The following is a 113,318-nucleotide window of genomic DNA, read 5'->3' as shown; positions in this document are numbered from 1 at the left end:
GTTACTTGATTTCAATCTTAAATGACGTCAAATCACACCGTCCCATGAGACTTATATGCTGTTATTTCAAGTAATTTATTTTCAAGGAAATCAATAAACGCAGTCCTTTGTGTCACAGAACGGCTGCTCTGTCTGCTACAAGCGTGTGAATCGGCTAACAAATGATGGACGCTCTTTGCTCTGTTTGAGTCAAACTTGGCAAACAGAGCTCTTGATTATTTGTTCACGTTACGTTTATTGAACACGATTCAAACGTTAACATTGAAAAGGAGCTTCTTCATAGACCATTATCGTGTTGCGGCCATCTGGATTTGTTCCCATTCAAATCAACGTAACCAAAGCGAGGCTAGAAGGAAAATAGTCTGGTCACAAAAAACAGTATCATTCAGTACTGTTATTGGATACAAGGAACATGACTGAAATGGTGGCAGCATGATAAAGGTCTATTCAAGGAAAATTAAACATTACCTGTACTTCTGTAGCATTTTTCAACATCGTTGAAAATTGCCGTGTCCCTCCGTTCCAACTGCTGAGAATTAAATATCACTCCGTAACTCACTTGTTTATTTTTCAACTATTTAAATTCTAAAAGCTTAAGAACCTGAACTCTTAACTGGTACAGTATTCTTGACGCCAACGTGCGGACTTTTCACTTATTAATATGAATAAAAAAACCTCCGCACCATAAACACCAGTATAATCAAGACGTTTGGCGACATCACGCCCGGCGCCAAGCCAATGTAGGCGAAGGAGATTTGATCTTCGTGTGTGACTCTTAAACTGTCAATTTTAAATTAAAATTTGTTGAAATGAATTGAGACGAAACCCAGCTTTTTTTTTAAACTCAAAACATTTCTTTTACATCAAAAGCAAATCCATCAAGATTATAGTAATCTAAATCCAGGATTTTTTGTTTATTAAACAAAGGTGTAACGTTTCATACTTTTACTTGGAGCTTCTAAGTCGGTGGAAAACTTTTAAAAACCTCAGAAATCTCAGAACAGTCTGTACTGTCAACAACATGGCAATCACATTCTACGACCTTCCAATTCTTCCCCGTCTGCGCGGACTATTTATTCTCTACAAGGATTCACTTGCATTACTCGTGGAATGTCTTGGCCCTTGCTCCGTCGCAGCCTGAAGCCGACAGAAGTCAACAACTGAAAATGGTCAACGCCGGGGGGTTTGGTTCCCTTGTCAGGTTTTGTGACAGCTTTCCCTCCGGTGTTTTGTAAACATCCAATGGCCATAAAACGATGAAAATACAAGATTTGGGAGAATCGATTTCTTTCTTTTTTTAACCAGAGGCAAGGAGGTGGTGGTACAGATGGAGGTGATCAACCCGTTGTTCTTTTCTTTACAGTACGTCTACCGTGCAAGCTCATGGAATGGATTTCAATCAATCTAACCAGCCTTTAAATAAACTGGCAGGTAGTTGGTTTGAAGCCCTTGTTTGGGAACAAGCGGTGACCTTCTTTAACGGTGCATTAAACGCCATGAGCTATAATTTGGGCAAAGAGACGGGTACGTGTAGGCCTAAGCTGAAGAGAATGCTAATCTTACTCCTTTGTTATCGCATGGAGGAAGGAATGGATCGTCACCGCTGTGTAATCTATCTAAATCTGAACATGGATTTTTCTTTAAAAAAAAACAACACAAAGTGTGAACCTTTATTAAACGTTTGCAAAGCTAGCTTGATCGTTTTATTATCTTTCTCCGAAGGCTGAATCTCTAATTACGAGTATTTCATTAGCTCATAATTTAAAAATAACCTACATACATTGGTCTATTTTCGGTATGTTTTGGATTATTTGTTTGATATATTTTTGACTTATAAGTATTATAGTCGATTTAGAAGGACCGTACGTTTGTTTCGACCAGTGAGGGTGATGATAAGAAATCTGAATGTTTCCGGTTTTCCACTTTCCATCATCCCTTTAAACCGACAGTTGGTGGCGCTGTTCAGGGACTGGAACTTGTACACAAGTCGTGTGTAGACCTACTTACCCGCGTGTTACCACATTTCCCAGCAGTTTGTTTTTATCACTCAGGGTAGCATTTCTTCCCCCTGTTCTCTTACTACTATAACTTTGCTTGGTCATGCCGACAGAAAGACTTCATGATCGGTATCTTTTGTCAATTTACAAATCCGCGGGGATAATCCTGCCGGTAAAAGAAAGTAAAATGATGGGGGAGTATATCTTCCCATCGCGTCCTGGGATTTCCACCTATTTTTTAAAAAAAATTTGTGGGGGGGGGGGAGAATTTCTTCCTCACCCTTTAATGGAATATACTTAAAGATAATATACAGCATTTGCAAACATCAAAAACAAAATTAACACAATTATTATGATATACCTTACCTGACTGTAAGTGAATAACAGTCTCAAGCATCCTGTGAAATCATAACACCTGGTGTGCTGTCATTTTCAAGAATAGTCGAATGTTTGTATCGTTATTCTTTTTTTCAAGTACTGCCCCCATTTACCAAATTTAGTCAGTCCACATTTTGTTGGCAATCGGTTTAACAATTCTGTGGACGGGTGCAAGCTAGCTAGTTCGGTTCCCTGACCTGACAATTCCCTGACTCTACAAATTGTTATGGTTTGTCTGAAGTAGGGTCAGGAACCAGACTGCAAGAATTGGCTGGTTTTTCAAGCACTATAAACACAAAACTTGAAACAGGTCAGTGTAACAATATTTACTACGAAATACTACCCCCTCCCCCCCCAAAAAAATTCATTTCTGAAAATTACAGCAAAAGCAAATGTTGTATATACCTTTTATTGCCGATGAAAATCATCGGTGCTGACGGAAGAAAACCTCCCACTCCAATCCCATCCCCTCCTGAAGAAGACAAAAATAAGAAGTCAACAACTCGTACAGACAAATAAAACATATTATGATAAAAAATGAATGATTGAGATTCGTGGCGCCTCACTTACTGACCCAATAAGATTTTCCCAATGATTACACGCTGATTTCGTTTAAAGGTTCTCAAAATGAATATGGCTACTGATTTTTTGGTCTAGATTCGGCCGTCGTTAGCTAAGGTTGCTAAGGCAACGGTTCAAGACAAAATGATGTTAGGAAGTACAGCGATAAGGGGGGGGGGTTTGCTCAGTGAAAAACAGGGGGCGAACACGAAGTCTGAATAGTTTTACAACTACTTTTTAGCGTATATAGCCCTACTAAATCTTGTTCTGGATCTGACATTATTTAATCGGTGAACTTTCTTTACGGAAGCCTCACATTTTGAAACTCTAAGTTGATCAGATTTTAAAAGGTCAACATCTCCAAGAACATTTTGAAAACCCTCTGTGCTAATACCGGTGTCATCCACATCAAGAATCTTCACGTTGATAACCCTGATCACATATGGATATTTAACTTCTGACTCCTACAAAAACAAAGCACTGTAGTCGGAGTTAATGAATAATCAAAGTCAAACTTATCAAGGCAATCGAAGACAGCCAGGTGCAACTTAAAGTACGAAAATGTGCGTTGAAGGGAATCTAGTCGAAGCTATATAACGATCGACGCGCGAGTGTTTTCAAGACTTCCCGTCAGGACTCGGGTACAAGTATCTCAAGTTATTTCTCAACAAACTAGACAGTATTTTGATTGTGTTGTTTTAAGGGTGTACTTTTTTTTCTCAAATGTATTCAGTTCAGGTTTTGTCCTGCAACTGAGACAGAATTGTATTGGAACTCTGTCGAAAATCTTTCAAATCTCGTCATTTTTGATATCCAGGGAGGCCAACTATTCAGTAACCAAATCTTCTGGCAGAGTGGTCGCAGCAATCAGCTAAATGTCAGAAATTGGTTGTCATTCATCGGGTCGTAACACGACGCTTCGTCGCTTCTCGCAATAAACACCATGTACTACACGCCGTCGAAAATGTGGAAAACCAATCACGCATTATAAAAACGTAGCTGACATTGAGCAGTTTGGTAAGTTTTGTTTCTTGGCAATTTCGAGGGCGCATATCGGGCGACAAAGGAGGAAAAATACACGCAGCTGGCCAGAATGCATTAGCCCAGTTCACGCCGCCGCAGCGCCGTGGAGAAAGTCAATTACATGTTCATGTATGTGTATAATTCTAGCACCAATGCGTGACGATTGTCCTCGAGACGATGTGTAGGTGTATATCTGTGACCCATTTGATAGGTTAAGGTTTAGCCTGGTTTGGGCCGAGAAAAACAGATTCTGTCTTTCTCGATTTGAGGATAAATGGAGCAGAGCGAATCCCGCCCTTCAAACAGGACGAAGGGATACTCTGATGAGCTTCACAGAATCTTGTGAAGGACGTGGCCTATGACCTATGTATAAAGCATCTGGCTGCAGCTGTTCAAGACCGCAGTTAGACAATGTGCGCAAATGCTATCCGAAAATTTCCCATAGAATTGCGCACATTCCATACCGGATGTTATTTCTGATTCATTGCAGACCATGTGGACAAAATTGTTAGCGTTGCATAATGCAATCCGAGCCTGAGCGAGTGACGGGAATTGTAAATTTACAACACAGATAAGTTTTACAGAATTTCCTACATAATTACGCTTTTTAACGAGAAAAAACATCTCTAAACTGGAATATAAGAGTACTGAATCAGTCTTAACGGCCGTTTCAAACCTTGCAGAGTCATGACCTTGATGACGCGCAGGTCACTGGTCACGCAAATCCAACCAATCAGAGCGCGAATTCATCACAGTGTATCCCAGCGTCCTGTTTGCTTACAGTAGAAGGGTGTAAAATTATATCCTAGTTCCCGACTATTGCCGTTTCATAATTCGAATCATATGTAGGAAGATGTGTCAGAGGAAACCCCTCCCCCTGTTTGTGTTGGTCATTGTGTTATCGGAATCTCAGGAACTCTTTTGAGATATCTAGGGGATGTGTTAGGTAACAACAATCTAATATGGGGTATAGGAACATGGGATGGGAGTAACCCTCTGCCACAAATCGAGCAGGGTATAAAACGAATTAGGGTAAGTGACAAATACTGACGATAATTAGCACCCACGTATCTCAACTTTGATCATGGTGTAAATAGATACCAGATGTATATGTATCCTTTAGGAAAATATATTTATGCGGTCTGTTATATATTGATGTCATATAATATAAATTAATTCATTTACTATTTTGGAATTTTGTCTTAATCTACATAATGCTGTTAAAAAACTGCTAGCTAATATGAAGCAATATTCTTAATTTGGTTAGCTTTTTCTCTGTACGAATTGAGAGTTTATCGACACCTTATACTTCCAACGATCTTTAATATTATTTTCATGGTTGGTTTATATGTTGATGGTTTGTCTGCATTACATTGTGGATCCCTAAGATTGCCTTCCATAGAGACATTCATATTTCCTCTAAAGCATTGCATGTTTAAAATCGCGGCAAGGAACCGCCATATTGGGAACGAAAGCGAGGTTCAACCTGCCAAAAAAACACCCTCACATCTCTCTCGTCGCTACTCTGTAGGTCGCTACACGAAACCCATTCAAGTAGCCGTTGCTTGCCGATCATATCATCTCTTTTTAAAGGGATAATGGACACAATGTGCAATAAATGTATTTCGCTGATTAGGGGAACATCAATCAATACAAGAAATCTGAAGCAGGCCGTCGAAATTTCAGCTCAGTAGATATGAAAAAACTGTAAAAATACATCTTCATTTCTCTCGACACAAAAAGCAAGTTTTTCTTTGAAAGCCTCCCCCTCCAAACTGTTCATTAAGACGATTTGACTTGCACCCTCAGTATGTCAATCGGGATAAATAATTTATCATTTATGGATATATGCTCGATTGCAAACTAAACTAAATTCTGTCAATTTGGGGCAGTGTTTTGGGAAAAAAAGGGAAATTATGTTACATGTATTTCCTCTTTTCTCGAAAATGACAGCATACTATAGGTGCGCAGATTTCTCAGGATGCTTGATCCTATTATTTACTTGCAATCAACTTAGGATATTCCATAATATCTTGCCAGTTCAATGTCAAAATGTTTGCATATGTTGTTCACTTCCTTAAACCAACAATTCGTAGATTTAGTATGTTGGGGCGGTGCGGGCGAAAAGACCATTTTTGCGGCGTCGCTTTGCGATCAGCTATACGAACGTCCCGACCCAGAATATACAAGACGGTTTGTTTGTACAGGTGAAAGCTAGCTTACAGTTGCAAATCATCATGTCGGCAAAACATGCCAGAAGGTTCTCGCCAGACCGTACAAAACCAGGAATTTAAAATGCGCAGAAATGGAGCTCGGGTTGGGAATTTAGCATTCAGTTTTCCATTATAAATAAACCTTATGTGGAACGCTGATAGGACACATAAAAGTCTATTTACCGTGACACCTGATTTACAGATGTTAGGCCTATTTAAAAGCATGTATGGTAGTTTGCATTTATCCGAAAAGCAACCCACTGAATCATTATCGAAAAACTTACTTAGATTAAAGATCATACTGGTGCTAAACAACTCGTGAAATAATTGGTAATAAACAACCCGTGAAATTGCTCCGTCTGGCTTGCTGTCATTTAGAAGAAATCAAGAAATATAGGTGATTTCCAAAAATCAGTTGACTTCTTTTGAAGGAACTTGACGAAGTCGTGTTTCGTGATTTATTTGTTTCTTTCTTTCTGGTAATGAAACCAACGATTCCTTAAAAGTGCCCTATATAGGCACTGTAGCTCGAAAGCCTGAAGAAGCCTGCAGAGAGAAGACAACAGTTTTAGAGGTGGGAGGAAAACCGCCAGAAGAATATTCTGAGGAAAATCCATGGAATCAGGTAGGGCCTGAAAACCCAATCCACATGTGGACCAGCGATACACAGGAATCGAACCCAGACCGCAGCGGTGGAAGGTGAGGACAGTGACCACTGCGCCAACCTGACTCCCTAAATGATCAAAAGGTTGTGCATGGTTTTCACTGTTTTCTCGAAACGTATAGGCCTATCTACTGAGCAGAACTCCATGAAAAACAAATGATCCTATAGGCCCCCTATGCCTTTAATAAGGAAAAAACACGGGTAGCCTTGCAATTTTCATTCACGGTTTGATCATCACCAGTAGTGTTTACGGAAGTTCTGACATCAAAAGGGTGATTTCATTCCCGTCGGGAAACAACCAGACTCTTGGTGGAAGGTTTTACAAGAGGAGTTTTGAAATTTTTTTTTTTTATTAACTGTTAGTATTGGAAGATTAAACAGTTGTTTCTTCGGATTGTTTTGTTAATTTAAGAGCTGCGAAATAACCGTGACGCTTCACGATGACAGAAATTGTACAGATACCTTTCTTTTATAGGCATATAGGATCATTTGCTTTCATTGATGTTCGTTTCTACTATTACAATGTACCACCGCTCACAATCCAAAGAAGAATGTTCAAAAATGTTCAGTGGATCTCCTATTACTCTTTCCGAGAAAAAAGTAAAACAAAAACAAACACACACACATGGGCCACCTTTTGATCAAGTTTTCATTTGGAAATCACCTACATTTCTGAATTTTTAAATGACAGCAAACCAGATCAGTTTCGTAGCCCGCGGAGGGGGCGGGGGCGGGGGGGGGGGACTAGGGGGTATTTACACCCCCCACGAGTCCCCTTTTTTCAAGAGTGCCCCTTTTTCACGAGCGGCCTTTTTTTTTTCACGAGTGCCTTTCTTTGAACGTTGCGCGAACTCGCCAATTGTGCCGCCATGAAGAGCGCCGGCGAAAACTGGATCGATTGAGACGATGAGGGCGCTGTTGCAACTAGTAGATGGAGGTTGCAGACACGTGAGCAATTATTTTTTTCTGCAACGAAGTACAGTCAGTGACTATAATGCGCATGCGTCAATTGGTAACGGAATGGTTCCCGGACTTGACTTTTCTTTTTAAAAAAAATCCTCCAAGCCATGAACGAGAAGAAAAGGGTGAATTTTATTTTATCGACTTGATTAAACACAATTCTGAAACTTATTCAGAATCAGGTGACATATTTGTTAGTTCACGTGATATGTTTTATGCATACGTATTACGGACAATGACTTTACTGAGATGCAAAAAAAATGTGTGCAACATGTTAATAAGCTGACACAGACTCCATTAAAAAAATGGGGAAAATACTCACAACTCTCCAAGGTGTTTGACACACACACACACACACATCAAATTAAAGCTTATTTCATCATCTTTCATTCTCTGTTTTGTTTTGGGGGTGAATCGATGACTTTTGGGAGACATTTTCATCCAAAAATGATCACCCCTGAAAGTAATCCTGAATCCCGTCGCCATTTTGAAACATGGTGCCTACGCTCCATTGCAAAATAGCTTGAGTTTAGGGCCCAATTTCATCCGAATTTCACAGAAGTACGAGCTCGCAGTCCTGTTCATGGCTTCCACTAAATAAAAAAAAAAAAACCCCAATATCATGGCCCACAAAATGCTCTAATAGCAGACAAATTGAGGACATAGAAATCGTGATTAGGTCGGCGTAGGCAAATTTGGGCCTATGGGTGCACGCCTGTAAATAGGCCCAAAATCCGTCCGCCAAGCTCATAAATAGAAGTTATACCCTCAAAATATTCTATATTAGAGAGTTTTGAGAGCCATAAAATTGAGGAATTGAAGAGATATAGTAATGAACCTCTGGCCCAGACTTGGGGCTTCCAATTCTGAGCATTTTGGATGCTATTGGGCTAGAAAGTGGCGCTATTTTGCCATGTTGTGGAGGGATCGTTTTTCAAAATGGCTACTTTTCCGCTTTGGGGAAAATAGGGGTCGTCTTCTTTGGGCAAGAATATGTCGAAAAGTCAATGGTCAACCCACCAAAAAATGAAAAGAAAATGAAAGATGACACATTGATCATCATTTTTCTGTGTAGCTTGAATACCTGTGAGAGTTCTAAGTATTTTTAAAGGAATTTTGAAGTATGCGCATTTAGCACTAGTGTCTATGGGATTTTTTTTTTGCAGGGTTGCACCCATATTTACAGACCCGCACCCTTTATAATAAGCGCGCATAGATGTGATCTTCATGTGGACACCTATTCAAGTTGACTTTTCTTGCACACATCCATACTGACAGACGTTTATTGAAAAAGTAGGACCTACTCCATTCGGAGAGAACAATTAACGGCTTGCAAGCGGCGGGGCTTGCAAGTCAAGCATTTCATAGATCGAAGTAAGGGGGCGAAGTGGATATTAAAGGGAAACGACTCGGAAAATTAAATTGATCGATTTGTCGTCATAAAGACGCGTGAGGCAGTGTCGCTTTTCACTGAAATTACCTCGTTGGTCTGTAATATTGGTGAGTGTAATTAGGCAGCAACCAGCGACTATCATGAAGTTGGTCAGTAGACCCTACGAAATTAGACAGATGCAGTCACCCACAAAGTGACATTTGCTGTGAACTGTGCCATTATTAAAACCCCTAATCGACTTTGTAAATTTCCAGACAACTGGAAACGCCTCCGTTTTTACGTCCACTCAGAGTTAGCCTACGCCATTGCACGAGAATTAGTGGTGTTTGATGGTTCATGCACTTCTGAAGTCTTAACGTGGTGAGTAGCATCAGTGAACAAGTTGCACCATGAAGCTAGCTTTGTTGACTATTTGGTTCACCGCGGTCGCCTGGATTCATGGCCAGCCTTGCCAGCCCGGCCAAGAGATTTTAGCCTGTTCTTGCTACCAAGTGCTGACCGATGCGACGATGACATGGGATGAGGGTTACGCAGCCTGCGCTCTAATGGGCGGTAGCTTGGCAGTTCCTGATTCCTGGGACGAGCATCAGTACTTCTGGGACATGTTCACCAGGCAGGTTTCGACTCGTAATGCCTGGATCGGCTGCAAGAAGGTATCGGGTGAGTGGGTGCGAGCTGACAAGGACGGCGCGCTGTGCACCTACTTCCACTGGGCACCGGGCGAGCCGTTGGGAAGTGAATGCATTGCGCTGTGGCGTACTGAAGGCGGTCTCATGGATGACCAAGGATGCCACGTTCAGAACTATCCGATTTGTAAAACCCCCTTTCTGCCGAGTCATCGAGCCAACGACTACAAACGCGTCTCAGCCCACTGCCTGACCGGCCACGTCATCAAGGAGTTCTACACCATCAAGGGTGCCGTCGCGTGCGGCTCGGCGTGCTTGAAAGAGACTCGATGCCGCTCCTTCAATCTGCGACAGGTAAGCCAAGGAGATCGAATCTGCCAGTTGAATGACATCAACCACCACGAAGCGGAGGGGGCAAGCCTCAAACACGACTACTCTTGCGATTATTTCTATTGATTTAATATTTAGTCGGGTTTTGAAACAAACTTCACACCAAATATATTTGTGTGCAATTAGGCCCCCCCCCAAAAAAAATACTCGATCTCTGGTCAGCGCGCGCGTCGATTTTAATCATGCGCGTCAACCTTTTTTTTCTTCTTCAAATTAAAACGGAAGCTACAACAGCGCCCTCTATTGCTGCACCTCCTCAAATTTTTGTACCAAGGAGCACCAAGGAATGGGGAAATTGCACCAGGGCAAATGATAAAGGGCACCAAGGCAAATTATGGAGGACACCAATGTATTATGAGGACACAAAAAAGCAAAATAGTACCTACCTTGTCTGTACAATTCAAGCTTAAAAAAAAAAACCGCGTCGCCTTACCTATGACTTCATTTTGTTTTCTTGTAACAGTTCATTGTATAACAATGGTAGCACTAAATTATTCTCATCGGCAGTTACCTTCTGAAAGAACAAAGATAGCACAGAAAATAAATCCCCCTGAAAAGAAAGACTAAGAAAATTTTAAGTAAAACAAAAATGAATGAGAAATATGACCACAATGATATTTTGCTCATGGAGACAAAGGTTTCTTCTCAGATGACATCCTTTTTCTTCCCCTCATGGATATGGCAAATCGAAATAAACCTCAACCAAAACAAACTAAATATCTAAAATACTTTTTTTAGGAATGGTAATTTAAAGACTAAAATGACCCATGTAATGTATTTAAAATGCAGTCCTTGTAAACGCATCCTTGTGTCCTAGTTGACCTTAATAAATTGGAATTTTCATTTTGCTTGGTATTCATGCTCGTTTTTGCTCGTGCGAATTAGCATATTCATGAGCAAAAGTGTGATGTTATTTCAGGCAGAAACCTCAATGTTTGGATTCTCGCTGTCAGTAATGTTTTTGCTCTTGGGTGATTCGTTGTTGTTTCAGTACATGACAGTAGGCCAGTGAGCAAACTTTTCTCACACGTTTTAAGTGAGCAAAGTTTTGGGTCCACATTTTTAAACAGAAACCCCTAAAATGAACAGTGTCTACTCGAAATGACATCACAGCAACAACGCACTCATTTGTAAGGAAAAGCATGGACAGTTTTTAATGTTTAAAGAAGTGCTCTTTTCATTAAATTAACCAAAAAGGGGTGTCAAATTGTTTTCATACATTTAAGAAGAGTGGAAAGTTGTACAAAATGTGTTCCAAGTACAATCATGTCATGGGTCCTTTAAAAAAGATGGATGGGACACAAAAGTGTCTTTTAATGATTTCCATTTATTATAGGTTTTCCCTGCTAAATTAAACATTTTTCGTTCGAATTCGCCGATTCTAATATTCAAATTCGTCGAGCAATATCGATTTAGTGCACTTCCCATGTTTAATTTCGTCGTTTGTCAGACAATTAAAAATTTAGTCCAAACAAAGTCCAACAATGAGCACACGTTTTTGAACCTGGAGTATTCGATTTCGTCTCTTCTACGCCGCATTGTGTTATATCTTCAAAGGCCTCTATGTAGTAAGCATAGGCCTCTATGTAGTAAGCATAAGTCTTTACTTTTTTTCTCATTAAGAGTTTTATTTTATCGATAATCAGGACTTGATTAAACACAATTCTGAAACTTATTCAGAATTAGGTGACATGTTTATTAGTTCACGTGATATGTTTTATGCATACGTATTACGGACAATGACTTTACTGAGATGCAAAAAAAATATGTGCGACATGTACATAAGCTGACACAGACTCCAGTAATAATTACGCCCACTTCTCAAAATAGGAAAAATACTCGCAACTCTCCAAGATGTTTGAAACACACATCTCAAATTAAAGCTTAATTCATCATCTTTCATTCTCTGTTCTGTATTTTGGGGGGGTGAATCGATGACTTTTGGGAGACATTTCCATCCAAAAATGGTCACCCCTAAAAGCGTTTTTTTTTTGCAGCATACATCATATTTTAACCAATCACCTCACGCACCCTAACATGAATATTTATCCCGCTGTGTGGATGGAAGACACTTAGTTTCTCGTAGTGTTTTCCCTTCAATTAAACCTATCACAACCAACACAAATATTTGATGAAAATTGGCATGAACCACAGATCATGCGATCCATAGTTCATTCCACTATCCACTAGGCCACTGTGGCAGCTTGACGAAAGCCGTTCCTTGAAATGCTTTAATGTATATGTATGACTGAGTGATAGCAATGGTGTGACGTCATTGTTTTTTCGTATGAATAAACATCAACTAGCTGAATAATCATGATTCATAGACGATGTGTGCTGCAGATAAAAACCACTGCCCCCTGAAAGTAGTCCTGAATCCCGTCGTCATTTTGAAAAAAAAATATGCCTACGCTCTGTTGCAAAATAACGCGAGTTTAGGGCCCAATTTCTTCCGAATTTCACAGAGATACGAGCTCGCAGTCCAGTTCACGGCTTCCACGTATTTTTTTTTTTAAAGCCCAATTTTATGGCCCACAAAATGCTCTAATAGCAGACAAATTGAGGGCATACAAATCGTGATTTGGTCGGCGTAGGCAAATTTGGGCCTATTTACAGACCCGCACCCTTTATGATAAGCGTGCATAGATGTGATCTTCATGTAGACACCTATAGACAAGTTGACTTTTCTTGCTCACATCATACTGACAGACGCTTGTTAAAAACATAGGACCTACTCCATTCGGAGAGAACAATGGACGGCCTGCAAGTGGCGGGGCTTGCAAGTCAAGCATGTTCTTGAAGTAGGAGGCGCGAAGCAGATATTAAAAGGAAACGACTCGCAAGATTAAATTGATCGATTTGTCATTAAAGACGTGTGAGGCAGTGTCGCTTTTCACTGAAATTACCTCGTTGGTTGGTATAATATTGGTGGGGTGAATTAGACAGCGACCAGCGACTATCATTATATGGGTGAGCAGACCCTACGACATCAGTGAGCAGGATGGACAGATGCAGTCACTCCGACAAAATGCCATTTGCTGTGAATTGTGCCATTAATTGAAATTCCAAATCGACTTTGTAAATTTCCCAACAACTGGAATGCGACCGTTCTAAGTTAGCCTACATTATTGCACGAGAAGTGGTGTTTGTTGGTTCATGCACTTCTGAAATCTATACAAACATAAGCGGCGCTTCTTCGGTGAACAATTTTTGTATTAACTGAAAAGAATAAAAGAATCAGTGAACAAGTTGCACCATGAAGCTAGCTTTGTTGACTCTTTGGTTCACCGCGGTCGCCTGGATTCATGGCCAGCCTTGCCGGCCCGGCCAAGAGATTTTTGCCGGTTCTTGCTACCAAGTGCTGACCGATGCGACGATGTCATGGGATGAGGGTTACGCAGCCTGCGCTCGAATGGGCGGTAGCTTGGCAGTTCCTGACTCCTGGGACGAGCATCAGTACTTCTGGGACATGTTCACCAGGCAGGTTTCGACTCGTAATGCCTGGATCGGCTGCAAGAAGGTATCGGGTGAGTGGGTGCGAGCTGACAAGGACGGCGCGCTGTGCACCTACTTGAACTGGGCACCGGGCGAGCCGTTGGGATCTGAATGCATTGCGCTGTGGCGTCCTGGAGACGGTCTCATGGATGACCAAGGATGCCACGTTCAGAACTATCCGATTTGTAAAACCCCCTTTCTGCCGCGTCATCAAGCCAACGACTACAAACGCGTCTCAGCCCACTGCCTGACCGGCCACGTCATCAAGGAGTTCTACACCATCAAGGGTGCCGTCGCGTGCGGCTCGGCGTGCTTGAAAGAGACTCGATGCCGCTCCTTCAATCTGCGACAGGTAAGCCAAGGAGATCGAATCTGCCAGTTGAATGACATCAACCACCACGAAGCGGAGGGGGCAAGCCTCAAACGCGACTACTCTTGCAATTATTTCTATTGATTTAATATTTAGTCGGGTTTTGAAACAAATTTCACGCTAAATATATGTTTTTGTGTGCAAATACCCACAACTTCATTTTTTTCTTGTAACAGTTCATTAAATATTTCTCAGCGGCAGTTACGTTTTGAATCAACAAAGAAACACGGACAATAATTGTCCCCCTAAACAGAAAGACCAAAGAAAAACTTTTAGTAAAATAAAAATGAACGAGAAATAAGACCACAGTTATTTTGCTCAAGCAGGTAAGGAGGCAAAGCTTTCGACATTCGTGGCATTTGATATCCTGTTGTTTATTTGAAGACTTTTCTTTCCTTTTGTTTATTTTAATTAAAGTTATATTGTTGATATTGGTAATCCGGTGGCGACGGGCGGGGTGGGATTGGGGGTCGGTGAGTGGGCATCTTACCCCTGGCGGACTTTTTCGAAAGATGTTTTTTCAGTCACTATAGGTATTATTGGCCATTTTAAAAGTTTTTTTCATTCAAAGCCACCAAAGCTAACATTCCATTTCGTCCGAGAACAAAATTAACACGCTTGTAGTCATTTACCGTTCAATTTCAAAGATTGGTCACCCTTTTTAGTCACCAGGTCATCAAATCAAATTCAACTAGACTGTTGCGGAATGGCAGAATTCAGAGATCAAATTCATCTTTTCTCAATCAATTTAACTTTAAATTAACAGCAATTTGACTTTTTTTTTTTTAAATTTGCCTTGCCCATTGTCATAATGATGTAATTTTCCGTTACATGTATAATAAATAAGACCATAATGCGAGCCGCTTCATTTATAATCGAGCAACTCTGGGGGAAATGCACAAAAGGACGCGCAACTATTAATTGCCTGCTTCCACTGATGCGTTAAGCCAACAAAAAAAAAAACTCCTAAGCGGCTACCACTATATAGTCAAGTGTTCAATTTACCGTTACTGAGCGGATAAAAGCACTGGTATCGGCATGACGCTCCCTGTTAGCCTTCAAGCCTTCTGGAGTTTGTTTTTAAAATTCATGTAAAACACCAAATTTCAAGGTGGTCGACATCTATGACAAAATATCACTTTTCTCGAGCCCGAAGTCATAAGGAGCCCGGGGTGGTCGCCCAATGTGTGGTTTTTAGGTAGTTGAATGTTACTTTGGACTGTAATATAGGTATTCCCGGCCAATTTAGCAAAAATAGCATTCGAAATAATCTTGATAGTGGCCAATTTGAAGCGAAGTAGCGCCCTTCTGACATTCCCGTGGTTCGTATTAGATTTCAGGCGTTCGAATTCGTTATAAGACCTGACATTTTCATGTTTATCACATCCTAAATTGAAGTTTTGTCATTTGGTTTAAGTGATCATTCAATAATTATCGGCGTGTTTTTCCGTCTGCCAGATCTGAGATACGTTGCTACAATTGACATGGCAGTTGATCTGTTTAGCTGTTGAAGCTTTGAAACCTCAGGCAATGGTAGACCTTGATGAATAATGTTTAAAAATGTAAAACAAAACTTGAAAACCGAAAAAAAATATGGTTTTACACGTCGAGTGCTACTTTGTGGTGTCGGTGACGATTTGTTTTCAACTTAGTGTTAAACTTGTAGAATAATAAGAGATTAAAATTCGATACTTTCGAAAACTGAAATCGAAATCCATGACGTATAGTCATTCATGTTTGAATGTTGTATACATTCCCGACTGGAAGTCTTTGAGCCCCATGTTTCGCTCGTCGTACGGGGCGCTGGTGATGACTTATCTCTTGCACAATATTGTGAAGAAAACGCCTAGCAATCTGGATGCTTCAAAATCATACAGCTGTATAATACAGCTCTATGATCCAAAAAACATCTTCATCTTTTAACGTGGTGCTTTTCCTTTCATCATGAATTAAAAAAACAACATGTACATGTACGATCCAATAAATATGTTGCTTTGAGTTGAGTAAAATGTGGGTATACTTAGCACGTAATAAGTTGACTTTTTACGGCGTTCGTAACACTAAGAAACAAAATTGCCTGAATCCTCTCCGAGTGGTATTTTCCTGAGAAATTTCCAAAATTCCCTGAAAATATTTTTACTTTTAGGCCAAAAAAAAAATATAAGTCAGTCTCTGGTCAGCGCGTGCGTCGATTTTAATCATGCGCGTCGATCTTTTTTTTTCCAAAATGTTCCGCGGTAGCTCCAACAGCGCCCTCTATTTCCGCACCTCCTCAATTTTTTTAACCAAAGAGCACCAAGGAATGGGAAATATGCACCAAGGCAAATGATCGAGAGCACCAAGAAAAATTATGGAGGACATCAATGTACATGAGGACACCGAAAAAGCAAAATAGTACCCCACCTTGTCTGTACAATCCAAGCTTGAAGAAAAAAAATAGCAAAAAAAAAAAAAAAACCGCGTGGCCGCGTCAATTCCGGAACTTTGGTCTGACCAGAGACCGAATATTTTTTTTTGTGGCCTTATCAAGGTTGCTGAAAAGTCAAGGTGGCTGCAGATAACATTCACCCTGCATACAAAATAACCACTCCCAATCGTTCTACATGTTCCATCACGCAACTGTAAAATTAATGACAACCACTTTCCTCACTAAGCTTGGCCGCCGACGTGCCGACGCGCCGACGCCATCGAAAAGCAGCAAGATCGACCACGTTGACGGAGTATTTCGTTGTTTTTCTCTAATATTTTCTGTCTTTCTGAAACTATTGCATGGAAATATGCCGACTTGAAAGCAGTCACGTACTCACTGACCTAAAAATGATGTAGCATAATTATTTGAAGGCATTTGAATGAAAAATTGAGAAAATATTCCAAAAATACGTTTTTTTATCAAAAATGTGCAAACGATTAAAAAAGCAGTCTTTTTTATCTAAATGCAATCTAATGATGGGATATCGTAAATTACTATCCCACCAGCATTCCTGCCAAATTGTCGAATGTCGGATATGGCCTAATATAGCGATGCTGACTTTCTGATACTAGCCGGATTGAAGGCCCGGTCGTGAGAGAGCCCTAAATTAACTGGACTGGCTGCTATACGCTTAATATTATGTGGTGGTCTACCCTACTCTTATTCTAGGGTTGGGGTCCGTCCACATACTTAAACAGGGATGAAGCTGGAGTCCGACATCAATCAGTCACTTCTCATTGTTTATTATGTTGGTAGGTCATATAGAAAACCAAAGACAAACCCTGAAACGAAAAATAAGTAGTACCTTTTTACTACATAAATATACACAAAGCTTGATAATCATATCTGGGTTCTAGACACACTTTTAGTTCAATAATCGTCTTCAGAAATAATAAAAAAATATAAACGAAAACCTTACCCCAGGGTCAGTTAAACCTAAATGCTCATTGATGTCTCATGTACATGGAGTGGTGACTGTACCTTCTGCATTGTGAAAAACAACTACACATGGTTACACACAAGTACATGTACGCAGAAAGCTTTATTTTGTACATCACGTGTCTGCAAAGTTTACACTAATACAATGATCAAAGGAAGCTGTAAGATTGTCTGATATGGATCTATATAATCCTTGCTCACTCACTTCCTGGAACTTTGATCTCCAAAAATTCTACTATTCCGTCCCATTTCATGATGCATGGTTGTCACTCCCGAGTCCCGGACATTGGCGTATTCTCATGCATGTGTCCGAATTTCTCATCGTCCACTCTACGAAAAATTATTCCTCATTGAGGGAAAGTCCCTCCGCGGGCAATAGTGGTGTCATAGGGGGAAATCCCTCAAGACAAACACACCATACACAACGGCCTATCATATCGGGACTCCCACAATAATACATGTTTGTTTAAATGTTGACCAATCCTAGGCACAGGACTGTTAATTTCTCAAATGCCGGTCAGACAAATACAATTCTTATTTTCACCGCACATAACTCGAAACCCAAAATGCCGAACAACTGCTTCGGGCGCTTCAGGCATTGTCAATCAGTCCAGTTGCTTTGATGTGACTTGATTTGATTATTTCCAAAATTCACAATTATAATAATTCAAATTAACGGCATATATACAGCAATCAGATAATGAACGGTGGAGGCTGGCAGAGAGCCGAAGCTTGTACATGGCCAGGCCCCTGTGCATAAACAATTAGCCTAAGTTTAAATAAAACAGAACAAATTAAGTTTTAATAAAATAGTCATAACACTGAAATTGTTAGTAATTACCGATAATGGGTCACTTGGGAGACATTCCCATAGACTTGTGCAAAATTCGTTTTCCGACTTTAATGTCACCCAACCCCAATTTTACCTTCTCCTTCCTTCGTGAATTTCGGTTTAAGGACCACGAGCAATCGATCTAGCCTATTTGCGACAAAGTGTTGCCTCTTAATACTAACTAGGAGCTGTGACATGAGGGAGACATTGAAATGTTGCCTAATGTCCGGTGTCTCCCTAAGGTATAATTTATGGTAACAAAATGTCTCAATAAGGTACCATTAACAGGTGTATAGTGCCCAGCATTTTTTTTTTACTCGGCGATTTTACTATAGTATTCGTTCGCTAAGCTTAGTATTTCTAACAGTATATTATGGCCTACATACTACATTGTTTTGTTCTAAAATGAAAATAACTGGGAACATACCCACGGAACGCCAAAGCTGCCGTTCGAAAAATTTCTCATTGCATTCGGCAAATTCATCATTCCGTTCAGAAGATTGGAAATTTCGTTCGCCAGATTTATCATTTCGTTCGGCAAATTTATCATTTTGTTCGGCAGATTTATCATTCCGTTCGGCAAATTCATCATTCCATTTGCCAAGTTCCATTTGGGCAAAATCACAATTTGGCTCATTAATCAATTAATTTATTTGGCAAGTTCTTCGTTCCGTTACTTTGTAGGGATGGAATGAAGGCTATGCCGAATAAAATGATGTATTCGCTGAATGGAATGATGATTTTGCCGAATAGAATAATAAGTCACCCTGGCGAAGAAAGTGATATAATGAATCATTGAAGACGGCATTGACGTTCCATTCGGACCAGCTATGCCCTTGCATCGGGCGCGGGGTCCGAGCAAAGACTCATGAGAATTAAATCTTTGGGTAATTCATGAAGAGCCTGATCCAGTCGTCCGTGCACCTGTCGATGTAACCGACTAATGACTGGACGACTTTGTGGATGCACACGGGCATATCGTCTTCTTGACCCACGACGAGCTGACACATCCACACCACGGTACGGAAGCTACCAGAGCAACTGATGCTATCGGGAGTTGTAGTTGACATCGGCTGAATCGGCCTGCATGAGTATTACAAAGATTGAGATTTGTTAATTTAAAAAAAAAAAAAACATCAGTTAATCTTTCGGTTCTCAATCCGACAAGAAACGGAGGGAATGGAGGGATAGTCAATTGTGCTAATTTTCAAAAATGTGATAATTTTCAAAAACCACAAGGCTGTAAAATAATAACCATCGAAATGTACATGAATAAAAAAAAAGAGCGAGCTTTTAAAATATGTGTGGGTTTGGTTAACAAAAATACACAAACTTTAAATGGAGAATTTTGTTTTAAAGGATCGTATAAGATTTTTATTAATTTTGAAAAAAAAATCACTGTTAATGAGACAAACTAATTGATTGCTGTACCAGTAGCTTTATACCAGCACGCGTTTACAATAGACATTTTATCATGCTGCAACCATTTCAGTCATGCTCCCTGTATCCAATAACAGTACTGAATGATAATGTTTTTGTGCAAAAAGGAACCAGACTATTTTCCATTCCAGCCTCGCTTCGGTTACGTTGATTTGAAAAAAGTCAAAAATTGCCGCAACATGATCTATAGAGCTTTTGCATCGCAGCCATCGTTGAGGCGTGTGCTTTTGATGCACAGGGATATGCATTGGTAGAACTCTTGTGCATTCCTTGTTACTGAAATAAGATATTAACAAAAGCATCTCAAGCATGGCATCTCAATGCAAAGGGTCTATGTGACGATGCTGCAGTATACAGAACACTGCGCCTGCGCAAAGGCTACGACGCCTCACGTTTTTAATTTTGCCAGAAAACGTCAACACGATTGTCACTAGATGGCGCCCTGACACAAGGGAGGGTTTTATTGATTGCAGAAAAGACTGGCGATTTTGTATTCATAATCCAATAATTGTTTTATTAATACCAACACCATGAACTTACTGAAGATTTCCTTGGATGACCATTTCGATCGGGTAGTGATCACTGACATCTTCCGTCTGTGGAATAATGATATTTTATTCAGTCAATTTAGCTTCAATGAAAAAACTGTTATTTTATAACGTAATAACTTTTTTATCCGTATAATTCCACGGTGAACATTATTATGTGCATTTTTTTTTATGGAATCGTAATCCCCTTTGTTACAACTGATAATGTAGTGACCAACTGATAATGTATCACCAACCCATAATGTCACACAAATTGACCGATATTGCATCACTAACCGATAATGTAACAGAAATTGACTGATAGTGTAGTAAATGTTACTACACTATCGGTCAATATTTGTTGCATTATCGATTAACACCGATAATGTAACAACAATTGACTGATAGTGTAGTACATTTTTACTACACTTTCGGTCAATTTCTGTTACATTATCGGTTAGTGATACAGTATCGGTCAATTTGTGTGACATTATCGGTTGGTGATACATTATCCGTTGGTTACTACATTATCAGTTGTAAAACCCTTAGTTTCCAGGAAGCTGCCATTAAGCACAGGAAATAACTTCTAGGCCAACTCGGGTTACCGGTCAACATTTAGTGTTAAGTTTGCTTTGCTTGCGACTTGTTCTGTGCTTATTATTTGTGTTAACTTAGCAAATAGATAACCCAAAATGGCTCGAGTGCTTCCATGCTCTCCGAGTACGAGAAAGGTAAACATTCAAACTTCCAACTGCACAATTTTACAAAATGCTTGTTCTGCTCAGAAACTAATTGAAGTTGTCAGAGGAAGAACAATAACGTCTCCGAGTTTACTCACCGTTTCTATGTCCAGGCCATAATGCTTGTCGAAGTAAAACGTTCCGGTTCTGTCCGGATGAATGTTGTCAGACAATTCATCCCCAGCGATCACAAACCTTCACAAATAAAACTAAAATATTACAAAACATGCCAGGGGACGAGTTTAAATAAACAAAACAATCCTTCAGGCGATTTGTTTTGGGTTAACAGTTTTTGACTAACTACAGAAATGTCATTTTTAAGCTTGAAAATCGGCTTTTCCTCTGAAAGGTTATGACGGTACCGTTGGACTTTGAAACCGTGGCTTTAGATGCACGATTAGCAATTCTAATGTTATCATACGTAATAACTTGGCAACCTCACTTTCGATTCCACATGGTGGTTTCGACAATGTTTCCAATTATGCAAATTTCGTCGACAGATTTGAGGAAATGATACATTTTCTTAAATCTCAAGCCATGATTAAAAATAATGAAACTACGAAAACCTATCTAGGTTTTGTCGTTAGAACTCGGAGAGAAACTCGGACTCGAGTTCATTTGCTAATTGAGTGAAGGGATTGAAAATACAAAAGTGGATTTTTAATACCGATCATAAGCGCAGTCAGATTTAGCCACGGTGGTATCCTGATCATCTGAGATAATCCAGCTGAACCTCTGATCCGTTCGCAAGGCGGATTTGTACAGAGATGTCTTGGAGACATATCCACAGTCTGCGTTGAAATCTCCAGCAATGATGGCATTCTACGCCGTTTAAAGATAAAATATTCACGATTACACAAAATAAAATCAAGTAGGTTAAATAGTTGTTTTCTCGGTACTTTACTCGTATCATTCCGCTCCATTGGAAAGATACTTTAATTTCGTTCCAGGAAAGGCGGAGCACACTATTTCGGAACAGCATCATCGTCAGGTTAACCCCTTGTTAAGATGTTTATTCTACGTCAAGTTTTTGCTTGTTCTCGTCGTTATAGAGGATACCTAAAGTATCAATCTCCAATGTTCTTCTTCACTTCCAATTTATTTTTTTAAAGATAGGTCGGAATTCTTTGGAACGACAATATAGGCCTTTTTGTCCGAAATGGTGGATTACTTTTTTAATATTAAAACATGTACGTGTACCTTGTTGCCGGATCTTGCTACGAAGTCTTCATACACGTGGACAAGGTGGTTGATTTCTTCCACTGCCTCGCTCGGCTTGATATGAATGCCGATCATTGCAAAACGATCCACAGCTGTAAAAAAAAAAATACATTTTTGATTCTAGAAATGGTTCACTTGCAGTGAAGATGTTTGTACATGTTTTTCGTTTTCTGATGCATTGCTAGTGATAACCGGTACACCCCCATTAGTCTAACCCCCATAACCGCATACCTTACTTCTTCAATGAGGAGACATTTCCCAACAACAAGCGCAACATACAATTTGTTTTGATAGCAGTGCAGATTCTTCATTAAATTTGTCCACGAATTTGATAAACTTGTGTTACAAGTTACATTTGAAAAACAATTGAACCCACCTACAGATAAAAATTGTTCTAAAAAAATTGTTATAAAATTTGCACATTAAAGGATGAAATGTATGGTCCCCCCCCAAAAAAAATGTGACTTCAGGTTTATTTCTGTACTGGAAACCCATGAGCTAAAGAATGAGTCCCATGAAACAAGAGCATAATGGTCAGTTGTCCAGAAGTTGTGTTTAGATAAGGAATTTACCCTTTCAAGGGCGGATCCAGAACACAATCTTTCGGGGGCCAAAACAAGTTGGTTTCCCGAAAAAAACCTTACCGCGTGGGGTTCGGGGCCCGTTCAAGGGCCCCGAAAGTTGTTTGGATTCTAGATGCTCTGTGGTGCGTTTTGCAGCAATTTCTGACCACTTTAACCATTTTTTGTGAGGAAAAGATGGTGGTGTACGCAGTGCCTGCATTGATGACGACGTCACTTAAAATAAACATGAGTTTGGGTTTTTTTTGGGGGGGGGGCATAGCCCCGTTGCCCCCCCCCCCCCGGATCCGCCCTTGTACCCTTAAGGGTTTTTATTGAACGGTTTCCCAACATTACCAAGTACAACCAAACTATATGATGTCACAATGTCCTAACCTGTGGTAGGCGACTCGAAGTAAACAACGAAGGGCTCCCGCTCAAATCGGTCGTGAGTGTCGTCCTCGTAAACGTAACTCCACAGCACGGTTAACCGACTCGGCCTGAGTGGAATTAAAACGGGAATAAAATATTGCAACAATGGTCAGTGCAGAATGAAGGATGATAGGACGGACAGAGGGCTTTTACTTTTGAAACTTATTTTGCAATACATGTACACGGGAACGTAGGCCCTCCGGAATTGTGTTTACTTTTGTTGACAAGATTGTTACAATGAAAATTTAGAGTTTCTACCGTGAACGACGCCATCTTGGAGCAAGTTCGATCAAGGACCACTGGTCGATTTCTGCGTGACTTGTGACGTAACTTACGCCTGCGCACTATTAATAACGATGGTCAAACGATGTTCAAAACGTCATCACGAAACTTCGTGGTCGTGGCTCCCCCTACAGCTGTGTACTGATGTGCGCAGCCATTGTCACCAGCGACATAACCAACATCATAAGGCTGGTCTCAACAAATAATCGCTTATACATGTACCAGTCCAACTGTCGTTGACCATCCAGCATTCGATCAGTGAGTCGAACTATGGTTATAAACTATACTTCCCGATCGAACTTGCTTTAGAATTTCTACAGAGAGTTGTAAAATGAGCAGCGCCACCTATAGTTAGATTGGGTCCACCTCCAACCAACTCCCCGTCATTTTGTTGAGATATCGCCGCCGACAACATCGATTAAATTTTCTTGGTTTAAAAAATGTAATCTTCTTACTTGTAAAGGAACGCATACTGCTCCTTGCTGGATGTCCTCCCAAGGCGTTCGCTCACGATGACGTCATATTTATCTTCCAGATTTCTGCATACAGACGAAATTTCAAATAAAGTCTTTCTTTATTATAAGATGGAATTTTGCGTCGGGGTGATATAAATCAAATTAGGTTTTGCCCTTCACTGACAATTCATGCTGCAGGCAACGAGGCTGCTCTTTGCAGTAAGATGAACTATTTCTCTTCATTTGTCTTATTTATTATAAGACATTTTTTTCTGATTTGACTTCAGAATTGTTGCAGTAAAATATCCTGCCCAATGAAACAAGCAGCAGAATTTGTTGCGAGTCAGAAAGATGTCATTCATTATGTCGTGATGTTTCGAAAATCCTTCCGTCTTTTGAAAAAAACGTATTCCTACATATTATACTTACGCGTTCACAAGCTTCAGAAGCGTTGGAACGGCGGTCTGGGAACTATCTCGGATTTCTTGAATCAAAACCAGATCATATCGCCGCAAAATCTTCGGAAAATTAATTCCCAAAACGTAAACAACACAGTATAACGGTGAGTACATGTGTAAATATGATGGTAATAACATGAGTAACAAATGATGTAGTTTTTTGGTGATCGCCGACTTTAAGGTTATTATATATTTTTGTTGTCCTCTAACGAAATAAGTCACCTTCAAAACATTACATGCGCCGAGTCCGGAAAAGAATCGGGATTTTTGGAAGGGCAACAGTATGTTGAACTGTGGGCTATAATTTTACACTGTGTGGTATTAGATTGAACGAGATGTTCATATAACAACTCGGTCTATGCAGTAAATGCGTGAGTGTGTTCAGTCGACTCTCGTTACTACGAGGTCCTTGGGACTTATGACATTACCTCGTATTATCCGACACCTCGTCTTAAGCGACGAGCATTTTTCGCGCACTCGCCGACATGCACCATGGATCATTTATGTACATCTACTTACTTTGACAAGTGTTTCAACCACATCCGGTTTGCCGACTTTTGAAAGCCCAAACACCTGTATGTTGAAGGCGCCAATAACAAGCGAGCCATCGTACGAAGAGCCAGGAAACTCAAACGCTTGAGACGATGAGGGCGCCGTTACAACCAGGAGGGAGCAGGCGATGACGATAGCGCACACAGATGCCATGATCCCTGAATTTGGTGGCATTCAACACCTATGGTCAACCAATAAAAGCCAATTACAAAAACAAGTCATCAAGAATAGGGAAAACCCTTAACATATATTCACTTAAGTTGCTAAACTCCCATAATAAAAGGGTACTGAACGAATAAAAGAGGTGTCATGTTGAGAACTCCGTACTTCTGCCATCCCAGGGTTGCAAATTCAAAGAGGTCCCTTTGAAGTTTCTAAGCTCTGGCAGGGATCATTTTGATTGATTTCATGCAAGACTTTTATGCAAGACTTCTTGCAACAACGACCAGAGCTTATTCTGCACTCGCACTTGTTTCGTTAATATTTATAACGATCTAAAATATATTAGAGAGAAATGGGAAGGAGAATGCTCTATCATTAGGCCTACTGGACAAAATCAGACATACCTTCACAACACAAAAACACAAAGGTCAAAGATTATCACAGAGAAGAGCAAGGAAATGAAATGGAGATGGGCAGGGCACTTGGCAAGAAAACAATGGGCCAAGAGACTCATAGAATGGCAAACAAGGACAGGCAGAAGAAGGGGTAGACAAAACTGGAGATGGAGAGATGAAATCACCACATACATGAACACGGCAACATGGAGTAGAATGACAAGTGACACAAGTGGATGGAACCTGCTCGAGGGGGGGGGGGGGGGCTACATCCAACAATGGATGACCACAGCCTGATGATGGTGAGGAAAATATATTTCAAAAGGGAGATTCCTTTGAAAGGATTACTCCAAATTTCTCTTCACGCCTGAAATGACAAATTCCCCCCCCCCCCCCCCGTTTACGAGGAAGACCCATGGTAAACTACTTTAGTAGAGCTATGAATCTTTGCTATATACAGTAGACCAAAATACCAACTGACTATAGTGGAACGGAAAATGGCAAGTTGCAATAATGTGATCCGATAGTATGACGTCAAATGCTGCGTGACCATCCGGTTTCCCCGCGATCGGCCACGATTGCAGTAGCAAGCGTTTGGTTAGCAACATCGTGCCGTTGTAAACTAGAAGCTTATTTTCACGTAAAATAAATGCACAGTTGGTTTTGGCTCCACGTTTTCTCAGTTGTTGCCATCCATCGGCGACTTTGAAGGCTTGCCCGCTACCTATACTGCGCGCGGCGCTATACGATCTTCGCCTACTACAATGGCGTCGTTGACTTTCCAGTACCGGTCAGTGACATATATAGACCATGTGAAATTTGTTTACAACAGTGAATGTTGTGGTCACGTGATGCCAACTTACAGCAAATTGTTCTCTTCTGCACTGCATGTCTCTTTAAGTATGAATGGTTTAAAAAGTGTGTACATAATACAGTTTAATGTGGACCAAACACGGAAACGATGCCTGGTCGGCATGACGTCAAAGGGCACTTGGTCCATGTCAAGGGGCACATGGTTAATAAATCACACAAAACTTATATTACTTCTTAGTTCAGAAACACTTCGTGATACAAACAAACCTCCGTGTACAACGTACGGTTGCTACTAGTCATCGGTTTAACAGTTTCTTATAAAAGGTATATAATACGCATACGAATGATCCCCCATTCATTCTGGTAAAAAGTAGTGGAGGTCTAGTCAACAGTCTTTTTGTATCAGATATCCTATCTGAGGGTCGAGGCTAGGTCTTTGTTCCTCCGTGGCGCCGCAAGAGCTATTGTGTGACCTGACACATTTCTGGGTCAAAATGATGAAAGGGCCTTATTCTTGATCGAACGAGGGCGGTGTGACGGACGCCATTTGGGGGATATAAGCAAGCTCGAATCGGAAGTTATTGACGACGTAAGGTAGCACACTGCTATAGGGGCCTAGCTCATTTTGACCCAAGAGAGTGTCAGTTCAAACCTGACCCGGATTACGGTTCGACTCTGCCACCCGAGACATTTTAGAGTGCAGTAGACACTTTGTACTTTCATTGTTGCTATCAACAAAAACTGTCCACGTGAGGGAGCTCCATGCAAGAATTGTTCATGTGTAGGCCTATGTACATTTAGGTCCTAATAAATAATTTCAAAAATCTTCTCGGACACGAACTTCCACGTTCCCTTTCAAGTTGACCCACAAAATGTATGTCTAAAATACTAGCTACGTCCATATGCAGAGTCACACAGCGATACATCACTTTGCTAAATTTCCTGAAAGTTCTTTTTCTGGACTACTTTTTTTTTCACTTGATCTTCGCCAAAATCAAAACTGAAAACAAATGCAGTTTCATTCAATCAGCCATTTTTCCTGAAAATTGTCCAAGCATGACAACCGTAAAATGTCCGAAACTGTGTTGTCCAGCTCGACTATTTTCAAAACATGTTTTTTTTTTAAAAGAACCAGCAATGTGATAAGGTTTATGCATGATTACTTTAGGAAATATCACGGTTCGGCACATGGGCCTATACGCTAATTTTTTAGACTCGAATTATGATTACAGAACCAATATGAAAGTGGTACACACACAAAAAAAACCAACCCTGCCAAACACTTCGGAATTCGCTGGTACTACGAATATAACTGCACGATAGATCGGGCGGAGTGAATTCAGGTGATGAAAACATTTATTCATTTCCACACCAGTTTTTTTTCGGTTGCTATGTGTTACCATTCAGCACTCCAGACTCAAGAACCATTGAGTTTCAAGAACATAGGTATGGGAGCTAGATAAAGCCAATGTAAAAAAAATCCCGGATCGCACCCACCTGTATACACGATTCGCTCTCTTTTCACACTTCCGCCATGGGCATGCAGTGCCTCGATCTGGCAACTTTACACAATGAATATAGCCGGTTCAGTGATTCCCGCGTCGGGGTTCAGATCACTGAACCGGCTATTTTTTTGAGTGAAGTTGCCAGGTCGAGGCTGTGCATGCCCTAGGGCGGAGCGTGAAAAGAGCAAATTGTACTTACTTCAACCATATACATGAAAATGGCTCCAAGGCATGGGACATGCTAGCCCCATAAATGTGGCCAATTTACTGGACTACCTCCGTAAATAAAGGCCACACTTCCATCATGTACAAAAACATGTCGAACTTTGTCAAATTTTGATTTTCACATTTAGGCTTAATTTGTAGTTGATTTTTGCTTTAGAAGCCATACTCACCCTCTTTATAGGCTAATCAGAAAGTGCTGCCTTTTTCAGATGTCTATTTTTCGTGAAATTTCCAGAAATGAAATTTCAAGAAAATTTGACATCTGTAAAAGGCAGCACTTTCTGATTAGCCTTTAAAGAGGGTGAGTATGCTTCTAAAGCAAAACTCAACTAGAGGTTCGCGTTTGTTGTTACAAACGCAGAGTGGTCGGGTAGACAACCATTTCATTAGACATTGTCCAATTAAGTTATGAATATGTTTATGTCAGAAAAAACGGACCAAGAACTTCAACATTTCCAGTTCCAATTATTTTTCACAAAAATAATGCGTCTTTTAAGGTATGATAAATTTCATTAAACAGTTTGAGTACAAGTTATTTCCGGTTTGATGGCGTCATCAGTCAAAACAGGGAAGGGAGGACACTTTTTTATCATTAAGTAAAAATAACGCATGGAAATATGGAAATTAAGTGTATGTAATAATAACAGCTAACTTCCAGTTTGATGACGTCACAGTATTTGGAAGCAAAAGGTCAATATTAAGTGTAACAGATGTCATTGGGGGGGCAAAAAACAAAGTCATGAGACAAGGATCAAATGATGACTTTAAAAATAAAATGGTCATTGTTGAATTCTCCCTACAGTAACTTCCAGTCTGATGACGTCATGATTATGAAACCTTGCAAATTCATTTGTGGTTGCTCACGGGATATATAGGGGCAATTATATCATAAAAAATTGATTAAGGGTTTTAACATTTTAAAAGATTAAACTGTTTTCCATGTGCCGCTGGAGGGCGCCCTTTCTTGGATGACGTCAAAATAATGTTTTTGTGATTGGCATTCCTCACTTAACACTTCAATAATGTATTTGTCTGTACGAAAATGCTTCCGTTTTAGAGTTAGATTCAGTTTCTATTGCACTTCCGGTAACACCGGAAGTAAAGGTCAAGCAGTTTTGTGCCCGGGAATAAGAAATGTTGCTCAAGGCACTGTCTACAACCTCACGAAAAAACGAACACGATACCCTATTTAGTTCAAGAGATATAGGTCAAAGTATTTTGTCAAATCGTGCAATCAAATCGCTTGTAATTTGATACCTGATGACGTTTTGATGACGTAACAACAGTAATAACATCTTCGTAACATGGTGCAGGTTCACAGTAGGTTTTATGATCATACCGTAAACCGTTTGGAAGAAATTGTGCTTTGTTTCGATTTCAGGCTAATGTCTTCATTTTGAATTCACCTAAATTTGACCTTCCGGTAGACCCGGAAGTAAAGGTCAAGCGAGTTCAACTACACAACAAAAAATGTTTATCAATTTATGGTTTATCTGATTACAAGGTTGGAACATACTTGATCATTTTGTTGAAGAGTTATAGATGAAAGAAGATCGTCATTTTTTCAACGAAAATCGCTTGTAATTTGCCACCCGATGACGTCATAGTGACGTCAGTGTAATATGCACCACCCAGAATGAGGGTCAATATATGTTCAAAGGTACAAGTTCATATCATATACCGTTTAGGAGAAAACCCGCGGAAACGTGCTATGCAGAAAAAAAAGAAAGAAAGAAATAAAGATTAATCGCAACAAATCCAAAGAGTGGTCGGGTTGTACCCGACCACTCAACTACAAACTAAGTCTAAATGTGAAAATAAAAATTTGACAAAGTTCGACATTTATTTGTACATGGTGGAAGTGTGGCCTTTATTTACGGAGGTAGTCCAGTAAATTGGCCACATTTATGGGGCTATAAGGGACATGCTACACTATGTCGTGGTGGTTTGAGTTAGGCATTTGGACAATACAGGGACCCTACTTCGCGTAATGGATACGTATGCGGATCGGGCAAAAAAATGCCTGAAACCACCTTTTTGTACTGATGTTTCAGGCACACAAAGGCCAATCTGCATTCTACAGCAAAATGTAAAGATGGAGTTGTGTGGGTTTTGTGAAATAACCACACAAAATGGTGATAAAATGATAGTTTTTCTTAGTCGCATACGTATCCCGTTCGCGTACCATTAATATATAGTGGTCCCTACAATGGGGTAGGAATAGATGCCCCTACTAACAATGACATGTATAATACCTGCCTCTTGCAAGAAGTACGAACAAGCTAGGTGAACTGCCAGCGATGAAACTGTGGAGATATATGTGCTCGACACAGTTTGCTCTTGACTGACTATAGCTACACTGAACTTACTAGTGGTTTCCTTTCACTGTGGTTCTCAGTATTATAGTCATTCATATGTTTTTTTTAGCTGTATGATGGTCGAATGCCCTCGCATCGTGCCGTAGTGAATAGTTGTACGGTTACAGCATAAGTAGACGGGATTATTCATGCTCCAGTCGCTAACTACATTATCAAGTAACAATCACAGAGCCTTTAATAAAGTCGATTGCCCCCCACGTATTTTGCGTAGGCCTCCCACCAAACAATTGTATCAAGTAACAATCACAGAGCCTTTAATAAAATCGATGGCACCCCACGTATTTTGCGTAGGCGTCCCGCCAAACAATACACGTTTAGGCAAAAAAAAAAGGCTCCGGTTTCTGGTATGCGCGCGCGTCGCCGTAGCCATGCGTGTCGGCAAAATGAAAAAGTTTTTTTTTCAATGAAAGATGATGTCTCAAAACCGCCAAACTCACTGGTTTGACTGGAATCCTGCTACTGCACAATTTTAACGTGTTTTTAGATGGGGTTATGATCGAGAGTAAGCTTTATGTGGCCTCTCTGGACTTTTTGCACTAAGTTTAGTCGGGCACCATTTGCAGTCATCAGCCGACATTTGAAGCAAAAAAGTCAGGTAAAAAAAAAAAAAAAAGCCGCGTCGCCGCACCACTTTTTTGGACAAGCTCCATACCAGAAACCGGAGACTTATTATTTTTTTTTGGGCCTTACAGAGGCTACGTTACTATGTGCGCATTGACTGTAGTCCATCAGATGGATCATTTTTGTCCAAAAAAGCCCCCACGTAATCTCGTGGTCAGGGACGAATATGCATCAGATTGTTATATTCAGTAAAAGCTTTAGCATTTACCTTAAATATATTCCACCTTTCACAAACCAAAAAACCATAAGTTCAAAGTTGGTGTGATATTATTGAGTGAATTTTACCGACTCAACCAGAACCAGAACGAGAACCAAAACCAAGCTGACTAAAAATGCGTCTGTTTTTCTTAGAATGGCACATTCTTATTATATAGGTATTCATTTGGGATATTGGAATAGTTCTCTACGCGAAGCAAAATCTAGATATATCCAAAATCCAACCAGTTTTTGAGGCGAAAAATCGAAGAAAAAGGCAACAAAATGATGAGAGCCAACTTTAATTATACACAATCACAGAAATCGTATACGCTTAGTCGACTTGACCTTTTGAAAACCTGTTACAAGACTGCCGTAAATATTTGGTTGTTCTAGGCATCCTGACGAATAAATGTCATATCCTTACCTTAGCAACAAATCTGACAGTTTGTGTGACCCCATTCAAGTTTTTTTTAATGCATCATATACAGGGCGCCACCAAGCAGTCGCTTAGACACGATTGCCTTCCTTGCAGTTTTTCGTCTCTGTGTTTTTCCTTTGGTTTGCCTTAGAGTGATCATAAAGCCAAAGATGGAGCCGGAGCCGGAGTCAGAACCATGATTTCGAAAACCCGAGGGGCATGAAAGAATTAATACGCCATGGATCCATTGCGCGTTAAGGCGGAGTCAGAGGGCAATGGTTTTGTGCATTCATTGTTACTAAATTAGCATAACAAAGAACACCCTCTGGAATGCCTGCTATGCACAAGGTCTATATTAAGCTCATATTTGGAGCTTCAAGTTCACGTAGCAGAATGGTACAAACAAATCTGCACCGTATAGCTGATTGAACTATGGAAAGATTCTTATCGTTCAGGAATAATATTTACTTTGGTGCAAATAATAATTTAATTGGCACTTACCACCCTCTAAGGTTATAAAGTCCGTTCCTTCAGCTTCTGGTTCTTGCACTATAACATGCAGAGCTCGGTACCAGGCACAAGTCGGAAACTAGGTAAGGTCTCCGTTCCTTTTGTTTTTAAAGCATTTTTTTGGTGTTTAAGCCCATCGTTACACCAGTTTTCTAAAAAACAACGAAATCACATAGGGGAACGGAACGTTTGGTGCTCTTACAATTCTTACCCATGACGTATTGTCTGCTTTGAAAATTTGGAGTACTTATCGGCGCAGTTTCACAGTGTTCCGCAAGATTTCTGTTCATTCATTTCTTCCGTTGCAAAAATCACACATTAGTCAGAGAAAAATCGGCTTCTCGAATTCAGAATTTATTATGCAAGGGTCATATTGACTCACCCCAATACTATTTTTACTGCCTTAAATAACTCCTGTTCCTCCCAAATTGTTCAGTTTTTAGAAATTGCCAACGGAATTTAAATGGCGCGTTCGCAATTTGAAGTGAAAGAAAATGCCTCAGACGACGGTTCCACCGGCAGTCGCAAACGGAACGTGGTCGAGTGCAGTGTGGCTCATCTGGCGTTTGTCATACTTGGGTTCTGTGTTGTCACCACGGCTGTGGCACTCATGGTGTACTACATCCCGGACCGCTCGGGTATAATAGGTACCAAAGCGCCGATTGAAGAACCCAAACGCACCACGACTGTGTACACCACGGAGTCCCATCCTCGGCAAACAACACTGCCCGACTCGACTCCCACCGTACCAGCTAGATCGACCGCAGGTCAAACCACGGCAGAACTGCCAACTGAAGACCCCCTGATGGTGGGCCGGCTACCCCGCACTGTACTACCTCGTAGGTATCTCCTCAACGTCCGGCCGTACCTCTACGAGAACGATGGGCCGCTCAACAGCTCGTACACCTTCGACGGATGGGTGCGGATCAAAGTCGAGTGCGTAGTCCCGACGGACGAGATCGTACTCCACTCGTACGCACTCACCGTGCACGGTGCGCCGAACGTTACGGGCTCGGACTATGGAGACTCCGGCCAACTGCTGGACCATTTCACGTTTGACAAGGACAACATGTTCCTGGTTCTGAAGTTGAAAGAAAGCCTCCAGCCGCGAAAGAATTATGAAATCAGCATTGAGTTTACTGGGCTGCTAGACAAACAAGATGTTGCGGGGTTTTATGTCAGCGAATATTACACGAATGAAGGCGCGAAAAGGTGAGCTTCACACAATTGATTTTTATCTAAACAAAACTCCGGTTTTACCTAATTGTAATCGGTGAAGAAAGACCCCCTAGTTGCCCCCCAAGAAAAAAAAGAAAGAAAAAGACCACGAAATTTGCCCCTCTTCAAGGAAGTGTCCTTTTTAAATAAACCATAAGAGGAATGTATATAGATGACAAGTATTTTACTCGATTCCTATTCCTTAAACCTACGGATTTATTAACCCGCAGCACTATGAAAATTTTGGAAAACGTTTGTCAGGGCCCGCCTTCGATGCCCCCCCCCCCCCCCCCCCATGAAATACTGATTCCCCCTCCCCGGGCCCCCACCAGTGACGAAATTGTTTGGGATACGCCATTGGTTGATAAGAACAAAACAAATAGCTATACCTTTATTTAAACATTCATTTAAAAATCTCACATAACTTTTTTTCGGGGGGGGGGGGGGTGGCGGGGATTGTAGTGTGGGGCTATACATCTTCATTCAGAACCACTATTTAGGTAAGCTCTGAAGACCATCATCTTTAGAAAAGCCCGGCAGATTAAAATTTCATGACAGTCTCGTTTCGGTTTGCGGTAACACCATGTGGTAATAACTACTGTTGCTCAGCAGATATTTAGTTCTAAGAACTTGTCCTGCTTTTTATCAACTTTTTATTAAACAAGTAGTTTTTAGTTCTGATAAGAACAGTCCTGACAGTCCTTTGTTAAGGTTTGTTTTATTCATATTGAAAATAATCCTATTCAACTTGATGTATGGTTTTTAAAATAAATCCGGAGTAATTACCACCTTCGTTTATTTTAGACTCACAGCCACAACTCAAATGGAGGGACCACACGCCCGCCGCGTCTTGCCCTGCTTCGACGAGCCGTCTTTCAAGGCGTCTTTCGACGTCCAGATAGAACATCGAAGCGACATGATCGCCCTGTCGAATGGAATGGAGACTAGCACAATACAGCTGGACAATCACTGGTCTAGGACGTATTTCAAGCGTGTCGGGGACATGCCAACCTATCTCCTGGCTATGGTTGTGCACGACTTTCAGAATGTCAGCGGTACGACAGAAGACGGCTGTCTGGTGAGAAAGACTACTCATTAACCTATGGTTTCTTCTTTTGTTCTTCATGTATTGGAGTCATTACACCTGTTGTCTTTCGTATCTTAATTTTGTGGTTGGGCATACCTAAAACGTTTTGGTTGCATTTAAATAAGGCCAGAAATTGATCTTTTTTTTTCTTTTAATGTAATTTTAGAATCAAAGCCATTTACCAAAAAAAAAAAAAAGATAAAGCGAAACTGGAGAGATGGCTTAAAAAATAAAATTGATTCTGTTTCTGATTGCAATTACATGAACTGGAATAATTTCTTAGTTTATGTATCTGAATGTGAATAAAATTGACGTCGTTATTGCCGGCCTTTTTCATACATGTATATAAAGATGAAGATTCGTTTGGCATTATGACAATTGTATTGTGATAAGGCGAGATGACACCACAACCAGTGTAGTTTCTTTAGTTGCTTGTAAATATCTTTGTTCATATATCTTGAAAGTACAACCACACAGACCCCCTCTTTGTTTCAATTTTGCCAAAATAATACCCTTGTTGCAGGTTCGAGTGTGGATACAGCCTGAGTACATTCTAAACGTTTCCACAGCTTTGGACTACGCAATTAGGATCCAGACATTCTTTAATTCCTTCCTCGACATGAAGTATCCACTTGAGAAGCTTGGTAAGTTACACTCAAAATGAAAACCAGACAAGTACAAGCAGTACTGAGAATGTTTCTTGTCCGCTCATTTTGTCTTAATTATGTTTAGGCCAAAAGAAAATAAGTCGATCTCTGGTCAGCGCGCGCGTCAATTTTAATCAGGCGCGTCAATCTTTTTTTTTTCCCAAAATGTTCCGCGGTAGCTCCAACAGCGCCCTCTATTGCCGCACCTCCTCAATTTTTTTTTTACCAAAGAGCACCAAGGAATGGGAAATTGCACCAAGGCAAATGATCGAGAGCACCAAGACAAATTATGGAGGACAGCAATGTACATGAGGACACCAAAAAAGCAAAATAGTACCCCACCTTGTCTGTACAATTCAAGCTTGAAGAGAAAAAAAGAAAAAGGAAAAAAGAAAAAAAGAAAAAAAAAAGCCGCGTCGCCGCGTCAATTCCGGAACTTTGGTCTGACCAGATACCGAATATGGCCTTATACACAAACAGTACAACTCTGCAACTCCAGCGTTAGGAGAAACTTGTGAAGCACTGTTATTATAGAGCTATAACAAGTGGGCAAGTTCGCGCAAGAACTATTGTTGACCAATGGTTAACCATAGTTCGACTAAAGTTAGCCCGAACTCTGTCTAGTTGACGATGGTTGATACAGCAGGGAGCCAGAAGGCCAGGAGTTTTGCGATGGCATTATATTGACCAGCGTTTGACTACAGACGTTCGCACGCTGCTATCAGTTCGCAGGCGTAGATCAAGCACTAGTCGACTAATGGTCTTTGCCCGAACTTGCTGCATTCTGCCGGCGTTAAAGACAAATTTCAAACAAGAAGCCAAACCGAGGCTGTCAGTGCAAAACCATTGCATTTTGTTTGACATCTTTTCTTTTCTAATCGTCACCATAAGAAAGGACACTGAAGCCCTCGCTTTCATTACAATAATTGAAACTCTGTTATACTAAGTCTAAGGTAACATTTTATGACTCTCTGAAACCCCAACTCAGCGTTTTTGGTCTACCAAAAATGCTTAATTATCACGAAACTGAACTCGAACATCACTCAAGGTAATTACTGCTTTCTTTTGAATGATTCAACAGACCACATTGGAATTAAGAAGATGTATGGAGCAATGGAGAACTGGGGTCTAGTCACTTATGACGAAAACCTGCTGATTGACGAAGCTGATGATCTGACAATTACACACGAGGTGTCCCATCAGGTACGAAACAAAATACCGGAAATCAACACTCATTTTTGATAAGTCAAATGCTCAATTATATCCCCCCCGAATATTTAAAGCAACGTCATTGTTTAAACGGTATCATTCTGCAGTGGACTTTTAAAACTCTATTCATTCAAATTCGTCAAACCACATTTAGGTTAGTCGCTAGGTGTAAACCTATCAATTTTATTTACTTCAACCCGCACAGCAAAATGATGTCCATCGGTTTTACAAATACATGTCAGTGCAAAGAAATAAACTGGATCAAAGAGAAGTTATACTAACAACAAAAAAGCACCCAGAGAGCACAAACCTCCGCTAATGCTAAAGAATTTCCCTCCATATTGTCAGTGCATGTCCACCCAAAAGAAATGCTTGCATATCCACTGGACATGCATATTTTAGTGCACATTGCCTGTGTTGGTCAACTCTCCACTCCCCCATTGTATAAAATGGTCTAGTCCATTGACCTGTGTGGTTTGATTTGGTGGGTGATAAGACATACAGAGTCACCGGGTCAGTACCACGCACACGAATCTAAAGGCCACACATTTTGTACAAAATTTGATGTGATATGGTACCAGACGAGTGATTCAAAAAAGAAACATATAAGATGAGAGGTATAGCAGTGGCTGTTTTATTCCATTTGGATGAGTTTGGTTTGTGTGCTTCCTCCCTCTTAGTGGTTTGGCAACCTAGTGACTCCCGAATGGTGGGACGACATATGGCTGAACGAGGGATTCGCCAACTACCACCAGCATATTGGGATGGACTATCTGGACTCGGGACAGCAAGAGGTACGTTTTACACAATTATCGCAAAGAAATCTGAAAAAATAATAACCTTTACTACGAGCACAAACGTACTGAGGAATAAAGCTGCAAGTTCTCTTCATTCAGAAGTAGTTTACATACTTTTTTTAGGAAATGAAAGCGTTAGCACTCAGTCCACAACCAGCACTGACTGGGGAAATTTTCATTTCTATAAAAGAAAACCCAATCCCTGGACCCCCAAAAACCTGGACATGTCATTTTGACTATAGGGGGCGCTCCTTCCCCTTTTTTCTTATATAATTTTGCACAGAATCGTGGATGAAAATGGGATAAGTAATAAACGATGAACAACAGTCGTCCTCACTCCTGTCTTTATTAAATGATTTTTTTTTTTTTACAATAGCCTTTGTTTTTAGGGGGTGGGGTGGGCAATGATTTCGCACTGAGAGTGTATGAGCATAGGAGATGAAGTTGTGCCACGTCACAGGGTCAACTTTAACAGGAATAGGTGAAATATCAGATTCATTTTTCATTTTCCTCCCTTCTTTTCCTGTTCTTTCTATTTTATAGAGTTTGGTGTTCTAAGTAGACCAAGTATTTATCGTTTTTCCCTCTTTTGGTAGTATGAGAATTTTTATCAGATGACAATGTCGGGAGCCCTTGAAATGGACATCAAATATCTGGTGGTCTCGGCCTTGAAGGATCCAGTCTCAAGCAACGTTGACGATATCGATGGCAAAATTGTGACCTTCACCTATGTCAAGGTAAAGAAGCTGAGAGTGGCCCATGGTTTCGTGAATTTGGGGTTTTCACCCGACATTTATCAGTTAAACAAAATGCTTCATGTAATATGTCTAATATGTTATCGTTTTCCTGGCGTTCTTTGGGGCAGACTAGAAAACAATTTCTTTGTAATGTTCTTGTTTGATCCACGGCAAATCTGTACTTTTTGAGTTGTGTTTGTTAATTGAATCAAAACGAAATAAAGGTTGCGTATACAACAGTTGCAAACATAAACAAAACTACCCAATTATTATGAAATACGTCACTTGACTGTAAGATTAATTGTCTTAAGCATCCTGTGAAATCATGGAACCTGGTGTGCTGTCATGTTAAACAAAAAAAAATTCTATCCATTTTCAAAGATGGTCGGCCGACCATCGTTTGAAAAAAAAATGGACTTTTTCAAATACTGTCCCCAATTTATCATATTCAGTCAGTCCACATTTGTTTGCAATCGGTTACACACCCGTGAACGGATGTTAGCCAGCTAGTCTGTTTTCCCTGACCTGACAATTCTCCGTTTCGTCTGAAGTAGGGTCAGGGAACCAGACTGCAAAAACAGCAATTTGTCTTGGTTTTCCAGCATCGACGAACACAAAACTTTAAACAGGTCAACATAACAATATTTACTATAAAAATACTAACCCCCAAATCCATCAATTTCTGAAAATTACAGCGAAAGCAAATGTTGTATATGCATACTACCTTTAAGTCAACGTCCCAGACTGACGGTAATTGTCTTTAAGAGAGGTGCTGGTAGCTACGGTGCTCGATTGAGGACATGGTTCGTGTCTTAATAGTCATGTTCTTATTGACAGGGTGGCTCCATCACATTCATGATGAAACATTTCTTGTCCGACGGAGTGTTCGAGAAGGGAATCCGTAACTACTTGAAAGAGCGCGCCTATAAGAATGCTAATGTCGACGATCTTTGGGAGGAACTGACCTACGTAAGTTTGTTTGTGTTGGCTTATTTCCTCACATAATTTTCGTCTTGATGTGCAGTTGTTACTTTATGGCCAGCAGAAGAACCTTACTTTAAGCAGAACAACCTTACCACAAACACATTTTTCATACAGTACATACACCTCCTAGATTTTTTTTGTATTTTCAGATCAAATTTTTGTGTTTCTCAAAGTAATGTCTGAAATTGGAAAACATATTTGAGTCGATCAATTCGTTCAAACAATCCTGACATTTTAGAGCTTGTCGTCTCAGGCCCTCCAAAATGAAAGCATACCCTCATAAGAAATTACACTGTAATTATCGTTAGTGTATTGCCTTAAGTAGAACGTACATTTCGAATGGTTGGCTTGATGGTTTTCCCTATCCACCAGCATTGTAGAGCTCTACATCGTCCATTCCCCCGTCTGTAGTTATTTATACTATTTGCAATATTGTATTAAGGCCGACCAAGACGTCGGGAAACACGACATGAAGAAGATCATGGACACGTGGACTCTGCAGCGTGGCGCCCCGCTGGTAACCCTAAATAGAACTGGTGACACTATCGTAGCAACGCAGGAAAGATTGTATACTGGTTTCCCGCATCACCCAGATCCCTTTAGGTAATGGACAACTCTCACTTATTGGCATTTTTGTCGAAGGCCTACAATAAGTCGAATAATTCACACAACATGCTCCTGTTTCGTTCGTCCGGTGTAGACTTCAACCACATTTCGCACTGCTTTTGAAAAATAATCTTCCAGTGTTTTGCACACATTTGCTTCATTGCTCATTACTAAGGACTCATTGCATTATTTTAAATCGAAATTGCGGGGCGCGACTTCACTATGTGATACACTTACCTTTCATGTATGATGTAAGCCCCAAACCAGTGGTGTAGTGGATTTTTTTCCCGGCCATCCCAGCACCCACTCTCAAATTAAAATTGATACTGTGATTTTAATTTTGGTACACTCTAAAAACTGTGTTTAGCAATTAAACACTATCTTGCTATCACTTTGTAAACATGTTTAGAAGCTAAACATTATGTGTCCAATTCCTAAACATTAGTGTTCACTAGCTAAACACTATCCGTCCTTACGCTAAACATGTTTAGTACTTAACATGCTTAAAAACTGATAGCAAGAAAGTGTTTAGAAAAGTGTTTAATTGCTAAACACAGTTTTTGCAGTGTTGAAAAAAAAACAAGTTTTCGTTCCATCGCACCCTAACTGTCTTACAACATTTTAGTTCTTTCCTAATTTAATTCGGCAGCGAGCGTTATTACATCCCCCTCACATACGTCCACAAGTCGGATCCGAACAACTCAATGACAGTCTTCATGGAGCCAGCTACCGCAGAAAGTAGGTGTCAGGTATACATGGCTGTGTATTCCAACTTGTTAGATTGAATTCTAGTATTAAGTAGGAGGTGGTGGGTTATAGTTCATCAACAGGAAAGGTTGTGATGTCTTTCTCGCCAGTGGCTTCAAACTCAGTGGGTTTTAGGGCACGGGGAGTACTGGCATTGAGTAAGACAAGTTTCTCTTCGAATTACTTTTTATGCCACTGTTGCAATTTTAAATAATTTTTAGTATACAAACAATGAATGTTTGTGAGTGCAGTGTTAAGAATAATTTCATGAGGTGACAGATAAATGTTCCATTCCACGAGATGAAGCCAAGTGGAATGGAATATTTCATCTGTCACCGAATGAAATTATTCTTTCCATTGCACGAACGTGAAACATTCATTACTTGTTTTATATAACACCTGAATAAATCCTTGTCATCTGATTGATTGACTTTTAATAGCCAATTTATTCAGGTTGAAAACAGTTTAAAAGTTCGACAAGTTCATCATATTTATATTAATATTGCAAACTGTTTAACAGGCTGAGAACAAGCGTATTCAATTTATCTCGATTTAAAACAGCGCCATCGCCGGCAGCAGTGACACCGTGCAATGGAAGTTCTATTAACCGTGCAATAAAACTTCCATTGCACTGTGCGCTGCGCGCCACGCGCGCGCCGTGCGTTGGTACGAATAATTCAATGACATGTGATCAACAATCCACCAATCAGATGACGGGGATTTATTCAGGTGTTGTATAGTGTTGGATAAAAATAACACCAAGAAGATCTAGGCTAAACCTAGCTTTCTTTGCTTGGTCCGAAGCGATCGTGAATCTTGAGGGAGCATCTCAAGACGATTGGTACCTAGCCAACTTCTTGCAGACCGGATACTACTTCGTCACCTACGATCTCCAGAATTGGCAACGAATTGTCGACCAGGCACAGAAAGACCCCAATGTAAGGACAACCTTTTCCCCCAATTTAATTACGTGGTTTATTGGTATCAATTTGTCTTGTCCATGCTCCGAACGTCTTGAAGGTGACCTATTCAGCGGAAAAAAATGTATTACAGATGCCTTTAAAAAATCATCTTTGAACAGATGCTACTTGTGCATAAAAATATCTTTGATGAGAACTACATTTCTTTCAGTGCAAAAGAACGAATCAATTTTTTTAGTTACCTCTTTGCTTAAACTTCTTTTTGTCATTTTCAGGTCTTTTCACACCTGAATCAGATTGGTATGATGCACCAGGTCAGGCTCCTTGCGAGAGCTGGTATCGTCCCCTACAACATATCTGACTCTTTGATCGAAGCCTTGAGCAAGTCCTCGCAAGGCACAAGGAAGGCTGCTCTTGAAGATGACATGTTGGATCTGAGCCTACTCAGAGGTCAGAGGTCACGCAAGGTCATCGAGGTACTAAATGTTTCCCCCCTTAGTTCCTTTGGAAGTAGCAACGGTTTTTCTCCAAACCTAAAGTTTGGACACCAGTTTCGACTTCAGAAGGTATTAGACCCCTGACTTGGGATGGCGAGAACATTAATGGTATTTCCGTTTGACATGGACATTCAGCTTCCAAATTATTCTGATGCCAGAAATAAAGACACAGCCGGGACGAAGCCGATATTTAAACATGAAAAATGCCCCCATGCGATGTTTAATACATGTCTTTGTTTTACAGGGATCATTCTGTGTGTACTTTGATCAGTTAGATTTTTTTTTCAAGAAACGTTTATTTCTACCAAAAGCAAACATATAAAGCGAACATGCGGACAAGGAGTCACGCAATCAGACGGAGGCAGTGATTTGATAAAGCCGACGCTTATTGGGGCATGTCGTGATAGCTAAGGCATCGGCTGGTTCTGTCACAGACACGTTACAAATATAAAGCGCAGTTAAAGTCATCGTCTGGGCTGCGCTGCTATCTGGACATCAAAATATGGTACTGTTCGCAACATGGAGTATAAATATCCGTTTTCCGTTTTATAGCGACGCGTTTTGGATAACATCAATCGTCTGTACAGTGAGATCGGATGGCGAGAAGCTACTACCACAGACCCATCTACATCAAGGTAATGTATACGATATGAGCCCAAACTCCTGACAAAAATGAAAATATTTTTATCAACCAAATGTGATACTTTCATAGATATTTGTATTACTTTTGTTCCAAATCCATAAGTGTGATAATAAGCTATTGTTCTCATAATGCCCATTTTACATTTCAATTTGTTGACGTGATATCTTCAATGTCCCCATTCCATCGTATCAGACGGATAGGTGAGAAGCCTCGCTTAGACATTACTTCATTGGCGTGTTTCCATGGCAACAGTGATTGCGTCAACCAAGCGACTACACTCTTCAAGGAGTTAATGGACAACCCACTGATAAACAGGTTTGTATAGGTTAGACATTCACTTGTACCCTATGGGACATTCTGGAACGTTTACAAAGCCTTTGCCTCCATGAAAGCTGCACCATTCATGCTGTATTGTTCTGCTTTTTCTATTTTGATACACTTTGTTTCGATCATTAATCTTTATTCATTGTATGTTTGAAGTATGAATGGAAATAAAACAAACAAACAAACAAACACCCCAACAAACAAACAAACAAACTTGATTGGACGATTACAGCCCGATAGTCCAAAGGTTTCATAGTCCGAAGGTTCGTTAGTCCGAAGGTTCGATAGCCCGAAGGTTCAATAGTCCGCAGGTTCAATGGTCCGAAGGTTCGACAGTCCAAAGGGCCCATTAGTCCGAAAACAGAAGAAGGTTAAATAGTCCGAAGGTTCTATAGTCCAACAAGACGATGGGCTTCGATAGTCCGACTCGACAATAAGGTCCGATAGTCGAAATGGACGATGAGGTTCGATAGTCCTAAAGGGCATTAAGGTTCGATAGTCCGAATTGACAATAGGATCTTATTGTCGATATGGGCTATCGGACCTTATTGTCAAGTCGGACTATCGTACCTTATTGTCGATTCGGACTATCGGACCTTATTTTCAATTCGGAATAATGAACCTTCGGACTAGTGAACCAAATATACTAAACGGGGACTACCAAACCTTCGGATTAATAACCTTCGGACTAATGAACCTTCGGACTAATCAACCTTCAGACTAATCAACCTTCGGACTAATGAACCTTCGGACTATTGCCTCAAATGTTCGGATTAACGAACATTATTTCATTTTCGGCCTTACGAACTCTCTCTTATGGGAATTTTGTGCATTCGGACTATCGAACTTTCGGACTAAAGAACCTTCAGACTATCGAACCTTCGGACTATCGGGCGGACACCGATTGGACGAAATCTAATTTGAATATATAATTATGCGTCTTTCAGTTGTTTCCCCTACCCCTTCCCTGGGCTGCCCCACCCAAGACGTGTCGATTGTCACTTTTGAAGTGACAAAATTTCCACCCCTCGTGCAAAATTTAAGTGACAATCTCCGACATACATATGGGCGCACAAGTGAATGACTTTCCATGTAGTACGCCAATGTTAATGTTTTTGAGTGACCAAAATCGAAAATCCCCACCCTGGGGCTGGGGGGGGGGGGAATTTGACAGGCGCATTAATTAACATACATTTGGTTACCCTTTGGTCATTAACAATAGATAATAAAGCTATTACAGTCACATGCGAAATCAGCATTACAGTCCTATTGTCGATACAGTGTGTCTGCATGCATTTTCATGGTGTCGTTGTCAAACCTTGACCGCTGGATATCTCTGGGTAAAACAGCGAGACAAGGGTTATGAAACGGCTCTTAAACTTTAAGATATGACAAAGTTAGGTTTAAATGTTTAGGTCAACACATAATAATATCAATCGAGTTAGAATGGAGTATTACACAAGTATATGCTGTTTGGTTGCAAAGGGCTGTTTTAATTTTTTTCATTTTTTCCCCTGCAGTGCCAAGCCTGCGTTTCGGTATCTAGTGTATTGTAACGGCATTCGGTATGGCGGCCAGGTTGAGTGGGACTTCGCGTGGGGTCAGCTACTAAACACTAGCGTGGATCGTGAGAAGACACGATGGGCAGTTGCGCTTACATGCTCCGTCAGCCCGACCGCCCTCACGCGGTGAGAAACCCTATTAGGCTCGTCTGAAATCGTGTACCAGAATTTTTAACACAGTGTTCGCATCATTGGTGGATTTGGTGCTAAATACAATTTAAATTATCTAATTTAAATTATTTGGTGCTTATACAATTTAAAAAGAAAAATAATTTTAAAAACTAGAATCTCTCAAGAAGTTTTATTGATTTGAGAAACAGAGGCCAGACAAAGTAATTATGTTCTTTACCTCATAATTATCTTTAGATCATAATCTGGGCGTTTTGTCAAGTTAGGCTTGAATATTTCTAGCAGGCCTACATGTATAGTTCTCTTTTCAACATAGTTTATAGGCCTACTACATACTTTACGGAGGTTTTTTTTAATTATGTTGTTGTTGTTGTTGTTGTTTTTATAGCTATATCGATACCCTGGATGGCTCATCGCGTGACCAGAATGTATTTAAAATCATCTCCGCATTGGCAGACAATCCTATTGGTACGGACATGGCCTGGATCTACCTCCAGAAGAACTGGGAGTGGTTGTTGAGGTAGGCGATACATTTATATTCCATGAAAATAGGCAACAGCAGTCAGGGATAAAAGGAAATAAACGGCATGATTATCTGGATATGCTAGAGGAGAAACTTTGCCAAAAAGGCGAATCCCAAATCCAAATTGGCGTCGTACGAACTGGGCCCAATTGCAAGGCACCGAGTAAGGTGCTTTGCTTATACGATTTGTTATAACGTTCCTAAGATGGACAGAGATGCCAGAATGACATCGTGAGAATGAAAACAAAATGTGTCTCTATCAACTTTACGGAGACCGTATGCAGTAAGCACGGCAAAGAACACGCTATCATCAAAGGTAAAAGCTTTGCTTGAAATAGGGAAATCCCGAGAACGGGACATTTTCCCGCATATTGTTCAGCAGCATCATGAAATATGTAGGCTCCTTGAATACCAGTTCGTAACTCCGTGTCGGCAAGTGGGGGAGGGGGGTGGGGGACGGAAAACATGTGATTCTAGGGGCGCTGTTCAGAATACAAATGTGCAAATAAATGCAAACTTGCGCACTGTCGTCCTTTATTACATAAAAAAGTGCATTTAAAACTTTTGTACTGTTCTCCATTTTTTCTCTCTCAAACCTATTTCTTAAATTGGTACGGTCGGAAATTTACAAGATAACCTCAAAATAGGCATTTTTTTTCCATCCATAAAATGGGTGGGGGATATATCCTCCGTATCTCCCCCATAATTTACGCCCCTGTTCAATACCACAACGTGATGAATTATTGATCTGTGATGAAATAAAGCAAGAAAGCAGGTTGTTGTCGCGCCATAATTATTTCTCAACAGCATTTCCATACACAGTCACTCTCGTTTCCTTGATTATACTTAAACCACCACTGAAGCAACATGTAAAATCTTCGTCGAGTAATGTATAGACCTCCATCGCCAATTGATTATCGCTGTGTTTGTCTCCGCAGTGAATCCTTCCAATCCGCCTCCAATCTTCTTCTTTCCACCGCAGCATCTTTCAGCACTACCGATAAACTTCAAGAGGTAATTTTTCTCTCCACAAAACCTCTTTAATAGGCAGACAAATCTAATAAAATGATGGTCACAAACATAACGGAAGCAACATTTTAATCCCAACTCTTTCCACAGTTTTTGTTTTATTTGTAAGACTAAGATCCACTATAAGATCAATCGATTTCATCTTTTCATTTCAACAGTTACTAGATTTCGGGAACGGACGTAACTTTGGTCGAGCGCAGCAGGCTTACGACACTGCCGTGATGCAAGCCCATCTCAATATTGAGTGGGTCGCGAAGTATGAATCGAACCAGGAGACAATCTCCAAATGAGTAAAAGAAAGAAATCCGACAAAAATCCCAATATTGTGTGTTTATAAGTATGTTTTATTGTAATTCACCACCGTTGATATAGATGCAGTTCCTGTAGATAGGCTATCGTTAACACCAGCGTGTCGTATAAGAAAATCATGTTTATTGGTTGTTTTAAGCCCGGTTCATACTTCATGCGAATGCGAATGCGAAGCGAATTGGACGTCATGAAACATTCGCTGGGAAATTCGCCCGAGTTGAAATGTGTTCAACTTTTGCGAATTCGCAGCGCGAATACTTGCCATGACGTCACAGATTCGCTTTCGCTTTCGCGCCGAGTATGCACCGGGCTTTATGGTTGTAAAAGGCCTTTGTGCATTTGTTTGTCTGATTATGTTAAATCTATGGCCCTGTTTAACGTTCATACTGCAGCTTTTTATGCACCAAAAAGTTAAAATACTACTGCATATTATTATTTTAGGTTAGATTACCACTTTGCAAAGATATCAGTATTGTAGAGTTTAAAAACGTTGATTAGGCTTATATAAGATTATTCATGGCAGTGGGTTTTTATGCGTATGAAAAGAAAACCGCGAAGAAGAAATTATATTAATAGCAATGAAAAACACTTGTTGACACTGCAGTCCTCTATGTATAGTTATGATATAGGCCTACTGTGTGTCACTACACTTGACCCGGTCTGAATATTGGACTTGCCCTTCGATAAGAGAAGTTCAAAGTGATATATGGAGAACTAGGGAGCATTTGCTCACTCGCCACTAGTGCAGCTCTGTTTACGTGGGAAGACTGGCTCATGTCTAGGCGCTCTGAGCAAACTTTCGTTAGTATGCGGTAAGTGTGATGGTTAAACTTACTTCCTCGCATCGCATCATAAAATATAGGTTTTCCTCTTTCAAATGAATATAATTTCTTCATGGTTAAAGGCGAATAATTATGTGCACTTTTTCATTGAAAAACGGGTAACTCAGTGAAAATTTCGCGTTTCCTATGGAGGTCACGGCACATTTCCCCGGTTTTTGAGGGTGCGGGTTTACTTCTTCGAACAGCACACGTGTGAATTCGGTCGCATACAATTACCTCGCGCGGTTTCTGAAAGATAACACAATAAGCTTTCCATTCATGTAACAACCGTTTTGATTGGTTGAGAAGAACCAGGGGCACTTTTCTTGTCAAATCAGACATCGCTTTTGTTCTGAGGATCGACCTGCTGTTTATGTATAGTCCGGTCAACGCAGTGGGGCTGTGCAGGTCGCCGGGTCAATGCACCGTTGTGTGTGACCGCAGAGCATGCAGGGCTTTGATTTTCTGCACATATGCGTGGCAAAGTTGGATGATCGCCGATCGCCACGTATATTTTTGCAATTGAAGGTTAAAACAACATGGCGGCATCAACAGCATCGTGTTCACTGCAATGCTTGCATACCCGCCGGGATCTACTTCGTTCTTGCGAAGAACTCTTGAAAAGCATCTGGCCGCACTCTGCAACGGAGCGGTTGTATCGACTTGAGAGCGAAGAATGCATTGGTCTGCCGTGCTCTCTAGTTCTCATCGAACATCGGGCAGGTTCGCCCGATGAGGTGATCGGACACGTACGGTTGGTGAAAGTGTCCCATCCGGAAACACCCAAGAGCGCGTTCATAGAAGGGGTCTGCGTCAAGAGATCTTTTCAAGGCTCAGGGCTCGGCAAGAAACTCATGCAGCTAACCGAGCAGTACATGGCGGAGGAACTCGGGTACGAGCAGGCATTCCTGATATGCCTGGCACCGGTGGGAGACTTCTACCGACGCTTGTCGTACGAGGAGTTCCCGATCCTGACGTTGGAAACGGTCGGCGCCAACTTGCTCCTGACCTTTGACCGGGTCAGTTGGTATGGCAACAAGCCTGCTATTGGCTGGGAGTCAGCATACGAGGATGGCCCGATAGTCTCTGAGGATGAGATGAGGCTGCAGGCATACGGGCAACTCACGATGAGGAAATACCTACAAGCACCGTGATAGATTGGGGGCGGCAGTCACAGTTGATTCCCCCGTCCAAACACAAAACTGTTCCCCTGAATGAGAATATAAGACCAACGGGGTACACTCTTAGGTATGGGTCATTCCGTGTCAAATCAACACGCTTTTGGACCCGACCCTCACAGATTGAAACGATATTTGGTGTGATGATTGGCCTATATGAGAAACCCCCAGAACTGATTTTTTTTGTAAATTGACTCGTTAGTTTTTGAGATACGGGTCAACGAACTTTTGACTAATTAGCATGACCTCCGAACTTTAAATACTTGTATCTCAAAAACTATAGCGCCTACAAAGCCAAGTTGTACATCATATTAAAGTTCTTTGAATGGCCTCCATTTCATAAAATAAAACCAACATCGTAGCATGAAGTGCAGAGAAAATGCGTAACAAAATGACCTTTGACCTCGAATTACGAAAAACTATATGCTTCAAATTTTGTAATTTTTTTTCAAATGTTAGTTAATGATGTCAGCAACAATCTTAAAAAAAAATTGGGATGGGCGCTCTTAAAGTTTTTAAGTTATGATTTTTTGAAGAAAGCCTGTCCATGAAAAAGTATGCATAATATTAAATGTACATGTACAGTGTACATGTACATGTATACTTGTACTGTGTACATGTACATGTGTACATTTTACCTGTGCATCATGTTTGCCCTTTACAACCATATAGTCTCAACTCATATATATTAAGGGCAGAACAAAATTACTTATAAAAAATATGTTATACCGGTCTACGTTACTTTCATTTTTTGCTCAACCAAAGTCTGTGTTGCAGTGTTCATCTCCTCGGCGGAGATCTTGTATACGCGTCCTGTTTCAGTGAACGGTTCCACTGCTGTTATAGTACATCCTTGCCATGAATTACAAGTGTGTCTGGTCGATAGGGGAACTTGAAAGATGGAGATGGCCCATGGGGATGAAGGAAACTCAGTTCCACTTCTTGGGATGCTGGAAGGATCTCCTGAACACATGCTAGCCACCAGTAACAGTCATACATCACTGTAACATACCCCTTGATATCTGCAAAATCAATACATGCAGTTTGTCCATGGACTTGGAGACAAACTGGTTCCTCCCTTGAGTCTGAGGAGGAGGAAAAATCATGCACCTTAATTTTGTCTTTAGACATCGGACAAAAACAGTGCAGCTTTTGTGTTCCTGGAATGGTACGTGCAATTTGGAATCTTTGCCTGAGAATATCCGCTTCATTCTTATATTGCTCTGTTATTGCAAAAGCGAAGTCAGTACTCTTTCTCTGAGAAGTAGCAAATTCATACAGCTGCCAAGGGGTCATAATCTGCTGATCCAAAGGTCGTTTGAGACTAGCTCTTGCTGCAAGGCGTTTAACAGTTTAACACTTGAAACCAAAATTCATACAGTGGATGATTTTTTGGATTCCTTCATGGCTACTCTCCGCAAGTTACTACATGTACATCATGACTTTATTGCCAAACAGCAGAGTCACTTTCTCCAGCACACTAAAGACAACATGGAACCAAGCGAAATCTTGGTCATTGCAGATTTTGCAGAAAATTACAGTTTTGTAGTTCAGGATGCTGCCCAGTCATTCCACTGGAACAATCTACAGGCTACAATTCACCCCTAGGTGTGCTACTTCCAACAAGAAGGCAAACTTGATGAGCACCTAAGCTTTGTCGTCATCTCAGACTGTAATACCCATGATACTGTAACAGTACATCTGTTCCAGAAATTGCTCCTTCAATTTCTCACTAATAAGATTGGAAGTTTCAAGAAGATATTGTACTTCTCAGATGGTTGTGCTGCTCAGTACAAGAACCTCAAGAATTTCATCAACTTGTGCCATCACGAAGAGGATTTTGGTGTACCAGCAGATTGGCATTTTTTTTGCAATCTCCCACGGGAAAGGCCCATCTGATGGAATTGGAGGAACTGTTAAACGCCTTGCAGCAAGAGCTAGTCTCCAGCGACCTTTGGATCAGCAGATTATGACCCCTTGGCAGCTGTATGAAGTTGCTACTTCTCAGTCAGTATTGACTTCGCTTTTGCAACAACAGACCAATACAAGAATGAAGCGGATATTCTCAGGCAAAGATTCCAAATTGCACGTACCATTCCAGGAACACAAAAGCTGCACTGTTTTTGTCTGATGTCTAAAGACAAAATTAAGGTGCGTGATTTTTCCTCCTCCTCAGACTCAAGGGAGGAACCAGTTTGTCTCCAAGTCCATGGACAAACTGCATGTATTGATTTTGCAGATATCAAGGGGTATGTTACAGTGATGTATGACTGTTACTGGTGGCTAGCATGTGTTCAGGAGATCCTTCCAGCATCCCAAGAAGTGGAACTGAGTTTCCTTCATCCCCATGGGCCATCTCCATCTTTCAAGTTCCCCTATCGACCAGACACACTTGTAATTCATGGCAAGGATGTACTAACAGCAGTGGAACCGTTCACTGAAACAGGACGCGTATACAAGATCTCCGCCGAGGAGATGAACACTGCAACACAGACTTTGGTTGAGCAAAAAATGAAAGTAACATAGACCGGTATAACATATTTTTTATAAGTAATTTTGTTCTGCCCTTTGAGTTGAGACTATATGGTTGTAAAGGGCAAACATGATGCACAAGTAAAATGTGCACATGTACATATGTACACAGTACAAGTATACATGTACATGTACATGTACATGTACATACATGTACATTTAATATTATGCATACTTTTTCATGGACAGGCTTTCTCAAAAAATCATAACCTAAAAACTTTAAGAGCGCCCATCCCAATTTTTTTTTAAGATTGTTGCTGACATCATAAACTAACATTTGAAAAAAAATTACAAAATTTGAAGCATATTGTTTTTCGTAATTCGAGGTCAAAGGTCATTTTGTTACGCATTTTCTCTGCACTTCATGCTACGATTTTGGTTTTATTTTATGAAATGGAGGCCATTCAAAGAGCTTTAATATGATGTACAACTTGGCTTTGTAGGCGCTATAGTTTTTGAGATACAAGTATTTAAAGTTCGGAGGTCATGCTAATTAGTCAAAAGTTCGTTGACCCGTATCTCAAAAACTAACGAGTCAATTTACAAAAAAATTCAGTTCTGGGGGTTTCTCATATAGGCCAATCATCACACCAAATATCGTTTCAATCTGTGAGGGTCGGGTCCAAAAGCGTGTTGATTTGACACGGAATGACCCGTATGGGACCCCCAGTTTGTGATCAAGCGTGTGGGCTGTAAAGCATGGTTTTTGACTCACAAAAAACTTCCATTATTTCTTAATGCAAAATTAAATTTTATTATTACTTGTGTTTTAAAATCGATTCCTCAAGTAAACATGGCAACTGCGCACTAAAATGAAATGTTGTATGGTGTCTACCAATGTGGGTATCTAAAACGTTAAACGACTCTTCCCACTACAGTGGTTTTGATGTACCATAATTATCAATGCCAACGATGGCCATTTCTGAAAATTTTGTCACATGGCAAATCTGAGATGGCTCTATGGCCAAAATTCCTAATAAATATTTACTATTACCACGTACCAATAATAAAGTCTTGGCAATAACAAAGTCATGCTTCTATCATCAACGGCACAATTTCACCAAAAGTTTCACGAATATCTGCAGTTATTTATAGCCTTACTGATGACAATATCAACTACATCAACCTTGTCCCCAGGGCTTACTTTATTTTCAACCTCATTTCCAATAGTAAGTCCTGGGATGAGAAACTAGCAGGTAATTGATTTATATCTTGTACTTGGTGTTGTTATTTCAAACATGTATTACGTGTTTTCAAGTTCATTGTAACTATTACGTCCACACCTTCTAAAAAATAATCCTTTCTTTTCCAATTTGCTGATATTAGTATGAAATGTGATACTGCATATTTGCTGGATAAGATTGTAACATTTTAACTTTGAAAAACAAAAATCGTGTTTTGTAGAGTTACGCCGCAACGAATATTGCTTTTTCTTTTTCTTATTCTTACCCAAGACACCACATACAAAAACAAACGCTGAGGTAAAGCACATTCAGACACCAGACTATTCCTCATTGCATACGTATCTAAACATTTTGGATATGCAAATGATCCAATACCAGGGTGAGAGAGCAGCTATTGGTGGGAGCGTACTGCTCGACACCCTGGGACGAGGTTGTGCCTATATAGATTTAATAACAAAGAACATAATTATTCTTGGATAGAAAACAGCGTGATAACTCATTGCAGAGATTAGTAAATGATGTTAATATTTTAAAAATTCAGAAAATTTAAAATGCTTGGTATGTTGGAAGCTAATTTGTGTAAATTTTGGCTTAACTTTATCACTTATAGTCCCGCGGTATTTTTTTTTTCTCGACTACATACGAAGAACAGAATGATTAAACAGCTCATATATAGGATGTCAAATAAAGCAAACGTGACCTTAGTTATCTTTGGCGTCCAATTATAGGTTTTGAGTTCAGGTATACCACGTGACTTTTTATACAATCATGGAGGAATAGATATAAATCCACTAGCTGATATTTGCCAACGATTATCGAGGTCTTTGCCCTGATGACTTCACAGTCAATACCGCTATCGCACGTCCGCGTGTCTGTGCGATTAGAAAGAAATACAAACTAAAACTGGGTCCACCAGGGTCGGTTACCGGACCGCTTTTGAGTGGAGTGCAAACAAGAGGGTGTTTATTTACCACCAGACTACCCGACTGAACCCAACAATTAGGTCCCACAAGAGCAGTTGGTCTTTGCTCAAGCTGCCAATTGTCCGATCCAACACTGTTCTATTGATACCGACTATAACACTAGCCTGCTCGATATCTTTTATGATTGCCATAAAACATACCCTCCCTGTAGTAAAGTTCAAGTCGGCATCCATGTTCCCGTTGAATGTTGTGAAGAAGTCTCTGCGCGGGTTTTGGAACATGTCAAGCGGAAGTAAGAAGAAATTGGACCGGTTGAAAGTGGCGGTCTTGGGACGGTCGGGTTCTGGGAAGACCGGTAAGTACAATCTTTCGACAAAGATTTTTTATGGGTCCATATAATCTGACAGAAAACGCAGGCAGATTGGTATAAACTTCAGCCTTCTGTAGGCTATAGGGTCCTGCCATTTTATGTTTTGGGATGCGGAAAGACTTCTATCACAGGCCGTTGTGTCGTCGTCCGGTAATTATCTGAAAATCTTATCTGGCTTTCCAAACAACCACATCTGACGGGAATTGAACATTTAAAAGAGGCAGAGATGTGAAGAAAAATAATGACTGGAAAACTATTAATGCCGGTAGTGTACTATGCATGGCAGTTGGAAATATAGGCCTGCTTGGTGAATGGTTTTCCACCAGTATGTAGACGAACTATGTGTGCGAAAAATGCCACTGCACAATTTCTTTAACTACTATCGTGAGCCAATTAGATCAAGCTCGAATCAAAGTCATAGTCACAATTTTTCTCTAGCCACTCACCCCGACAAAAATTGCATCTTATGAAAACTGGGACCTTGTGAGGTTTTTGGAGTGGTCGAAGATCACCATGGTAACATAGATATTTTACATTTAATAGCCTCTTTTAAAAAGCGAAATGTCAACTTTCTAAACACTCTCAAACTTACACAACGTGCCCGCTGTAGCTCCTTAATGTTGAACTTGTCCGAACAACGATCAGTGGAATTTCTGTGCCACTTCGGTTTTCATAGAAACTTGACATTGAAAATAGGTAACAATTGCCCAGACATTGAAACGTTCGTTGTTTTCAACTGCGTTGTGGCTTGCTAATGTTCAACTGCATTTTTGTGTTCTTTTCAGCTCTTACTGTACGGTTTCTGACGAGACGATTCATTGGTGATTACGAAAGGAACAAAGGTAGGAAACATTCAGAAAAAAAATATGAAAACCTACGAAAGTAAGTTTCTGATCCGCCAGGCTGTTCAAGTTGCCCCCTTTACCGCCTTAAATAATTTCATTTTATTTCATAATTTAATTTGAAAGTCATTTATCAATAATAAAAATAATGCATTTGCTACAACATGAAAAAAATTCTGTCTGGAGTATTTTGCTGTTTGTATAGTTCCCCCTTTTCCGCCTTAAATAATTTCGTTTTCTATCGGAACAAAGATTCAACACTTTTTGTGAAATAATTTGATTTGATAGTCATTTATCAATAATAAAAATAATGCATTTGCTACCACATGAAAACAAATCGGTCGGAAGATCGGTTACCATTAAGTTCAACATAAAAAACTTTAGCTACTATGAGTTAAATGTATATAACAACATTTGCAATTATCGCAAAAGCAACCTACCGAATAATCAAAAAGTTTACTAGGGTTGAAACGCGTTGGTTTAAAGATTAAAAATCAAAGAGCTGGCAAAGTTTTACGCTGTTTTCCCCGAAAAAGTGTAATACCCACTGAGCTAAAGCTTCAAATTAGCTTCTGAATGTTCTTGTTTGGATTTTGAATGGTGTTATCATTGGAAACAAACCAAATGCATTAAAAGCAAATCCTGTATAATCTTTAAAAACCTCGTATAAAATCTCATTAAAACGATACATTGGGTTTTCCCCATTAATGTCGTCATCAATTCCAGATATCTTAACACACTGTTGGATTCAAGGGGGATTCCCCCTACTCTATGAAATTGCACAAAACTCAAATGGGACTTCCCCATCACCCTTTTTAATAATAAGGACAAAAATAGTCGTCGTTGTCGCTTTACATGATAAAACAGTAGCTGCGGATTGTCCCGCGGCTTCCAGTAGATTGATATCAGTGTATATCATTGGGTATATCATGATACATTCCTTCTTACATAACCCTGTGGTTTTGGGTTGATACTACAGAGAACACGTACCAGCAGGATGTTGATATAGACGGAGCGTGGATCAACCTGGAAATATTGGATACCAGACTAGACATCCAGGTATGTGCGGCGTCATAGCTATATATAGATATCATAATTGGATATATTATCCATTGATGTGAAGCAATCAATTTCATGGAAAGGAAACACTGAATTGAATATGATTTCTCAGCAAACTGCATTTTCTTTTGACTATGTTTTTCCATTACTGACCTGTTCAGTATGGGTCAATGTAAATAGAGGCCTTTTGTATACATGTATATTTTAGCCTTGCGATATCGGCAGAGACGTGATGAAGGGGAGGATAGGGGTACGCCCCCCCCCCCCCCCCCCCGATCGAGGCCTTTCCCCCATGTCCACATGTGCCCCGGCTGAAAATGTAGGGAATGCAAATGAGCTTTTCAGTAACACAGTAAGTGCTCCCCCCCCCCCCCCCCCCCCCCGCCAACGTGGGATCCTAAGTGCCTCTGCAATGACGGTCCTAGTTACGCCACTCAATATCAGGGCAAAATTTGTGTGTTTGTTTTTTGGAATGTATTTCATTGATTTAAGGATTATTTTACACTTCAATGGCTTCGTGCAATGCAATTGTGGATAGAGATGTAAAGATGTAAGGATGCGATAGCGTGATGTAGTCATTTTTTTGTGTTTGACCCGACTGCATGGTTAAGAAAGAAACCGACAATTATTGTGGATGTTGTAAAATTAAACCAATTAAACTAGAGATTTGCGTTTGTTGAGTTACAAACGCAGAGTGCTAGGGCAGGTAACTATTAATTAAATTTTCATCGGACATTGCCCTTTAACTTGTGAATACTCTTTATGTCACAACAGAAAAAGGATCACGACAGTCAGTTAAGTTGCTAGTGGAACCAGTTGTTTTGATTTGAAGGAAAATATGCATCTTTGACTTTCAGGACTGTTTGGAGGTCGACGCCTCGTTCGAGCGCACGGTGAAATGGGCCGACGCCTTCATCATCGTTTACGACGTAACCGACGCCAAGAGCCTCCGCGCCGTACCTCACATCAAAGCCGCTATCGACCAGGTCCGGCGATCCAAAGCCCCTCCGGTGGTAGCCATCTTAGTGGGCAACAAGGTGGACCTGGTGCAGTCCCGTGTGGTGACTTACAACGAGGGCCTGGATCTGGCCACACTCCTCAGCCTACCGTTCTTCGAGGTCTCGGTCCGGGAGAGCTACGAGGACGTCGTGGGGCTTTTCTCGGCTCTGTCCCGGGAGGTCCGGACGGTGATGACGGCGACGACAAAGCCCAGCATGTTTAGGGGCTTACGCGAACGATCTAAGAAGAAGGGACGGTTCGCCATGCTGACTAGACAACGGAGTGTATCCATGTGACTTGATTGAGTTAAACTTGAGAGGTCATATCTTGGTCAGCCTAGCCATATAATTGAGTATTTACATTTTTTATCATAGATAAAATCTAAAGCCGATTGCAAACTCGATATTTTCACGGTGAGACCTCCCATTTTCTGTCATGAACTTCACTCGTAATGTCGACCCTATGAGATATATTTTTTCTCAGTTATTTTTGGCGAAGTCTCAAAGTCAGTCAACGTTAAAGACTGAATGAACTAAATGACTTCATGAAGTTATTCGGCTTCGGGAGAGGCGGGAGGCAGCTCCCCGCCTGTCGCCTGCGTGCCACCCTGCTTCGCGGGTGATCAACTCCTGAACGATCATCTGGTGAACGATCATTTAGTGAACACACACAAATATACACGTTTGTTTATGATGTAAGTCGAGGACTTCCTATAGGGTTTATTCACGAGTCGGCCATGTTCAATTCAAAGCGAGGTAAAATCTTCTTTTTTGGAGCTTGCGAACAGAAATGAAAGCAGTGAAATTAATTAGTTAATTACACATTAATACCAGTCTACTCTGATTTTGTTCACACAGCTCCCATTGGTTTTGTACACGTTTCCTGATCGAGGACGTCCTCGATTTGACTCCTGTCCTGAATTACACCAGGATGTTTCACATGTGTGTCCTCGATTTACACCATAAACAAACCCATGCACACATACAATTCAAAGTAAACCCTTCGAGAAAGAAATTAACACCCAAGGATTACCGGTACTTTACACGACGTTTTCTAAAATGTCTAGTTGCAACAAAGTGATTTGCATATATATAGTTCAACATTGTTATTTTATTGTATATAATATATTTATTTTCCATGTATATAAAGTAGCAATTTACTAAATATAGAATGATGCCGCGTTAAGCTCAGACCTTTTTGTGAATTAGTGACGTTATTATTCAAGCATGCTTTAAGTTGAAATTGATATCAGTAATATTTGTATTATAATCTGCCAAAGATGATAGGTTATTATAAAGCCGAAGCATATTGCTTTCAAATACCCAGACAAGATAAAGTAAAAGTTACTCGATGAGAAAATGTTCCTTGCTTCTTTGTGTTTGATACCGTGTTCACGGTTCGTCTGCCTAGGACATGAGCGGGTCATAGGTAAAGATCGTAAGTTATTCGTTTTTTTTGGTATGATTTAGGGCAAAGTCTCCATTTCTTGTTTAAATGAATGTTTAATTTGATTTGGATTTAAGCTAGAAACGTTTGACACAAAACTTTCTACTAAATCCCAGTTTTAAATACAGCTGCAAATATAAATTTCACGATATTCATAGTTATTTTCATTCTTTATTACACCCCCTTATAATACCACTTGTCCCTTCCACTCCTCGTCTTAAACGTATACCCTCGAAGCGTTTCGTAATCACTTCTTTCCAATGAGCTGATCAATCATATCTGCTGTTAGTAAAAGCTGATACAATTTTGAACGGAAACGCGAAGAAGTGTTGGCAAGTTGACCCGATTACCGAAGCACGGACGCGTTTCCAATGATTATATGACATGCGATTGTAAAATTATAAGGGCGGCTCCTCCACAAGAACTGATACATCGCCCAACAACCTGAGGAAGTTAAGTTTAGGCTGCCTGAGAGCCATCCTAAGTTGTCCTCTATGCTGGTGACGACATGATGAGCTACCAATCGAGCGTATTGCGTGCTGAACGCAGTTCGCACGCACTCGCGTTGCGTGCCGCGTTTCTGCGCTAAACATACGACGCAAAGGCGTATGATACGCGACGCCTCATTACTGTTTGAAAAGAATCGACCTTGTAAATCGTGCAATGCTAAAAGCCCAACTTATCTATGCTAGAAAGATGAACAGATAGACTGCATGGACCATTGAAGCTGATGCATACTGGGAGGATATCCACGCAACACGTGTAAGACTTTCTTTTCAGCGATATTTAAATTAGAATGTCATACATTGATGTGATGTTAGAACGTAATAAAAGTAGTCGTCTTAATGGCCGCACAATAGAGGTAGGCCCCTATTTTGAACACAGAGGCTGGTTTCAGTGTTAGCCTCAAGTTAGGAAACGTGTGGGAACTGTTGGAAGAAATAAACACAATACTTTCTCTGCTGTTCAGTTTCAGAAACCATGAGTCGGTTTGCTGATGTCACGATACTTTTTTTCTTCCTGCTATCGCTGATCCACTTCACGTGCTGTGCGCAACTCGTCAAGAGAAGTGTAAGTTACAGATTTATTTAGGATGTCCCAATAAGTGTGTTTGTTAAATAGAGTAAAGTCTGTCACGAGCCAATGTGGCTTAGCAGGCCGGCGTATATCTCCGGTTTCAGTAGCATGAAACGATTGAGAACATTTCTATCCCCCCTGGATGGGATGCTAGTCCATCACAGGTTACTCCCCAGCTAAATGCCGGCACCCATTTATACTTCTGGGTGGACAGAGGCAAGCATGGCAAGTGGGGGTGAAGTGGCTTGCCCAAGGACACAGCATTATGAGCAGGAGCTGTATTCGAACCCCTGACCCTCTGATCATGAGTCACAAACCCTAACCACTAGGCCCCTGGGCCCTACTTATTACTATTTCCTAGATATGATACAGATTTTTTTTTTGCTGCGCATGCGGGAGATGTATTGCTTTTCGAAAACTAGCTCAATCAAACTGATTATTACAAAATGTAGGCCTAATGTATTTTCGGCGATTGTGTACCTATAAGTAAATACTGGACAGGACCGATTGGTATCTTCGTCCAGACTTCCAGGGACAAGTCAACAACTCCTTTGTAGTGGCGGGCCCCTTTCGGATAAGAGAATGAAAATCCACTCTTGGTCATTGGACTCATAAAACATCCAACTAGTTTAGGCCTATACGAACTAAATGTATTCAAACCAACATAAAGTTGCAGTTGGAGGCACAGGATTTGGGGTATTTTTTGAGGGAAATTTTGGAGTAATACGACAATGAAGATGAAAAGATGTGGCACGAAAATAAAGATCGCGGTCACCACGACACCTCATGAATGCAGAAACATTCTTTCATACTCTTAATATTTTAATTGTATTTTAAAAGTAGTTTTGTGTGAGCTGGGATCCTTGGCAGATCAGTGAGTTTTCTCACTGAATGGATCACCCAGGATAAATAAGAAATAAATAAATAAATAGTTAAATTTACGTGGCAACATCTCTACCAAATGGTACCATTCAAGATTACTAAAAAAAAAAAAAAAAAAAAAAAAAAAAAAAAAAGGTTGTTAAGATTTAACAAGGTTAAAAGGTCCTTTTAAAAAGTTGTTAAGGGTGCACAAGCAATTTTGGAACGATAAACAAAACACTTGCCAAGAATCATTTATATCACCAAGGAATGCAGAAATTGAAAAATGACATAATACCCTTTTAATGAAATACTAACGGGGTAAATGTGTGATAACGTGTTATGTCATTAAACAATATTGTTGACCGCTGTGATGTGGGATATGACGTTTTGAACACCCGAAGGGGCGCATAGCACCCGAGGCGAATGTTATACACGTCTTGGATTCTTTGGATTTTGATGTAAAAATCACGAAAAAATACAGCAGTGAACACAACAATCATGACAATCAAACGCCAACTCACATGCATGTCGCGTGCTCGATCGAAACAGCTGATCGTCTGTTAGTTCGCTGCTCCCACTCAAGTGTGAAAACATGGTGAAAATAGCGTGGGTACCAACGATATAAGCGTTTCACACCGTACGCGTGCGTACAAAGTCAAAGCACACTCCCTGTGGGAATACACATACCCCACAGGGAGTGTGCCATGACTTTTTTTTTTATAAACTTAACACGTGATCGTTCTAGGCCAATGAAAATACAGTATTCAAGACAGAGGTATAACAATGTTGGATAACATACCAGTGAACATCGTTGTGGCGGGATGTTGCCTATGATATCAAAACCATTCGTCTTCTCCTCATTCAAGGGTGAAGCGCCATGTTTAGCGGACAAAGACTGCCTGGTGGCGCAGAAGTGTTACTGGTCAACATGGGCTGATGAGCCCACTGGACGATGCCGTTTCGTGAGTTGCCTACCCATGAGTTTTGATGTAAAACAATAGCTGTAACAAATATCTTTGACGGTTTCGAAAAAGAACGACTGACAACGATCGTGTCGGTGTCATCTATATGGATTTCGTGTCGTGCCTTGTGAACAGAAAATCTTATGAGAATTTTTAAATACAAATTCCCATATCTCTATATTACATTTTTTATAGCTTGAAGCCGAACCCTTTACGTTTTACCTCCTATACCACCACTCATGGAATAAGATTTTAGCTAGGATTTTTTTGTGTGTGTGCAAACGGGATAATTTTTTTGTTCCATCCAGGCCTTCCCACAGAAGCCAATAAGAGGCGTTGGAAATCTGCATATCGGACACCGTTGGCGAATCAAACGAAGTTACGACGAGGGAACCGATCCCGGGCAAAACGTGCAACTTCAAACCTCGGATAAAATCGGCATGCCTCCTCCCGCACAATTTCCCGAGCGAGCGGACGAGTTCCCGACAGGAGGCATCAACGGCCCGCCGATCGAAGGACCGCCGCGGGAAATCCCGGATGTCCTGCCAAACCGCCACGACGGACCGGTGCCAGTGATAGGACCAGCGCCCCCAGGTAGGCTACCTAGTCTTGGTACACAAGACTGGATTTGATTTTCCCCCTTAATTTAGCCGCCGGGCTCTGACAAGCGCGGTCAAACCCTCGCAGCTGGAGAGGATCCTATCAACTAGTCTTGGGGAGGTTTTGGCACACTGAACCTATAGGAATGTTTCTTCAATTTTGAGAAATCTGCCTATGAAAAAGTGCAACTTTTTTTGGATCGCCCTGTATAGTATCATTTGCTTCATTTTTTCATTTTCAATTACAATCATAAGAAAAGAGTGTTCAAAACCTTACCTGTTGAAGGGTTTCAGCTCAGTGGATAAGGATATAATACACTCACTCCCCCAGCTCGAGAAACCAGTGAAAAAAAACATGTACAAACTTTTGATCACGAAACAAGATTTCGTCAATATCACTCATTATTGCCAAAATCAGTCAATTGACTGATCATTGGATAGCCCCTATATTTTTTGATATCTCCTATAAATGACAGCAAGCCAGACGAAACAGTGTCATGTGGCTGTTTACTGTTTAGAACAAATACGATCTTCACAGTGGCGCACCCAGGATTTGTTTTGGGGGTAATTTTTTTTTTTTTTTTTTTTTTTTTTTACAACAAATTTGCTAGGAGTTAATTTTTTTTTCCAAAATATTTTTCCCAAAATGTTTGGCCGCAGAAGTTATTTTGTTTTTTAGGGGCGGCTTATTTTGACGTTGGTGGTGCCACTTACGCTCCTATTATACGACTCGAAAACCGTAGGCCACATTCATATCACCAAGGCAAAATGGTGGGCCAAACATTAAAAAAAAAAAACCAAAAAAAATAATTAAAAAAAAAAAAAAAAAAAAATTTCGGGCGGGGGGGGGGAGGCTCAAGCCCCACGAACCCCCATCCCCTTGGGTGCGCCACTGGATCTTCAATCCAAGTAAGCGTGTTGATAATAATTCAGTATACGGTTACTTTTGGGATATTTATGCATTATGCCTTAAAACACCATCTAGGGTCGACAAGAAGACGCGAGGAGGCTCCAGGGCTGCAGAGGCTGATCCACAACCGGCATAGCAAGATCCACACCACCCGAGCCCCGCGGCCAGAAATCGCTACCCCGGCCTTCAAGTTTGACGTCGACGACGACAACTGGGGCGAGACTTTTAGGCTGAACAACGACAACGACATCAATCTGTTTCACGTCCCCACCGGGGGTACGGTCAGCGAGGGCATCTGCCGGGAGCCCACGGCCGTCTGTCAGGCAGTGTCCTTCCGGGGGACAAGACAAGGAGCGGTGGTGGAGATAGTTTGCACAGTTCTAGTTACGTCGGTAGGTACAATTTTCTGCAATGACACAAAATGTGTGTGTGTGTGTAGAACATTTTATAGTACTTCAGGAACTTCTTTTTGAATAATAAATAATAATGTTGATGAATCTGAATAAGTTTTTCTTTTTGAGAAAAAAAACCCCAAAAAACCCAAAACCCAGCAACCACAGAGCGAATCAAAATCAATGGTACCATATTTCAATAGGGGGCGCTGTTCAAATCCGACGATTATTAACACTAGATTACAGAATGGTGTACCGTATTTTGAACAGGCAGACATTATACCAGTATAATTTTTGGAGGGTGTCACAACAGGGGGAGGGGGGGGGGGGGTTCGACTTATCTTTTAGGAAATTGTATGAATTTTTTTTTTTTACAGAGCTGGGGGGGGGGTTTGACCCCCAAACACCCCCCTGGATCCGCGCCTGAAAAGCCCAATTCATAAGCTTTCTTTTAGTACAAGAATCATTCAAATCATTTATGTACTTTTTAAGTTACGGAATTTTAAACACAACCACCGTTTTAAAGTTCTGTGCACGGAATACAAGAAGGTAAGTGTTCTTTCAGCAAAACGAAAACACATCACAAAGGGATTTGCTGAAAGAACGCACACTTTTTTTGTGATCCCTGGACAGAACTTTAAAATGGTGGTTGTGTTTAAAATTTGAAAAGTATTAAGTACATGAGTGATTTGAATGATTCTTGTACTAAAAGAAAGTAGAAAGACAGAAACATGAAGAACTTCACTAAAACAATTGTCCCGACATTTGGGTTTCCCTTTTTTTTTTTACTCACCCTGTATATCCGTAAATATCCGTAACTGGAGTGTTATAGTTAAGCGCCGCAGCGCCGCCGTCAAACGTCAGACTTTCTATTTTCACTTTTCCCGTCCGTGGCGGTTCTGAGCTGAATTATTGCATTTAGTTGGTAGGAACTACATTAAGGCTATCGGTGAATTGTTACTATTTGCCTCACTTCGATTTTCAAGATGGCGTACACTGAGAAAGGTCTATTTGAGATCTGTATTATTCTGGGCTTTTCATTTTATCACAGCTAATGGTATGGAAGACGACGTGGACTTTGCCGATGAAGTAGCTCACGATCCGTCGGAGTTGAAGGCGGCCTCTGAGGGCGCTGCAATCCGGGCTGGGTACGACATTCCGCAGACGCACAGACGACACAGGCATCGCTACAGACAACAACAAGGACAAGAACAACGACGACAAGAACAACGACGACAACAAGAACAACCACCACAACCGCCACAACAACAACAACAACAACAGCAGCGGCAACAATGGCAATATCCAAACAATGCCCGTGCTATGACTGCCAATCGCAGGCGAAGACCTAGCCCCTAAAAAAGCTGGTGCATGATTTGTCTACAAAGAAGATTTTTCATTATTCTTAGTAATTAGACTAAAGATTTCTGTAATACTCACGTGTAGCTTCCAAACTACCCCATTGGTACTGAGCTCACGGGGGGGGGGGGGGACAATACGGATAATTTATCCTGGGGTATCGCCTAAACATATATTAAGCTGGTTGCGATCTTTAGGAGGGATCGCCGCACGACAATCAAACTATTTTCACGGGGCTGTATGCCGCATTTGGGCGGTCACTGCAGTGGCGCACCCAGGAGTTTTTTTTTTGGGGGGGGGGGGTGGCTCACATTTTTTTTTCCAAAAAATGTAGCCCAAAATTTGTGGCCGCAGTAAAAAAATTGGATTTTTGGTAAAATCGTGGGATTAAAAAAAATCCCCCCCCCAAAAAAAATTGACAACCTCTTGGGGGGGGGGGGGCACAAGCCCCCCGAGGGTGCCCCCGGGAGCGCCTCTGTTCCGTATTACCGATCAGAGAGAGAGAGAGAGAGAGAGAGAAAAACCCGGCCGTCCAAGGGGCCGAGGTTTGGTTGTCCCCGGCCGGCCCCCGCTCCAGCGGGGCCAGCCGTGTTGTCTTCCGGGTGTAGGCGGGAGTGTCCCACGCCAGGGTTTTGAAAGCGCCGCCAAGTGCTGTGGTGCCAGTGCCCTGCGTGAGGGAGACGGCGCGGCCGGAGCGGGTCGCCCACAGAACTCGGGGCCCGGGGATGCCCGAGCTAGGTCTCGAATAGACCGCGAAGATCGGTTTATCCGCGCCGACTGCCGCGTCGGACCCCCCCCCCACCCCCACCATCGGTCAAGCTCCCGCCTTGGTGGTCTTTTGACCACCGGTGCGGTCGTCCCACGGTGATCAACAATGAAAAATCGCCAAATCGATATCACAATTCATAATTATGTTTACCAACTTACGTCAGAGACGGATCTATAGGAACTTCTGCCGGGGGGTGGGGGGAGGGGGCTCAGACTCGTCAGATTCAGGCCCGTCAGCTAGGGGACGCATAATAACCGCTGCAGATTAGCTTTGCTTTGCTTTGTAAGAGCAGGGGAGGGGTTCGACCCCCCCCAAAAAAAACCCTCTGGATCCGCGCCTGCATGTCAATGACAGTTAATTCTATTCAGCCCAATTTAATGGCATTTTAGAATTCAATCCTTAATGTACATTCTTGTGTTGCGCTTGACTTGTTTTGCAATTTTGTATTTCAAGTTTTAAGGGTGAGGGGCTTAGTTTATTTTCGTTTTTCCTATTTCGCGAATTATTATATTTGTTAGGAATGTTCACAATATTAAAAAAAAACCCGTTATTAGGCCTATGGCGTTTCTTACGTCAATTGGAATTTTCGCCATTAATAATAGTAGTCATTGATCGAGCGAAACTTAATTTTGATTATGGTTCATTATTAAATGTTCATTAATTTATGACATAGACCTTTGTTTCGTTTTTAATACTACCGGAGACCTGCCGAGCAGATGTAAATATCAAACTTAACCAAAGTAAAAAAAAAAAGGAGGACTAAATAAAAATCAAAAAGTTATGTGCTGGCCAAGCTTTCAGGGATCGGTCTGAGCCATAACAATGCCCCAGCCGATCCCTTAGTTCTCTTCTGGGCTCTCGGGTGTCCCGGCCAATACACACTTCCTTCCCTGTCCATCCATGTAACCCGAGGGCCAGGCACCATGTAAAAGCAAAGAGCTAAGGGAGGAACAGGGCGGCCCCTAAGCCCTGATCCTCCGAGTGGACCACATGCCCTGAACCTGTACGAAGGCGCCAACCTGGAACTCGCGGACAGTACCAGCAGCAGTGCTTACCGATTAAGCTAAGGTACTGTTGGTGATTTACGATGGGAAATTAAACATCTTATAATGACTGAATGCCTGCGTTGAAAAGCAAAAAGACACCGACGGGATTCGAACCCGGGCTCCGCGATTCGTAGCCGACGAATCTAACCACTAGGCCAAACGGCTTTCTTAGAATTCTGCTCAAAAACGATTTGTTTAAATAGGCGGAGAAACATTACCATTGTTGAGTGCATTTGTTTTATCTAGCTCCATGGACGAACAGCAGTTGATACTTGGGGCAGCAATGAGCCAACTGTTTTCATTATTTTGTTATGTTTGGAAAAATATATACGGCAGCTTCGTTAGTCGTAAGCCTATACGTTTTGAGATATCACCCCCTATGGTGAATAAAAGCTTCAAGAATGTGATCAGAATTTGCAGCCTATGATTTTTTGTTTTAGTTTGACTGATATGTTGGTCTCTCGGTGCATAATTAGGACTGAGAAATATGTACTTCTACTTTACTACTTTGAAAAGTTTCGCACCTCTTGAAATTCTGAATTGCGTGTCAGGCTACGACTGCGTCGATTGACTCCCCCGGCACGCACCGCCTCGTCTAACGTCTGTTCTATCATCTTCCAAAAAGATAACTTACCATTAAGTTGCCGACAAAAAAGTACAAAGCAAAAGAACCAAACAGAGAAAGTTTTTAAAATTAAAATAGCAAATTTACCCTCACATCAAATCTACATTTGTACATGCATAATTATTAAGACCGAAGAAGAAATAGATAAAAAAAAGCTATATGATGCTTCGAGGGCTGGCTTTTTTCGGGGGGGGGCACCTTGTATACTTTTTATCTTAGGGCGTAGACCACCAGTGTAAATGAGTTTGAGACAATGAGACTCAGATAGGGTTTTGAATCGACAGTCTGGATGTATGCTCACTATGCTGCGTCGCTTCAGTTGTCGTACGTGCGATCGCGAGCGTCGTCGATGTTCTGGCGAGTCAGAGAAATGAACGGCGCCCTCCATTGTCAGGTGGGAAATTGTCAACAAATTTTCATCTGTTTCTTCTGCACGTGTTAGGTGAGTGCTACTACTATGTCGTTATTTTCCCCTAAAAAGTAACTCAACAGAATTAACTGACCAAGTTTAATTTGGTGTGCACATGTATCGTCAACTGTGATAACGTTTGCTTTTTCGATGAACATCAGTCAATGCAATTGACCGTTTTGATCATGTTGATCCGTCCGGAAATTGGGCACATAATCGGGGGGAGGGAATGGCGCACTTAAAAAGGGCACTAGCCTGTAGTGTAATATAGTATACGACCTAGCCCCATAAATGTGGCCTATTTACTGGACTGCCTCCGTAAACATAGGCCACACATCCACATGTACAAAAACGTGTCGACTTTGCCAAATTTTGATTTTCACATTTAGGCTTACCATGCTTACTTTGTAGATTTTTTTTGCTTTGGAAGCATTCTCGCCCTCTATATAGGCTAATCAGAAAGTGCTGCCTTTTTCAGATGTCCATTTTTCGTGAAATTCCCAGATACATTTGCACACGTTTGCGTATCAAAATTTCAACATGAAATTTCTCAAAAATTAGACATCTGAAAAAGGCAGCACTTTCTGATTAGCTAAAGAGGGTGAGAATGCTTCTAAAGCAAAAAAATTCTACAAAGTAAGCCTAAATGTGAAAATCAAAATTTGGCAAAGTCGACACGTTTTTGTACATGTGGATGTGTGGCCTATGTTTACGGAGGCAGTCCAGTAAATAGGCCACATTTATGGGGCTATATACGACCAAAAATCCCCGAAAATTTCATGTTTTAGATTGTTTACTTACACTATTTTAAAAAGGTTTTTCCCTATCGTTTTCATTGAATGTTCGATACATGACCAAGTGGCAATGCTGAAATAGATTATAGAGCATATGTAAGAGGGTACAGAGGTACATGTCCGCAGAAGGCGAAGACAATAAAGTTTACGGCTGGAATCACAACTAGCATGAACAGCCCGATTTTTAGGGGTTACGAAAGTGAACCTAGCCCCATAAATGTGGCCGATTTACTAGACCACCTCCGTAAATAAAGGCCACACTTGGAACATGTAGGCCTACCCAAAATCTGAGACAGTCTTGACTTTAGATGAGATTAAACAAAGCGTGGGCCAATGTGAATTGTTGCTTTTAATAGTATTTTGCTGTTACTTCCAGAAATTCCGAAAAAGTCATCAAAATGAAGCCCAAGAAAACGGTGTTTGTGACTGTTGGAACGACCAGCTTTGATGCCCTGGTACAGGTTGCATCGTCTCGGCAACTATGTCAGGTACTTTTCACCCATTGGTCACTGTGGCGACCAAATTTAACCACCCTGCATATAACTCCTGTAACGCCTGGAATTGCCTGAGCACTCAATGGTTTTTAGTGAATAAACACAATGAAATGCAATGTAGTATAGTTAGTTACTGATGGGTTAAAAACGAATGTTGTTTTCTTCAATTGAGGAAAATGAGATGATATGAGGCCAAGAAAAAAAAAAAATTCGGAAAGATTTCCATATAAGAAGTTCACTCAACACCCTGTGTACAAACCCTATGAGAGTGGACTGAAAAATTCTAAGTGTTTTCTAAGAAAATGCTTGTATTTTCTCACTGCTCAAATTGACTTTGATGACATGAAATTGCTATCTGGGGGCTTGTTAGTCAATAGGCCTACAGAGGAAAATTAGTGAACTTCTTATATGGAAATCTTTCCAAAATTTCTTGTCCCCGTCCGCTTCCCTTTTTTCCCTACAGCCTCCCTTTTTCTTTCTTTCCAATTCATACATTTGCAATATTTTTTGGACAGATACTGTCAGTAAATTGTCTATCTATTGTTTTCATCAAAATTCTAGCTATGTAGAAAGGGTTGAGGCTCCTTAAGACAAAATTTTGCTTCCGCAAAATAGTACAGAAAATGGAAGAACCCATCTGCCATCTTGGAAAATCTGCCACCTTTGGGCAAAACAGTGTCCGCCTTTTTTTTTTGAAACAGCCAGATGAGAAATTACTTCCTTTTTTTTAATCGGCCTAACATGAATATCTTTTCTCTAAAGACATTTCTCAAATAAAAACAAAGTGATACATTGTATTTAGATAAAGGATTTTTTATTGATGACTTTAAGAAACAGTTTCCAAACTATTTATCACATTATTGGTATCTTCGGAGGACATTATATGTTGCATCAGAATTAATAGTGCCACTGCCTTGTACAGTGGTGTGTCATGGCCTAGCGGTTAAGAGCACCGGACTCATGCTCTGGTGTTTCAGAGGCAACAGTGGCGTGGGTTCGAGCCCAGGCCCGGACACTTGTGCCCTTAAGCAAGGCCCTTAACCATTATTGCTTCGTCCTTCCGATGGGACGTTAAGCCGGAGGTCCTGTGTGTTGTATACGGCCTAAGGCACGCAAAAGAACCCAGTAACACTTATCGCTAAGAGAAGGGGTTTGCCCCGGTGTTTCTGGCCTCCTAGTTATACTCCCTTGTGAAAGTCCTTAGGAGAAGAACCAACCAAGTGCCAAGTACAGGTATCTTTGCAACTCATTGAAACTTCCTGGTGGGTCAATCCAATACTTCCGTCATCCGCCTCTGCCTACATGAAACAACCATGTGTTTCATTTCTGCTTGATGTCTTGCAGCAATTCCAAGCGTTGGGCTATTCCAAGGTGTTGCTGCAGATCGGCAGAGGTGTCTACGAGCCTGAGCCGGTATCCAAACGAGGGTTTACGGTGGAGTACTATCGCTACAAAGACTCCATAGCAGAGGACATCAAGAATGCCTCGCTAATCATCAGCCATGCAGGTAGGAAGGTATAGAGAGAGATTCCACCAAAACAAGCGCGAGTGCACAGTAAGCTCTGGCCCGGTTCCAAAATGTCTCGCTTCATATGCAAAATAGACGCCCATGCGCATGCGCATCGATGGAGACAAAGGGCGTGCTCCAAGAACTTTCGCCAAGAGTGCATTTACTGATGACGGCATTGCATTTGGTCAATTTTTGGTCAATTGGTAGTTATATTTGTTGGGAAACTTAGGGGACCAACCGACCAACCGACCGACCAGGAAGTGACATGTAGAAGCTCCTGGAAGAGCTTATAAAGTTATGACTGGTTCATACTTCAAGTGAATGAAAATGTGAAGGGAATTTTCGGTCTCCAAACTTTGCCAGAGTTAGAATGTGTACCATTTTGAGTTCACAGCATGCAAACATGTCATGAAGGCACAAATTTCTTTGAGTTCATTTTCACCGAGAATGAACCAGCCTGTGTCTAGTTTGGTTGTATGGATAAGGAGAGTTGGGGTACTCTACCCTACACTCCATCCTCCAAAAAAAAAGGATAATAGAAAGAAAATAATCAAAATCAAATGAAATATGTTTAACCATCCAAGCCATCGTAAGCACAAGCAAACACATGTACAACAATTTTAGTGGACAAGTTAAATTTGTGTATAGTCTGTTGGTCCAATGCTATCTTTGTTAAAGCAACCCAACACCAAACATGCCAAAATTTAATCCTCGGAAGTTGCTGTTGAGATTGTTCACAAAAATCTGCGCGATAATACTACCACATCGGGGCATCAATACAGCAAGATACAAGTGTGCGCAGTGAGCTTTATAGCTTTACGGTGCAAACTGCAGATTTCGCGAACGTCATAAACGTGAAATATGTTTTGTTTTCCTGTGTGGCCTGGGTTTCATTTCGAAAATTCCCCAAAAATGACTTCCAAACCTTTCTCTTTCATTGTCTGAGAAGTAACTAAAGTAATTTGTAAAGTTGGTTACGGGTACTTGATTCCATAATCTGGAACCGGCTCCTGACATAAACGGTCGAGTACTCGGGTACTCGGTGCACAGCCCTACTTGTTATTGACTTGTGACTGACTTATGATCGACTATGATTGACATGTGATTCGACATGTGATTCGACTTGGGACAGACTCGTGATTGACTTGTGACAGACTTGTGATTAGCTTGTGACAGACTTGTGATTGGCTTGTGACAGACTTGTGATTGACTTGAGACAGACTTGTGATTAGCTTGTGACAGACTTGTGATTGACTTGTGACAGACTTGTGATTGACTTGAGACAGACTTGTGATTTGACTTGGGACAGACTTGTGATTGGCTTGTGACAGACTTGTGATTGACTTGTGACAGACTTGTGATTGGCTTGTGACAGACTTGTGATTGACTTGTGACAGACTTATGACAGGTTTGTGATTGACTTGTGACAGACTTGTAATTGACTTGTGACAGACTTATGATTGACTTGTGACTGGCTCCACTACAACTCTCAATTTGAATATGTCCTTTGTTCTACAGGAGCTGGTAGTGTCTTGGAGTCCCTAGGCGCCGGTAAACCATTAATTGTCGTCATCAATCAGTTACTCATGGGCAATCACCAGATGGAGTTAGCATATCAACTGTATTTAGATGGACACCTTCTCTATGCAACATGCTGGTATGACATAATCTTAAAGAGGTTGTGGAATGCTCGAAGACATTTCTGTCATTTTTCGGGTATATGTAGCCTAAGGTGTGATGAAATAAAAACGACTATCGTTTCTGTCATGAAATGAGTACAAAAGGTACTTTTGAGAGCTGTTTTTCAGGTCCTGTTAAGACCCGAACGTGCAATTTGTGTAAAAGTCATCGTTGGGGGAGCAAACATAACATAGTAAATCGTGACGTAATAAACAGGACTCCCTATGCAGTGTAGTACAAACGAGTCCTGTTTATTACGTCACGATTTTTCTGATTTTACGAAGAACCCGACGACTGTTGATTTCAATTATGCGCTCGCCGACCAACAAATTACTCGATAAATTTCAGTTTTATAAATGCACATTTCAAAAGAATGGGAGTTTGTCATTGTGATGTATATGGGTCTACTCTACAGTAAAAAAATATAAAAAACAAAACGACTTTCAGCATTCCTCAACCTCTTTAACGTAATATAAACACAACATGTGGTGAAAACGCAGAGAATTTAAGTTAGTATTAAAGGGGCACTAGGTCCTGAAATCCCCGAAAATTTCATGTTTTGGATTGTTTATTTATCCCATTTCAAACATGTGGTTAAAAAGTGAAACCAACCTAATGTCTTACTGTTCCCGAGAAAAGAGGAAAAATCCCCAATTGTTTACATTGGACAAGATGGAGTACGAATACGTTTTTCGTGTCGTTCTCATACAGTGTGCGATATACATGTTGTGTGTCTCGGGAACAGCGGTGACCAATCACCAATGCAAAAATGTGGTTTCTTCAACGTCCGCAAAAGGCGAACACTTTACGAATGAAATCACAATTAGCATCCAAACAGCTCGAAATTTATGGGGTCGCAAAAGTGGACCCCAAAATTTTCTCGCACGCATAATACAGGAATAACACAAAAACGCTTTGGTTAGCTTCCAAGTTGTGCGTTGTAAACTAGACAGTAGAGCTTTTGTTTCATGTGAAAAAAAAGGTAAAATCTTGATCAAATGACAATATTGTCAGTTTTCGGTCACTACCTGTGCCGTGTACGGTTGCCATAAAAAAAATGGTAATTATTTTTCAATTTTCGGTACTCCCCAAGACAAAAATGCAGTCTAGAACTGAACTACAATGTACCAAAAGTTTGAATTTTTTTATCAAATTTATTAAAAAACTTGTTTAATATGTCACTTTTCTTCCAGCCGATTGAATATATTTGCCATTTTATCAACATTTAGGTATTTTTCTCTCTTTTTATAACATTCAGCAATCTGTTAGAAGTTCTCAGCGAGTTGGATACGGCTAAACTGAAACCCTTCCCACCAGGCGACACGTCCAAGTTCTCAAACTTCCTGGATAAGGCCATGGGGCTGTCTTGAGCAATGCTGCCATCGACTGTCTCCAAACAGAGAGACTCTATGCTTGCGGAATATTGAATATAGTTCCATTCTCGAATAATTAAGTATTTGATTATTCTAACTAGGACTTGATCGAATATTGGAATATACAAAATGTGCTGATCAAGCCAATAAGCTTGATGGGGATTTGTGAGTGTTCCCGCGCTTGTTGCAAATTGGCATTTTGTATCTGATTCTATGACGCTTAAATATCTGTATATAAATATATATTCACCCTCCTATGCAAACATACATTCTGTGCCATCTTGTCCTTGCAGTCAAAATCAATTAAAGGGAATATACATCATTTGCTTTTGCTGTAATTTTCAGAAATGGATGGAATTGGGGGGTTGGAAATATATAGCAAATATAGTTACACTGACTTTTTTGAGGTTTTGGGTTCGAAAATGCTATAAAAACCAAGAAAAACAATCATTTTCCTGTAGTCTGGTTCCCTGACTCCATTTAAGAAGAAACAGAGCAGTTTACATATATTGGGGAATTGTAAGGTCAGGGAACCAGTCTAGCTGGCTTGTACCCGTTCATAGGTGTGTAATCGATTGCAAACAAGTGCGATGGTCAACTGGGGCCAGTATTTGAAAAAAAGCCAGTTTTTTCCAACGCTGATCGGCCGATCAGCGTTGGAAATTGAAACAAAAATACCACTTTTCTTGAAAATGACAGTATACCAGGTGCCATGATTTTACAGGATGCTTTACACTGTCATTCACTAACAGTCCAGCAAGGTATTTCAAAATGATTTGGTAGTTTTATTTTTTGATGTTTGCAAATGTTGTATTTTCCCTTTAAGTGACTGTTTTCAACCTTAAAGCCCACATAAAGCAGGATTGACTGCCTGGGACTGTTTAAGTAACTTGATACAGCTATGCTTTGACTCCGGGTGAGTGGTAAAACAGCTGTGACCACGACTTGCCTGCTTTGTCTGTTGACCCAGTTTGACTACTCACAGTGCTTGCTTGACATATGATCTGACTGCTGGTGACTAGCCTTTGTTAAAAGTATAGCAGAGGATGTGGAAGTGAATTTTGACTGTCTGTGACTGCTTAAATAGCAGGAGGTTAAGTAACTTTTAATCAAACCACAAAAGCGGATACTATCAGTTATTTCAATAAGACTAAAGCAAGGATGATAATGACTAACACAGAGATACATATATGATTATTTATATGAGATGATTTATTTGAGATGATGGAAAAGTCAGTTAAACTCCGGCATTGTCTTGCCATGTAGCTGAATAGCTGTGCTAATCGGGTTTAGATAATTTCTTAACATTGGAAAAATGGTACTTTGAAATACACAGAGTTTTGAATAATAAAAATGTATATATACAAAGAATTTCCTGTGCTTCTTGATGATGAAAAGAACCCCCCAAAGTTCTAGTAAATCCTGAGAATGTAAAAGACCCTTTTCCCAACAAGCACGTTACAAAAATGTAAACCAATAAGAAGTGAGTGTCTGTCTAATACACAGCAGCTGGGTGGTACACCAAAGTGAAGTTAAGTACTTTGCCCCTCATTTAATGCATGCTCAAAACTAACAACCTTTTTAACCAGTCAAAAAAATGCGCTGTAAAGATTAATTTTACATCATACAACAAATGACATGCATTCAGCAAGCGATGTTTTACAATAATTACTGATGCCTTATCTTACTTAAGAGTTCATTAGTGTTTTAAAGATATAAACTGAAAAGAACTCATGGCTGTATTAATATATTTACAAAAAAAAATCAGCGAAAATTGTCTTTTAAGACCGCTCAATTTATATTGCTTTTTTATAATATTACTTAAATGTATACAACAAAAACTCTGTCCGTCTACATCAATTTTGAGGTCGGGGGGTATTCTGATGCAAAATTGAGAACAACTGATTCACCATGTCGGTACATGTACATGATTGGTTTAACATTGTACATTGGTACCATAATGCTGAAGACTACATATGGCAAGGACCCCATAAAATAGAAAACTTTCACTGTGAAACATGCATCAACTCAAAATTTCTTGTATTTAACCATTTTTTGCTGCACGGCAGTTTTTGCGTGCGGACATTTGACATGTGTTAGGCAGTTATGTCAGCCACCATATATTTACAGTACATATAGTAAAGAGAAACTTCAAATCTTTCATGAACCGCCACCATTTGCATAGGGCTGAAAACTCTAATTAAACTGCTACATGACTTGGCATTTTGTCCAAAAAAGCAATTTTTTTAGATAATTTTAAAATACATGTATCTAATTGGTGTGCTAAAATTGGTCCCTCATGGTTTTTTTTAACATTCAGAAAAGGTTGATGTCTTTTTGGAACTTCCATCACGTTTTTTTTTAATAAACAGGTTATTTCGGAAAGGTAGCTGGCAAGATTTACCCCTTAACCCCAACTCCCTAGGGTGATTTACTAGGAACAGGCATGCAACTGGGAATTCACAAAAAAAAGAGGAAATTCAAATTTTCCCCAGACTTTGTACAGTGTTTTTCTATTTTCAATGGCACACATGGGAAGTAAAAAAAAGAGGAAATCAGCTGATCCAAGGAAAAGTTGCATGCCTATAGGAACCTTCCCCTCCTTGCAAATCCCATCACCATATGGTTAACTGTGCACATAGACTCTGTTTATTTGTGGTATGCCTAATCCCACCTGAAGCACAGTCATAAAGTTTACTACCGGTAGTGCAGTACTCATCCTAACAGATTCCAACAAACCCTGGTGTTGGAGTTTGGCTGATTGGGGATCGTTGGGGTTATCACAGGCTCATCACAGGCATGTTGCTACATTGGTGATAATGAACAACTAACAACACTTTTGGTCTGCATAACTACATGGACAATTCCTGAATATTCCTATCAACCCCAGTTTCAAGATCTCTATGATATTCTTGCCCAAAATCATTTCTTTCCACTCTCTGCCGAAGTAACCATGCATTCATAAACTTCCTTTTTCATATTTTAAACATGATCTATCCACAGAAACTGTAACCACTTATATTACAATATATAACTTAATTTCTGGTTCTGTATTCTGTTTCACGAGAAAAATTATTTTCTTCCCTGCACAGCTATATGTGACTTGGGTCATATGAACACTAGTTGAGCATTGCCATTATTAAAACCTTTTTGGTTTCTACAATTTTGTCCAATACTGTGAAAAAATCTCAACTCTTCTGTATGAATACAATTTTTTTGCATAAATAAGTGTCAAGCGTACGTTCGCAGTGCATTGCCTAAAGACCGGTTTGTTATTCAGCGTAAAAGCAAATGCGAAGCATATGTGATGTCACGTCAAGTATTCGCAAAAGTTGAAAATGTTCTCTGACGTCAAATTCGCTTCGCATCCACATCTGCGTGACCAGTTCATACTCCATGCGAAAGCAAAGGCAAATGCCATTTTGTCGTGTGAACTTGCAACTTGTGCAAAATTTCGCAGGGAATGTTTCATGACGTTCGCATTTGCATTCGGGAACCGGCCTTAACTGGCTCTCCCTCCAGCATTGAGGGGGTTCTTGAGCCCGGAGTCTGTAGACCACAATGGCCATGTCACCTACAGACTCTGGCAGTTCTTGGAAAATGGCTCGTCGGGGGGGTGCCTGGCGTATTATGTGGCTCTCAGCCGGCTAACTGGACTTGACTAGTAGGCCGCCTCGGGCCGCTTGACCTGCAGGCTGTACTTCACAGACTTCTGAGTGAATCTGCGAATGAATGAAAAATAGACACATAAGTGATATCCCACAGGCAGTGTGCTATGACTTTGTTTGTACGTACGTACGGTACGCACGGTGTGAAACGCTTATATCGTTGGTACCCACGCTATTTTCACCATGTTTTCACACATGAGTGGGAGCAGTGAACTAGCAGATGATCAGCTGTTTCGAGGCTTAACCGTTTCGAGCACGCGACATGCATGTGAGTTGGCGTTTGATGGTCATGATTGTTGGGGTTTACTGCTGTTTGTTTTCCTGATTTTTACATCAAAATCCAAAGAATCCAAGACAGAGGTATTACGAAACAATTGTCGACCGCTGTGATGTGGGATAAGTGTTCACAACGGCAAATTAATTTACCTGGAGAAACTATTATCAAACAGCAGTGTGTAGATGCCAGCTTTGCGAGCCATCAGTTCCCCCTGCACGGCGTGTCTGTGTGAGTTGCATTTACAGAGCGGTATGAGCTCATCCACCTGGCTTGGCTGACCCTGGGTCCCGTCTGTGGGCGATGGGGGGTCGGCTGGTTGGTAGGTCACACTGAAAGACACCGTCTGTAAGCAGAGAGGTAACCAAAGACAATGACCAAAGTATTCCTTTGTTGTTGTTTGTCCTGTGTTTCTTGAGGCCTTACATGAGAGTGCCTTGTGACTGACCAGTGTTGCCATTGAGTCCATAAACGAGTCATCCAGTCCCAAGTCAAGTCACAAGGTATAATCATAACTACTGTGTTCATCAACCGTTACTTTGACCCGACTTGAAAACTCTCTTGTGATTTGACTTTTGATGAACTTGACAACTACGCTGTTGGTTTCCAAGCAGAACACTTTTTTTTTTTAAATGGCAGCTGAAATTAATAAAACATTAATAATCATGAAATATACCCACTAACAGAGAGACAAATGTCAGACAAATGCAACAACTTCAAATCAGCACTGTACATGCACAAAGCACTTTTGAACCCAATGCTTCAATACCTAACGGGTTCACTCAACCTTAAAGCACCCAGCCGTAATGGTCTCCACCACAGCCATAACCCAAGGGCCCGTCTCAATTCCAGAGTTGTAATGCCTCGAGTCAATGACTCGACTCGAGTCTGACTTTAGTCACAATTTTTGGTGATTCGACTCGACTCGAATCCCAATGGGTAAATGACTCGACTTAACTCGAGTCCCTCATCAGAAGACTTGACTCAACTCGAGTAAGGCTAATAAGACTTGAGTCCCAAAAATAAAAGCAACACTAGCTATGTTAAAAATATTTGCAATGACTTATGGTGCAACTTTTATGTTCACGTCACTTTATGAGTACAGTACAGTACAGTACCGCTTTTCGAGGACAAACAAACGTGTCACAGACTCCCACCTTGTGGTTCTTGAACGCACAAAATACTATCTGGGAAACGGACTTTAAACACATTTTCCAATTCTTGGTTTCATCATTGGATTTGGGTGATTTGTTATTAAGCTCTTGGATTCAAATGCCAGCTAATAAAATTTTCCCTCGTTTTAAAAACTAAATAGATACATGCCCACTTTTAAATACAATAATCAGAAACATTTTTGTATAATGCAATTTGGTTTTGATATTGTCAGCGATCAGCAAAAAAAAATTGATAGCCTATAAGAAAAAAAATACCAGATAGCCTATAAGATCGGAGTTTCACTTCTTGTTAACTATACTGTTATTTATACAAATAACTTTCTCTCGTCTTTATTGTTATATAGTGTTCAAATATTCATGACTCGAATTGACTTGAGCTAAATATTTACTACACACTGTGACTCGACTCGACTTGATCGACTCAACTCTCTGCGTACCCTTAGTCGCTCATTTATTCCTAAACAAATTCACATTATAAATCAAGTGATTATTATCATTATTATTATTAAATTTGTCTGAGTACCTTTGGAGCTGATGCAAATTCCCAGCATAAGATGATCCCCGGTGCGTCAAGGTGTATTGGCACTGCATAACTGTGTCCGGCCTTGATGATGATGTCATCGTCGGCCTTATTGCCCGCCTCCAAATCACTCATATGCAGGGTGGGGCTAGTGAATGTACTAAGTAGAGAGAAAAAAACCCTTCAAATTTTCTTGTAAATGCAACAAGCGTGTGCATAATAATCTTCAAATTATAGGTTTTGCCCTTCACCGACGTTTAAACACTGTATACTCAGTGTGTTACCTCCCGAGTGAAAGTTGGAAAAATCACTCGGGTGGGACTCGAACCCACGACCTCCTGCTTTCTAGTGCAGATGTCTTACCACTCGACCACCGAGCTAACGGGATCGGTTGGCTGGTTCGAATCTGATGTTCATAGCAGCGGGTACCGCATAAACCATTATATGATGGAATTTTGCGTCGGGGTGATAGCAATCAAATTTAGGTTTTGCCCTTCACCGACATACTAATCTTAAAGACTTTCAAACTGCACACACACACAAAATGTTCATGCGCATGAATATGCATACTCATGCAAAATTAGATGACATGCTGAAAAAAAAAATTGCGTGTCAAGTACAATGGAATAGTGGGAAATAGTGGCAATGATTATTAATTGCAAACTTCAATTGAAATGTGCAGTCACGCTTGAAGATGCTTTCTCAAGTTATACATACAAAGGTAGAAAACTCCCCCAAAAAAGTGCATTCTATAAATTTAGGGTCAAATTTTTCCTGTCCCTGTTACATCTGATGACATCTATGGTTTTATAAATCTGATACACTCCTTAATGCAGTCGTCCTCCAAGGGGGATTAGGAATAGCAAACTACCTACCCAACTACTAAAATATCATTTGAAGTCATTCTTCATGATACTTGAATAGCAAATTACAAAGTACCAAGGTAACAGGGACAGGAAAAATAACACACTTTGGATCCTAAATTTTAAGAATGGCCTACATACATACGTGTACATGTAGCGAATGGCTTCATTATGAGACTACTACATTTGAATACACTTTGATTTTGATATTGGAAAATGTCATATATGAATATTTAAAAACAATATAAACAAATAAATAAAAATAAACAATGCTGCATCTGACATGGCACCGACTGTAATTTTGCAAGGTTTTCAATATTTTACCCCAAAATATGAATTTGCATGAATACAATGCATACTGTAGCTCCGAATGTTGCAAATATAATGATATTTCAGTAACAAAGAAACAGTCCAATCACCAAATACTGATACATGTACGACGAATGTAAAGCCTTTTATAAACCAGGGCATAATTATTCCGAATGGAAAAATATGAACTTGTTGCAATGACAGGTCCGGATTTTTTTTTCTCAAATTTTAAGCTGACTTATTTCTGTTTTCTTTGCTATTTTTGACTAACTTTGACTAACTTTGGCAATTGTAATTGTGTAACAGCAAGGATAAACATGCAAGAAAGGTTGCAGGGCAGTCATGGTTATGGGTCATTCCGTAAATTTGGGGTTCACTGTTTTCCTGTCCCTGTTACATCTGACATCTACAATTTTGTACTTTCTTATGCACTCCGCCTTATCCCTAACCGCCCTGAATCCTTCAAAATCCTCTTTGCCAAAGTGGAGGAATTTGGAGGATTGGGGTTACATGGCAAAAGTGCGTTACTGATTTCGTAGGATGCACTTTGTCTAGGTCTTGGGCCGGACCTTGTGTTGTTTTTGCTCAGCCATGCATAAATATAGGCCTGGATTATGCTTGAAATCCTCCGTACTGCTCTAGGATGTTACTGGCCAAGCCTCAACATATTGACAGTCACTGCCGCGGGATTTTGCAGGATTCAGGCAGTGGTCACCCCTCCACGGACCAATTCAAGAAATAATGGAGGAATTTGCAGGATTGAGGCTATATGCTATTTTTCCATGAGGCCAATTGGAGGATTTTGCAGGATTGAAGCTACATCCTATAGCAAAAAGGCCTAGGGAGTTAGGGTTAAAGTGATTATGAATAGCAAACTACCTACTCAACAAATAAAAAAAAAAGTGAAGTTGTTCTTAATGATACTTGGATGGCACATTACAAAGTACCAAGGTAACAGACACAGGAAAAAGGTCACACTTTATAGAAAGCCACAAATTATAGAATTATAGGCCTATACATAATATAGCAAAATCAGAAAACGAGATGAAAAGAAATAGGCATGCGAGCAGCTACTACAAATTAAGGAGGAATTTGTGAATTTTGTGATTTTCAATCACATTAAAATATGATTTTTTTCGTTTGCTTGAAGATTTACATGTTTTGTAGAAATAGACCTAAGACATAATGACATCACGCTTTGTTTACATGTGCGCTTTCCTACGGGAGCCGGATGGGATGATTGGATGGCTTCCCCACCTGGCTCCCGTAGAAAAGCGCACATGTAAACAAAGCGTGACGTCATTATGTCTTCGGTTGATTAATTATCAGTGGTCACATTCTACAAAAAGTAAATTAGAGTACACACGATACAAATGAGAAAGATTACAGGCAAGAAACGTACATGCAAAAAATACAGTGTGTTAACAGTTCCAGGAGACAAATACATGTGACCTACTGAAGCAAAATGAGGAATGTCCCCCAAAGCCTCGACGCCTGAAGTCAGAACTGATATTGATTGTTTTGTGTTTTTGAGTAGCTAGGGTGTCCAAGATTCATATTATGCATTTTTTGTTGGGAAAAAATACCCATAAAAGTGGAAAAACTGAAGAACGTTTTTCACTGCCGTTGGTGGCGCAATGCGTGTCTTTTTTTTAAAGCCATTTTTCTCGAAATGAGGTTAGCAAAACTTGGCAGGACACTGTCGAAGTTCCTGCGTCATATCTTTGGAATAAATTAAGCTACAAAAATAAATTTGGTATCATTGGAAAGCCAATGATTTGCGTTTTAACATGATGTATACAACCTGAAAAGTCAAAGGTGGGGGTTATTCCTCATTATGCTATGGCAGGTCACATATTAAAGGAATACAAAGTGGAAATATCATTGAAAAAGAAAAGAAATAATCAGTTTTCACAAACATGCAAAATATTAACATGATGCTCTCCTCAAAATGATACAAAATGGGTCACATAACCATTATACACCCATTCTGAGGAGTTTAATTAAAAAAATTATATACAGTAAAATCTCGATACTTAAGTCAAACTCTGATAACTCAAAACATTAAAGTCAAACAAAGGATCCATTGCCTCCAGTAGTATAACAATGATATACAGCCCTGCTTAACTCAAAACTCTGCTTACATGTAAGTCAAATTTTTGAACCTGTTCCCTTGAGGTTTGACTTATCGAGATTTCACTGTATATATACTACCCCTCCAAAAAACATCCACACCTCCCCAAAAAGGAAAGATATGAGAAGTGCAAGTTGCATCTGAAAACAGTCGCCAATTTCATGGATCTACTAAGTTCAATGGCTAAGCAAAAACACTATTTGCTAACAAGCTAAAATATCATGTGATGCATACTACTCGTGAGTCCAAAATGGTTCTTCCCTGATTTTCTGCTTACCAGATCATGAAATGGATGCCTGAGTAAAATGTTTTAACCAAATAATTCTAATGCTATGATATGTATTGTGCCCAGCAAAATTGTACATGTTCTTTGTTTTTTGGCTACATTTGGATACTGCAGTGTTCGTTAGAACACTCTACTAAGCTACATGTACATGTTTATGGTGTAAATCGAGGACACACACGTGCAGCATCATCGATGAATCGAGGACAGAAACCAAATGGAGGACACCTCAGTTGGAAAACGTGAACAAAACTAATAAGAGCTGTTCAGTTAGAGTACAAACAAAGGAAAAGGGAAGAGGAACAAAAGAAAATCCTTGATTTACACCATAAACAAACGTGGGTGGTCATGTAAAGGGGGTCAATCCCATAACAGACCAGAAATTATATTTTTTTCATTTTGCTTTGTCTTTAGTCAGACATTTTGTTAACTCAAGCAAGCACAAATTCTTCAAATTCAGCAAAAAAAAGAAGAAAAGACAACTAGGATAATGGTATTATGGACTAGAGTGCACAAGTACACCAGGTGTCCACCTGATGAAGACACAAGTTTGGTCGCAGATGCAACACATGCTCGATCCAGAGCACACAATCGTACTTTACCATCACGACTGAGGACAAGACATTGTGTTTCCCTTTGTTACTCTCCCAAAGACTAAGCACACACACGTATGTTTGCGGACCGTTCTCAACAAAAGATGTACGTTTGAGGACAACAATGAATTCGTTGTTCTCTCTATGTCTAACTGCCTCAGCGAATATGAAATACATGTACTTGTTCACCCACGTTTATTTATGGTATAAATCAAGGATCTTCTATTGTTCCTCTTCCCTTTGCCTTTGTTTATACTCTAACTTTGTTGCAACAGCTCTCATTGGTTTTGTACATGTTTTCTAATCGAGGTCGTCCTCGATTTGGTTCCTGTCCTCAATTCATCGATGATGTTGCACATGTGTGTCCTCAGTTTACACCATAAACCTACTCACACACACACAGTAGGGACCATTAGGCCCCCCAAAAAAGTCTCCGGTTTCTGGTATGCGGGCGCGTCGTCGTAGCCGTGCGCGTCGGCAAAATTTAAAAAGTTTTTTTTTCCAATATAAGATGATGTCTCAAAACAGCCAAACTCACTGGTTTGACTGGAATGCTGCTGCTGCACAATTTTAACGTGTCTTTAGATCGGGTTACGATGGAGTATAAGCTTTATGGCCTTTGAGGTCACCTCAAGCTCCACTCTGAAGGATATTTTGGAGAGTTTTAAGGGGATCGAAGCGTCATCTGCAACATCAACCGACATTTGAAGAAGAAAAAAGAGCAGGCGAAAAAAAAAAAAAAAAAAAAACCCGCGTCGCCGCACCACATTTGGGGCAAGCTCCATACCAGAAACCGGAGACTTTTTTGGGGGGCCTTAGAAATGGTACCTGCTTGGGAATACGTATGCAGCTGGGAAAAACTAGCTGGTTATAATACCATTTTGTGTGGATATTTCACCAAACCCACATTTTTACATCTTAATGTTTACATTACAATATTTACATCGATGAGAAATGTGCATTGCCCATGACCATGCAAAATGGTGATTTAACAGACAACTACTTCCGAGCCGCATACGTACCGGGTATTCCGTACATGTATTAATTCTAATGGTCCTTAGTGTGTAACGAGCACGAGCCTATGAGTGGCCACACAACATTGTGTTCCATTTGTGCACCGAGTCCACAATACACCTGAGTGAACAACTTCAATCCCACAGACATTTAAATTGATCATTAACTAATAACTAACTACATGTACATAGTTGATTTAATGTCCATAATGTTAGCCGACCATCCAAACTCATTTTATGTAGCACGATATGTGACAGAGGGAACCTCCCTCTTTTGTGTTGGTCATTGTGTTACCAGAATCTCATGAATTCTTTTGAGAAATCTAGGGGGGGGGGATGTGTTAGGTAACAATAGTCAAGGGTGTGTATAAGGTATAGGGAGATGGGGGGGGGGGTGTTAATCCTCTGTCACATATCGTGCTGGTATTCAAACTTCACTACCCCCAGACCATCTCCACCACCAACCTCCCACCACTCTCTGCCCACCTTTTCTCAGCGAGCCCGCGTTGACCTCTCGTCGCCCCATTACTGGGGCTCTCCGAGGGTGCCGGTTCGTTCCTCGCGGCCACGATCTCTTCCTCGCTGATCAGGTCAAAGTCCGGTTCATCCCCGTCGCTACCGGACTGGTGGGTGCGACGACGCGGCGGCAGTGGGCTGTCCAAGACAATCACTGGATTCTCAGGCTGGTCGGTTTCTGAGTAGTAGCTACGTGAATTGAGGCAGGGCTTTTGAGTGTGTGTTTGTATGTGAATGGAAGTAAGTAAAGTCAAGTCTGTCACGAGCCAGTATGGCCCATCATGCCAGCATTTATCTACAGTTTAAAAAAAAAAGGGTAAAGGGACCAACCTGTGTTCACAGGAACGGAGTGCCCATCTCTCTTTCGTTTAGCGATTGGGCCAGACTCATATGCTGCTGTGGGGGGGGGGGGGGGGATCGCCACACCTCCTCCACAGCGAGTCTGTTACCTTCCCAGCATTGAATAATGCCGGTACCCATTTAACACCTGGGTTGAGAGGAGTAATTGAGGTAAAGCGCCTTACTCAAGGGCACAACACGCATGGCCACGGCGGGGCTCGAACACTCAACCTCACGATCATGAATCCTGTGCTCCACCGCTAGACCACACATGCCCTCATCTCCAGTTTGATAGGCATGAAACACTGAAAATAGCTATATTCTCCCTACTTACTCCCCAGCTCATGCCGATACCCATTTATACTCGTGGGTGGAGAGAGGTAAATAGGGGTTTAGTGGCTTATTACACCAACAGCATGAGATGTAAAGTAATAACAAGTACATGTATGCGAGAAATGTAGTTACATGCACTTACATGTACATTCATGGTTCATGTATGAAGCATGCAATGATTATGATTTTCTTTTGTTTCTTCTCAATTTTATGATAGGGCGAAGCAAAGTTTGTAATTTGTATTTTACCGTACTCAAGGATTCGTTTTTATACAAATTGAGCTTTTCATCATTTTGTCAGTTTGTCGATTGATATTATTTAGGCAGTTTGTTGATCATCAGTAAGTGCATTTCAATTGTACATTTTAAAATTTACAATATAATAATATTTGAATTCAGTTTCATAAAAGCAACTCAAGTTTCAAAAGCCAATCGGTTTAATTTTCAAAATGAACATGTACATTCTGATAATTACGATAATACCCTTTCATTTCATTTTCACATAGGCTTCTCCACTTTCAAAATCCAACATCGTATGCAAGTAAAAATGGGCCCAAATCCAGAAATTAATTGAAGATACCATTTTATGAAGGAGAAATAAAGTAAATTCCGATCAAATTTGAAAAAAACAAGAAACAATATTTGAAATTAGATATCTATGGGGTCATTCTATAACTTTAGGGTCCAAAGTGTGAATTTTTTTCTTGCTCTTGTTACACTGATACTTTGTAATTTGCAATTCAAGTATCTTTAAAAAATGACTTCAAATGACCTTTTTTTATAAGAGGACTCTTGCATGAAGGGGTGTATCAGAGTGATAAAATCATGGATGTCAGATGTAACAGGGACAGGACAAAAAGTGAAACCAAATGTATAGAATTTGACCCATATGTAACTACAAATGTACACAGCTAAGCTAAATAAAGCTTACTGTAAATACTGATTCTTTTACCTGGATTCGCTTCCAGCAATTTGGATGCCGTCCCCTTTCCTACGGCCGGCTGCTTGCTTCAACTTTTGACCAGCACTTGGCGACGCTTTCCCAACCGAAGCGGAGTCATCGTCTTTCACTGCTGCTGCTGCACCCTGATGCTCCGGGGACGTGTCTGCCGATGCAGCGCCCTCGAACGAAGACGGCGCCGCCTCCGTGGTGGGCGTGGATAGCGTATCTTCGCTGAGCTGGCTGTCGGAGCCACTGATGACAGCCCTGCCACCTCTGGCGAAGTTCTCGCGTTCTGTTTCGTCATCATCGTCGTCGCTGTCCAGTTTGAGCGTGCTCGGACTGGACGCTTGCTCGGCCTCGTTGGCGTGCTGGTGGATGACAAAGCACTGCTCGCAGACGCGCGACTTCTTACTGGAAAATGAACGGACATCAAAACCTGTTCAAAAGACGCATGTTTCACAAAAAGTGTGCCGGCGGACACACTTTTAAAAAAAAATCACCATCAACGATTGTTTTCTTTCAAATGAAACTATTTCTGGTGGAACATTACGTGAACAGCCCTTTAGAAAACCTAGATGGATTCACACATACTTTTCAACCCCAGTGGGGAGTCCTTGAGTAAACACACTTCACCCATGTCCAGCAAGATAATCCCCCTAATCACTTAAATAAACAACCTCCTGTGGACAACACAGCTGGCTGGGTGAGTGTTGGAAGTACATGTACATGTATGTACATACACTGTATGTGCATCTGTATGTAATAATCGTTCTCTGTCATTACTTTATGGAATTTAACCGTTCAAAAAAGAAAACAAAATAACATTTCACACACGTAAATAATAAGATATTTATATGAATTTATATCAAGGTATTTAGTTACAAAATTGTAAGCTGAATCGTTCAGGCAGGATCTCTTATCACACTCATTATAGGATTAGTGGTGATAACAATCTTAATCCCCTGGGGCACACATGCACTCTCCCTTCAGAAAAGCTCCAAAAGTATGCGTGAGGACCCGACCAGTTGGTAGGTTTGGTCGGGTCGGCTCCTAAAGAGCTGGATCCGTCATGACGATTTCACAGTGAATCTAGGGCAAGCCTTATCTTCACTTTGAGCAAGGCTTCCCTCATTAAATCAGCAGTTCCCTTTCCAGGTAATAACCAATGTTCCTACGTGCCTTTAAAAACACTGGACCTACCGGCTGTGTGCAGCAGACACGTAGCAGTTGGCACACTTGCCGCAGAAGATACGACCGCACAAGCGACAGTGGTGACGTCGGACCATCAGAGAAAACTCCACACGACACTGCATGCAATATGTGGCCTAGCATTAGGGGATACAAAATGGAATAGAATACAAATCAAATACAAGGTTCCTTTGTCGTCACAAAAAACGTAAAAGTTATTTAACCTATTAGTCACTGTAGCACCCAAACAGCCCTGCCTGTTACTCCCTGTAGCACTGAAACTGGGCGATTCACAATGCAGTGCGCCACCAAGAGTTTGCCATGGAGAATCCAATCCATTTTTCAAGTTTATGGTCGACAAAACATTTGAATGAGTGTCAGTCGACAACTTGAGCTTATCTGTTATAGACTGTAGCATAGCATTCTGCCGCCTTACAAAAAACACCATATTGATAAAAAGAAAAGAAAAGGGCAAACAGAAACTTGAATCATACGCTTACGACACTACTAACAGGAAAAACGAACAATTTCAAATGTCCTGCGCTGCGAATTTGTCGACCATCTCCCACAATGCACTGGGAAAAATGAACTCTCCGTGGCAAACTCTTAGTGGCGCACTGCATTGTGAATCGCCCGAATTTCAACAAGCTGTATAAATTGGAAGTCCAATACTCATAGGCTGTGATCAACTTAATACCGCACCAATTATTAGAACTCAGCTCTTGAGGACTGAATCACATTCTTGGACAAATATCTTCATTGAGGCTTGACTGGTTTAGTTAAACTTGAAAGTCTCAGTTTTGGGACCTTATTTCTGTCGTTCAGTGACTCAGTCAGTAACTCAGTCGGTCAGAGGACAGTTGGCTGGTCCTTTGCGTCCTGTAATAACTGGCACTTTACTCACTGGCACGCACCATGTTCCCAACATTGCTTGGGCTAAAAGTCACATGAGTGACTCTTCATCACCCATCCCCCCCCACCAAAACTATCAGATCTGGCAGTTTGTTTGAATTACCTCGCTATCTTCAATCCATCTCTCTGATGCTTTCACCTTGCGCTGATGATCAAGCTTGTCAGTCCACTGCCAGAGCGTGTCTTTATCTCTGAAAATTAACAAAACACTACGATTTATCAAAATATGTGTGTTTTTCACTTGAAGTATTACCGACACTGACATATAACCAATTCTTTTTAACCAGTTCACGCCGGCATTATTTTGACAAGAACTTTGTGTCTCCCTCACCCCAAGTGGCCCTTAAGGGCCTTGTGATAAAAAAAAATTAAAATAGTAAAAATAAAAATATAGAAAAATTTACAAAAACTATGTTTAATTTTGCTTAGGATGTCCCTTTTTATTTCTATTATTTTTTTTTTTTTGCCTCTGAAGTTGGGTTGGTTGGTCGGAAAAAAAAAAAATCTGAAGGAAAAAAAATTACACTTGCACCTGTCTAGATGGCTAAAATAAATGATACCAAGTGCCTTACTTGATGAGCTTGATAATCTGTTTCTTGAGTTCCACGTTGTCACTCTCTAACTGAGCCATCTTGCTTTCCAGCGACGTCTTCTTGCCTTGGCTGTGCAGCCTTAATTTTGTTAGCTCCTCCTACAGTCAAAAGAACATGATTTAAGTGTTTATATCAACTCACGCCACAGATTAACATTACCACTTCAAAGATTTATTGGAAAGAATATCATAAAATTCAGCATTTATCAATGGTGAAAATCTGGCATAACATTAAAGTTAGTATACCCGTTTCAAATGTTTAATATTTTTCCAAACCAATTTTCAAAGAATACGATGTTCCAGTTGTTTAGTGCTTGAGCTTAATTTAGACTTGGCCTGAGTCGGATTTTACACACAGTCTGTGCTTTGATACTGGAATTTGTATTCTTGTGGAGTCATTTCTTTGTTCTTGTGTACTAAAGTTTCCGAGTCTAAAAGTGTACTTTCAAAATGCTCCTATTTTAACCAGAACTTAATATCCCTTACATAAAATAGTTCAATTTGCGACAATCAACACACCTTGGAAATTCCTAGTTTTTGAGTAAAATCCATATATCTATTTCGTGATAACCTTGTGGAGACGTATTCACCTATAGAAATTGCTCTGTGGAGACGTATACAATCTTTTGTTCCCTATTGTGCACATGTCTCCACAGGGTGTCGTGTACCAGCTCAGTATTGCCAGTATGCATACATGTACACACACTGAAGTGGTGACATGTTAAAATGGCACTCGCTACAATTTGGGCACGACATTGATGATGGAATTCCGGACCAAGTTGTGATGACAGTGTGTGTTACAGATATCAACTTGAGTCAAGTCTACGCTGAAATGGGAACATCGCGCTATTAATTCAAAAGCTGAATTGAAAAAAATGGATAACTTAGCGTGGACTGATTTCGTTCAATGTCTTATTGGAAAGTATTTTGTAATGCTAAAAAAATGATGAATTTAATTTTAAAATCTATTTTTAAGGGTGCCACACCCCCAAAAAAGCATGGGACCCTCCCTTTAAGGTGTTGAAAATGACTGGCAAATCACAACATGAAATTGATGCTTTTTGAGTTTACTTACTTCAGAGTTCAACTTGTGAACTTGTAGGTCTTCCATATTTTTGGACATCTGGAAAAAAAAAGAAACCCCAAAACAAAGTCTGTAAGTGCTAATCCCACACTTCTAAATTGTTCTGAGAATTTCAAAGATAAGAAAGGAAACAACACTGAAGTCAGAAACTGCCTTTAACCCTCCTATGCAAACATGCATTCTGTGCCAAGTTGTCCTTTCACTCAAAATCAATCAAGCGACTGTTTTCAACAGTTAAGAGCTCCCAGCCTACATAAAGCGGGATTGACTGGCTGTGACTGTTTATGTAACTTGACACAGCTATGCTTTGACTGCAGGTGATTGACAAGCCAGCTGTGCATACTTCTTGCCTGCTTTTGTCTGTTGACTGAATTTGACTAGTCACAGTGCTTGCTTGAAATATGATCTGACTGTTGGTGACTAGCCTCTGTAAAAGGTATGGCAGGGGAAGGGGATTGATTTTTTGACTGTCTGTGACTGTTCAAACAGCAGGAGGGTTCAAGAAGGAATTGTACATTCTTTGCAAATGCAGTTGTGAACCAGTTACAATTAGTTTTTGTGATATTTTGGCCGGTGTCCCGGTTTTTAGTTATTGCAAAATAGTTTCAGCTTAATAACAGTGAACCCTGACAACTGTCTGATGTGATTACATTTAGGGACCTGCAGGCATGGTTGGATGAAAACAAGTACGAAATGAAGCATCCAAATCACACAAACTCTGAAAATCAACTACGCCGTCAAAAGTTTGAAAGTCCTTCCTGTGGGCAATTTGAAACTTCTTTTATACAGCAGGGCAACTGAACTCAAAATTTCACGAGAACAGGCTTAATATACAGCTGAGACGTACATGTAATACAGAATTTGACACAAACAAAAGCATGTCTTATGTTACCTCCTCAATAGCCTCATGGAGGGCCACGTTCTCCAGCTGTTTCTCGGTAGCAGTTTCCTCTGCTTCTTTGGACTAGGATTGGGTGGAAAATCAAATGAAAAGTTGATGTTATTATGGTGATCAGTATAAAAAAATGATAATTTCACACATTGCTGTATGTGAGGACATAAGAATGCAATAATTGCTTTAATAGTATCAGATGAAAGGCACATGGCCGGGATCCAGCACAACCTGCGAGTCAGGTTGGCACAGTGGTTCCTTCCTCGTATTCCACCGGGATGACCTGGGTTCGATTCCCGCCAAGGTTCCTATGTGGATTGGGTCTTCAGTCCCTGTTTACGTGGGTTTCCCCATGAATATTCTTTTTGGGTTTTCCTCCCACTTCTAAAACTGTCATTTCTTCTCATTGTCTCCTCTCCACAGGTTTCTTCAGGCTTGCGAGCTACAGTGCTTAGTGCGCTTTTGAAGAAATGTTGGTTTCTTTTCCAGAAATAAGGGAGCGTCTCAAAAGTTGGAACGGGAACGTTCCGTTGGACCATTCCATCGGACCGTTCCAGCGTTCCGTTGGAACGATCTGTGTACCCGTCTGAACGGTCCAGATGGGATATCCGTAATTGGGTATCATGCACCCGTCTTAAAATATTTTCTTTCGTTTGTGATGACGATGAGGTAAGTTGTTGAAATAGATAAGTTAGGCCTAACGTTATAAATTTGCAGTGAAAAAAAGTTTACAGTAATCTGGGGTTCCATTCAATAAAACATGAGACCCAAACAGGAAAAAGTTTGCTTCTGTGACACATATTCAGTAACCGCAAGATTCGCGCGCGACTGCAACTGGAGCCTTTTTCAGTCATTTTCGTGGGAAGGACATGTACGCGCGCATGAACAGTACATGTACACGCATTCACACATTGACACTGCACGTCCCAGCTGTATACGTAGCATGTCGTACATGTTAGTATACACGTAGACACACACCCTCACAACGATGTACGATAACCAATGTTGACGAGTACCAGCTCGCTTGGTTGGAAACCGTCATATCCGCACTTCGGCGAGTATATTTCCTCTAGCAGACCGTTCCGGCAGAACGTTCCATTAGCCGGGCACATATGCCAGGAAAAGTATGGAACGGTCCAGTCGAATGGCCAGTGTGCCCAGCGGAATGTTCCAACCGTTCCGACTTTTGAGACGCTCCCTCACTTCCTCTCCATTTTTTATATACCTGTCAGCTTTTTAGTTCCATAATCTGCTTTAACGCTTACTCTATTTACACCCTCCAAAACGTGTCAATATTCATTTGAGAAAATGTGTATACGGCCGGTCATTCTACACATTAAGTGTCCAACGTGTGACATTTTTCCTGTCCTTGTTACCTTGGTACTTTGTAATTTGCCTACCAAGTACCATTAAGACTGACTTCAAATGATTTTCTATTTGTTGGGTAGGTATTTTATTTTTGCTATTCATAATCAGTCTGGAGGACTCTGCATTAAGGAGTGTATCAGAATTAAAAAATCATAGATGTCAGATGTAACAGGGACAGGAAAAAACGTATGCTCCAAATTTATACATGTAGAATGACTCATGTCCATCTGACAAGCAAAGGAAAATTAAGATTTTCTTAGAACATTTACGCTAACCCCTAGGGCCTTTTTGATAGGAACCATCCTCAATCCTCCAAAATCCTCCTAAATTTTGCACTTATGTTCAAATGAAGGATACCCACTGCCTCAATCCTTCAAAATCCTCCGACAGCCCTGCCTCTCAAAATGCATTAAGCCTCAATCCTCCAAAATCCTCCTCCTCTTCAAACACCATTCACTTCAATCCTCCAAAATCCTCCTCTTCTTCAAACACCATTCATCCTCAATCCTCCAAAATCAACCAATAGTGAATGTCCATGTGCCCTCAACCCTCCACAATCCTCCAAAATTGTATGTTAATTGCATTCATCCTCAATCCTCCAAAATCCTCCAAAACTGCCCAAGGACTTTGGAGGATTGAGCCTGTGGGGGTTAATGTTGAATACCTGTTTCAGTTGTTGTTCAAGCTGTGCCCTTGCCAGGTTCAGTTCTGTCTGCAGACTCTCCACTATCTCTTCTTGCTCGTTGCATCGATCCTGCAATCCTTGAAGATTTTCTTCCTTATGCTTGTAACCCTGACAGTTCATAAATTGGAAATCGAGAAGTTCAGTACAATTGTTTCAATGGTTTGGTCCTCTTCTCTTTTAAATTAGTCTGAACATTTTGTTATTTTCATATTTGGGATGTTTCATGATAGCATATTTCGACAAATTGGTAAAGTTTCATTCCTCAAAAATAGCTTGAATCAGTCTAAGGAGGTAACGCAGCAAGTGTATCCGTTAACAATAGCCAATTATTTTTTTACATATAATTGGTCAACAGTATGTTTCAAAACATTAACATATATATATTGCATCAATATTTTTCTAGCGGTTTGATTTCAGATGCTGTTGAAAATTTTCCTCACTTTGGTGGTATGACCACTAAGGCCAAGTTCGCGCAAGGACTGTAGTTGACCAATGGTTAACTAACGTTTGCCCGAACTCTGTCTAGTCAACGGTGGTTGACTACGCTAGTCGACTATTTGGAACCAGCCTACTTGGGTTGGTTGCTTCGCTGGTAACCAATGGCCGCGCGCATTCATAATGCTAGCAGAGAGCCAGGATCCAGAAGTTTTGCGATGACATTTTGACCAGCATTTGACTAGAGACGTTCGCACGTTGCTATCAGTGCGCAGGCGTAAGGTACGTCACAAATCAACCACTAGTCGACTAATGGTCCTTGCCCGAACTTGGCCTTGGTTGACTCACCCTGTACATGTACATGTATACCATTTCTGACGGGATAGTTTCACAGGGGTATTTGACACCAGTCCTGTATTCAATTTGAGCAAGGTTTCTGTTCTTCAATCGTAACTTTTCGGTATTAATTGCAAATGTTCCAACATGTACGTGGCTTTAAGTAAAAAGGTTCATACAGTATTTCAGATGTTGGAACAATGGGTGGGAAGCAGTCCGACATGCATCAAGCGCCAATGCCTTGCTAATTACCTTTCTGACCAAGAAACGTTGTGATGAGGACACTCAAAAGTTCCCACACCTTTGTCCTAATCTAACGCATAGCCTGGTTCCGGCGAGGGGCAACATACCTGAATGGCCTGTTGGTACTCCATGGCCTCTGAGCTCAGCTGGAACTTGAGAGCAGACACCTCCTGCTGCATGACGCACTCTAAGCTTTTCAGCTGCTGGGAGCTCTCCTCACATCTAAGATGAAAGAACATGACGGGTCATCCAAAACAAAGTGACGACAAATTTATTTTAAAAGACCGTGCTAGGGCACATGTATGAAAAGGACCAAACTCAAAACGTCGGATAGATGCAAGAGTTGGGTACGTGTGTATATTTTGCAGAGTGGGTAAGGCATTTTGAATAGTATACCACTGGACACAAGTGATACATCAAAATTCACTTCCACTTCCCCTGCTACACTTTTAACAAAGGCTAGTCACCAGCAGTCAGATCACATGTCAAGCAAGCACTGTGACTAGTCAAACTGGGTCAACAGACAAAGCAGGCAAGTCGTGGTCACAGCTGTTTTATCACTCACCCGGAGTCAAAGCATAGCTGTATCAAGCTACTTAAGCAGTGCAAGGCAGCCCATCCTGCTTTATGTGGGTTGGGAATTCTTACGGGTTGAAAACAGTCACTTGATTGATTTTGACTGCACGGACTTGGCACAGAATGTATGTTTGCATGGGGTTATGTTATTAAAATAGTTTAAGCCAATATTGTGCAGAGTCCTGAAGTCGATGTGACGCAATTTATATCCACCTTCTATGACAGACAGAGAACACAAGCAAACACCTACAAAATTTGCACTGTCCTTGCTTGAGATCCTTATTGTTGTGCTTGTTTTAAGATATAACCACTTACAGCTACAAAATCATGATTAGAGAGAGCTTCCCCAATGTGAAACTTTCAAGATGTGAAGTTTAAACGTCATGAAAAGTCAAAAGCATACCCATGAGCCCACGTACACATGTATTTTTTTTCTTATTTGGAATGAGCTAACAATTCTTCATACCAAAAACTAGATCCTGGGCTTTCCACTACAGTGAACTGGTTAAGATTATGGCACCTGCAAGGGTTTCAAAGGCCTTGCCGTAATTGCTTGAGAAATTCCAGGAAGAAACTATGTTTTCAATACTTACTTCTGCTTAGCCTGTAACAAACTCTCCTCTGCTGCAGTCAACTCAGTCTCCAGGACAGTGACGTGTTCCTTAGCCTTATCTCGCTCCGCCTGGGCATCGTGTAGCGCATTCTCCAAGCGCAGCATCCTACTCGTGTTTGCTTCCAGGGCTTCAAACATCTCTGACCTCAGCTGTTCTAGTTTCAGAGACGCCTCCTCCTTTTGAGTGTGGGCAAGATCGGATTCTTCGTTCACTCGAGCTATCTCTGCATTCAATGTGTCGTTTGTCTTTTTGATCTCATTTCGCTCTGTCTCCATCAGTTCCAGCTTCTCTTTCATTTCCTGGAACTCTGCTGACATCACCTTGTGCTCCTCCTCAAATTTGGACTTCTCAGCATTAGCCTTCTCCATCTCCTCTTGGATCGTGTTGAACTGGTGCGTCAGGAACTCCACCTTGTCCTCGTGCTCTTTGATCATTTTTTGCTTCCGGTCTTCGAAGACTTGCTCCAGTGATACGTTCTCTTCCATCGACCTCCTTGTGTCTTCCAGCATGTTCTCCAGGTCTTTGTTGATCTGCTTTTGCCTCTCTAAGTTTTCAGAGCTCTCTTGATTGTATTTTTCCAATTCCTGTTTGTCACTGAGCAGTGCCGCGTGCTCGTGCTTTAGACTTTCAAAAGAAGTCTCAGTGGAACCCAGCTTGCACTCAAGAGCTTCTTTGTCACTCCTTGTCTTCTCGAGTGACACTTTCAAAGACGTTACATGGTTACTCGCTCGGTCAAGTTTCTGCTTGTGGGTTTCTAGTTCCAAGGACTTTTGCACGACACTCTCTTTAAGATCTGCAACCCTGTGCTGTAAGCTGCTCATCTGCTCACCAAGGCTTTTCAGCTCTCCATCTCTCCCCGTTAATACTTGGTTCTGCGATTCAGATCTGAAGCCGGCATCGGCCAGTTCACCCTGGAGACGTGTGATGGTCTCACACAGGCCAGAAACCTCTTTACCGTCCTGTTGCTGCTTTTCGTTCACTTTTCTCAGCTGCTTGAGTAACTCGTCATTTTGCATTTTCAAATCGGCGACTTCTCTCTGAGCAACCTGAAGACTACTAGACCCTGTTGCCTTGTCAGCCAGAATGTTATTTATTTTACGTTGAAAGGAATGAACAAGGGATCCATCCACAGGTAATTCTGCTGATACTCTGGTATCCGAAGCGGATGTTTGATAAGCTTCGGAACAAACTTGTGGATCAGTTATTGGCTCAGGTAATCTCGATGGTTCCTCTTGATTCTCCAGGTCCTTCATCAACTGGCTGAGCCTTGATTCCAATTCCAACAGTTTTGAATTTTCCTGTTTCAAAGCCTCCACTTGTTCTTGACTTTTTCTGAGATGATTTTCCAGCTCCACAAGTTTCCTGTTTCCATCTTCAAGAAACGCTGCTTGTTTAACTGCCTCGTCCCTTTCTTGTTCAACAAGTGAAATGTTTCTTTGCAATTCTTCCTTTTCTTCTCTCAACAACCAATCGCTTTCCTCCAAATTCGACAATGTTCTCTTCAATTCATTCATCTGTTTCTCGGAGGTTATTTTTTCCGTCATGCTTTTCTGCACGGCCACCTCGAGACTGTGAACTTTTTTACTTAGTTCTGAATTCTGGGACTCCAGTTTCTGTTTTGCACTCTCAAGTTCTTCAATCTGTTGAAGATATCCCTCAAGGTGTGGTGTTGACTGTTTTTCTGAAACACTCTCACCATTTGATTCCTTTTCAGATGTTTGCCGCATCTCAAGGAGCTCCAGTTTACGAATCAGTTCCTCTCTTATACCCTGAAGCTGCAGCTTCTCTGTCTCTGCTCCTTCAAGTCTCGTCAGAAGCTCATGGACCTTGCTGGCTGATTCAAAGTGACTGGAGACTGTCCTATCTTTGTTTTGAACCATACTGTCCATCCTCCCAATCAGCTCCAGGTTTCTGTTTTCAGCATCGGCAAGTTTGCTCTCCAGTTCCAAGACCTTCTCTTTGGCGCTCGTCTCAGATGCAGTCCTGGTCACCAAGTCAGCTTGATGAGCAATCAACTGCTGTTTTAACTCGCTCACCGAGCTCTCAGAGACTTGAAGCTTCTCTCTGAGGTCTCTCTCGGACTCCGTCAGCATCCTGTCTCTACTCTCATGCTGCTTGTTCAGCACCTCGATGCGAGTGTACAGATCCGATGCCGTCTTCTCAGCTTCTTGGACTTTGTCTTTCCACTTGGCTTCTAGTCCAAACAACTCCTCCTCCTTTGAGTTCACTCCTTCTTCAAGTCTCTCGATCTGATCCTGAAGTTCGGCCGTCTCTCTCTCTGAGTTGTTCCTGAAGGCTGTCATGCGTTCCTCCGTCTCCTGGGCCATCTGGTGGAGCTCTTCATTGTCCTGTTCCAGCTGGTCGATTCGTTGTCGCAGCTGCCGATTCACCTGCTCGCATTCTTCGAATTCCCTCTGGAGGCGGGTGAGTTGGTCCTCCAGAATCGAAGGTCGTGATTCGATCATGGGACTGTTAGGGTATGAGTCGCTTGTACTTTGCTGTAAATATAGAATCACGTCAAACTGTTCATTTTAATGCCCTGCAATAACATCAATGCTATACTAACCAATTTTTTTCGTCGTTTTGGTTTTGTTGGCAATGGAAACAATGTAATATACATGCAAGTACATTGATACTACATGTATACTAACAGATTTTTCGGTGTTTCAGTTTTGTTTACCATGAAATACAAAAGTACCTGAGAAAAAAAGTATTGATCCAAATCCGAATGCTATGCATTATTTCTGCATTTGGTTGGGGCAAAGTTTGGGGCAGAAAATTTGAAATTCGTAACTTTTAAAAGTGAAGTTGTATTTTTTCCCCTTAATTCGTAGTATTTATGATTTTTCCGTAATAGTTGGCAGCTATGTATTTGTACCTGTGAATTGACGCTGCTGGTACTAGTGGATCTACTCGGAGGTTGCCAGAGAAACAGACCCGATGCACCGAAGCTCTTACGGGCAAACGTTGGCCAGGCGGTGTCTAGGTCGTAACCGGTAGGCGAAAGGTCAAACTGGATATCATTGAGTTCATACAGGGCATTGATGACAGTGGAGCTATGGACGGTGTTCAGAAGTACACCCATTTGGCTATACCAGTCGCTAGTATATTAAGCAGGAAACAAAATTTTAAAATGAATTTTCTCAAATTTAACTGTTTTTTTCTTACATTTGAAAAGAAACACTCGTGGATACAGTGGGTTTAGCTCACATTTCTCCAGCCATGCACTGATCAACTGGGTTCAAACAATGGCAAAAGTGAAAGGTTCTATTTGTGTCCTTTTGAAGGAGACTTTACATTAATCTATCAATAGTTTCCGAAAAGCAGTACACAGCGTGCAAGCTTGTGATGGTACACTCGGTTGGCACTGAGCATAACTCCTAATGGTCATACATGTACTTGTTACAGTGTGTTTTGGATGTGTGGATATATTCTTGACAAAAATGTAATACTAAAACTTCAGCAGGCTGGGTCCAAATAGTTGATTAGTCAAACCATCACGAGTTTAAAGGGAGTGTACATCATTGGTTTTTGCTGTAATTTTCCGAAATGAACTATTTGGGGGGGTTAGTAATCGATCAAATATTGTAACACTGACATGTTTGAAGTTTTGTGTTCGGAAATGCTGGAAAAACCAAGAAAAACAAGAATGTTCAAGTAGTCTGGTTCCCTGACTCCACTAAAGATAAAATGGATCAATTTATAGTTGCCAGAAAATTGTAAGGTAAGGGAACGAGTCTAGCTGGCCTGCACCCGTTCATGAACATGTAACCAATAGCAAACAAAATTTGGACTGAAAAAAAGGTAAATTTGGAGCAGCAGTTGAAAAATAGTTAGGTTTTTCCCAACGGTGGTCGGCCGACTAGCATTTGGTTAGTTTGTTTGTTGGTTGGTTGGTCTGTTTAACAAGATAACTAAAAAAGTTATGGATGGATTTGCATGAAAATTCTTTCAGGGGTGGTCCTCGGTACAAGTACAAATCGATTAGATTTTGGAAGTGATCCGGATCTGGGTCTGGATTCAGGATCTTTTAGAGAATTCTTCACCATTTATGCGAGTATTTGTTTTGGGGTGTACTGGCAATACGGCAAAGAAGTGTTTAGCTTTGGCGGAGGTTTGCGCTCTCTGAATGCTTTCTAGTTTTTAATTAAATTAACAAAAGATCAATGCAAATCCATAAAAGGTCAACCATAATTCTTGATTTATGAGGGTTTTTTATATACATGTACCTTGTAACCTTCACATTGGAAACACACTGCTGCATGCTGTCACCCAACCTATGGTGAACCAGACTGTAACGAATGAAAGCACGACCACGTCCCAGTGAACTTTTCACCTGTGATTATAAGAAAAAGGTCATCAGCAAAAAATTAAGTTGCCATGGCATAGACGGCGGAACTGGGGGGGGGGGGAGAGGGGCGGCAGGGTGTAACATTCACCGAAAAGATGAATTAAGTTTAGCACCTCTCGCCCCAAAGCTTCGCATGGTGGAATGAATATGGGTCATTCTATAAATTGGGGATCAACTTTTTTCCGTCCCTGTTACATCTGACACCTGTGAGTTTTTACTTTTTGGATGCACTCTTTTTATCTTTTCTTCCTCCAAGACTGATTATGTGAAGCAAATGACCTACCAAACAAATAAAAATTAGTTTGAAGTCATATTTTTTAGGACATTTGAATGGCAAATTACAAAGTTTACAGGTAAGAAGGACAGGAACATTGTTGCACTTTTGACCCTTATAACCCCACCATCAAACCCCAACGGCGTGTTTTGTTGGAATCTGCCAGGATGGGTACAGTACCCCGAACCTGACAGTCTTTTACACTGGGTAAAATCAGAATCAAAGTCAGAAATATGTGTGTGCAGTTTTCCATATGGTGTTGGAATTTGATCGGTATGGTTCCTAGTAAATCATGCTAGGGAGTTAAGCCCGGTTCATACTTGGCGCGAATGCGAATGCAAAGCGAATTTGACGTCAAGAAACGTTCGCTGCGAAATTCGCCCGAGTTGAAATGTGTTCAACTTTTACGACTTCGCAGTGCGAATACTTACTATGACGTCACCAATTCGCGTTCGCTTTCGCGCCGAGTATGAACGGGCTTTAGGGTTAATTTCAATAGAAAGACCATACAAGAATAAGAATTAAGAATGACATCCAAACAAGAAGTAGTAACATCCAAAAAAAAGAAGTTGTAAGTACTGTATTAAGTACACCACTTAAAACTTTGTCAACAATTATTTGATGGTCTAGATTTGTTTCAGCATACACATGTACCTCTGCCATTGCTCGCACGAATCGCAATCCGTCGTTCAAGCCTTTGACTTTGCTCAGGCATTTATAGAAGTATTCCCAGTAATCACGACGCCCACCAAGAATGCTGGTACGACCTGCATCACGAGAACGAAAAACAAAAAGTGGAAAAAGAAATTCGCAAGTCAAATGATGGACTACGTGCAAACTTTGATTCTGTCAATCAATTCGGTAAAAGAGTTGAATTAAGAATGCAAAATTGGTTTTGCATGAGCTAGACAGTTGTCTTTGGATGATTGATTTTGTAAAGAAAATTTTTTTTAATCAACTGTGGGTAGCACTGGCCTGATTTTGTCTGCATATTTTTTTCAAAAAATTGTCTCAGCAAAACAATTGTCACTCACCAACCTGTAGTTTAGGGTTTTTTGTGTGTAAATCTGCACTGTGTCATGTGCTTCTAATTTAATTGATACAAGTCCTAACCATGCCATCTTCAACACAACTCTGTGAAATTATCACTGAACCTTGAGGGGGAAAAGGGGGGGGGGAGGGAGAGGAGTACGGGAGAGTTGGTGTTAGGGTTTTAAACAGGGGCCAATTTCACGGCGCTGCCAAGCACAAACATTTGCTTAGCACCAAAAAAGTCTGGCTAATAAAATCAGGTTACCAGCCAAAACTCCACGTGATGTATATTGCTCGTGATTAGTATTCAGCTGTTGTTTTGCTTAGCATGAAAATCACATGGAGTTTTGGCTGATAACTGCTTTTATAAGCCAGACTTTTTTGGTGCTCAGCAAATTTGTGTGCTTAGCAGCACTGTGAAATGGCCCCAGAAGGCTATCCCTCATTATCCTATGCACCCACCTTTCATTTCAATTTGGAGCAAGTATTCAAGCTTAGCACAAAACTTGTGCAACACCAGAGAATCATCAGTGATTGGTTGCTTGTTGTCCGTGTAGTCTCTCTTCAAGTCTTGAATACATCCTACATGGAAGATTATCATAAAAAAACAATGACCCATGTCATCCATAATTTTCGTCAATACCTAGGGATGTGCATTTACGGGTAATACAGGAATCGGGTACTTGATTGACCAAAAAACCAACACGGGTACCCGTTAAAGACACCCAACCCCAAGATTTAAATCTCAAAAGTTGCTGTTCACATTGTTCATAAAAGTCCACACGATAATACTTCCACAATGGTGCGTGAATACAGAAAAATACAAGTGTGTACAGTGAGCTCTGAAGCTTTACGGTGTAAAGCGTCATAAATGTGAATCTGTTTTATTTTCCATGTAGCCTGCTTTTCATTTTGAAAATTCCCCACAAATGTCATTCAAAATCTTTTTTCTTCATTGTCTGAGAATTTACTAAGTTACATGTGAGTATATTATGGGTACTCGATTCCATAATCTGGAATTGGTTCCTAACATCAGCGGTTATCAAATAACTTATCAATAACTGTATCCATAGGTGAATACAAAGCATAAAATGTCACATCTGTTTAACCCTAAAGGGGCCGGGTTATTTTGACCATCTCTCAGCCGGGGGGGGGGGGGGGGGGGGGGGGGGGGGGGGGGGGGGGGGGGGGGGGGGGGGGGGGGGGGGGGGGGGGGGGGGGGGGGGGGGGGGGGGGGGGGAGGGGGGGAGGGGGGGGGAATTCCGCCCCCCCTTAAGATCTCGGCCATCAAGTGACGAAAAATTTTGAAACTCAGCACATGCATAGAGCAACTCTTCCTAAACATACCCAAGAAATTTCATGACTATAGGTCAAAGGGTTTTGGAATTATGGCTAATTAATTATTCATATGTACGAATGGCAATTCTGCTCTGTGTACACGACGTATATGCGAAAATTCAGTTTTCACGGCGCGTAGCGCCGGAAAATTTTTAGCTACGCGGCAACCCGTGGTCTGATTTTTATGATTTTGGTATCAAAAGATGCGCAAAGCTCGAGGCTAAAAAGTCATAACAGCTCGGGTCGCGAAAAAATTTTTTTTAGAGGCTATCACGGAAAATGTTGAGGGGGGGGGCGGATTCCACCCCCCCCCCGGCTCCTTTAGGGTTAACCAGTTCGCGCCAGATGAGTGTATACACGCAAAGGTTTTGCGGGATTCGGAACAGACGACCGACAAACGCTCATGGAGCGAGGCCAGAAATATCTGTCAGCGACCCGCTTGCAGCGAGCGAGGCCGAAAATATGAGTGTGCTGCCCGAGGGTGATGGCTTCAACCCGCCTGGATTGAGGATGAGTGAAAAGTAATCCCGCGCCTCGTTCCGTTCTTGTCAAAATATTCCCGGCGTGAACTACATGTAGTTAATGTCCACTGTTATAACTTTAGTCTTTAACCATAACCCCTGAAGCATTTTTGCTTGGAAACTTTTTAAATCTCCGTTGCGGAGGAAAGAATGGGTCGGTTTTTGTACTTTTAATTTCTGTGGGCATCAATCAATCTCCAAACAAGAAAACAGTTCTGCTATGCTTTGCGTTCTTGAACCTAGTCTTGAACGCTACTGATCGATAGTGGAAGGTGCATAGTGCGCCCTCTAATGGCACAACAATTAGACCAGTGGGCCCATTCGTACTAACGTCTTTGCCATTTTGTATCAGCGGTTTAAATTTTCTCTGCAGGCTTTCCTATGGAATCAATCAGCGATCGAGAAAATGATTACATGGCTCGCCAGATGGTTGTACACCACTGATCTATACACTGAAGTGCGGAAGTGCGGTGACCTAGCATCATCGCTTTCCTAGGGAACCAATCAGTGATCGAGAAAATGATTCAATGGCTCGCCCGACGTACGGTTGTAAACATTCGCGCCATACGTGCGGTGAATGGGAACTGCTGTTTTGTTCAAATTTATACAGACCGTCCTATTTACATGAAAGGGCCATGCCCCCATTGCTACGAAATGACCAAGACGTTAGTGAGAGAACGTAAAAAAAACAATTCTGAAAGGGCGCTACAGAACATTGCTACTATCGCTATTGATCACCGACATGACTGAGGTCTTGGACAGAGACTATCTTGAACCCTGCACAAAACCCTTGAAAGCCTCTATAAGGCCAAAAAAAAAATAAGTCGGTCTCTGGTCAGCGCGCACGTCGATTTTAAGCATGCGTGTCGATCTGTTTTTTTCCCAAAATGTTCCGTGGTAGCTCCAACAGCGCCCTCTATTTCCGGACCTCCTCAAATTTTTTTACCAAAGAGCACCAAGGAATGGGAAATTGCACCAAGGCAAATGATCGAAAGCACCAAGGCAAATTATGGAGGACACCAATATACATGAGGACACCCAAAAAAGTAAAATAGTACCCACCTTGTCTGTACAATCCAAGCTTGAAGAAAAAAAAAAAAAGCAAGAAAAAAAAAAAAAAAGCAAAAAAAAAAAAAAAAAGCTGCGTGGTCTCTGACCAGAGACCGAACATTTTTTTTTTGGCCTAAAGTGGATTTTTTTTGGGGGGGGGGGGGGGGGGGAGTGTACATGTACATGGTTTAATTTGAAATGTTTTCTTACCTGTGATATCCTGAACTATCTTTGGGTAAGTCCTGGGTTGCGCCATGGTTGCTCCTTAGTGCTGCTGCTGTTCAACAAAAACAACGAACGATTTGAAAGCTAATCTCACGATTCAGGTCTCATGGCGTGCGTTGGCAAAGATCAGGAAAAAAATCCTTTACAGGGTGAATCCAAAGAAAGTGACTGAAATAGAAAAAATATTTCTAAAAAATATGTGGCTTGCTCAATTGCCTAAAAAAAGTACATGTTATTGAATAGTAACTGTGAAACTGTCACTTAATTTGCATACGCTATTCCCAAGTTATGACTATTTCAATAAAAAGATCACAAAATTCAGCTGTCCACCAATGATTATTAACCGTTCTACGAACTGATGAATACCCATCAAATGTATACAATGAAACAAACGTTTTCCCAACTCCATGAATGAACACAAACCTGCAAAGGAAAACAGACAAAATCGCCATCAAAATTTCAGACACAAATGAATGGACTTGTTCCTTATATTCAAAACACAAAATCTGGCATTAAAAAAAAAATCATGTTTCTGTCTGGACCATGTTGACTCAAATGATTAAAAGTATTCAGTATGGAAAACTGGAAAGATTCCCATATCCCATATCTGGCCATCACTTGTCACCCTGTGCCAAGGTCATGCATCACTGAACATGCTGAAGGGAAAATTAGTGATGACTAATAGGGAGTCCAGTGGTTTGGGGCCGTATAAACACGCAAAATTAGTCAATTTCAAACCGTGCTTATAAGTATCAACTAAAATACTAAATTACAAATACTCTAAATTACAAAAAGTATCCTGATACCAAGAGGAATACCGACTCCTATTATCAAAAACATTTATTCAGAACTTTGCATTCATTTGGATGGGAAAAAACGAATCCTCAACTCGAGCTTGCCATATCGACAGATTGTACCAATCATTACCGTGTGAGTCGGCACTTTTATTTAAAACACCGTGTAAACATTAATATCTACTTGATAAATTGTAACTGTTTTTGACATAACTTTATCAAAAATACTGTAAGTAACAGTTGTGCAATCCCCCTGGCATGCTGGCAGTTTTTTGTTATAAAGTCAGTGTCCCTATAAACCAAAATGGATCATTTCTATTGTTTTAGCAATAGTGACCTTGACCTTTGACCTGTCGGGCCCAAAATCTATAGGCTTCTTAAGACTATGAAGAACAATCCACAAACCAAATTTCAAGTTCCTAAGTAACGCATTTCTCAAGTTATCGTGCTGACAAGAGTCAACCTAACCCCCAAAAAGTAGTGTGTTATGGGGACAAAATTGCACATCTAAAAATTTTTTTTGACCTGCCAATGCTGAAGATCCAAATGAAAAACTTCCTCCAGCCCTAAATGACAACCCAATGATAAAATTTAGGGCTGGGTAACTAACTCCAGCTAACAATGTACGTGTATCGGCGATCATGTACTAGGGCCCGGTTTCTTAGTTATAGGGGAAAAATCAACTTTAAAATTATTATACCGACCAAACTAGTTGGCAACATTCTCAATAAACAGGTATGTCATACTCAGATGGCAGGGTTTAGTTTTTTTGAGGGAAATTTGGGGGTAAAATGTCGATGACAGCGCGGCAACAATACGCAACCCAAAAATAAAGATGGCGAAACAACGTGCGATGCACCGTGAGCAAATCGCAAGACACAAACCATGCAGGAAAATTGTAAATTCTACCTATACACTACCGATCCGGAAAAAAAGTGAAATTTTCCGTTCATTTCGGAGAGCTCCCCTCGCGATCTTGAACACGTTAAATTCCCGATCGTGTTTAATGTTTGAACGACGCGATTTCTTCTACATGCCCAGCGTACATTCGATGGTCCCCGTATCCCGAGTGCGATTCCGTTACCGAGCGCGCGCGATGCATCGATTATGATAATGAGTCACGTTTGTAAACACATACATGTGCATTTCGAACTGTAAAAGGGAATCGGGAACCAGCTTGAACTGGTATCCGCCATAAAAGCTGTGCTAGTTCCCGACTCCCTATCGTTTGAAATGCACATGTGTTTACAAACGTGATCCAGTCTACTCATTATCATAATCGATGCATCGCGCGCGCTCGGTAACGGAATCGCACTCGGGATACAGGGACCATCGAATGTACGCTGGGCATGTAGAAGAAATCGCGTCGTTCAAACATTAAACACGATCGGGAATTTAACGTGTTCAAGATCGCGAGGGGAGCTCTCCGAAATGAACGGAAAATTTCACTTTTTTTCCGGATCGTAAGTAAACTTCAGTACAACCATCTTAATTATCGATGTCTACTTGTACCTCAGGTGGCATATCTAGTAATTTAGAGGCCGTTTTGAAGGTGAAATCTGATGTTTTTTGTTGGAAAATTTTGGTTTGGGACAGTGACAGGATGATGTTGTCCAGGTCGCGGTATTAGCTTGGACCCCACTATCGCCAGACCATGTCCAAAATGTTAAAAAAGGCGATAAGTTGGGTCCAAGTTACTCGGACTATACATGTACTTGATGTAGTCAGGTAGTATATTATAGATAGTGGATATTTTGCCGGAGGTAATGACGGCAAACTAACGATTACTAAAGGTTTGCCGGCGGCAATCTATATCAACAGAGGGCGCTGTACTCTTTAAAATAGGGCTGAATTATAAGATGTATTAAATTCCCACCAAAAGTTGTGTAGCTCGTTTGGTGTAGTGGTTAAGCAAAGGCTCTAGTAAGCGAGATGACTCGCGTTCGAATCCGACCGCACCACATTTTAAAAAAAATTTTAAAAAAAAGAATCCAAGTCGTCGCTGCTCATTTTCATCAGCTATTTTTCTTCTCCAAATTTATCACTGAGATAATTTTAAATTAAGGGGAAAATAGAACGGGAACCTAAGTCTTGCAATGATTCAAAGGAAAAACTGAATTATTCATGACATTGCCCCTAACCCTCCTAGGAAAAAAAATTACGCTATCCGGCAAACTAACGTTTACTAAAGGTTTGCCGTCTCCGGCAATATATACACTGCCTATATTATACACGCCCTACAGCTGCAGCCGGGATATACTATATAGGGACCTTCACTTTATCATCATGTTTGGTCAGCAACAAACTTCAGCTTAAAGTTTTAAAGTGTAAATCCCATCTTACCACGTCTGGATCCACGCACGGATATAGAGATGAGTAGTTTACACCAAGAAGACCAAGCAAGGAAGTAGTTTGTTATTCATTTCTGCACACTATGCACTACACTGAATCATATCAGATCACAGCAAAATTGATATTACTATTAGTATTATTAGTATGTACTCCACTATTAACTCACGTACCAAGTGAACAAAGGCAGTCAGGGTCACAGACAAATTTTTTTTTTTTACCGCTGTGTGGCGCACTCCTAAAAACAACGAACCACTTTCGCACTTTCGGCACACCTTTGTCACTAGATGGCGCAATTTGTATAATTTAAGGACGCAATGACTACATGAAGGTGAGCAACTTTTAGTTGGGCCGGGGAAGTCGCCGTGGATGTGAGCAGACTCTTCGCTGATTAATTAGGCAAGACAACCGCTCTTGACCTCTAGATTGGGACCAATCAGCGGGTGCTTTCTATATCGGGTCTTCGGTCATTGGATAAAAAAAAACATGCGCGCTCTGTATCATGTTACGCGATAATGCGCCCTGCTGTTGTTGTATTCCAAACACTGCATTCGAAGTGACCAATCAAACCATTAAGTCCTGATTTGGGAATGAAATGACGTCACTATTTAGTAAAGTCGACTCCGATTGGCTGGCGCGCGGCTTGCATATATCTGCATGTCTAGACATATTAGACGTTGTACAGGAGACTCCGGGTGATACTCAGACTAAGAATTTGGCGGGTGGGCAAGTTTCTGGGTGCAACCCAACATTCCCAAAAAAGACAACAGTGATAAATCCCCATACATCAAAATTTTTGTACAAAAAAACCCCTCAAAAACTCTAACAGGTGTTCAGGCTGCATAGAAAAATGACGATCATGCATGTCGTCGTTCATTTTCCTTACAAAGTTGGTGGGTTGATCATTTTCCTTACAAAGTTGGTGGGTTGATCAATGACTTTTGTAGAAATTCTCAGCCAAAGATGACCGTCCTGGAAAAGTAGAAGGACCACTCCACAACCACAAAGTAGCAGGCTAAATAGCGCCACTTTTGAACCACCCTAGGACCCACGGTGCAAGAGTCCAGGCCAAAGGTACAGTGCCATTATGAATTCTTCAATCCCACGATTCCATGGCTCTCAGAACTCTCTAATATAATAATTTGAATGTACAACATTTATTCATGAGCTCGGCGGACGAATCATCTACTTGCTGGATGGACTGCACCCTTTAGGGCAATTATGCACATATTATTATTTTTTTCGGGGGGGGGTGTTGGTAAATTCAATTCAATTCAATTAGTTTTTACCTTCTTTAGTGGCCTTCTTTAATGGCCTTCTTTCGAATGACCCATTGATTTCTTGAAAAATCTGAGGCAGAGTCACTGAGTTTTGTGACTCAAGTCGAGTCCAGTCATTTTAAAGAAGTGAGTCGAGTCGAGTCATTAGGTCAAGACGGTCGAGTCGAGTCGAGTTGAGTCACAGTGTGTAGTCGAGTCGAGTCGAGTCGAGTCAAGTATTTAGCTCGAGTCAATTCGATTCACAAATATTTCAACACTATACAATAAATAAACACTTGAGAGAAAGTCATTTTTTTTGGCTTTTTAAATTTTACATTCGGGCTACTGCATGTGGCGACACCACATTTGCCTCTTAATGAAAATAAAAAGGGGGTGCCAGCTGAGTGTCATTCAACTAACTGGGACACTGATCAAACCACGTGTGTATAGGTATACATTATTCGCGAACATTCTAACGTGACGTGAACAAAAACCGGCACCGGCGTAAGCTATTGCAAATATTTTTCGCAAAGTTTTGCTTGTATTTTTTGGGCTCGAGTCTCATTAGCCTTCCTCGAGTCGATTCGAGTCATCTTGATGGGGACTCGAGTCGAGGCGAATCATTTGCCCGCAGTGACTCGAGTCGAGTCGTGTCACCAAAAATTGTGACTCGAGTCGGACTCGAGTCGAGTCAATGACTCGAGTCATTACAACTCTGATCTGAGGCATTTCCTGGCCACTTTCTTACTCTTTGAATCAGATTTGCTCGTGTCTACAACTTGAAAGAAGGCGAGAGTTTGGGGTATGGGGGTGATGGGACATCGTAATATTTTTGAGTGGTCGGGCACAACCCGACCACTCTTTGGATCTGTTACGATTAATCTTTCTTTCTTTCTTTTTTTTTTTTTTTTTTCCGGACAATACTTCTCCGCGGGTTTTCTCTCAAACGGTATATGGTATGAACTTGTAACTTTCCGATATATCGACCCTCATCCGAAGTGGTGCATGTTACTCTGACGTCATGATTACGTCATCAGGTGTCAAATTACAAGTGATTTTAAGTGGAAAAGTGACCAATTACTTTCACTTATAATTCTTGAACGAAATAATCAATGATGTTTGTATTCTGTAATGAGATAGACCATTAATTGCTCAACATTTTTTGTCGTGTACGTAAACTCGCTTGACCTTTACTTCCGGGTCTACTGGAAAGTCAAAGTTAGATGAATTCAAAATGAAGACGTTAGCCTGAAATAAAAACAAAGCAAAATTTCTTCCGAACAGTTTACGGTACAATCACAAAACCTTTGTGAACTTGTACCATGTTTATACGAAGATGTTATACATTTTGTTACGTCAGCATGTCGTCATGGGTATCAAATTACAAGTGATTTAAGGCCAAATTTTGACATAATAGTTTACGCTATATCTTTTGAACTAAAAAGATTATCGTGTTCGTTTTTTCGTGAGGTTGTATAAACTATGTCGTGAGTAACATTTCTTGTTCCCGGACACAAAACTGCTTGACCTTTACTTCCTGTGTTACCGGAAGTGCAATAAAAACTGGATATAACTCAAAAGCGGAAGCATTTTACTACAGACATATATCATGCAAGTGTTTAGTGAGAAATGCAAGTCACACAAAAAAACAGTGTGATGACGTCATCATCCGAAAGGGCGCCCCCTAGCGGCACATAAAATAGTGTTTGTTTTCTTTAATCTGAAGACCATCGGTTCTAATTTTACCAAATCGCTCCTTGATATTCTTTGATTAACCACAGATGACTTGGCAAGGTTTCAAATTCATGACGTCATCAGACCGGAAGATGAAAACAATCATATTCTATCATTTGATCCATGTCGTATATCTTCGTAGCCCAAATAACGATATCCATAACAATGTTAACCTTTTGCTTTCAAATACTAGGGACGTCATGAAACCGGAAGTTAGATGGTATAAATGCATACAATTACATTTTCCATATTTCCATACGTTATCTAACTTTACAATATTCATTTATCCACTCCGAACTAAATCAGTATTCACTTCCCGATTTTTAATAATAACGTCATCAAGCCAGAAATAACTCGTATGTGTACTTAAAATGTTTATGGAAATTTATCACACCGTTAAAGATGCATTTTTAAACAAAATAATTTATTGTGATGGTAAGGATTTAATTTCGTGATGCTTTGTTCTAAAAACATCAACATATTCATAACTTAACTAGAGGTTCGCGTTTGTTGAGTTACAAACGCAGAGTGGTCGGGCTGGCATATGTTCTTGTGTTTACAGTGACTTAATCATAATTGAACTGAACATTACCCCTCCCATTACCCTGCATCCATTACTCTTTGCTTTTCACAAAGAAAATCACACAACCTGCAGTTGAACTTGTTGCTTTACCTCGACAAGACTTGAAGGTCCGTGGGAAGCGCACATGTGGTGCTGCATGGATGGCTACTCAAGCATACAACCAGTTGAGACTATTGGTAGACTTGCCAGAGCCTCTAACGTCGTTGACGTTCATGACACATATGCTAATCATATCATAAAATGGCTTTGATGGGTTTTTTTCTTTTGCATGGGGATAATAAAATTCTGCACTGACTTTACGACAGAAAAGGTGTGGTTACACGCTGTGGAAATATTAATTTTCAGCATTCAGATATGCGAGGATAACTAGCAGAATTTTAGGAAGCCCATGCATGCAAAAGACATAAGCCATTTTATTTTTGATATTGAGATAATCAAATGTTGCATATATTAAGCTCCAAACACGTCATAGAGGCTCCCTCAAGTCTACCGATTGTCCGATTCCAATTCTGACCATGAATTCAATTCTAATATTCTCGTCCATTTTCTGATATTTTTCGCGGCAACCGATTGAAATCGCGCTTCGCCAGTTTTCCTCTCATATCTGAATGCTGAAAATTAATATTTCTACAGCGTGTAGCCACAAACTTTTCTGTCGTAAATTCAGTGCAGAATTTTATTATGCCCATGCAAAAGAAAAAAATAACATAAAAGCCATTTTATGATAAAATTAGCATATGTTGCATAAACTCCAACGACGTTAGAGGCTCCGTCAAGTCTACCGTTGTCATAAATTCAGTGCAGAATTTTATTATACCCATGCAAAAGACCAACAACAAAAAACAATATAAAAGCCATTTTATCTTAAAATTAGCATAATTATGTTTCATAAACTTTAACGACGTGAGACGCTCTGTCAATTCTACCAATGTCGTAACCTTAGTGCAGAATTTTATTATGCCCATGCAAAAGACAAAAACAAAATAAAACAAAAAAGCCATTTTATTTTAAGATTAGCATAATTCTGTCGCATAAACTCTAACGACGTTAGAGGCTTCGTTAACTCTACCAATAGTCCCAACTGGTTGTATGCTTGAGTAGCCATCCATGCAGCCATGGGCGTCGCGAGGGGAGGGCAAGGGGGGCACTTGCCCCCCCCCCCCCCCTGGAAAAGCAAAAAAAAAAAAAAAAAAAAGGAAGAAAAAGAAAAGAAAAAAAGAAAAAAAGAAAAAGAGGCGCGAAGACAAAGTGGTGTAAATTTAATGAGTTGGGAGGGGGGCAAAATGTCCCTGCCCCCCTCTAAAACTGATAAATCGAGAATGTGTTGAGAAATACAAGCATTTTTTGGCAAAAAATTGTTTTGCCCCCCTCTAGAAAAAATTCTGGCGACGCCCATGCATGCAGCACCAGATGTTCGCTTCCTGATAGGCCTACAAGTCTTGTCGAGGTAAAGCAACAAGTTCAACTGCAGGTTTTGTGATTTTCTTTGTGAAAATCACAGGGTAATGGATGCAGGGTAATTGGAGGGGTAATGTGCAGTTCAATTATGATTAAGTCACTGTAAACACAAGAAAATATGCCAGCCCGACCACTCTGCGTTTGTAACTCAACAAACGCGAACCTCTAGTTTTTTTTAATTTCTGATCTGAACTCGTCACGGCCGGGGGGGGGGGGGGGGGGGGGGTCGCTCGAATCCCCCCCCTTCCCCAGCGTACGGGCCTGTGGGTCTACGTAATTATATTATGTACAAGCCGGAGGTTGACAGCGCGAGCGCGTGGCTACGGTGTACAGTGAAAATGAAATTCCCAGTATCGGATTCCCCCACATGGACAGTTAAATCAATTAATTCCAAGACGATATAGACTGAGAAAAACAAATCATGTTTTGCACCCCTGGCATATATAGCCGTGAGTACTTTTCCCGATTGTTTGGAAGTGATATGGTGTATCGAAGGCGGATTCGGGGGGGGGGGTGGCGCAACGGGGGCCATGCCCCCCCCCCCAAAAAAAAAAAACCGATCAAAATATAAAAACTTGCGAAATATAACCTCACAAAAACTCACAAAACAGTCATTTAATAAGCACTTATTCAAAGGGTTCCTGTAATACCTACTTGCGCATGCATCGGTCACTTACATTATCTGCAACCTCTTCCTCAGGCCTCATAACACGCTTTCGAGTCCGTCAACTCGTACCTTGGACAACTCGCACCTTGGACCCCCCCCCCCCCCACCCCAACACTCCACCAGTGCTCTGCATTGATTCCAATCATAAGATTTGCTCTCCCTCTCCAGATAGAAAATAAACAGTCTATTACTCCTTAAAAACACTGCTTTTCGCAAATATAGGACTTCCTTTCTCTTTTATTTTATGCATCCGGAAAAAATAGCTATAATTATGTTCCCCCACAACATTCAATGTTGCTCCGCCCACCCAGGTCAGCTGTAAACTCAAAGCTGGTACCCCGCCACCAAAGACCATGTTTGTTTTGACTGCGCACATCACTGGTCTCTATCAGTGTACACAAAGTACACGTGTCAAAACGGTGTCATACACATGCCCTGTAAATGTCATAAGGTCAGCTAGGTAGGCCTCGGTACTCCGGCCCGTCTTGTGTTGTGGATTACTTTTCATCCGAGGGTGAAGCAGTTGAAACGGTGAAGCAGTTGACTGACATACTGGCGAAGGGAGGTTCCCGCCTGACAAAGTGGATGAGCAATAGGAGAAGAGTAATTGAATCTGTGCCGCCGGAAGAGAGAGCCAAGGGTGTCAAGAACCTTGATCTTAGTCAAGAAGAGCTACCTGTTGAGAGAGCGTTGGTAGTCCATTGGGATACTGATGAGCACGATCGCGACTTACTCAGAATGAAGATCAAGTCAAAACATGGTAGTCAGACAAGAAGAGGCTTACTGAGCGTCATCTGCTCAGTGTATGACCCATTGGGGTTTGTTTGCCCGTACGTCCTTCGGGCGAAACTCCTCTTTCAGAACGAGTGCCGAATCGTTGGCAAGAGCTGGGATGATCCCTTAAAGTCCGAAACTCAGGATCACTGGGCGAAGTGGTTAGATGAGCTTCCTCTTTTGAACGAGTTTGCTGTTGAAAGATGCCTCGTGCCAAGCAACTTCGGAGAGATAAGTGAATGCCGTTTGCATCACTTTTCAGATGCCTCTCAAGATGCGTATGGGAGTGTATCTTATGCTCGTTTGGTCAATTCTGCAGGAGAAGTCCACTGTAGTTTCCTGATAGGAAAATCACGCCTGGCACCTTTGAAGACGATGACGATACCCAGACTGGAGCTTTTTGCAGCAGTAGTAGCTGTAAAGATGGAGCAGATGCTACGAATGGAGCTGAAACTGAACGTCTGCGGGTCCACGTTCTGGACTGACAGCATGCTTGTGCTGCAGTACATCAAGAACACATCAAAGCGCTTACACACGTTTGTAGCCAACAGGGTGGCTGTCATACATGATGGTTCATCTGTTGACAAGTGGCGATATGTAAATACGGATCGAAATCCTGCTGATGACGCATCGA

The 113,318-nt window shown here is 40.9% G+C and overlaps 7 protein-coding genes and 1 pseudogene across 9 annotated transcripts in view; 6 read left to right on the top strand and 2 right to left on the bottom strand.

Annotated features, from left to right (window-relative positions):
• Positions 1 to 17,262: 17,262 nt before the first annotated feature.
• Positions 17,263 to 30,594, bottom strand: LOC119745671 (deoxyribonuclease-1-like). 3 transcript variants are annotated; one of them, XM_038222199.1, is made up of 10 exons: positions 30,334 to 30,594; positions 24,946 to 25,159; positions 24,398 to 24,486; positions 23,969 to 24,052; positions 23,196 to 23,299; positions 22,219 to 22,331; positions 21,686 to 21,840; positions 21,117 to 21,213; positions 20,292 to 20,347; positions 17,263 to 19,394 (listed from the first exon to the last, which is right to left on the bottom strand). In XM_038222199.1, exons 2-10 carry the CDS (start codon positions 25,150 to 25,152, stop codon positions 19,187 to 19,189), a joined length of 1,113 nt encoding a protein of 370 aa, XP_038078127.1. In that variant the 5' UTR covers positions 25,153 to 25,159; positions 30,334 to 30,594; the 3' UTR covers positions 17,263 to 19,186. The 3 variants fall into 3 exon arrangements, with proteins under 3 accessions (XP_038078127.1, XP_038078126.1, XP_038078128.1); XM_038222198.1 differs by having other exon boundaries at positions 30,338 to 30,593; XM_038222200.1 differs by lacking the exon at positions 30,334 to 30,594 and adding an exon at positions 27,846 to 27,867.
• Positions 30,595 to 32,651: 2,057 nt separating this feature from the next.
• LOC119745018 (aminopeptidase N-like) lies at positions 32,652 to 47,098 on the top strand. Its single transcript, XM_038221242.1, has 17 exons — positions 32,652 to 33,415; positions 34,226 to 34,499; positions 35,032 to 35,152; positions 36,237 to 36,358; positions 37,045 to 37,158; positions 37,758 to 37,898; positions 38,736 to 38,867; positions 39,325 to 39,485; positions 40,138 to 40,226; positions 41,040 to 41,173; positions 41,431 to 41,631; positions 42,205 to 42,287; positions 42,488 to 42,610; positions 44,140 to 44,307; positions 44,699 to 44,830; positions 45,772 to 45,847; positions 46,021 to 47,098. Exons 1-17 carry the CDS (start codon positions 32,667 to 32,669, stop codon positions 46,150 to 46,152), a joined length of 2,952 nt encoding a protein of 983 aa, XP_038077170.1. The 5' UTR covers positions 32,652 to 32,666; the 3' UTR covers positions 46,153 to 47,098.
• A 181-nt stretch (positions 47,099 to 47,279) lies between these two features.
• On the top strand, positions 47,280 to 52,590 carry LOC119746040. The gene is made up of 2 exons (XM_038222798.1): positions 47,280 to 48,246; positions 51,364 to 52,590. Exon 1 carries the CDS (start codon positions 47,532 to 47,534, stop codon positions 48,144 to 48,146), a length of 615 nt encoding a protein of 204 aa, XP_038078726.1. The 5' UTR covers positions 47,280 to 47,531; the 3' UTR covers positions 48,147 to 48,246; positions 51,364 to 52,590.
• Positions 52,591 to 52,662: 72 nt separating this feature from the next.
• On the top strand, positions 52,663 to 56,954 carry LOC119746039 (ras-like protein family member 11B). The gene is made up of 4 exons (XM_038222797.1): positions 52,663 to 53,164; positions 53,965 to 54,021; positions 55,001 to 55,080; positions 55,938 to 56,954. Exons 1-4 carry the CDS (start codon positions 52,990 to 52,992, stop codon positions 56,373 to 56,375), a joined length of 750 nt encoding a protein of 249 aa, XP_038078725.1. The 5' UTR covers positions 52,663 to 52,989; the 3' UTR covers positions 56,376 to 56,954.
• A 1,230-nt stretch (positions 56,955 to 58,184) lies between these two features.
• Positions 58,185 to 65,129, top strand: LOC119745017 (annotated as a pseudogene).
• Positions 65,130 to 66,429: 1,300 nt separating this feature from the next.
• LOC119718837 (UDP-N-acetylglucosamine transferase subunit ALG13 homolog) lies at positions 66,430 to 72,701 on the top strand. The gene is made up of 5 exons (XM_038188256.1): positions 66,430 to 66,570; positions 67,708 to 67,819; positions 69,170 to 69,332; positions 70,854 to 70,992; positions 72,274 to 72,701. The coding sequence occupies exons 2-5, from the start codon at positions 67,730 to 67,732 to the stop codon at positions 72,383 to 72,385; spliced, it is 504 nt and encodes a 167-aa protein (XP_038044184.1). The 5' UTR covers positions 66,430 to 66,570; positions 67,708 to 67,729; the 3' UTR covers positions 72,386 to 72,701.
• A 2,619-nt stretch (positions 72,702 to 75,320) lies between these two features.
• On the bottom strand, positions 75,321 to 106,359 carry LOC119745016 (FYVE and coiled-coil domain-containing protein 1-like). Its single transcript, XM_038221240.1, has 19 exons — positions 106,204 to 106,359; positions 103,052 to 103,118; positions 100,395 to 100,514; positions 99,555 to 99,667; positions 98,505 to 98,611; positions 97,154 to 97,376; positions 94,255 to 96,773; positions 93,193 to 93,307; positions 92,051 to 92,179; positions 90,019 to 90,090; positions 89,118 to 89,165; positions 88,023 to 88,141; positions 87,554 to 87,641; positions 86,551 to 86,675; positions 85,360 to 85,761; positions 83,707 to 83,925; positions 78,029 to 78,185; positions 76,483 to 76,676; positions 75,321 to 76,110 (listed from the first exon to the last, which is right to left on the bottom strand). The coding sequence occupies exons 2-19, from the start codon at positions 103,095 to 103,097 to the stop codon at positions 76,050 to 76,052; spliced, it is 4,857 nt and encodes a 1,618-aa protein (XP_038077168.1). The 5' UTR covers positions 103,098 to 103,118; positions 106,204 to 106,359; the 3' UTR covers positions 75,321 to 76,049.
• A 6,136-nt stretch (positions 106,360 to 112,495) lies between these two features.
• LOC119745015 overlaps positions 112,496 to 113,318 on the top strand; it is a 1,146-nt gene continuing 323 nt past the window's right edge. Inside the window, exon 1 of the mRNA XM_038221239.1 lies at positions 112,496 to 113,318. This exon is cut by the window's right edge and continues 323 nt beyond it. Coding sequence (XP_038077167.1) covers positions 112,496 to 113,318 — 823 coding nt within the window.

The sequence above is a fragment of the Patiria miniata genome, unplaced genomic scaffold (genome assembly GCF_015706575.1).
Source record: "Patiria miniata isolate m_02_andy unplaced genomic scaffold, ASM1570657v1 HiC_scaffold_7, whole genome shotgun sequence".
NCBI lineage: Eukaryota > Metazoa > Echinodermata > Asteroidea > Valvatida > Asterinidae > Patiria > Patiria miniata.
This window is presented reverse-complemented; position numbering and strand designations above follow the sequence as displayed.

Coding starts and splice junctions, on each gene's coding strand:
- LOC119746040 (XM_038222798.1), top strand. CDS start 47,532: ATGGCGGCATCAACAGCATCGTGTTCACTGCAATGCTTGCATACCCGC.
- LOC119718837 (XM_038188256.1), top strand. CDS start 67,730: ATGAAGCCCAAGAAAACGGTGTTTGTGACTGTTGGAACGACCAGCTTT. Junction 67,820..69,169: donor CGTCTCGGCAACTATGTCAG/GTACTTTTCACC, acceptor GATGTCTTGCAG/CAATTCCAAGCGTTGGGCTA. Junction 70,993..72,273: donor CTTCTCTATGCAACATGCTG/GTATGACATAAT, acceptor TATAACATTCAG/CAATCTGTTAGAAGTTCTCA.
- LOC119746039 (XM_038222797.1), top strand. CDS start 52,990: ATGATTGCCATAAAACATACCCTCCCTGTAGTAAAGTTCAAGTCGGCA. Junction 53,165..53,964: donor GTCGGGTTCTGGGAAGACCG/GTAAGTACAATC, acceptor TGTTCTTTTCAG/CTCTTACTGTACGGTTTCTG. Junction 54,022..55,000: donor TGATTACGAAAGGAACAAAG/GTAGGAAACATT, acceptor TTGATACTACAG/AGAACACGTACCAGCAGGAT.
- LOC119745016 (XM_038221240.1), bottom strand. CDS start 103,097: ATGGCGCAACCCAGGACTTACCCAAAGATAGTTCAGGATATCACAG. Junction 97,377..98,504: donor TCCAATGTGAAGGTTACAAG/GTACATGTATAT, acceptor TTAATATACTAG/CGACTGGTATAGCCAAATGG. Junction 87,642..88,022: donor CAGATTATCAAGCTCATCAA/GTAAGGCACTTG, acceptor GTTAATTTTCAG/AGATAAAGACACGCTCTGGC.
- LOC119745018 (XM_038221242.1), top strand. CDS start 32,667: ATGGCGCGTTCGCAATTTGAAGTGAAAGAAAATGCCTCAGACGACGGT. Junction 41,174..41,430: donor AGGCACAGAAAGACCCCAAT/GTAAGGACAACC, acceptor TGTCATTTTCAG/GTCTTTTCACACCTGAATCA. Junction 44,831..45,771: donor AACTGGGAGTGGTTGTTGAG/GTAGGCGATACA, acceptor TTGTCTCCGCAG/TGAATCCTTCCAATCCGCCT.
- LOC119745671 (XM_038222199.1), bottom strand. CDS start 25,152: ATGCCACCAAATTCAGGGATCATGGCATCTGTGTGCGCTATCGTCATC. Junction 24,487..24,945: donor TGGTTGAAACACTTGTCAAA/GTAAGTAGATGT, acceptor AATTTTCCGAAG/ATTTTGCGGCGATATGATCT. Junction 21,841..22,218: donor TAGCAAGATCCGGCAACAAG/GTACACGTACAT, acceptor TAAACGGCGTAG/AATGCCATCATTGCTGGAGA.